Raw genomic sequence first — 131,925 nt, 5'->3', positions numbered from 1 at the left:
TGAGGTGGAAAGAAATGTCTACACTCAAAAATATTATGGAGACACAGATTCAAAAACACTTAATGATCAATTAGATGTGAAAAGAAAAAAAAGGGGGTAATTCAACAAAATATATCACAGAATTCTCCCTTGAGCACTTGCATTTCTGAGGTTACTACTTCCCGAGATAAAAGCAAATACTCAAGCACAGTTTCATAGAGAAAATTAATTACAGTTCAGCTTGATATACATTATAACACACTCCTAAAATATATTTAAGTGGATGCATCAATAGGCAGTTAGACATTCAAGTCTGGACTACAGAGGAAAGGTTGCAGATATGATTTGAAAGACATTAGCCTACAGCTGATATGTAAAGCTAGCCTAATGTTCCTATGAAGAGCTACAGAACTGATGAAATTTCCCATAGTAGGTGAAAAGAAAGAAGAAATATGAACTAAAACTGAATTATGGAATACTCTAAGACATATTGATTCAGAAAAGGGAGGAGGATCCAGCAATGGAGACTGAGCAGACAGAGTTCTTAAGAAGGAAAGCCTTGTGGTATCACAAAGCAAGAGTAGAGGAGGATGAGATTTGGGTATGACTAAGTCTCATGCTGGTGGGAAGTTGTATATGACAGTGATAAACATATCTACTAGATTTGGCAACCCAGTCGCCATGGGTGAGCATGAGAAGTAGACAAAGCTAGCTGACACTTCTCTCACAACGTCCTACCGAAAAGGAGAGAAAATAAATGAAAAAAAAGAAATCAGAAAGGGAAGAGATCAAGGGATTTCGTTGTAAACTGAACAATTCTCAACTATTTATGCCAACTGTAATAATTTCTTGGAGAAAGAAATGCCAGCTATGGAGGGAATAACTAAACCTTATGAAGGCTGAGGGGCAGCCATGTGAAAGGAAGGGCTTCTCCAGAAGGACACTCCTCCGCTGCAGCAGGAGGGAGGGGCAACACTGGCTTTTAAGTGGAATTTTGAATTTGGTGTTGGGAAAATAAGTAATCGCCCTCTAGTGACTTTCATTTCACTGAGGTCATTAGTTGAAAATGAGGCGATAAGAAGCATGTACAGAAGCACCAGAGACAAAAATTATCAATTAAGCATTAAGGAGATTATAAGATGTAGTGTGCTAGAAAAATGTGAAATTTCTGGGGTGATGCTGAGTGCCCAATTGGTAATGTTAATCATGAATTTTTAGTGATACCATCTATCTAGCTGTGTGATTTTCCTCCATAATGTTTTCCAACTCAATTAAATTCTTATTAAATGTTCATGTTTATGATTACATTTGCTTTGGCTCTTGAAGAACATATAATATTCATAACTGTTGTTTAAAAGTTAATTGGGACCAATAAATATTCATATTCTCCTTTACTACTTTACCACAAACTATGGTTTTCTTTTATACCAAATCTCTAGACCCTACCTCATAACTTTCAATTACAGTATTTTTTTAAAAGTTGGGGAGATCTTCATTTTCAAAGATTCAAACCTGAGTTAATTCGGAATCCTCTCTTTGACTTGCAACAATTAAATAATCTTGACTGTCTGAAGTAAAATATCTTACTTGGGAACTCTCAGAAATAATGATTGTTTGCACCTGCAAGGAAGACAGAAAAGTGGGAATAAAAATTTAAAGAGTTTAACTCAGAAAGGCACTAAATATTATACTAATGAGTTAGTATTTGATGTTTAAGACTCGATGTTTAAAACTATTCTGATCACTAGGTATGCATATATCATAAGCATACATCATTTCAAGCCAACAAAAATAGCCCCCGTTTAAGATACATGCTACAATTTGTATCAACTTGCAAAAAGTTCTGTTACTCATTAACATAGAATATACATTGTCATCCATTTAGATCAGTCTTACAAATCTGAATTTCTTTTAGGTAAAGCAATATAAAATGAAGATTTTGTTTTTACCAGGAATAACTGGAATCCAGATGTGAAGGTATACACACTGTTAACAGAAGACTTCTCTTCATTTCTTTCTTTATGAGTAATTACAAAGTAGGGGGAAAGACCAATATTAAAGGCCTCACAAGTTTTAGGATTTTGTATCATTAAATCCTAGAAAATGAGAATTACAAAAAACAGTTAACTCATAATGTATCTCACATTTACTTGTATATATTATTTTGTGCACTGTGGAAAAAAATAAGCAATGTTTACCTTTACTGGAATAAAAATCCCTTGCCATCGGTAAATAGTAAATGATGATTTTCTTAACATTATACCATATACTGAATCTTCCAAAGTAAAGAAACACCAGCCAGAAACTGGCTTGTCCAAAAAAACTTTGAAATATGGAAAAGACAACATCCATTCCCCCTAAAAAACATAAATCATTATTTACCAGTGCATAATTCCTTCTCAAACTTATCTGCTCTAATTTGTTATTTAAACATTGAGACTAATGACTTCAATACAAATGAATTCCCCATGGTGTGTGTGTGTGTGTGTGTGTGTGTGTGTGTGTGTGTGTGTGAGAGAGAGAGAGAGAGAGAGAGAGAGAGAGAGAGAGAGAGAGAGAGAGAGAGAGACAGGGACAGAGAGAGAGACAGGGACAGAGAGAGAGAGAGAGAAAGAGGCTAGAAAACTTAAAAATAGTAACTTAAAATAACAATTATGGATAACAAAAGGAGTACTAATACTTCACTCTATAGCCATATGAACTTTCCCAAGGTCTATTTAAATATAAATACTTGCTAACTGTAATTTTAAAGGGAAATATGCTAAAACATGTTTTATTTCTTTCTTTTCTTTTTTCCAGCACTGGGGTTTGGACTCAGGACCCTGGGCATGCTAGGCAAGCACTCTGACATTGAGCAATAGCCCCAGCCCGTCTCCCACCCTTTAACACACTCTTCTAGTATCTGCAATCTACTGTTTTCTCCTGTATTTCTCACCAGGTCTCCAAATCCCCTTCGTGAGATCACTCTGCTATCCCTAGCCATTCAATCTGATGCTTTTCAATTTTCAGGCTGGGTCTTCTTCCCTTCTCTGTCTAGAGCTCCTCTTCTCAGATTGTTAAATCAATGTCCATGACTTTAAAAACAGTAACACATGTCAGATCCCTAAGTCTATCTTGCAGCAGAGACCTTCCTTTGAGTATAAACGCCTTCTCAAAAGGAACTCAAACTTAAAATGTGCTAAAACAGATTTATTTTAATTCCCTCACCAAAACAACACCTAGCCTTCTTTCACACATCTCTTAGTCAGTGGCAAGACACTCTATCCTACCACACAAGCTAGGAGTCATCTGGGTCTCACCCTCACCCTTGCACCCAGTTCATCACCTGCTCTAAACTTCCATCATCTGTTGCCCTTTTGCTCATCTCCATGCATCCTCTCTTCTCTGCTATACCAACCAATTCTTTACACGGTCCTATGAATAACACTTAAAAATGCAAACATGATCATACCATACCATCTTCCCCATGCCTAAACCACTCAAAGGTTTTCCATTAACTCTGGGATAAAAGATTGACATCCATAAAATATTTCTCAAGTTCTTCAATGATCTCTGCATCTCCCCTATTTCTGTACTCCCTATTCACTGAGGTTCTTCAATTATGACATGTCCTTTTATGCCTGAGTTTCCTGCCTCTAAAGCTTCCCCCTCGTGTCTCCCAGGTTCCTCCAACCCAGTTCTTTGCATAATTGATTCCTCCACATTGATTTTTACTTATTATTTTGGTACACTTTAAATTCTAAGCTCCATGAGCTCAGTAACATTCCTAGGCACTCAAATATTCTTGGATATAGTAATAAAATTAAATATCTGTTTCCCATTTTTAATAAACCCATAAATTATAATTCATGGAAATAATGTAAATCTTATACATGCAACATTTCTGAGTTACAGCATTTTTTTCTCATAAAAAACTAAACATACTCATGCCAAGGGCTGTTTCAGATATCGTCTCCCACTGCACACTCACAGCTAAATCAATGCCATTAGTACACGACACATTTAAGTATACCATTCTGTTGGTTTCTTCAATATCTATAGAAGTGGCTCTGAAATTGTGGAAAACAGAAAAAGAATATAATTTCTACATATTTAAAATATATGTCACATTACCAGTATATGCTTAATATGCTTCTACATTTATACAACCCAAATGACATGCACAAATTTGATACATGAATATTTTCAAGACAAATGTGTGCTTGAAAATATTCATTTATGGAGTTTTTTTAAGTACAAATGCAACACTTATAATCAGAAAATACTGAAGATCAGTAATTTAACATTACACATTTTAAAACTGTCTTTTTTGAATTTTTTCACACATAAATCAAAAACATCTGACAGGAAAAAACAGGAAATTCTTAGTATAAGAATAAAACTAAATCTCTTAATATACTGTATATAAATATCCGCCCCCCCACCGCCGCCCGGCCCAGCCTCCCGGAGCCCCGCTCCGAAGGCAGCGCCCCCCGCCCCGCCCCCTGCCGCGCCGCCCCGCCCCCCGCCGCCACCGGTCCCTCCGCCGCCCGGCCCCCGCCCCCCCGCAGCTCGGCCCCCTGCCTCCGCCGCCGGCCCGTCGCCGCCAGGCCCCAAGCCGCCGCCAGGCCCCAAGCCGCCGCCAGGCCCCGCCTCCCGGACTGACGCCCCGACGGCACCGCCCCCCCCCCCCCCCCCCCGCCGCCCGGGCCACGCCGCTGCTGGGCCCCCCGCCGCCTGGCCCCAAGCCACCGACAGGCCCCAAGCTGCCGCCAGGCCCCGCCTCGTGGACCGCCGCCCTGATGGCAGCGCACCCCGCCGCCTGCGCCCCCCCCCCCCCCCCCCCCGCCGCGCCGCCTCCGGGACCTCTGCCCCGAAGGCAGCCCCGGCCTGCTCACCTGCTACACTGTGTGGAGGACCCCAGCTGGGGAGCAGCATCCAAAGCAGCCCGCCCAACTGCTAGCCGCCGCCAACCGCCCACCTGTGACCTCGCGCCGCCTGGCCGGGCTCGCCGGCCCCCACACCCGCCCGGCCCCGCCCCCCCGCCGCCCGGCCCCGGCCCCCCGCCGCCGCCTGGCCCACGGCCGTCTGGCCCCTAGCCGCCGCCAGGCCCCACCGGCGCCGGCCCCGCCTCATGGACCGCTGCCCGCCCCCCCCCCCCCTCGCGCCGCCTCCGGGACCTCTGCCCCGAAGGCAGCCCCGGCCTGCTCACCTGCTACACTGTGTGGAGGACCCCAGCTGGGGAGCAGCATCCAAAGCAGCCCGCCCAACTGCTAGCCGCCGCCAACCGCCCACCTGTGACCTCGCGCCGCCTGGCCGGGCTCGCGCATGCGCAGACCGGTCAGGGCGCGCAGGCCCCCACACCCGACCGGCCCCGCCCCCCTGCCGCCGGGCCCCGCCCCCCCCGCCGGGCCCCGCCCCCCCCCCCCCCCCCCCGCCGCCGCCGCCGCCGCAGGGCCCGCCGCTGCCGCAGGGCCCGCCGCTGCCGCAGGGCCCGCCGCCGCCTGGCCCGCGGCCGTCTGGCCCCTAGACGCCGCCAGGCCCCACCGGCGCCTGGCCCCGCCTCCCGGACCGCCGCCCCGCCCCCCGCCGCCCCCAGGCCCGCCGCCGCCCACCCCCCACACCCGCCCGCTATAAGTGTCAAGGGGCACCACCCGCACAGCTGGAGTACCCGCCCACCTCGCCCACCGCCAGGCTACCACGAAGTGCCCTGCACTGAGCTCCACCCACCCCCTACCAGTGGAGGGGAAGCCCCGCCCGGGAAAACCTCCTTTGAGACCTGGCTTGCGAAAAGCTGGTGTGCACCAGGTGGTGCGTCTGGGCGGCCCTTCTCCTGCAGCCCACTTACCTGTCAGGCTGCACTGCCATAAGTCCTGCTCCAGCACCCGTGTCCTCATCGCCTCTGGTGGGCCCTTTGCCTGGAAGGCTACTAAGAAGCCTGGCACTTGGCCCTCCATCTGGCTGCAAGAGGCTCCGCCCCACGCTGTGCGTGCTCAGCCTTTCCTGTGAGCCGCAGAGGACCCTGGACTCAGGGCTGTAGGAGTGCCGCGCTAACTGAATTCTATATTTTAGTGATAGTATGAAAATACTAATTGAAATCTATACTTCAATTAAATAATAATATGAGCCTTATAATTCTGTATTTGTACGTTTAAGCAAATGCATACTATTCTTATCATGTTTGGACTTCTGCATACCTTTCTGTTCTTCGTTTTTGGGTGGATGCCTTTCTCTTAAGTCCTCTTCCATTCTTTCTTGTGCTAATTTTTTTGCTTCTTGTTTTTGGATCTTTCTTTTCAATTTTCTGTCTTCTTTCAGTCTTAGCTTCTCTAGGCTGATAAACATTTACAATTAGTGATAATTTACCTTTGTTAATTGCTCAATGAACTACTTTCTGTTGCCTACTATAGAAAACATTCTCCAAGCAATAGGCTGTGACTTTTAATTAAGAAAGCTATGTATAATTTGTATAGATGTTATTTCCATGTACATAATGTATATAAATTACTGTGTAGGGTAAATAAGAATAGTACATGTACTCTGCAAGCAAGATCCCATAATAAAATATTATTTTCACCCCAATAACAACATGGGAATTTGGTTGATTTGGTTACACTGATTCCTTTTCAACAAATAATTCTATACATCTTTTCTTTTGGTTTTTCTTGGTCACAAATTATAAGAAAAAAATCACTTTTTAGGATGAAAAACAAGAAGCAGGACCGAAAAGAAAAGAAAAAAGGATTGGAATTATTTGATCTGAACAGAAAGATACAGAGGTGAATAATTTTGACAATACACTAAGTATTTCAAGGTAAGAAATAGTCATTGGTTCAAAATGTTTAAAGTGGAGAAAAATAAAAAAGCAAAAATGCTTTTGAAATTGAAAGCCAAAAGCTAACTATATAATTTTTGTTAAATGCCAAATCTGTTGATAAGTAATTTCATAACATGAAATGTTATAATTTTACTTACAAGTTCAACCACTAAATAGTGACTTTTTCAAATTTTCAGTATTTAATCATTCTAAAGCTAGTTCTGTTTTAAATATCCATAAAAATAATTTTTAAAATACTTATTTATATATGTTTACACAGCCAATTTTAAAAAATAGCACAATTTAGAAATCTGCATTTAACAGAGTTATATACTAAGAGACAATATAAAAACTACTGATTGATTGTTAAAAATCTTACCTAGAACATTTCTGTTTCAGAATAGGTCTTGGAGGAACTGCCCAGAAAGCAGGAAAAAAAAAAGGAAAGAATTAAGAGAAATCGAACAATTAAGATAAAATAAGCCTTACGGCAAGCCTGAAAATCCTATGATTCATCTCTTTCTCAATGTAACTTGATCTAAAATCCTAACACTCCCATTCATCTATCTCTGTCACATGTATTTGTTAATGCTCTAGAGAATTAGAAGCCCCCAAGAGACTAACACCATGCTTTCAGTACTGGATTTTGTTGTCAATAACTTGTATATCTCCATCCCAATATGGTATAATGAGAGGAAAATCTAATAATCTCTGTGCTTTATTTTTCTGTAACAGCTTTGTTGATATAAATATAATAAAACTTACATAAGAGTACAGTTCAGTGGCTTTTAATATATCCAAAATGTTGTACAACCATCACCAATCTAAATTTAGATATTTTCATCGTCCAACAAGGAACTCAATACCATTAGCAGTTCCTCATCTTTTTCCCCTAATGCCCAGACCTAGACAATCTATTTTCTGTCTCTGTATACAGATTTGCCTATTCTGGATATTTCATATATACAGAATCATACAGCATGTGACCTTTGTGTCTGGCTTCTTTTATTTTGTACAGTGTTCGCAAGATTCATGCATGTTGTATCATATATCAGTACTTATTGTTTATCTATTCATCAGTGGATACTTGGGTTGTTCCCCCTTTGGGGCTATTATGAATTGTGCTGCTATAAACATTCATGTACAAGTTTTGGGGAGAACATGTTTTCCTTTTTTTGTACAAATCTAGTAGTGGAAATGCTGTGTCACATGGTAACCCTATGTTTAACTATTTGAGGAATTGCCAGTCTTGTTGTCCCAAAGCAGCTGCACCATTTTACATTACAACCAGCAAAGTATGAATGTTATAATATTTCCATCCCCTTGCCAACACTTAATATCTATGCATATCCTCAGAGTGTGAACCAGTATCTCACTGTGTTTTTATTTGCATTTCCTTAATGGTTAACAATATTGTACTAATGGGTTATCACTATTTTCTTTGCAGATATGTCTATTATATACTTGTAAATTCGATTATTTCTCTTTTTACTATTAAGTTGTAAAAGTTGGCCCCTGTACTTTTAAAAGCTTCATACAAAAGCAAGTTCTGGTATATGAGACAAAATTTATTAGTTTTTCTAGAATTGGTAAAGCATCCATATGGCTCCAGAAATGACACTAAATTCATAATTCAATTCATAAACTCAGGTACCATCTCAATAATGATATTAATATAATAAAACAGTAATACTGTACCTTCCTCTAAGTACAACCAGTACAGCATCCTGCTTAATAACACATGCACTAATGTCAGAATGCCTGAACTCAAGTTCCAGCTCTACCACTTCCTTGATGCTTAACCATGAGCTCATCACTTCACCTATCTAAACTGTAAAATGGAAATGATCATACTACACAATTCTCAAGGCTGCTGTAAGGAAAATGTAATGATGAATGGAAGGTGTGTCACTAGTACCTAGGAAAAGTGCATTAAAAGTCATTGTTTCTCTTTCAAGGGAGAATGCATGTCAGGGACTGTGAGGAGAGTACTACTGTCTGTCTTTCAACACCTGCATCACTTAATATAGCTAGCAGGGAACATTCTCAAAAACAAACTGTTACCTTTATTTTCTCTGGCTAAGACTCTTCAATAATCATATTACTGGTGGGCCAAGTTAACACTCCTGGAAGACGATAAGTCAAGGTTTTTGCTTTCTCAAAGTGATTGAGAGCTTCTAGGAATCTAAAATCAGAATTAGGAAAAAAAAAAAGAAAAAGATGTGATGTGATATTTTCATTTACTACAAGAGTTCACAAGACCTAGAGCTTCTTGGTAGGAGTACCTTCAATAAAACATCAGATGGAAGTATTCAATGAACACTAAATTTCCTTTAAATAAAACTAAGGTTTATTGCTGCTTGCTATTACAGTAATATAAACTAAATATAACTGTGTCCTGGCCTTTGGCTTTATCATGGTAAGGTGCGTTCTATTCCTTTTAAAATGCAACTTTGTTCCATTCAAAAAATAAGAGGTTGTGAGGGGAATGGAATAATAAACATGGAGGTAAATGAATTACAGTAGATGGGGTAGAGAGAGAAGATGGGAGGGGAGGGGGGATAGTAGAGGATAGGAAAGGTAGCAGAATACAACAGTCACTAATATGGCAGTATGTAAAAAAATGTGGATGTGTAACCAATGTGATTCTGCAATCTGTATTTGGGGTAAAAATAGGAGTTCATAACCCACTTGATTCTAATGTATGAAATATGATATGTGAAGAGCTTTGTAATGTTGTGAATAACCAATAAAAAAAAGAAAACATTTGCACACATATGAAGTATGTGTAGAGGCTGAAAAGGAAAGACAGAGAGAGATACCAGAGTCATCAATTCCTAGGAATCAACAATAAAAAAAAAGATACTGAAGTATTAGATTATGAAGTTAATGAGGGCTTTATTCTCTTTAGACTAAAAAAAGAGATTCCCTGCTTTCTCCAATCTTGAAACTATTTTCTAATTTAAAAACTTATTTTTGCCTATACATATGTAAAGATTCATATGTAGGGCTGGGGTTGTAGCTCAGTGGTAGTAGAGTGCTTGCCTTGCACACGTGAGGCACTAGGTTCGATCCTCAGCACCATATAAAAGTAAACAAATAAAAATAAAGTTTAAAAAATAGCCAATAACTCACTGACAAAAAATTGAAAAAAAAAAAGATTTATATGTAGAAAAGCTAGACTACCATCCACCATAAGACAATTATCAATAATCAATAGCAGGATACAAATGGTACATTACAATGCCAAAAAGCAGCTATTAGACTTTTACCCACATCATATTACTTAGGAATTAAAATGTAAATGCCTTTCAACATGGCAAAGACTTTTCAGTTTACCACATTTCCATGATTTTACACATTTATGTTTCTTTCCTGGACCTTGTGAATACCAGCATATCACCGTTGCATTAAACAAGTATGTCCTAACAATTTACACTACACTTTGAAATTAATTTCATTTGCTATTACTATAAAGGTGATTGCTAAATCCTATTTCCCTTGTAACTACTTGATCCTTACAGACCAATTCAAAATTAACTTCATGAAGTAAAAGAATTTTCTTTAATCTTTAAAAATCTACAAAGAGGTTCCAGGCACACTCTAAGATTGGGTTCCCAAGAATCTCATAAAAAACTTTCCCTAAAAAGTTAGATGAAAATATGAGGAAAATTAAAAATTATAAGAGATATTTCAATCAGTGAACAATTATTTCTTTATACTGTAACCTATGTATATTGAATGCAAGTGGTTGGAAACACAGATTTCTTTTTTTAAAGCCCAAGACACAATCCTGTTCTGTAAGGGTCATACAGGCAATCTGGGGAGACAAGACTAAGAGCAATAAAACATTTAGAGAAAAGTTGTATTTTGAACTTGGAATAAGGATTTCTACTATAATAGAAATTCAGAAAGGTTTTTATGCTTAACTTATGATGTATTTAACATCATGTTAACATGTACCTTTTATTTAAAACACTTTCATACAATTGTTTTGGAAATAGGTGCTTAACATCAAAATGTATAAACCATATTTTAAAGTACTAATTTATATCAATTCAGTCACCATTTATACATGAAATGTACAAATGGATATTAAATTCTTCATGTTAAATACTCTATTACTGACTTTCTTATGAATTACAAAATTAAGAAGCATCAAGAATTGCACTGATTGATCTTGCTTTAATACTTAATATCGATACTAAGATGTCAGCTCCTCAAAGTAAATCACAATCATAATAGTGTGCCACACATAAGGTAACAAAATAATTCCAGAAAAAGGATCATCATCACATTAAGACTTCAAATTTATCAGCCTGGAAATTAATGTCATTTCTACTAACCTGGTTTTTTTTAAATATACTTTTTCCAATTTCACAATAGGCCAAGCAATCAAGTCCCTCATTGGGGTAGTGTTCAATAATCCTTTTAAACTGGTTTTTCAGCTTCAGATAATTCCTTTAATAAAGGTGAGAACAATAATCACTTATGCAAGAAGAAAAATGTTAAAACAGACTTCACCCCAAAGTTGATTTATTTCGTGTAATATTAAAAAAACTGTATATTAAAAAATTCTTATGGAAAAATTATATTCTCTGCATTTCATTTTCTTAGAAGTTATACAAATTTCCTGTAGCTAATCAGATGAACATATGGAAACCCAGGAATTCAACAAATCCAACCTTGCCAAAAATATAAGACAGCCAACTATATAAACGTTTCTTTGTACACACAAAGTGATGGCCCATGCTGGCTAATACTATAAGATGTAAATTCATGATAAAAAACACACAAATACAAATACACACATGCACACACATTGTAATCTACATCCTATTAAGTACTGCTCTCTTAGACAAAAGCTATCTTAAAAATAGCCCCCCCCCCAAAAAAATAGCCCTTTAGAGGCATCCCAAGAATGTCTGAAACAAGGGCTGGACTGTGGTCAACACATGACTTCCTTAAGGGTCTATGCTGATGAAAATCTTTTAAATGCATAAATTCTACCATATTCATAGTTTTTTAAAAAAATTTGTCTATTTTATAGTAAATCATGAGTATAAGAAACTATTTCTTCAATTCCAATAAGGGAAAGCATGAAATTTATTATTCTGTCAAGATAGAATTAAAATCATGAAGTCCTGTTTCCATTGATATATTATAAAACAGAATTAGACAGGAATTAATAGAAGGCATTCCATCTGTCACATCAAGAACAAGGAAAATGAACCTCAGGCACTGTAGATTCTCAGAAGTGAGTAAAACATAAACGTCAAGTTTGATCTTAACTAGGTAGCAATTTAGAGTTGAACTTTCATTTTAACAGGGAAGTTTAGCATCCAAGTTGGCAGAAAGGATATGTTATAATACTTGAAATCATTCTAGAGAACCTCAAACAATGTTATAACACTGAAAAGCACAGGTAAGTAAGCATCCCAGGAAAGTTAAAGAAGAGCATGAGTAATGGGGACCACTAGAGCTCACACCTACATGCAGACCATATGCTATTACCTGAATCCTCCACTTAAGAATTAACCAAACACCAAACTACTCATCACCCAGAACTAAGAGCTATTAAGCATGATCATGTTTACTTCAGTTTTCTAATAAAACAGCATAACACAAAGTTGACATCTCCTTTCTAACTTCCTCAGGCCCATTCCCTCTTTTATCAATAAATGTTGTCATTATCTTAAATATGATAAACGGGTAGTCCATGATTTTTTTTCAGTTTTACAAAATGCAGAGGTATCCATAAACAATATTTAGTATTGTTCTATACGAAATTATACACTAGTGTTATCACAATGTTTGTGTTCTCCAACCTGCTCTTTTCCTTCAACTTTATGTTTTTGCAATTTGCCTACCATGATACATTAGATTCTTTATTTTTTATGTAAGTAAGATGTAGAAGCCCAGTACTGCAAGCATTACTTTTTTCTAATAGGAATACAAAGTTTTCTTTAAAAAAAAAGAAAAAAAAAGCACAAACTATTTAAATTTAGCTATTTCAGCCTTTCAAGAAATTACACAGAAGGAAATGAGCCAAAATGGAAAAACAGTTTTTATATATCTTACAAAACCAATATCCTATTTTAATTGTTTGTTCTCTGTGTTACAATCTTACCTCAGGCTGTCCTATTCCAAGCAGAGAAATGGCAAGTCCATATACTACTAATACATATTTAATCATGGCCAGGTTCAATTGCTGTCAATAAAAAGGCTTTAGTTAAAAATCTAAACATAAATCTGCCAGTTTACATCACATTAACCTTCTAGCCACAACAGTGTAATAACATCACTAAACAAGTGTAATAACATCATTCATCAGTATGATTGAATTAATGATCAAATAGAATTAGAAAATATATTTTGCAAATACAAAACTGTTATATTCATATCAAGTATTTAAAACACAAAATCAGTGCTGGGGTTGTGGCTCAGCGGTAGAGTGCTCGCCTAGCATGAGCGAGGCCCTGGCTTCCATCCTCAGCACCACATAAAATAAATAAATAAAATAAAGGTATTGTGTCCAACTACAACTAAAAAAAAATTAAAAAAAATAAAACACAGAATCGATGTGTCAGTTGTTTAAGGCATAGTTCATAATAAATTAGAATAATTTTTAATTAAAATCATGTGTTTTTGCATGTGTTAGTAACAGATTAAGTAAGATATCTGCTTTCACAATCTTGCTTAAGCTACTCATTTATCTAATTAATTCCTTCTTGCTGGATAAAAAAATGCAACCTAAAAGCGAGTCCAAATTCTTGCTTTATTAAAAGACTCCTTTTCATAAAAGGAAAGGCCAGAAGGTTCTGATAACCCCAACAATGGTCAAAAAGAGAACATAAGCATGGATCATACATTGAATGTAATCACAAACTCTGAATTGGGATCATCACCTGTGCCCCACAACCTGGAGGAGATTCACCTGCTCCCAGCCCAGGTATAAGGTATATAAATTCGAGTTAAAGCCTTGATTTTTTCTAAATTCATCTGAGGTGCACTGGTATTGATAAACAAGCTATGATTTGGCAATTTTACCTTTATTTTTTGAGGTTCTAAACCATTTAGCAACTCTGTAAAGGCCTGCGCAGCACTTCGGCAACGCTGCTCCAATAAGGCTATGTAACCATCTTGAATTAAGCTTCTTAGCATTTTCATTATATTAGCAAAATCCTGCAAAAAGAAAAAAAAGAAAAAGAAATTTTATTTCACTAGTGCAAATCTACAGCTTTTTAGTTTAAAACTTATGATGTTAAATTCGCATTAACACTTTATAAATGATAATAAGTATTTAAATAAATACTCAAACTATGCTTTATTCATCATATTCCTTTCTCAGCACAGCACTGCCTCATTATCTTCATTCCTCTGCCACTGCCCATGAGAGAAAAGTTTGATTCATTTTATTCTATACAGTGCAAAGCTTTGCTTACTTTTTCAGTCTATACCAATAATATTTTGGAGTTTTAACAATGTAAGAAGAATACTAAACATCACTAAATAAGTAAATTGTCTGGGACTACAACAATTAGACACATAATAATACAGGACCTATGTACTCAAACAATCAGATTTTAACAACTGTCATCCTGTGCTGAAACAAACATTAATTTTAAGCAAGAAATACATATTTCAATCGTTAACTACTCCTACTTCACATGTACTTAAATATAACCAGAAAAAAATTATTGACAGAGTACAATATTAAATAAAAGGAAAAACATAAAAAATAAAAACAAAATTGACATAATATACTCAAATAAAGTGATAAACTTTTTGCAAGTTGAAAACATATGTACACAAACATTATAATGTGAATTCAGATTTTAGTTACATGGCAATAGCCTTAAGTTACAAAAGTTCCACAAAGATGACAGAGGTAAGACATTAAGATAAAGTCTCGTCATCCTTGCCATACATGTGTACACCATTCAGAGAACAGAAAATACTAATCTAAACAATATACTCCTCACTGTTCCTAACAATAAAGACTCAAAAGGTAAACTGTAGAGTTTAGTCACAGATTAACAAAAGATTCCTGATGGTTTCTAGCCAATGAACCAAAATATAGGACAACTTTCCCCCAAAATATGATGGAAAAGAACAATTCTCATATTAACCTGGTTATCCACTATAGTATTTAAAACACACATGAGAGCCACATTTGTTTTAAGATGTGAATTTGAGATTACAGACCATGAAGTGCTGTCCTGTCAATCACTAGTTATTCACCTTTTTAAAAAATATTTTTAGTTGTCAATGGATCTTTATTTCATTTATTTATATGTGGTGCTGAGAATTGAACCTAGTGCCTCACACATGCTAGGCAAGCACTCTTCCATTGAGCTTCCACCCCAGCCCAAATATGCTGTTTTATTCTCCTTTCTTATTCTAGGAACGGATCCACATAGCCTTGGAAATTATTTCCCTTAACATAACTTAACATAGGATATCTGTACTGTAAGTTTCATCAGACCAGGTTGGACACTGTCAATGCAGACTCCCTCTGTCTGCAACATCTGGGAGGGGCCCAATAAAAACGCATTGAATAAACAATGGGTTCACAAACAACTATCATAAATAATCTTTTTACCTTCACAGGCTTTTTAAAAAGTCCTTCAGGGTTTTTAGAGTCAGTAAAAATATAAAAACATATAATTAAAAAATCTCCCAACTGTTAACAAATTCTAAAACTGCTTTTATTCAAATAATTAGAAATCTGTTTCAGTCCATTGTAAGATGTTATAGACCTAATAATTAATTGAATTTTAAATGACCCATAAATTTTGAAGCAATTATCCTATAGGATAATTGCTTCAAAATTTATGGGTCATTTAAAATTCAATTAATTATTGAGCGCGGCGGGGCGCGGCGGGGCGCGGCGCGGCGGGGCGCGGCGCGGCGGGGCGCGGCGCGGCGGGGCGCGGCGCGGCGGGGCGGGGCGCGGCGGGGCGGGGCGCGGCGGGGCGGCCGGGCCTCCCCGGCAGCGGGCGCCGGCCATGCTCATCACGTGTGCTACCTGTACCTGTGGGCGGGCTGCGCCCGGTCGCGCTGCTCCTTCACCTTCTGCGGCGCGGCTGCCACGTCTTCTGTGACGGCGAGAGTCAGGTGGGCGAGCGGCTGAGCGGCGAGAGTCAGGGCCTGAAGCGCGCGGGGCGGGGCCGGAAGCGCCTTCGGCTGCGCGGGAGAGGCGGGGCGCGCGGGCCGAGAACCCTGGCCTCCCCGCAGCGCCATGCGCGGTGGGCGGCCTCTGGGGACCTGAGCGCGGCAGGAGGCTGTTCCTCCTGCGCACCACGGTGCAGCGGCGCGCACGTGTTCCTGAGCCCCGGCGGCCGCGTCTTCTGCGTCTGGGAGTCAGGTGGGCAGGCGGCGGCGGCGCGGCGAGAGTCAGGTGGCGGGCGGCGGCGCGGGGAGAGTCAGGTGGGCGGGGGGCGGGGCCGGAAGCGCGCGGGGCGGGGCCGGAAGCGCCTTCGGCTGTGCGGGAGCGGCGGGGCGCGCGGGCTGAGAACCCCGGCCTCCCCGCAGCGCCATGCGCAGTGGGCGGCCTCTGGGGGACCTGAGCGCGGCAGGAGGCTGTTCCTCCTGCGCACCAAGGTGCAGCGGCGCGCACGTTTTCCTGAGCCCCGGCGGCCGCGTCTTCTGCGTCGGGGAGTCAGGTGGGCAGGCGGCAGCGGCGCGGCGAGAGTCAGGTGGCGGGTGGCGGCGGCGCGGCGAGTCAGGTGGCGGGCGGCGGCGGCGCGGCGAGAGTCAGGTGGCGGGTGGCGGCGGCACGGCGAGAGTCAGGTGGCGGGCGGCGGCGCGGCGAGAGTCAGGTGGGCGGGGGGCGGGGCCGGAAGCGCGCGGGGCGGGGCCGGAAGCGCCTTCGGCTGTGCGGGAGCGGCGGGGCGCGCGGGCTGAGAACCCCGGCCTCCCCGCAGCGCCATGCGCAGTGGGCGGCCTCTGGGGGACCTGAGCGCGGCAGGAGGCTGTTCCTCCTGCGCACCAAGGTGCAGCGGCGCGCACGTTTTCCTGAGCCCCGGCGGCCGCGTCTTCTGCGTCGGGGAGTCAGGTGGGCAGGCGGCGGCGGCGCGGCGAGAGTCAGGTGGCGGGTGGCGGCGGCGCGGCGAGTCAGGTGGCGGGCGGCGGCGGCGCGGCGAGAGTCAGGTGGCGGGTGGCGGCGGCAGGGCGAGAGTCAGGTGGCGGGCGGCGGCGCGGCGAGAGTCAGGTGGGCGGGGGGCGGGGCCGGAAGCGCGCGGGGCGGGGCCGGAAGCGCCTTCGGCTGCGCGGGAGCGGCGGGGCGCGCGGGCTGAGAAACCGGCCTCCCCGCAGAGCCATGCGCGGTGGGCGGCCTCTGGGGGACCTGAGCGCGGCAGGAGGCTGTTCCTCCTGCGCACCTCGGTGCAGCGGCTGCGCGCGTCCCGCTGCTCCTTCACCTTCTGCGGTGCGGCGGCGCGCACGTGTTCCTGAGCCCTGGCGGCCGCGTCTTCTGCGTCGGGGAGTCAGGTGGGCAGGCGGCGGCGCGGCGAGAGTCAGGTGGGCGGGTGGCGGGGCCGGAAGCGCGCGCGGGGCCGGGCTGGAAGCGCCTTCGGCTGCGGGGGAGCGGCGGGGCTTGCGGGCGGGGCCGGAAGCGCCTTGGGCTGCGGCGGGGTGCGAGGGCTGAGAACCCCGGCCTCCCCGCAGAGCCATGCGCGGTGGGCGGCCTCTGGGGGACGTGAGCGCGGCAGGAGGCTGTCCGTCGTGCGCACCGTTGAGCTCCTCGCGCTGCTCCTTCACCTTCTGCGGTGGCTCACACGTGTGCCTGAGCCCTGGCGACCGCGTCTTCTGCGTCGGCGAGAGTCAGGTGGGCGGGTTAGAAGCCAACGTTTTTATTTGAAATCTGAGACATGTTCTACTTTTGAAAGTCTCACCTTTGCTATTGCCATTTATATGTCCTTTAAAACCAGAGATGCCACACCCTCCAGCCCAGCCAGCTGTTGAGCACACAGGCCTCCCACCAAGCCGCCCTCTGCTCTCCCCCACATCCTCTCTGTGAGCAGGCTGAGTGGTCTTCAGCCACATTATACCCAGGCACTTTAGAAACAGTTTTTTTGAGATGTGATTCACCTCACGTACAACTCGGGAATTGAAAGTGTGCACACGTCATTTCAGAGGTTTTAGGATGTTCTCACTTGTGCAGGAATCACAATCAACTTGATTCTCATCACCCCTGTGCCCATCAGCAGTCACTCCTGTCCTCTGCCTCCCTCCCCAGCCAGGCACCCCCACTTGAGTTCCATTCCTGCTGCTTGCCTGCTGTGCATAGCTCTCACAGCGGAACCGTACCGCACGTAAACTTTCACATTGGGCTTCTTCCACTTCATATAATTTTTTGCCAGCTCATCCATGCTGCATGACATATTCATTCCTCCTTTGTAATAAATACTTTGTGCTGCTGTCTTTAACCTTTTGAAATGATGCCTGGGCCACTGGTTGCATCCAGGGGGCCAGTGCCCAGAGCTGAGGGTGCAACATCTGTCTCCTCAGGCCAGCAAGATAATCCTGGAGATCAAGAAGGCCTTTGAGGAGAGCCTGAGCATGCTGAAGTGGATGGATGAGGACACCCGGAAGTCAGCCAAGGAGAAGGTGAGGCTGCCCGGGAGCTCGGGCACCCAGGCTTCCTGCACCGGGCGAGAGCAGCAGAGAGAGTGCAGGGCTAGGAGAGGCCAGCCTGTCCCCTGGGCACGCATGGATGCTGTCCTGCCTTGTGACCAGTCTAGCAGGCTGGGGGGACAGCCTGAAGCCCAGTGTCACACATCTCTTGGCCGAAGGTGGACAGGCAGGAGAGCACGCGCAAGAGAGGTGGACCAAGCCACTGTGGTGCCCACTCCCTCCACAGCTCCCAGTTCCCCAGTGGTGGGGGACGGAGCCTCAGAACCTCATCACCTGCCAAAGGTTCCAACACTTGAACTTTGGGGACACATTTGGACTATAGCAGCTTCCCTTGGGGAAGCAACATTTAATCAGAAACCCAAAAGATTAACTGGGGGCTGGGGTGGTGGCTCAGCGGTAGAGCACTTGCCTCACCTGTGTCAGGCACTGGGTTCGATCCTCAGCACCACATAAAAGTAAAGAAAAAAAAGATACTGTATCCACCTATAACTAAAAAATAAATATTTTTTTTAAAAAGATAAGTTAGGCAAGGAGGGAATGTTTCCAAAAAGAGATGTGAAAGTCCTAAGTGGGGAGGTGCCTGATCCCCCGCCCCTTGACCTGACCCTGAGCCCAGAGCCCGCAGAGCTGGGGCCAGCTGGCCAGCATCGCGGGTGCTCAGTTCTGTGTCCCTCCCATCTAGGCGGACGCCATCTACAATGTGATAGGCTACCCCAACTTCATTATGGACCCCAAGGAACTGGACAAAGTGTTCAACGACGTGAGTGGTTTACGCCCTGCCATCCCAAGTGCCCACTTGGGGAGGGGCCAAGGTGGGCGGGACACCCAGGGCTTCTGGAGGCAGGGAGGCTGACCTGGCATCATGACAGCCATCAGGGGATTAGCTCAGTGGGAGAACGCTGGCCTCGCATCATGACTCCAACTGGTTCAACCCAAGCACTACATAAAATGGGGGTCAGGGGGGCTGGGGCTGGCTCAGTGGCAGAGTGCTTGCCTCACACACGTGAGGCCTGGGTTCGATCCTCAGAACCACATTAAATAAATAAAAAAATAAAGATATTATGTCCATCTACAACTAAAAAATTTAAAAAAAAAAAAGGTTTTGGGGAAGCAGATCCTAAAAGGTGCAGCACCACCTGACCCTGAGCCCAGAGCCCACAGGGCTGGGGTCAGCTGGCCAGCATCACGGCCCTAAAACACCACGGGGTGGGTAGAAAGTGAAGCCCCTCACACCCCCGCTCCTGCCCCAGAGCGGCCACCTGTCTTCAGGGTTGTACCCCGACCTCCTCAGAGAAAACTCGGACCTCAAATTTTGACCTTGAGATGGGAATGGGAACGAGGAGGCAGCCATCCCAAATGCACGGTGACGCTCCGCTGAGGTGGAGGGGGATTGCTGCCTCCCTGCTTGCTGCCAGAACCTTCGGCACATCACCCCTTTAAGTGGGTTGTGATTTTGCCCCAAATAATAGTTTCCTATCTTCTCATGAGTGAAATTTCTGAAATTCAGGCATTTTTGAAATTATAATAACCTCTCATCATGGTTCTATTTAAAACCTAAGACTATTAAAATTACTTCTGAGAATAGGAGACTCATTCCGCAGCCATGTTTCTTAAGAATAATTTCAGACACCCCAGGGTCATCATGATGCGAGACCCAGAGTCTCCTGGAGATAGCTCAGGAAGGGCCCACAGGACAGGGACCTGCCCCTAAGGGCCCAGTGTTTTATAGCAGCCCTTGGGTACACCGTAAAGATCTGGAGTGGACCTGGGGGAGGGCTTTGCACCTGTCAGGAGCTGAGAGGCCTTGCCCAGGGGTGGGGGTGTGATAACACCTGTCCCCTGACATTTCAGAGCTAGACTCCAGCATGGTTCATTAAATCTGTGCTGTCCAATTTGTTAGCTACCAGCCATGGGGGGCTATTTAATTCATCAAAACTTAAGTTAATTAAAATTTAATTACACTAGCACATTTGAGATGCTCGGTAGCCACCTGTCACCAGAGTCTACCATATTGGCCAGTGTGGGTATAGAACACAGGGAGAACACACCCATCGTCACAGTCCTGCAGGACAGTGATGGAGATACTTCTTGCCCAAGGGAACCACTGCTGGGGCATCCTGCAGCACTGTGACACTGTCAGGCGCCTGAAGGAGACAGTTGTTGCTGGGCCCAGCAGGTTAGAGGCCTCCGGAGGGGTGGAGCCTGCAGCTCCAGCCCACACTCTGGCCCTGGTCCTGCCGACCCATCCCTTCACCTCAAGGGGTCTGAGTTTCTGAGTTTCCTCTGGGCGTGCTCTCATCCTGTGTCTCTGCTTCTTTCTTCAATACACGGCAGTTCCAGACCTCTACTTCGAGAACGCCATGCGATTTTTCAACTTCTCATGGAGGGTCACCGCTGACCAGCTCAGGAAAGCCCCCAACAGAGACGAGTGAGTCCCCCAGGCCCGGCCAGGAAGGCCTTGGTTCCCCACCATGGGGATGCACCCCACTGAGCTTGCCTTCCCCACCCACTGTCAGGTGCCAGGTGTGACTGTCACATTGGCCCTCTTTTCAAATTAAGAAATCAAAAGCCACTGGGTGCGGTGGCACATGTCTGTAATCCCAGCAGCTCAAGAGGCTGAGGCAAGGGGATCGCAAGTTCAAAGCCAGCCTCAGCAACGGCGAGGCGCTAAGCAACTCAGTGAGACCCTGTTTCTAAATAAAATACAAAAGAGGACTGGGGATGTGGCCCAGTGGTCGAGTGCCCCTGAGTTCAATCCCCAGAACCCTCTGCAAAAAAAGCCAGAGTAGAGCCCATCCTGGCCCCAGTCTGTGTGCCGCAGTGCCCAGCCTGTTGGCAGAGTGAACCTGGCCTCTGAGGCCGAGGAGGCCTGGCGCCACATCCCAGCTTCATGGCCTTCGCATTCAGAGCCTTCATTTCATTATCTTCGAAGTAGAAGGGAAGGGAACTGGTTCTGGGGTCATTGAAGCAATCCAGTGTGGGAACTGGGGAGAGCCAGGCCCTGAGAGGAGGCCCTCCGCATGGGTGAATGTCCCATAACTCCTCACAAACAGGAGCGGTGGTTTCTCCCACTGTCTCCCTGAGAGCTGGGGAAGGTTCTAGATGGGCGCTGATAACCAAGCACATGAAAACACTGCAAATCCCACTGTGCATCAGTGTCCCTTAGGGAGCAGTTTCAAAGATATTTCCCTAGGATGAGGGTGTAGCTCAGTGGTAGAGTACAGCCTAGTACTTGAGACCCTGGGTTCCCTCCCCAGCACTGCCAAAAATGTGGGTGAGGGTGTGGGGGTTGCCTCCTGAAGTTTTTTTTTGTTGTTGTTGTTATGGTGGTGTTTGGTTGTGGGGGCTTTTGCAGCGGGGGTAGGGAGTTCCTGGGGATTGAACCCAGGAGTGCTTTATCACTGGGCTAAATTCCCAGCCTTTTTTTATTTTTTATCTTAAGACAGGGTTTGACTAAGTTGCTGAGAGCCTCACTAGGTTGCTGAAGCTGGCCTTGAACATGTGATCCTCCTGCCTCTACCTCCCAAATTGCTGGGATTACAGTTGGGCACCACTGCACCTGGCCATAGCCTAACTTCTACCCCAGATCTTAAGTCAGAATAATCTGGAGAAAGACCCTTCTTTTTAAAATGGTCTCCCCAGGAAATTTAGATGTAGTCAGCCCAGTACTAGTCCCTCCACTCCTGAAACAGGATAAATCTTACCAAAAGTCAGAACGAGTCCTCTTTGCCTCTGGCGCCCTCTTGTGGGCAATGGAGGTTCAAACATCCTTTTCCTCCAAGTTTTCCATTGTCAACCAGGGTCCCCCTAATAAACAAGAAGGTAGGTGGGCCTTCACCTTCAGAATATGGCACAGACACTACTGCCAATTTACCTGGCTTTTTAAATTTTAGATTAAAATTTTTCACTTAAACTTGTCTTCTAGCCAGACACAGCAGTATTCATCTACAACCCAAGCTATGCAGGTGGCTGAGGCAGAAGGAGCCAAAGTTCAAGGCCAACCTAGGCAATTTAGCAAAGTAAAAAATAAGGGCAAGGGATGAAGCCCAGTGATAGAGCACCCCTGGGTTCAGTCCCCAAGGAAGGAAAGATTAATGCAGTGTGGAAAATCTGAACCAGTCGTGGTGGTGCACACCTGTAATCCCAGTGGCTCAGGAGGCATGGGCAGAAGTTCAAAGCCAGCCTCAGCAAAAGTGAGGTACTAAGCAACTCAGTGAGACCCTGTCTCTAAATACAATACAATATAGAGCTGGGCTGGGGCTCAGTGGTCATGTGCCCTGAGTTCAATCCCCATTAGCCTCCTTGCGCCCCCCCCAAAAAATACAATATGAAAAATCTGAAAACTTATCCATGAACTTTTCATACCCTGTACACTAAAATCATTGATCTGTCTTGCACTTTTTGGATTTTTTACATAATCATGGCCTCATGCATTGGTCCTTTGGAAAATAGCGTTTTGCCAGGCATGGTAGCACATGCCTGCAATCACAGCAGCTAAGGAGGCTGAGTCAGAGGGATCATGAGTCCAAAGCCAGCCTCAGCAACTTAGCAAGGCCCTAAGCAACTCAGCAAGACCCTGTCTCTAAATACTATATTAAAAAGGGCTGAGGATGTGGCTCAGTGGTTACACACCCTGGGTTCAGTCCCCAGTATGAAAAAAAAAAAACAGAAAAGAAAAAAAATTGTGGTTCCACTAAGATTTACAGATTTTCCACTTTCATATACTGCAGCCAAAAAAATTTTTTTTTCACATTAGTTAACATCATAGTTGACCTCCTGAGAAAAGTCTTAAAGTACTATCAAATTCATGATGGTCAATACAAGTTTTCCAAAATTTTAATTTTTCTTTAAAACTTTAGTTTTTTTTGAAACCTCACATTTTTATCATTGGTAATAAATGACAAAATGTGAATTATTTACCCTGAGGTGCTAAGCTTCCCTTTTCATTTTCAAGAACATGTCTGCCTAGTTGCCCAAGTCCAAAATTCCATGGCTGGTCAGTCATCCGAAGAGGATGAGAGAGGCCTGAAGCACCACGTGGGTATTTCCCCATTGGTCACACGGGATATTAAAGACTGGTACTTGGGGGCCGAGATTTAATGGAATTAATAGTTAGGCTACTTTTTCCTGGGTGTTGTCAATGAAAATGACTGGCTGGTTTGTTTTGGTTGGAGCACCTTCTGGGGAAGGAGAGGTGGCTGCTAGGACTTGCCTGGCTCCCTGCCCAGGCGGCAGCAGTGTCATCCACGGTTGCTTTTGTACCTTGATGCACATCTCAACAAGTGGCAGAGGCAAAGTGTCTCAATGTTATAATGAAGATAGTTTTGACATCATAAACCAGAGGATCTTGGGGACTGTCCACAGACCACACCTTAGAACAGTTTCTAGACACATTTCAAGCCTCAAAAATAACCTCAATTCAATATCTGATGGTCCCTCTTGCTGTCTGTGAGTGCCTTGGTGTGGCACCCTCTGAGGTGACATCTCTGATTTATAGACATTCAGGTGTTTTCTAGTTTCCCCCTCAGAAACAGTGCTGCCCGATGTCCTTGTGCTGACTTGGGCCCGGGTCAAGGAGAACCCACTGGAGTTCCACTCCGCCCACCGCCTGGGCTCTCTTGCACCTGTTGCTTGCAGGTGGAGCATGACCCCGCCCATGGTGAATGCTTACTACTCGCCCACCAAGAATGAGATCGTGTTTCTGGCTGGGATCCTGCAGGCACCCTTCTACACCCGCTCCTCGCCCAAGTAGGCCATCTCTGGTGCTGGTGCCCCGATGGGTCCCCTGCCCCTCAGCCAGCCCTGTGTCTGCAGCTGACCCTGACAGCCATCTTACTGAGCCATCTGCGCCCCGGTGGCCAGGTGGCCTAGGATTGCAGCGTCGTGGGTGCAGAGGGCAGCAGCCCCTGTCTCCTGCCTTCCCTCCAGGGGTCTCTGGGGCCGAAAGCTCCTGCAACCGGGGAACGTGGCACAGTTGTGCAGTCAAGAGCCCCATGTGGGAAATACTGCTGTGCCGGTGGCTTAGAGCAGTCACAGCCAGGGAGTTGGTGGGTGAGGGCAGTGTACTAGAAGCTGGACTCCTGGGATGACCGTGTGGAGCTTGGGAAGAGGTGCTGGCCCATTCCCAGGCTCCGTTTGCTTTAAAGCTTAACTGCTAGTCTGTGGGAGGGGACAGTGATCCTCTAGAGTGTCCAGCACGAGCATGTCACCCACAGGGCACAGCTGGCTCCCTTAGACTGCCCAGCCTCCCACTGTCTCTAGGGCTGTGTCCCACAAAGCCCCGAGAGACTCTGCTAAATCTCAGGCCCAAGAAGTGAGGGCCACATGACAGGGTAGGAGCCAGAGGCCTTGCTCTCACTTTGCGTTTCTCCCTCCAGGGCCTTAAACGTTGGTGGCATTGGTGTCGTCGTGGGCCATGAGCTGACTCACGCTTTTGATGATCAAGGTACAGGTTCCTTGGGGTCCCTCCAGACAGAGCCCATCAGCTTCTTAGCCCCGTTGCCTCTGCTCCCTGGGACTTACCTTTGGAGAGAAGGACCAGAGTCTAAACCCTGGCTCAGCTGCTTGCCAAATGCTCACAACTCGGCAAGTTACGTCATTCCCCAAGCCTCCTTATCTGCAAAATGGGTGCAACAGATCCAGGTGGGGGTGGAGAGGATCGTGTGAAGACTATAGCTAGCACCTTCTAGAGGGTGCTGGGTGCTCGGTGCTCAGTGGGAATCAGAGACGTGGAAGTCACACCCTCCTCAGCAGCTAATGTCCAGGGTCTTCCTCAACTGCCCCCTGCTTGGGGACAAGAAGGAAGTGGCAGAGACCCTGGAGACCAGGCCTGGCATGTGCTCCTGATTCTGTCAACTCCACTGGCCCCTTGCTGGCCTCCATTCCTTGGGATCCGAGGCCCTTGGCCAGTGGAGATCCACCCCACGCCTCGAGCCTTTGTACAGCCGCTCAGCCGCCTGCCTGGCCACTTTCCCCCACCCTCTCCCACTCGGTCTGGCCCTCTGATGGGCATCCTGTCCCTGTGCAGGCTGGAGGGTGGGGGTCAGACAGAGGAACCCACTTGTCACTGGGAGAGAAGAGCGATAGCAGGGACAGGTCCCACGGTGCCACTCCTGCGCTCCGACCACAGGGCGGGAGTATGACAAGGACAGGAACCTCCAGCCCTGGTGGAAGAACTCCTCAAGCAGCAGAGGGAGTCCATGGTGGAGCAGTATAGCAGCTACAGCGTGAATGGGGAGCCCGTGAACGGCCGCCACACCCTTGGGGAGAACATCGCAGACAATGGGGGCCTCAAGGCGACCTATCGGGTGGGTCTGCTCCCCCTGTGCACCTGTCCAGGTCCACGTCTGTCCAGATGCCTCATCAGTAGGTCAGCGTAGAGACGCCTGGCAAACTGCAGGAGTGCTGTGCCTCAGTTTCCTCATCTGTCGGTGGGGGTGGGGAGGATATGAGCACTGACTGTGGATGCAGAGCCTGAGCCGGGTGCCCAAGGCCCTGTGCTCAGAGACCACCTGCCTGAGAGACCCGGGAGAGAGCCAGGGTGGGGTCCACCTGCAGAGCCGGCCCCTTCTTACCTTTGAGGGGGAACCCACTGCCAGGTAGGGCAGCAGGGCCCAGGAGGACACTGAGCACAGAGCCAGTTCTGGGTTCTGATCCTAGTCTAGAGTAAGTGGCTACCATCTGAGCTCATTGGCTTGGCTCTGAGCCCCTGACCTACACCCTCAGGTGGCCAGAGGTGAAAGCAAGTGACTCAGACACAGGTCCCGGCCCGAGAGGCAGCCTGGCAACTCACCAAGGAAAAAGGGCCAGGGGCAGGGGGTGGTGGAAGGAGTGGGAAGCAAGGGCCTCTGTCACTGAGAAAGGAGCTTGGTTCTATTCTGGTGACAGTGGGAGCCACTACAGGGTCAAACAGGAGACATTATCTAAATCCTTCTTTAAGGCAGGTCTGCAAGCCCACAGCCCGTGGGCAAATCCAGCCCCAGCCTGTCCCTGTAGGTTTGGGGGACCTGGCCACACTGTGTCCACAGGTTGCCTGTGGCTACTTTTGCACTCTGAATACAGAGGAGGATAGTTCAACAGGGACCGGTAGCCCCAAAGCTGGAACATCTACTCCGGCCCTCACAGAGGAGGTCTGCCAACACCCGCCCTAGACAGTTTGCCACATGAGGAGGGGACCAGGCTTGTGTCCTCTGTTCCTCTGAGTCAGGGCGACCCGTTGGAAGCTGTTGTGTGGTTACCCAGGCAAGAGGCCGTGTGGAACAGAGGGAAGGGTGAGGAGGGTCAGATTTGGGGTGTTTGGCTTGGCTGGAAGAGTTGGGGGGCACTCTGGGATTTGAGCCTGAGTAACTAGGAAGGTGGTGGTGCCATCGTATGGTGGCAGGTTTGGTGAGGGTACGTGTGTGTGTGACTTATTCCTCTGTGCCATGCTGAGTTGGATGTGACCTTGGGTGTCCAGCTAAGGCAGTTGAATATCCAGATCAGGGAAGAGGCTGGCGCCAAAGTGCACATTGGAGAGCCATTGGCATTGTATGGCGTTTTAGGCCTTGGGGTTGATTGCACTCCCCTTTAGGGAGGGAGCAGAGAAAGAAGAGGGATCCTCCAGGCTGAGCCGAGGCCCAGACCCCAGAAACCAGCCCCGGCCTGCACACTAGCACCTCGCCCCTATGTCTTGGCTGCCCTCAACCTCTGGCCTTCTCTCCTCCCAGGCTTACCAGAACTGGGTAAAGAAGAATGGGGAGGAGCAGACCTTGCCCACGCTGGGTCTCACCAATGACCAGCTCTTCTTCCTGGGGTTTGCACAGGTGAGTTCTTTAGGGGAACAGGTACAGGTCCCCTCCGATCACCAGCTCCCTAACTCATCAGACCATCTTCAGGTCATTACCCTGTGAGGAGGTGAGCTTCCTGTCATTAGAGAGATTCAAGAAAGGGCCAAGAAAGAATACTAGTATCCTGTATGTGGTGGAGTAGGCCCCTCCTGGTTCTGGGGTTCTAGAAACTTCTTAACATAGCCAGACATGGTAATGCACGCCTGTAATCCCAGCTCCTTGGGAAGCTGAGACAGGAGGATCACAAGTTCGAGGTCAGCCTCAGCAACTTAGCAAGACCCTGTCTCAAAATAGAAAATGAAAAGGGTTGGGATGTAGCTCAGTGAGAGAGCAGCCCTGGGTTCAGTCCCCAGAACCGGGGGAGAAAGAAATCAAGACCCACCAGGTCGGCACTTGAGTTGGCCTTCAGTTGATTCCCAGAGCTGCTTCACGAGAGAGTGTCCTGCCCAGTAAAGATGAGATCTGGACTAAATCCAAGATTTGTAAAGTAGAGTTTGGGCAGAATCCCAGCCTGGTACGTTGGCATCAGACAGAGACCCGGCTCTGGCTGAAGAGACACAGCTCGGTGACACCTGCGTCAGAGAGGTGCACAGGCGCACACCAGCCTCCCCTCCGACCCACCCACGGGCCTTCCTGACTCCTTGGGGTGTGAGCACCAGGCGAGGGCTCATTCTACCCCTGCACAGTGACCCCAGCTTCTCCCCCTTGTTCCCTCAAAGGTCTGGTACTCTGTCCATATGCCCGAGAGCTCCCACGAAGGCCTCATCACCGACCCCCACAGCCCCTCCCGCTTCAGGGTCATCGGCTCCCTCTCCAATTCCAAAGAGTTCTCAGAACACTTCCACTGCCCCCTTGGGTCACCCATGAACCCTCGTCACAAATGTGAAATCTGGTAAAGGGCAGAGCACAGAGAGCCAAGACGGAGGAGAGGAAGGGGCTGAGGACGAGCCCCGAGGGGAGGCTGCCGAGTCCGCCCCTCCTTCCAGCCCCTTGGCCGCCCAGGGCCCCTTCCCCGAACTGGAGGGTTTGCAGCCGGCACTGGGCCAGGTGGGGGTCCTCCACATACCCGAGTTGCTCCCCTGTGCAGACCGGCATCCCAGCGTGCACCAGCTCCAGCGGGCATTCGGGTATCAGGCTGGTGGCTCACCAGGCCTGGGCCCCACAGCGACAAGGGCCGGGGGACACAGCCCCCTCGCCCACATCCAGCACCACATAGACCACAATTACCACCGTGTCAAATGCTTTAAGATATATTTTGGGGGGAAACTATTTTTTAAACATTGTGGAATACACTGGAAATCTTCAGGGAAAAATGCATTTAAAACACTTTTTTTTTTGTGGGAAGGATTGTTATATTTATTATGTTTTCTTCTTTTTTCCTAAATAACATGTGGACAAGGAAACCCCACTGATTTACCCCCTCACTGCAAGGCTGGGCTGAGGCAGGGACACACACACACCTGCGCCAGGCCACTAAGCAAATCCTCTGACTGTGGTGACTACTGCATGGCCACCCACAGACAGGAAATGTGGGAGCCAGGCAGAGGCCCAGTTCATGGCCTGCTGCTCTCAGCTTGCTGCCCCTGCCCCCAGAGTTCAACCATGGAAACCCCAGCAAGGAAGATCTCATCCCCACAGTCACAGCAGAGGACTGATGGCTATGGCAGATGAAGCCAGGTCAGGGTCCCCAGCATATTCTGAGGGCACCCAAGCGCCCTGGATCTGGAGCACAGGGCCCTCCAGCACCAGATACATGCAGCTGCCCGTAGACCTTCTCTTTTGGCCCTTCCTCTTCGGGTCACCCCGCGGGACCTGTTGCTTCTCTGTAGCAACTCCCCACCCCAGCCATTCTGGGCTCTGCCTTGCAGGATCTCTCTCCCCCAAGGGAAGGAAGAAAGAGACTGTCGTTCTTCTTGTCTGCAGAAGGGTCCAGATCCTCCCCTGAGCTCCGTCCTCAGCCCCCAGCCTGGTCAGCTTCCAGACCAGTTCTCTAGTGCCTTATCTGAGGCTGCAGCCTGGGCCGTGCTGAGGAGATGACCCCTGCCCCAGTGGCCCAAGGCCATACTCCCACTCCTGATGCTCACAGGGCCATGTCTCAGCCCCCAGGAGCTCTGGCCTGCAGGGCTGTGCTCAGGGTAGTAGAAGGTAGATGCTGCTGCCCTCGCCCTGGGCTCCAGCCATCAAGGCCCACTGGTTTAGATCAGGACGTCCCCTGCAGCTGGACAGGCTCCCCTCCTTAGACAGGAGGCTAAGGGAAGGGTTCCTCAGCGCAGTCTGGCCCGTGGAGTCAAGAGACCAAGAAGGTCACCCCTTCCTAGAGGCCACAGCTCCTCCCAACAGTGGATGCTCAGGCTCCACCAGGTAGGTGGAACCAACTGCAGCTGCACAGCAGCTCCTGTGAGAGACCAGGCCCTGCCCATGGCGCGCCCCTTACCTAGGAAGCCTTGTCCAAGAGGCACAGACAGCTTGGGTCAGCAGGAGGCTTGTGAGTGGGCTCCAGGTGAGGCCCCTGTTCCTCACAAACAAGTTCAAGGCCTGGGAGCTCTTTGGGAGAAAGAGAAGAAGGAACCAGGGAAGGAGCTAGAGCCAGCCACCTGGGAGTTGGGCCTTTTCCATCCCTGTGCCTCCGCTGCCCCACCCTCCTGCCTTCCCCAGGGAAGGGTGGTCCAGGAAACTGTCAGCACTACCAGCCAGACACAAGTGTCTTGGCCTGGAGTCTAGCCAGAGGGAATGGAGATGGCACTCCCAGTCAGGATGTGCGGGACAGGGGGAGAAGTCCAGGCCCACGCAGAGGCAGCGTCCCCACTCCCATTGCCCCTCCACAGTGTCAAGGCCAAGGGGAGATGGGCAGCTGCACTCCCAAGACCAGGGGAGCCTCGGGCTTGCTTCTATGTGGGCACATGGATGTGGGGTTTGGAGGTGGGAATCTATTTTTTGTATTATGTTTCGTGCTACTGTAGTTTTGTGTGGCACTATTGTAATTAAAATAAAGTACTTGTATCGAGAGCCACTTGTGTCTGAGTGTCCTTCCAGGGTGCTGTGCATCCTTTGGAACCACAAGAAAGCCCCAGCCAGCCCAGAGCGGCCCACCCTAGCCTCACTAGGAAGAGGCTTTGGACCCTGAGGAACAGCTGGAGCTTCCTCCTGCCTGCACCCACCCAGCCGGCACCCCCCCCCCCCAGCCGGCACCCCCCCCCCCCCAGCCAGCCGGGCTTCATGGACAGGCTTGTGTGCACCCCCTACCCGTGAGAATGATGCATCTCATGGCCTGGGCCCAAGGGGCTCCCTGGTCAACGTCATCTTTCCATTATCTCAGAGCAAAAGAGTTTCTGGATCTCCGATGCTTGGGCAGGGCAGGCAGGAAATTCAAAGAGGTCCGAAAAACAGCCTCCCCTGGCTTTTACATGCGTTCTTCCTGCTGCCTAGAATGTTCTGACTTCCCCACCTGGTGAACTCCTACCATCTTTCAGTGCTCCACTCACCATCACCTCCTCTAGGAAGCTTCAGGTCTGCATGGGGGTGCTCACACAGGCTTTCCTCTCCTTCCAGAGGGTATTAGTTTACTAGGACTGTTGTAACTAGGTACCACAAACACGGTGGCCTACACGACAATTGAGGTGTTGGCCTCCCAAGTCTCTGGGGTGTGGGTCACCAAGCCCAGCCTGACTCTACCTGTCTTTAAAAGGAGTAGGTCATTTCTCTGTTTCTCTGTCTATAAGACCTACAATGTACTCTCTCTTCTTCTGTCTTGGTAACCATCAGGTATGGGCGACAGTGAGGATGCCAGAGACAGTGATATGCTTTGAGCTCAGATTGTCCCCATGAGGTGCGAAGGGGCCTGCGAGGCCCATAGGCCCCAGTGTCTCTCTTCAGGGCAGCTGGGAGAGCCCCCTCCCCTCCACCTCTTGTCCTCAGGAGAGCAGCCTGTTAAAAGAGCAGGTCCCTCTCTGTCACTGGCTCCCACCTCTTGTGTTTGACCCTGTTGTGTCCTGTTTTGTCTGGGGCAGTGCCGGGATTAACCAGGCCTCAGGCTGCAAGTGCCCCACTGAGCCACACCCCAGGCCTCCAGCTTCTTTCTGGAGCCCAAACAGGCCAAGCCCTTTCCTACTGAGGCTCTGGGTCCCTTTTGTCCTTCAGGCTGGAATGTTCTCTGCACAGAGGGCACACCCCTCCCCAGCAGGATGGATGCGTGAATTCTGTTTAGACCTGCCATGAGTCACATGCCTATTGGAGTGCAGCCATGTGCAAGAGTTCTCACCCGCCTCCCCTGGAGCTCACAGTCTGTGGGACAGAGAATTTCTCAGCCCTGATGCTCAGAGGAGGTGTCATTCGGGGACACTGGGTTGCAGGGCAGGAAGTGGCTGAGCTGGGTTCTGAACCCAGGCCGCCCACTTGGAAAATGTGAGAAGCCGCTAGAAACAGAATGCCCCAGGGATGCCACGTGTGCAGAACACGCATGTGCGTACACACACACACACACACACACACACACACACATGAAGGCACAGGATGGAGGAGCTGGCTGCTGCCCACCCTTTTCCCAAGAAGGGAGCTTTTAGCCACCCTTCCCCCAGCCCTGGGCCTGCAGATGCCCTCCCTCCAGACAGGCCACCTCCCAGGGACTAAGGACAGGCTCCTTCCTCCCCCTGCTGGGGTCCCAGTGCCCCTTGCCGTCCCCATCTTCCTAGACCCTCACCCAACCTTGTTCTCCCCCCAAACAGGACTTGAAACCCCAGCCTGGCCCTTCAGACTTCACCCGACACATGTGGAAACACACAGGATGTAACTTGGGAACAGCTGGAAAAAGTAAGCAATCTGTAACAATCGTGTAAGCAGAAGGGCCTGCAGAGGCCTCTGAAAGGGTGAGGGAGCAGGGGGTTAGGACAGACTTTAAACTTGTAAAGAGTTTGGCCCACTGAAGAGCCCAACCAGAACTTGAAAAATCTCAGAAGAGAAAACTGAGAAACTTTACCAAATACCGTCAGAGAATGCCCTTGAGCACCCTGCCGGTGGGCGGAAAAGTCCAGTGTAACATTCAATGCCAGCTCTCCCCAAATTAATGTGTGATTTCAACATACTCTCAGCCAAAACCCCAAGATCATTTTGCATAGAATTTGCCGAGCTGCTTCACATGAAAGGGAAAAAGCACAATCAGGACAATTCTGAAAAAAAAAATTGAAACAACGAAGGAGCTATATTCCATATGTAAATATTTATAAAGCAATGGTAAATGAGAGCTGCTGTAGGTTAGGAACAGGTACCAAACTGGAATAGAACAGAAGCCAGAGACAACCCTGCACATATATAGGAATTAGTGGAAGATAGAGGAAGCACTTCGTGAGTGGAGAAATGAACCATTTAATAAATGGTGTTGGGGGATCCATTTGAGAAAAACTGAATTTAGATGGAATTCCTTCCTACTGTGTACATCAGTAAGTTCTCTATGCATTAGAAACCTAAACAGACTAAAATTATAAATGTATTAGATAAAATATAACAATCTGTTTATAACTTTGGATTAGCAAAGCCACCTTTTTTTAGCATTTATTTTTACTGTAATTGGACACACAATACCTGTATTTCTTTTTCTTTTTTTAATTAAAATACCTTTATTTTTAATTTTTTTTAATTTTTATATGGTGCTGAGAATTGAACCTGGGCCTTGCACATGCTAGGCGAGTGCTCCACCCCTGAGCCACAACACCAGTTCCCCTTTATTTCTTTCATGTGGTGCTGAGGATGGAACCCAGAGCCTCACATGAGCTAGGCAAGCGCTGTACCACTGAGCCACAACCTCATACCAGCAAAGCCACCTTTTAAAAACCACAAAAAGATTAGAAGATAAACACATTTGGCAATACCGAAATTTCATTCTTTTATAAACCAAGGTACCACAGGGAACGGGGTGCAGCTCAGTGGTAGAGCACCTGCCTAGCATGCTGAAGGTGCTGGATTCAACCCCCAGAATCACCAAAAAAAGAAAGAAAAAGAGAAATCGAGAAATAAGTGAGAAATAAAAAATTTTCCCCTATCCTCTGAGCACCATTCACAAAGGAGGGCAGCTTAAAATGGGAATTCTCCTCAAGAAATGGGCTGGGAGAGGGCCAATCACAGTCCCCAAAACACAGGTACAGACAGGGAGGTGGACCCGGGGTGTGGCTCAGTTCTAGAATGCTTGCCTAGCATTCTGGAAGAATGCAAGTTCAAAGCCAGCCTCAGCAATTTAGCACTAAACAACTCAGTAAGACCCTGTCTCTAATAAAATACAAAACAGGACTGGGGATGTGGCTCAGTGGTCGAGTGCCCCTGAGTTCAATCCCTAGTACCCAAAAGAAAAAAAAAAATTAAACTTAATAATAATTTAATTATTTACATGCTCATTTAAATGTGTTCCATATACATGTGTTCAATTTTTTATGATTCGAAACAGACTGATTTTTCAGAAATTCTTTTTAATTTTAAATTATCTTTACATCTAGAATCAAGTGAAACTATTTTAAATACTGGACTTAGTTTTCTTCCATACTATGGGGCTTCATGAAGCAAGAAGTTAATCTAGTTAAAATAAGTAAATAGTAAAAAATAGTAAAAAGAGTAGTTTGCTGGTCTGGCACAGTGGCACAAGCCTATCATCCCAGCAATTTGGGAGGCTGAGCCAGGAGGATAGCAGGTTCAAGGCCAGCCTGGGCAAGTTAGTGAGACCCTGTCTCAAAATAAAAAATAAAAAGAGGGCTGGGGATGTGGCTCAAGCGGTAGCGCACTCCCCTGGCATGGGTGCGGCCCAGGTTCTATCCTCAGCACCACATACAAACAGAGATGTTGTGTCCGCCGAAAAACTAAAAAATAAATATTAAAAAAAAACCTCAGGTGGCACAAAGCCTGTATCATTTATTTTAATAAATAAATAAATAAATTATAAATAAAAAGAGCTGGGGATGTGGCTCAGTGGTAAAGCACCGCTAGGATCCATCTACAGTACACATTTTAAAAAAATAGTATTTTTGCTAGTAATTTTTCTTTTTTAAGCAGGGATTGAACCCACGGTTTCATGCATGCCAGGCAAGCACTGTTCCACAAAGCAACATCCACATCCCTCTTATTAAATTTTTGATTGCACAAAAAAGATAAGGATTAAAACTTGTCATGTGGGGCTAGGATTGTGTCTCAGAGGTAGAGCGCCCGCTTTGCACCGGCAGGACCAGGGTTCGATTCTCAGCACCACATTAAATAAATAAATAAATAAATAAAGGCATTGTGTTGTGTCCATCTTAAAAAAAAAAAAAAAAAAAAAAAAAAAAAAAAAAAAAAAAAAAACTTGTCATGCCATTGATGAGAATGCAACACTGACAGGAACAAAATATTCAGGGTGTGGAGATAAGGCAGCCATGTTTGTGAGAAAGCCCTGGGAAAACAGCAAAATCACATCTGCATAGGGGGGTGACCCTCACAGCACTAATGCAAACTGAAGAGATTTAATTGCTGAGTTCTAGCTTTTTGCTTTACGTATTAAAGAGAAAATTTGGGAGTCAAAATTTGCAAGTGGATCTATTGATCTCAGTGCATAAGGAAATTTTGGTATGACCCTTGTGGTAGGATGATTTTGTGAAAGCATCCCTTTCTTGTCAGGTTGATTTCATACACGATTATATTGACTAACCATTTTTCTTATGTTTTTCTTATAAGCCAGATTTATAAATATATTGTTTGCTTAAAATAAGTGGTAGAGTGCTTGCCTAGTATGTGTGAGGCATCGATGGAAAAGCTAAAATAAATATGACAGCCATTAAGCATTTATTCAGTGTTAATGGTATGCCACACTTTTCTATAAAAATCATCACAGCGGTCTTGGGATAGATGTGTTGTAACTATCTCATCGATAGGGAACCTTTTAATCAAGGCTATAAGCTTCACCTTAATCATGTGGATCCCAAGACCATGTAGGTAGTTTCACTGTGACAGGTAAAAGCACCTAACTCTGATAGTGCTGAAGGTTCCTCTCTATGAGGATATATGTGTGAAGTAAAGAATCACACTTTGTAGACAGGCGTCTTTTTACATGAGAGCTTAGATAAAGACTATGAAACAATATACTTATTTACCGTAAAAACTTATTTACCAGAAACTTCTTCCAGGGTTGTGTAAAGTTGAAAATGTCCTGATACCTCTGCCAGGTAACTGAATATCAGCCTTAATCCATTCTGAATATGTACATTTAGCCAGGAAAGAACAAAGAAGTACTGAACAATCTCCTGTAGTTCTACTAGCAATCTTTATTTTCTCCTATTCAATAATCAATAGAACATCTCTTAACAGGATTTATAATTGGTCAGATGTGCATTGAAACGTCAGTTTGCCTGTTAATAGCTATATGATCTTCGGCAAATTTTTCATCTTCCTGATGTCCCTCACCCATAAAATGAGGATGATATTGGCTTCCTCAAGGGGTTGTTGTGTTAACATTGTAAAATGGTTAGTCAGAAGACAGACAAGAGAACATGACAGAGAGATGCACAGATGTAGTGGGAGAAGAGGGTGGGCTCTCGTACAGAGGAGGGCATGTGAAAGCCTCCTGTGTACTGACTCTATGTGACTTTTCTCTCCAGCCTTTTATTTTTGAAAATGTTCACATCTACAGAAAAGTCATATCTTTTACCTAGATTCACCTGTCATTGAGTTTGCTATATTTGCTTTTTATCTCTTCCCTCATGGAAGATAGATCCAAACAATATGTAGTATATACACATACTTAAGGACATATCTTTTTTTCTGAAAGTAAGTAAAAATCATTAAAACATACCCAAGAAAAGGGTATTCCCCTACATGCCATAATACAATGATCACATTTGGGAAATTTAACATTGATAAAATAATTTTCTAAAATGTTGGCATATTCAAATTTCTACATATATCCCAATAATATTTTCTTTTTTAATTTTTAATTGAACCCAGGGTCACTTTATCACTGAGTTTTTCCCAGCCCTTTTTATTATTATTATTATTATTATTATTATTATTATTTTGATACAGGGTCTCACTAAGTTGCCTAGGGCCTTGCTAAATTGCTGAGGCTGGCCTAGATCTTGAAATCCTCCTGTCTCAGCCTCCCAAGGGATTACAGGTGTACATCACTGCAACCAACCTAATAGTCTTCTTTATAATAAGTTTTTTTCTATTCTAAAAAATGTTAATCACATCATTTCATTAGTTGTCATGTCTTTTTTAATCTGAAATACTAATTCTCTATTCCCTTTTTTTTTGCATACTAGGAATTGAACCCAGGAGTGCTTTACTATTCAGCTACATCCCTAATTCTTTTAATTTTTTTGAGACAGGTCTCAGTAAGTTGCTGAGGCGTCCTCTAACTTGTGGCCCTTCTGCCTCAGCCTCTAGAGTCACTGGGATTATAGACATGCACCACCATGCCTGGCCATTCATTTTTTTTAAACATGGACTTTTATTCTCCTTCTCCTCTTTCTCCTCCTTTCTTCCTCCTCCTCTCCTCTCCCTATTTCCTCTTCCTCCTCCTCTTTCTTCTTTCTAAGGCATGGTTTTTGTAGACTATCTCTAAATTTTGAGTTGCATTGTATCTTGGCATATATACTACATTAAGGGATGTTATCTTCTTGGAGAATCCCATCAGGACCCACATGATGTCAGTTTATTTCATATTAATGATGCTAAATTTGATTGTGGGTAAAAAGTGGCATGTACCAGGTTTCTCCAGTACAAAGATAGTTTTCCCCTTGAAATTAATTAGTGGGATGGTACCTGGACACCGTGTTCCCCAACAACTTTTCATTGAATTATTTAAGCATGAATATGTTTTGTAGTTGCAAAACAAATTGAGGTTTTATTGAATAATAAAAGGTAGGCAAATCGGGTCAGCATGTAGCATTCTAATTGTAATATGTTAGAATAGCAAAAGGCACATTATGCCCCAAGACCTGCATATAGCCTGGTATAGCTAGACTATATGGCAAAGCTAGAAGAGTAGTTGAATACATCTCTAGGTCTATCAGGCATGAAACCTTTTGTATGCTCTGCTAAATAAAAAGTATAGGGGGCTGAGGATTTAGCTCGGTGGCAGAGTGCTTGCCTAGAATGCACGAGGCCCTGAGTTCGGCCCTCAGCCCTGGCAGGGGGAAAACCAAAAAGTTTGGAATGAAGACAGCAAATCCATTCAAGTGAATGACTTGTTAAATTTAAGCAAGCGAGTGGTGTAATAATAAGTCTATAATAATTCTATTTTAGAATGACCAGGCATGTGTCACTGCAACTGACCCAACAATATTCTTTATACCTTTTTTTTTCTTTTCTAAATCAAGGATCCTAAAATCATGTTTATTTGCCCTTCTTATTGTAAGGCAAATGGTATAGAGGGGAGATGGGGGAGCCCTAAAGACAACTGTGTTGTTCAGGTGAGACAGTTAGTAGACAAAACTATTCTAGGCAGACTTCTTTTTTAAGAGAGGAAGAACACAGGCTTGGTGAGCAGACAGGAGACAATTCTGTGGCTTAGGCAACTGTGTGGATGGAGGCGCGCTAGTGAAAAGCAGTAGGTTAGAGAGAAAGATGAAGCCATGCGGCTGGAATGCAGAATACCGTCTTCCTGAAGGTTCAAATCCAAGCAAATTGACTTCCACAGCTCGGGTGTAGTTGGGTGTAGTCGTAAGACACATGACACTCCTGAGGCTAGGCCAGGAAGATGTGGGGAGAGGGGTCTCGGAGCCTGCTCACCCAAGGTTCAGGAATCAAGACTTGTTTTTACAGACCCAAGATACTGGAAACCTGACTTATTTATTTTGATACCCTTATTCCATGCCGTCTCTAGGTCCAAAGTATCCCAAGAGAGTATAGAAAACTATTTTTACAGAAATTCTAAAATCCTAGGCTGTAGAACATTGGTCAAGTCACTTATCTTCTCTAGACCTCAGTTTCTTCATCTATACAACCTGGATAATGACACCTACCCTTCATAGAGATTATGTGACTGCCAAATAACTTAATGCATGGAAATGTAATTTGAACTCTAACTTGCTGTACATGTGTAATTTATTCCACAGTTTGGAAAATGAAAGTCTAAGTCTACCTCTTTGGAATTAGAAATGGATCAGGACATTAATAGTCAAGTTTTGTCAGACTGATTGATATGTGGACAGGAACGACTGTCCTGTGGCCTTGTGACACCACGGAGCATTACTATCACATGAACAACCACATATGCACTCCTCCAAAAAACTCTTATCCTTCACTTCTCCAATACCTTCCCCTTCAGTGACTTGCAGGGTCCAGCCCATTCAGCCTTGAGCCCTGAAAAGCTGATATAAAGTAAAACTGGTGTAAAGTGGGACTTTCCAAATTTCATGGGTAAACCGAGGGGACACCGTTGACATATTATTGTCTAACCACCTCCACCAAAGTAAAAATTTACTTACAGGGTTTATTTCTCTCTCCCCTTCTTTGCCTCTCTCGGTCCCTCTCATTTCTCCTTCTCTTAATCTTCATGGCCACTCACAGAGCTCTGAGCCAGCATCCAACAGTAAATGACGATCTGCCCAATCGCATAATCTCTGGTTTGGTGAAGGTGAAGGGAAACGTGAAGGTGAAGGGAAACGTGAAGGAATTCTCAGAGACAGCTGCCATATTTGAGGATGGCTCTAGGGAGGATGACATTGATGCTGTTATCTTTGCCACAGGCTACAGCTTTGCCTTTCCTTTTCTGGAAGATTCTATCAAAGTGGTCAAAAATATGATATCCCTATATAAAAAGGTCTTCCCTCCCAACCTAGAAAAGCCAACTCTTGCAATCAGAGGCTTGATTCAGCCCTTAGGAGCCATTATGCCGATTGCAGAGCTCCAAGGACGCTGGGCCTCTCAAGTATTTAAAGGTAAGTGACAATAAAAATTCACTCCTTAATTACTTGGTGATGTTTGACTATGTTTCTGTGCTTGCTTTTAAATAGCAGTATGTTTGACCAAAATCTTGAGGGTTGCATAATATCTGGCACAAACTTAGTACCAGAAAACTTATTTTTAAGTGAATCTAAGTAGTAATATAACCATGGACATACCTTAGAATCACCTGGGTATTTCCCAGTTTAGGCATGCTTTGATCTCATTCATGGTGATACTTATTCAGTAAATCTGGGAGGGGCAGGCACAAAATTGTTCCCCAGAAGATTCCAGTGTGTACTTCAGATTACAATCCACTCATCTGAATTTTAGGCAACTGGTATGTATTTGTGAAGTAAAAGAATTTCATCTTTCATTACAGAGAATGTCAAATATAGAAATGGTGCGACTTAATTCATACAATAAGTTAACACCTGGTAGGAGATAATCCAGAATATAAAATATTCAACTTTCAAATCCTCACATCCCTACTATTCTGCGTCCCTGCATGTCCCCCCTTAGAGTTTTGACCAGGAGCACCTGAGGGAAAACAACTTTGAGCTTTGGGATAGTAGGCTCAGTAGGAGCCAGCGGGTGAGGAGGGTTCCAAAAGGCTTCATTCAATCCAGCACCATCTCAGAACCTCGTGACAGTTCTCTAAATGGTCAGACTACCACCTAAAGACATTATAGAGTTAACCTGGAATTCACTGAATAAGGAGAGAGAAAATGGTTTAAGGAACGTGAAAACATATCATTTGAAATACAAATGAAGTTACTGGAGAAGTTTAGGCTAAAGAAGTTAAGATCTGGGGGAGATCTAAGAGTTCCCTTCAAATATTTGAAGGGATACATATGGGATAAGAATTAGACTTACTTACTAGAGCAAAGAGTCAAACTAGAACCAAGGAATGAAATCTTGAAGGTTGCATAATATCAGCTTAACATTAAAAAAAAAAAAGACAAGACTTTTTTTTTTGGTCCATATAAAGGGAGCATGATTTGAAGGAGGGAGATAAGAAATCTGATACAATATGTGTCTAAACAAGGTAACACTGAAATCTAATAAATTCAAAGAGAACTTCATCACAGAATGTTGTAAATATCTGTATCTGCCCATCAAATTTAATAGTTCATGAACTGACTGCCTCTAACCACCAAGAAATAGACCTCCGCCTCCTCCTCCTCCATACAGTTTCAGCTAATAACTGCAGACTGGTGGCTGTACCCTGTAAGAAGTCATTGGAAATCAGCTTTCAAATGTACTTCTTGAGCATCCTAAAGACCTGTGATTAATTTCAAAGGAAACATTCCCATGCTTCCTTGTTGATTTGTAAGTCATAATTCCCATAAATTAAGAAAACACATTAAAAAAACATAGTAGGCTCTGAGTGTTGAATTTCTGACTTCTGTGTTTCAGAGGCGTATCAGGTGTGCACAGAAAAGGGCCACCAGAATGGCAGAGAACATGACACCTGTTATAGTAGGACCCCGTGCTGGTCAGCCTGATAATGAGAAGACTTAAAGTAGTCATGACAGGTGCTTTTCACATTTTAACTTAGTTGTGTGGCTCCAGAAGGAAGAACTAGTTCCAATGATAAAAGTTGCATAGAAGTATATTTGGGGGTCAGTTCAAAAAATAATGTTCCAACAACCACATCAGTCAGTTATATCATCTCCTTAGCAGGTAGTGAGATCTCTAAGGCCAGAGATCTTTTTTTCTTTTAAAATACATGACAGCGGAATGCATCACAATTCTTATTACACATATAGAACAATATTTCATATCTCTGTATATAAAGTATGTTCACAGCAATTCATGTCTTCATACATGTACTTTGGATAATGATGTCTATCACATTCCACTGTCCTTGCTAATCCCCTGTCCCCTCCCTTCCCCTCCCATCCCTCTGCCCTGTCTAAAGTTTGTCTGTTCCTCCCATGCTCCCTCTCCCTACCCCACTATGAATCAGCCTCATTATATCAGAGAAAACATTTGGCATTTGTGTTTTTGGGATTGGCTAACTTCACTTAGCATTATCTTCTCCAATTGCATCCATTTACCTGCAAATGCCATAATTTTATTCTCTTTTATTTCTGAGTAATATTCCATTGTGTGTATGTGCCACATTTTTTAATCCATTCATTCACTGAAGGTCTTCTAGGTTGGCTCCACAGTTTAGCTATTGTGAATTGTGCTGCTATAAACATCGATGTGGTTATGTCCCTGTAGTATGCTGTTTTTAAGTCCTTTGAGTATAAAATGAGGAGTGGGATAGCTGGTTCAAATGGTGGTTCCATTCCAAGTTTTCCAAGGAATTTCATACTGCTTTATATACTGGCTGCACCAATTTGCAGTCCACCAGCAGTGTGTGAGTGTGCCTTTTCTCCCACATCCTTGCCAACACTTATTGTGCTTGTCTTCATAATAGCTGCAAGGCCAGATACTTTTAAGGAAGAATTAGATGACCACTTGATATTGTATTGTAAAGAGAAGGATTGTACTAAGACACATTCCCATTCTGAAATTCTATATTCCAGAATTTTATAGAGTAACATTTTAGAATTGTGGCTCAATTTTGTACATGGCACAGTGCCTACATATCTGGTTGGGCATAAGGCTATATATCTGGGCAAAAGGCTAATTGTTTGAGCTAGAGTTGTTTATATGGACTTAAATGTGATTCTGCCTTTGTCTAGTCATGTCCTTGGTTTTAAATCATAGTACAGAAACTGTTTTATATTAATACTTAAATTTTATTTGTCAAGATTGGGTATATGAGTTCCTTTGGCCTTACCTCCCCCGCACACACAGACACACAAAACTCTTATCAAATAAAAGAGGTTATAAGGTGAAGGTTATTTTCCATAGGATTTTAGCATAAAATGTGATTAGAGTTTATGTTTACTTCCTTTATTCTCTCTTGTATAAAATACCTTTGTTATTAAGATACCTGTGCAGGTGTTCCTCTAGACCCCTCCCTTTTTTGAGTTGGGGTTTTACTATATCACTCAAGCTGATTGAACTTTTAGATCCACGTTATCCTCCAATTTCAGCCTCCCAAGTGCTGGAATTACAGGCATGCATCACTACACCTGACTTGCCTTTTGACCTTGTACCTCACTTTTCATTTGCTTTTAAGGCCATTTGTCATTTCCTTGTGTCCAAATTTAATTTACCAATTCAAAGACTATGTTAGGGAGGAGGCAGGTATTTGTTGGAAGGCAGAGTACAGTAAATATGTTCCAAAGACAAAACAGAATAAACTACATGTACTGATACCGGTGAATATTCCTTAGGACTAGAGGTATTTTGAACTTAATATATTTTTAGATTTTTGGAATATCTGCATATACATAATGACCTATCTTGGAGATGAAACCCAAGTATAAAAAGGAAATTCACTTAGTTTTTATATACACCTTACACAATACAGCCAGAGGGTAATTTTATACAATAAAATTGTGCCTGTGTTTTGATATGACCTATCATGAGGTCATGTGTAGAATTTTCTACTTGGGGCATTTTGTCCATGTTCAAAGAGTGTTGAACATGGACAAAATGTTGGAGCATTTAAGATATCTGTTTTTGTGATGAGGTATGCTCAACTTATATTTTGGTCATGGCAAGATCAAATGATCAAGCAAACTGTTATCTCTTTGAGTATAGAAAATCATCCTATATTTCTTTGAATTCTCCATAGCACAGTAATTGTTAATAGGATCATTGTTTCTATTGAGGTAATTTACACTTAAATTTAAAATTTTTCTCTTTAGGGCTAAAGAAATTGCCCTCACAAAGTGAAATGATGGCAGATATATCTAGGACTCAAGAGGAAATGGCAAAAAGGTAAGAAATTCTCCCAAGAAGATGTATGTAACTTTTTCTACTTATTCTTGATAAGAACAATATTATCCTACATTTAGTTTCATCTTGTTAATTTGAGAATCCTGGTTATATTGTGATAGGAGGGGAATGATAGTGGTGACAACAGAATGGGGAAATAGCACTAGCAGTTTAATGTGGATGGGAAAGGAGAGAAAACTCAAGGAAGTGTATAAAGGCGCTATAAAGGCTATGTTTAGGACTTAAAAGTCAGGAAAAAGCTCCTTGAGAAAACAATCAGGTATGTTATTTGGGGGAGGGTTACTTGAAGTATTAACAGGTCTGCAAAGGAAGGAGGGGTGTGGTGAATCAATGGTGATTTCAAGTTCTAAGTAGACTTACAGACCTGACGTGGCTGCTTTGCTGGCTGTCATCAGGTGCACCGCACACGCAGGTCACAGTATGATCTGGTAAAGCAGTAACATCCCCTGGCTGCTTTGCTTCTGTGGATACAATGATGTGGCAGTCTGGATCTCAGAACTTGAGCTCAAATCCCAGGTTGTTTTTATGTGGAAATCGATTGTTGCAGGCCCCAAATGGTGGTTTCAGCCACTGACTATAAAGCATGGCTCTGGCCTGTCTTGGAGGAGAGAAGGTGACTTTTCATTCCATCTTCTTGTCCTTACCGGTGCTCTCCTATTTTCCTCCCCTTTCATTGTTGCACGTCTATGGCAAAGTTCCTACATCCTCTGCTCTAGGCCTCTCCTCTGCTTCCCCGAGTCCCTGTGTTCCCAACTTCCTCCTTACTCTCCACATCATTCCCCTGAAGGTCATCCATGACCAGGTGTCTTGCTCTCACTCCTGAGCTGGCACTTCTAAGCATCTTCCCTTCCTGAAGGCTTTCTTTCCCTTCTTTTCTGGCACCAAACTCTCTTATTTGGACTTTCCTGCTCTCTTTCTTTTCACTTAAGCTTGTCCAACCACCTTCTGATTGTGAGTAGTCCCCCAGGACATAGTCTGAACTTTCCTGAGGGTTGACAGTTTGCTCACATTCAGCATTTCATGGGCATGGGGTCTATTTAATCCTCTTAACCATCCCACAGGCTATGAAACCTCATGAAAACTCCAATACTTGACCTACTATTATAAGATATGTAAATGCACATGTGCTGACGCCCGAGTTAATATAATCTCCAGGAAGGAGAGCTCTCAGGTTCTTTCCTATTTCATCTCCTCAAAATTCCAGCTCCATTTTGATAAGGTACTACTTGACCACCTATCAGTTCCTCCAGAATTCCACCTCAAGAATTCTACCAAAAATTCATTTTCTAATCCTTGTTTCCTGTCTTGGTTTTTTGATTCCTCAATTAGCTTAAAGACTTTCCTCTTATTTGCTTTGTGTTCCATTTTTCTTTCTTTTCATTATAGAAAATAAAAAGTGAAAGTCTCCTAGTCACACTTCTTCCACATATTTTACTGTCAACTATTTTTTCACTAAGAAGTCTTTTTATCTCTCCAAATCTGCACTTGGTACCATCACTCCATCTGGCTCCACTGGGAGGGCCACTTCTTCTTGTGAGATAAGTCACCCTCCCTGGTCCTTTCAGGATCCAAATTAACATTTTCGCTGGGAAGCCCTGATCTGTGGACAACCCCTACCCATCTCACCACCCTGGCCTCACAAAATAGAGAACCCCATGCTTGAGGATTTGGGGTGAACTCCCTCCTTCTCGTCAGAGTCCTCTGTGTCTGGAGTGCTGTGGTTCATTCTTGTTTTCTGCTGACTTAGGCAACAACCACAGACGTTTATGCCCATTCCTGCTTTATTCCTTCACCTGGCTGTTTTCTCATCTATATCTTTCAAATCTTCAATGACCTATTATAGCCCTCTTTTTTTTAAGAATTTTTTGAAAATATTTATTTATTTTTTTTAGTTTTCGGCAGACACAACATCTTTGTTTGTATGTGGTGCTGAGGATCAAACCCGGGCCACACGCATGCCAGGCGAGTGTGCTACTGCTTGAACCACATCCCCAGCCCTGTAGCCCTTTTTTAACTACCCTTTTTAAAATTTCTATTTAACAGTCAAACCCACAATATTTAGCAAAACCCTTGTATGTTCTGTTATGTATACAACAATCTTATCTCTTCTGGTGTATTATCAGATCTCTAAGAATGGTGACAAATATCTTTTTTCACTATTTACTACAGTTTGTAGCCTAATTTAAAATCAATACAAGCTGAGGCTGTGGCTCAGTGGTACAGCACTTGCCAAGCATGTATGAGGCACTGGGTTCAAATCTCAGCACCACATATAAATAAATGAATAAAGGTTCATCAACAAGTAAAACAAATTTTTTTAAATCAGTACAATGTGCCCAGTATAAAATCAATACAATATGTATGTTGATTGATTGACTAGTTAATCGCCTTTTTGATAGGCCATGGCTTCTGTCTTCTCTGATTTAGGTACATGGAAAGCCAACGCCATACCATTCAGGGAGACTACATTGATAGCATGGAAGAGATTGCTGATTTGGTGGGAGTCAGGCCTAGTCTACTGTCTCTGGCCTTCACTGACTCCAAGCTAGCATTACAGTTACTTTTGGGACCTTGTACTCCAGCCCAGTTTCATCTACAGGGCCCTGGAAAGTGGGATGGGGCTCGAAAAACCATCCTTTCCACAGATTACCATATCAGGAAGCCCATGAAGACAAGGGTGATGGAGAAGAGTTATTCCGCAGCTTCGGCAGTGACTGTGGACAGGTTCATGCTGGCCGTCATTCTCTTTGTGGTGATCATGGCTTATTTTTAGATGTCCCATTGTCAGTGCCCTGGCTTCCGCTGGGAAGCTCCAGGTAGAGATGGCTTCCAGACCTAACAAAACTGAGCACTCTCACTCCCCTGTTGCTCAGAAACCTACCTTTATTTCTCTTTCTGAAGCATTGATCCTCTTTTCACCTTTTCCTACAATGAAATCCTGACTTCTCATTTGTGTTGGTTCATGCTCCTTCCTCTTGTAATCTGTCACTCTTTCCTTCCAATAATTCCTGGACTGTGAGCTCAGGCACTCTTTAGTCATCTTTATATGATGTCCTTAGCAGACATGTGGCCTTGTTGATCATCAAATATTATGGTGGGGATCCTAAATCAGCATCTAAAAAAATGGCTGACTTCAGGCTGAGGTTGTGGCTCAGTGGAACAGCGCTCACCTGGCACATGTGAGGCACTGGGTGCAATCCTCAGCACCAAATAAAAATAAATAAATAAAGGTCTCCGGTCCACCTACAACTAAAAAAAAAGTTTAAAAAATGACTGACTTCATGTAATTCTTCTGATAGGATTTGATTTTCTATTTAACAAGCTCAATTTTTGTTTTTAATGTTAAAACTATACATTTTCTGAGAGAGAAGAGAAATAGTCGTTTGTCTGTGATAGACATACAGATACATAAGACATCTTTTTTTACTCACTATCCTAATAACTGGTCATTTTTGCTCCTTACCCTAAGCAACATGTCTTTATTTTCTTAATAAAGAAGTTACTTTCAATTTTCTAAGCTCATAGGTTGTTTTAATAATTTAACATCTACCCATGGGTTCTACTTGGTTGAGAAAACTGGGATTTTTTTAAAGAAGCTGTCCTATCTATTTTGATCTCTTAGTTCCTAGATTGGATCTAATCAGATTTTTAGTTTAGGAAAAAAGTAGCTGCCAACTATGGTAGTGAAGTCTACAAGTGTAATGTGTTTTGTCTCCTCTTACTCTTTCTCCCATTTCTTCAAGTAGAATCTAGTAGTAAGAATTCAAAGAGGTTTTGTCTAAAATGTAGGAATATTCTAATACCACTTTTTCTTATGTAGTTCTGAAAAACAGAGCAAAGAAATAGAAAGCAGGAACTTGGGTTTACATCCCAGAGCTGCTGGCGATTCTGTCTTCTCATCTGCTGAAGTTTTGCTATTCTTGTTTCATGAGAAACTGTCACTGTCTAGCACCCTGAACTCCAGTGGGGAAAGGTACTGGAGTAACAGTCAAGGGTATAGTCACAAATAGCTGCTGTGCAATGGTTTTAAGTTTGGATTGCTGCCAATTTGTTAACTACAGGATAAATTTGAACAAGTAAAAGCACATCCAACTAATATAAATACACATAAGAGAATTAGAAATTTGAGAGTTAAAACTCCTTGATCACATAGCTATTTGGACAGCTGCCTATCATTTCACCTAATTTACTTTTCCGGAACTAGAGAACTGAAAGTTGGTATTATGTCTTTTCCTTCTCTAATCCTTAGGATTTAGGGGATTTGTTATCTATTAAAGTAGATCTAGTACTTTTAAAATCTTTTCTTAGTTATTGATATACCTTTATTTTATTTATTTATACACAGTGCTGAGAATCAAACCCAGTGCCTCACACATGCCAGGCAAGTGCATTACCACTGAGCCCCAGCCCCAGCCCCAGATCTAGAATTTTTTAATCTACAGATTATTCTTGTTCAAAAGTAAATTGAAGCTGGGCATAGTGGTACATGCCTATAATCCAGTGGCTAGGGAGGCTGAGACAGGAGGATCACGAGTTCAAAACCAGCCCAGCAACAGTAAGACACTAAGCAACTCAGTGAGAGCCTGTCTCTAAATAAAATACAAAATAGGGCTGGGGGTGGCTCAGTGGTTGAGTGACCCTGAGTTCAATCCCCTGTACCCAACCCCCCCCAAAAAAAAACAAGTAAATTGAAGGCTGTGGTTGTGGCTCAGTGGTGGAATGCTGTCTTAGGTGAATGAGGCCCTGGGTTCCATTCTCAACAGCACATTAAATTAAATAAATAAAATAAAGTTATTTTTTTAAAAGGTAAATTGAAGGTCTCTTGCTTCTTAAGTTTTCTCCTTTTATAATATAAACTTGCCTCTTTTAGGATGTAAATGTATTGAATTAATAATCCCCTAATTATCACTAATAACACCCCAGTTTCCTCTTTAAAGTGTGTATTTTTAAATTGATTTGATTCTCTCATTCTACATATAATATGTAAGGTAACCAAAAAAAAATCATCGCTTGAATTCTAAACCAAGCTGAATGCAAGATGTGAATAGGATATTGCACTCAAAACAACTCAAGATGCAAATCTTTAGTATCGATGAATATTTGCTAATATTCTATTTATATATTCTACTTATATATTTTGCTCTTTGTATTAAGATCATGTATATGTGTATATATATTTATATAAAAATTCTCCAATTATATTAAATCTGGTTACCAAATAAAAATGCATTCTTGTAATTCCAGAGAGTAAGGAAGTGCTCTCTGAATAAGCATGTGTCAAGGGGACACAGGAGCCATCAAATAGTGGACAAATTTGAGCAATAAAATAAATAACCTACTATTAGAACAAAAGACATAAAAAATCACAAGTCCATAGTGATATAAACAAATGATTGAATAAATTAATAAATGAGATGGAACAGAACTCTCCTCTACAAAAGAATTCCAAATAATTCATACAGACACTCTATTCTCAAGGAGACAGAGCACGACTGTCTAAGTGGGTGGTATAGATCGACTTCCTTTCAAAATTTACAGCATGGAAAGGGGGGAGAGTGACTGCAGTGGAAAAATTCAACAGGTACCACTTCAGCCAGGTGACCAAGGTCAACATCGACAGCCATAAGTCCTACTGACCATAGGTACCCTTGTGATAGGACGGAAAGGTCCCTTACCTCTGTGGCACTCACCCCTAAACCATAGCCCAGCTTAACCATGAGAAAAGTACCAACAATCTCAAGTTGAGAAAATTCTACATACTTCCTGACCACCTCAAAACTGTCAAGCTCATCAAAAACAAGACAGTTTTGAGCACAGTATAGAGGAGCCTAAGGAGGCCTGTCATCTAAATGGAATGGAGTGTTCTGGAATGAAGAGAGGGTAGTAAGTAAAACTTGGGGAGTAAGTAAAGTAGCATTATGGTCCATAATAACAAGTCAATGTTGGTTTCTGATTGTGACAAATGGACATAATAATTTGTCAACAGTAAGGAAAACCAGGTGAGTGTATTCAAGAACTCTAATATTTTTGCAAACTTTCTTAAATCAAAACTATTTCTGGGGCGCTGGGGTTGTAGCTCAGTAGTAGAGTGCTCACCTAGCATGTGCAAGGCTCTGAGTTCAATCCTGAGCACCACATAAAAATAAATAAAAACATTGTGTCCATCTACAACTAAAAAAAAATAGTTTTAAAAAATATTTATTTTTTAGTTGTAGTTGGACACAATACCTTTATTCAATTTATTTATTTTTATGTAGTGATGAGGATCAAACCCAGGGCCTCAAGCATGCCAGGCAAGTGCTCTACCACTGAGTTACAACCCTTGCCCCAAATCAAAAACTATTTTGGCAACTGAAAAGCATGGTGCCAAAAACAAAAATAAATTGACTTGTGCCCATTTACTGGTTGTGCAAACAGGCATGGTCATGAATACAAATGGGTAACTGAGAATGAAACATGGGGTGGATTGTTGTCCTTTATGAAAGGGGCTCCATACACCTTTCTTTTTTTTTTTCAGCATGGCTCTCAGTTTGTAAACCCATTTAGCTAATTGGGCACACCCTAGGTGGCCTTTCCGATTTCTTTCCCACACCTCACCTGTCCATGTGTCACTGACACCTTTCCTGCTGAACAATGAGGCCCGTCCACTCACCTCCAGGTTTGGACACTGACATTTATGGGGATGGAGGATGGAAGACTCTAACTAGCAGTCATCTAAACCCTTCTAAACAAGTAATTTGTCAACTACTATGTCCTCTCATTCTGCTTCCCCAAATTAGGAGAGGGTTTTACAAATGGGTGGATGGAAAGAAGAACAAATGGGAAAAAATAAATGAGTAAATAAAGAAATGTGCATATAAACATGGAGCATGAATGAGCACTTCTCTCAAGCTATCCATCTGCTTATGGTATCGAAGACCAGCATCTGGGCCCTTGTATGGAAGTATTATCTTAGATGACTTGTTAAAGAACTCCTGCTGAAAAACCTAGCCAAAGAAATTGTACTTAGGGAAGAGAACATAAGGAACAGGGACATATGTACTCCTCTGGATGTTATGATGCCATATCCAAGTGAATGTTAAAACCAATGGCCCTTCAGGATCTTCACAGAACTGTCACCCTAAACTGTGTCTTAATGCTAGACTTCAGCTTTAATCAAGATTTGTTGTGTGACAAAGTTAGTTCTGCACGTGCTGTAAAATTATGGTTGAGAAAATTGTCCACTTTGTTATTCAAAGACAGCTATGAACATTTTTGTTATGTAACTTTTATCCTCTTTCCTGTTTTATCTTGGCTGGTAAGAAGCTCAGTGTCAAACAAGATGATCAATCATAGTGAATAGATTGGCCTACAGCAATACACAACTTTCAGTCCCAATAAACAAATATATTTACTCTTACTTAGGCCTATACCTTTAACTACATCATGTAAAACCTTAGTTTTGCCTGTCTCAGATAAGAAAAATAAATGAATAAAAATATAGTGTTTATGTAATGCCAGCATGTTTATTTCTTTTCTTTTATTTTTTAATGTTTATTTTTTAGTTTTCGGCGGACACAACATCTTTGTATGTGGTGTTGAGGATCGAACCCGGGCCGCACGCATGCCAGGTGAGCGCGCTACCACTTGAGCCACATCACCAGCCCCCAGCATGTTTATTTCTAATGCAGACTAAGATGAATGAAAAACAAAACAAGACTTATCTTCAAAGCACTTGTGTAGGCTCTGGGAATCAAATTCATTTGACTGATTGGTCTTGCACACCCAGCCATGAACACGTGCATCCACCATGGTGCCCATACTATCCAGTGAGGCACACTCACTGTGAGCCCACTCACCCGCACTGCACCCTCATCCTCACTCAACATTCTCTGGCTCAGACCTTAATCCAAGACCCAGCATGTAGGTAGATGAGCAGATGATTTACCTACATGCAGTCAAGATCTAACTGGTTCTGTTTAGTTTCAATCCTGACTCTCTCTCTCTACCTGTGATTATTGCCATCTTCAGTGAGTATGGAAAGTATCACAAGGAAGACCCTGGCTTTCCCCTGCTTCTCCTGCTGTACCGCATCCACATTTTAAAACCATCTTGAGCCTGGTGTGGTAGTGCATGCCAGTAATCCCAGCAGCTTGGGAGGCTAAGGCAGGAGGATGGCGGATTCAAAGCCAGCCTCAGCAAAAGCAAGACACTAAGTAATTCAGTGAGACCCTGTCTCTAAATAAAATTCAAAATAGGGCTGGGGATGTGGCTCAGTGGTCGAGTGCCCCTGATTTCAATTACCAGTACCCGCCAAAAACATGTAGATGTGGGAAGAAAGACCTGATGATAACTTTTTTTTTTTTTTTTAAGGGATGGTAGCACTAGGATTTATTAGGATGTGCCTTAATACAGGCGCTGGGGCTTGCCCATGGTGCACTTGATGTATAAAGCCCGGACATTCTGCCAATTCTTCTTGAGCAATGACACCAGGAAGTTGACAGCCAGGTGGATGTTATACACAAGCTCATCATCTGTCATCTTCACATGACCAACAGCAACAGCCAGATATAGCACCTTCTTCATCTGAAACTTGATTGTGGATTTCACCTCATCAACTTTGGCCACCATGTTTTCATTGTGTGTCAGCAGGGAAGGGAATTTGCCAGCCTTATATAAGCCTGGACCCAGGATTCGTGGAATCTGCTTTATCAAGGACTCTGAGGCCAAAAAGGCATCATACTTCTTGGCTAGCTTCTTGACCAACTTCTTATTCTTGTTGAGCTTCTTCAATGCCTCGATGTCCATGTGGGGGATATCCACAGCCTTGGCCTCGTCACAGTGTTGCTGGTCCCCCAGGACGCACACAGAGAACTTAGGGCGGGGAGTGGACTTAAGCCTGACGGTGCCCGAGAAGCGCTTGTCCTTCTGGGGATCATAGTTCTTCAAGCTGATCTGCAGCTCCACCGTTTCCAGAAACTTGCGGCACTTGCGCTGGTTCCTGTGCAGGACTTCCCGCACCGCCTCGTACAGGGTGTCGCGAGAGACTTTGCTGCTCATGGTTCCTCGCGCCGCAGTACCAGAAAGAGCACCTGATGATAACTTGAAAGGCAAATAACAGAGACAGGTGGCTGAGAGAGCCTGGTGTGGAGCATCCTGGATTTAAGGGGAAGAATGAAGCCGGCGTGTCTCGCCCTAAGGCAAGGACTTCAATAAGTCTCATCCTGGCTTCCTGCCTCTCTGGCTCTCCCAGGACAGCTCCAGACCCCTGAGTATTTGCCTAGAGCAGGCTTTCTCCAGCATTTGCTGGATCTTCCTTTCTTTTAGGGGCTGTCCTGTGCAGTGTAGGATATTGGTCAGGATCTCTGGCCAAAGCCCACTAGATGCCAACCACGCCTGCCCCAGCTGTGACAGCCAAAGATGTCTGTAGACCTTGAGAAATCCACCAGGTTGAGAACCACCAGTCCAGGGCATGGGGGAACACCACAGAGCATGGGAGTCCATAAGCAGAGGCTGTCAAGGGTCCATGGAGGTTGCTAGATCACTATTGCAGGGCACATGGTTTGGCCCAGAGAAGCATACCGACTGTAAGGGGATTTCAAGGAGCCAGGTCAGTGACCGATTCCCAGCCCTTCAGCCTGAGTGCCATCTTCCCAGAATAACTTTCCAGCCCCCCACCCTGAGAAATGGGTTGGAAATCAATGGAGTGGACCTTTTCCATTTTCTGGGTGTTTTGTTGTTTGGGCCCTCATGATTTGGCACTGGTTGACAAACAGGCCCAGCTGGGGTGAAATTTACTCTTTTCCTCAGCTGAAGGGGGCTAGCTTTGTGATGAGTGTTAGAAATAAACAAGATGGCCCCAGGAGTGATCTTCACCCTGCCGCCAAGCACTTGACACATGTACTTCCTTGGCTCACTTGTCTGCTGGCTGCAGATGAATGATATCTATGAGAACAGATGTCTTGGGGGCTATCAGGAACACACCTCTTGGATGTCTCCAAAGGAGAGTTATTGACAAGCTCTGTAATCTAATTTCTCATGAGTTCCGAATACCAGCTCTTCCCAGACCCCACTGACCTTTGTAAGTGAAGCAGGAAATTCATGTCTCCAGGAAGTAAAACAAGAACTATTTGCCCCTGGCCCCACTCCATGAGGTCATGCCTTGGGTCCTCTGGAGTTGAGGCCAACCTGACTCCTTATGGACAGCCGTGACTGACCAACAGTCAGAGGGTTCCTGCTGGGGAATGGCTGGTCACCAGGGCTCATCTGTTGAACCAAGCCCTTAGGCAACCCTGGAATCCCCTCACACAGGCAGAATCTACACTTCCAGGCCTGGTCCTCACCTCTTCTACTCCCAGAGAGACACCTCAAGATATTTGTATGAAATACAAATTTGAAAAGTCACACCTGAGAAGTAAACCTTCCTGCTTCCAAGGGAACCCTGAGGAGGCCTCCCTGTCACCTCATCCCCCATGTATAGCCTTCAGCCCAGAAGCAGCCACCACCATTCCTGAGGGTTGGTTAGACACAATCCTGCAACCTTAGGCCTCACAGAGTATCTGAACCACAGTCTGCATTTGAACAAGATCCCCAGTGACTGGGTGCCCAGTGAGACCTGAGGGTATGTCCCTAGAAGCCCAGAATAGTGTCCCCAAGACACTGGACCATGAAGAATATGCCTTCTGGATTTACCACCCTCACCTCCTGTAACCTGACAAGTCTGTCTGTCCTGGTCATAAATGGTCACTGGAGAAGATATCTCTACCGCCGTGTCAGCTTGTACCAACAGCCTCATAGTCCCACCGGCCAGGTAGGCCTCCCTGTGGCCCACCCTCCATCTCTCCTACAAATAATTTCTGCTAAATTATGCTTGCTTCATCCTCAGTGCCTCACTACTTCAAAAACACTTCATCTGCTTAATGACAGTGAGTTCACTGGCTGTTTTATGGCTCATTTCTGGTCATATTCAGAGAGGAGCCCTGAGCCGCTTTGCTGTAGGATGGCAGGAGGCTAGTCCTAGGCACACAACCAGGCACAGAGCTGTCAGAGAATCAAAGTCGATTTGTAGAAAAGGTGAGGGACAGGATGCCAGGACCTTGCATCTCCACATCTGGTCCTATACCTGCTTTCAGAGAAGACACTTTGGAATCTAGAACAGTGGTTCAAGTGCATTTGAGATTACAATATGAAGATTCTGTGTCATATGGAGGAGCCAACAGCTCAAGGAGAAATGGAGGGTGGACGGAAAGTAAGCTGGCAGGAGAAAGCTCTGGAATCTTTTCCTGGACATGCCCCCTTTTCCCCTCCCTCCAGGGAGTGAGCAGACACAGGATGCTCCAGGGTTCTCCAGTTTGTTGCAGGCAAATCCCTCTGAGGACATGTGGCTAAGTTCTCCTGTGGGCTCTGGGCTCCATGCCTGGGAGTTTTCTCTAGACCTTACCAATTCTGAGCAGGGCTTAATAATTCCCATCGGCAAAATGGGAAGAAATAACTCTGCTCTTTATAATAACATGAATATCTTTGGGGAAACCCTACCTAAAAGAGCTGACAAGATCAGTGAGGGGAAACATGAATGGGTTCCTCCCACAGCCCAGGTGGGCTGCTTAAGGTTCCATCTCAAGCAGAGTCTTCACCTTCACAAAGTCACATTCTCCAGAGTTCCTCCCTCCTGCATCTACCTGTGGGGGCCTTGCTATAGTTTTAGGGACCAGCTCATCTTCAGACTCATCCAGATAACTCTCCCAGGCTCTTCCATAAGAATGACACTTTGCCTTCCTGGGAACTTCATTCGTGACTCTGGTGTAGCCCTTTCCAGGGTTCTGGCCTCTGTTTGCATTCTTTGTCCCAGTTATTATTACTCCTGAGCTCATTCCTTACAAGTGTGATGCCTCAGCAGGTGACTTAATCTCTCTGAGACTTGAGTTATTTGACCAGAAAATGGGTTTAACAGTAATAATGCCTGTCCCTTAGATGTGGTAGAGAAATAAATGAGATGATGTCTGCCAAGTACTTTGTGTACTGGCATAAACGTGAGCTCAGCCAATCACGAGGACCATCCCGCCATGTTGCTACTAATGTTAGTGACTGTAATGGTGATAAACCATGATGGCCACCAGTCTGAGCTCCAGGAGGGACAGAAACATTTTTAAATCACTTTGACCCTTGCAGTGTCTAATGAGATGCCTTTCTTATAGTAAGTGACAACATCATACTATGAAGATTAAATGAGATAATAAGGTAAATGAAAGCAGCTAGCACAATGCTCCCCCCACTGTGCTATTTAGCTCTCACCAAGGAGCTATGAAATTTACTCTTTTTTCTCAAAAAAATCATCCGTCAATCTATCTGCCTTCCTCTCTGCCTGCCTGCCTATCTCCATTGAACTGTAGTTCAACAACCTAAATCAAGGATACTAGTTTAAAAATGCTTAAAGTTTAGGGGTTGGGGAATCCCAGGAACTAATGTGATTTCTAAAGAGGCATTAACTTTATAAACAGTGGGTTGATTGATTGAGTCAATCCCAGCTGTATAGCTATAGTTTTCTGATTTGAATCAAATCCTCCATAGCTAGGAGTTCATGTCACCTACAGAAACACTAAATGTAGCTGAGCATGGTGGCACATGCCCATTAATCCCAGTGGCTTGGGAGGCTGAGGCAGGAGGATCACCAGTTTAAAGCCAGCCTCAGCAAAAGCAAAGCGCTAAGCAACTCAGAGACCGTTTCTAAATAAAATTCAAAATAGGGCTGGGGATGTGGCTCAGCGGTTCCCTCCCCCTCGCAAAAAAAAAAAAAAAGAAAAAAGAAAAGAAACACTAAAGGTAGATTGATGAAGAGGCAGACATACTATAGGAATGTTTGGAGGATATGGTGGTGACATGAAAGAGCTTTGGGAGATTTGCTGTGGGGACAGAGCAACCCCAGGAGAGCCCAACCTGACACCAGGGAAGGGCTTGAAGGCATCAGGTTGTTTCAGGGGCCTTAGGAGCTTGGACCTGGGGGAGAAGCTGAATGTTTGAATCTCTTTCCCAATCGTGCCTCTCCAGCTGGAGATCCACAGTGCTTGGAGGTGGAAAGAAACACTGGTTTGTGTTCTCCACTTTGGAGAAAGCTAAGTTTAAACCAAAGAGCAGATGCGTACCTAAGGCAGCGCACACACAGGCCCACTCACCCCCGGGCTCCAGAATCCGCCCCTGCTGCTCTCTCCTTGCAGACAAATATTCTGAGTGGTGGTGCTTGTGCCAATAAAAATAAACAATTCCATGACGGAGTCAGAGGAAAGCATGACTGGCAGGCAGGGGAGCAACAGAGAAAAGACAGCTGGGACTCTCCCCCTCTCCTGTCCCTTCTCCTCCCCAGAGGCCTGTCTGCCATCTTTTGCCACTGCGAACAACTAGTGCTGAGGTGTGCTGCTGTCAACACCTTCTGCTATCCACAGTGCTTCTTGGAGTCTAGACCTCCTAGGTTCTGGAGCTGCATGGTTGGCTAAGACCCTGGACAGGTCTCTGGGTCTCAGTTCCTACCTGTGCAATGGGCAATGGGGAAGGCCCAGGGGAAGGAAGCGATGGCTCTGGGGTAGACATCAAGTAGGCATTCAGTTGACTGCTGTTAGGCTGCTCTCATTGGGATAACAGCCACGACGTGGACTTGCCCTACGTTAACTGTGGCATGGGTTGGTTGGATGCTCACTGAGCCCATCTCAACTTCCTAGTATGAAGCTAAACTGCTTTTCTCAGCACCCTTGCTTCTAAGTGCACTCTATGGTTGTTGTCGCCACTGGGACGGGAGCAGCAATGATGTGAGTCCTTCCAGGTGAAGCACCTAAGAGTGGGTGTCTGTTCTCCATCCTTCCTATCACAAGAAAAATCCCACTGCTCCCCTGTGTAACTGCTAGACCTCTGTGCTCCCCAGCCCACATTGGGTTGTGATGAGGGTCAGACCTGAATTTTTCTTGACACCAGGATTTCAAAGTTACCTATCAATAGCAACTGGGGTTACTTAGCTGGCTGGTATAGGCACAACCCTCCCTTCTTGGAAGAATAAATACAGAGTCCTCAGTTACTACTCTTTATCCTTTTAGTGCAAAGAGTACTGAGATCTAAGTTGAGAGACTTAGCTCCTAGTTCAGGCTCTAGAACTTACCAGCTGTTAATTTTGAGGGAGTCTTATTTGGACCCTCAGTTCCTAATTTATAGGATAAGAGTGTTGAACTGGCCATGCATGAAGATGAGCCAGGGGGCTGGCTCCGTTCCACTGACTAATCCACATGGCAATGAAATGTAGGTGAGTGGTGTCTCTCAGGTTTGAAGAGTGCTGACCTTTTTGCTAGAGGGTCCTCAATAGGTCTTTGTGTGTGAAGAAGGCAAAAATGGCAGAAGTAAGGTAAACCCCCAAATTCCCAATGGTTGTTCAGTCAATATTTGCTGAGCAATTGCACATTGATGACTATAGCAACAAATGAAATGAATGAGGAATTTCTGATGATTTGTCTCTCCACTTCTATCCCACCCTTCTCTCAGGCCACCATGTTGTCTGACTCCTGGCTGCATCATTCATATCCCCATCCTGCCTTACTGTCCTCCCCTGCAGTTGGGCAGTGCACAGCTGGTGCAGCAGTGGGAGGTGGCCTCAGCTCATCTGTGTCCTCAAAGAACATACTTTACATTCTCACACCTCTTTGTCTTTGTCTGTGTGGCTGCCATTGCCTAGAGCAACTTCCTTCTCTTCTCTACCTGCAGGACTCCAGTGTGCTTTTATGCCAGCTTGAAACATCTCTTTCCCTGGGAACCCTTCCCTAATCATCACTCTTTGCAGAAGATATAATTGTTCATTCCCCCTAGATAGCATCAGTCCCTTCCCTGTTTGGTGACTTATTTACATGCTTCTCTCCACCACTGGATTGTAAGTTCATCAAACACCATGATCTTGTCTTTGTTACTTTAAATTCCCAGCACCCTGTTATGGTTTAGATGTGGTGTCCCCCCAAGACTTACGTGTAAGACAGTACAGGAAGGTTCAAAGGAGAAATGACTGGGTTATCAGAGTCTTAACCCAATCAGTGATTTAATCCCCTAATAGGGATTCATGGAGCAGTAACTGAAGTGATAAGGTGTGGCTGGAGGAGGTGGGAATCGGGGTGTGGCTTTGGGGTATATATTTGTATCTGGTGAATGGAGTCTCCTCTCTGCTTCCTGATCACCATGTGAGCTGCTTCCCTCTGCCACACTCTTCTGCCATGATGTTCTGCCTCACCCTGAGCCACGAGGAATGGAGCCAGCCTTCTATGGACAGAGATCTCTGAAACCATGAGCCCTCAAATAAACTTTTCCTTCTCTATAATTGTTCTAGTTGGGTCCTTTTAGTCACAGCAGCAAAATAGCTGACTAAAACACACCCAACAGTGCCAGGCTCATGGAAAATTTTCAGTGAATACTACTGAATTGAACAAACCATGTTTTTTTTTTTTTTTCTTGCTGCCCTGGGTCAAATACAGAGATACCAGAATGTGTTTTTGAAAAAAAACCCCAAAACCTCAAAATGTGAAGATCTTAAACTACTCAGAACCACTCCCCACACACATCCCCACACACAACTATCATTGATTATTAAGTTATGAAAAGGTGGCTGCTGATACTTGAACTTTGAGATGACAGCAGGACTGTGCTGTTTTTCTTAAGCAAATAAAGGAATGTGACAAGTTTTGTGTTCCCAGCCCCCTAAAAGAGGCCTCATGGTGAAATTAAGCCAGGTGATAAAAATTCCTGGGGCATAAAGTCATGAGCACCCATTCAAGAGGGCCACATTGGTATGAGGTCTTTATAGACCTCATTAATATTAATACTTAACAGTCTCTCAATGATGCCACCTCTCTCCAGGTTGTCATGGTTCCTCTGAATTAGTTTCATGGAATTGCTCATCCCCAGACAATGAATGTGAGGGCCAGTCATAGAACATGGACTGTGTGAGTGGACAGGAAAGGACAGTTGATTTGAGTATCCATCAGGTCAGGTGTTGATGATGAGGCCAATGGCAGGATGAGCAGACTCCTGGGAGGAAGAAAGGTGAGAATAAGTAGGATGGTGAGAATAAGTAGGATGTTCCCAGGACATTGTAAGGAATGTTTGACACTAAGGGTATGCAAATGTTTTGAGCAACAGGATTGTGTCTAAACATTCTGTCTCAAGGTCCCCTCTGTGTGGAGCAATCTTAGGTCATGACATTCGTTACTCACAGGTGGTCATTGCCAATATTCCCTCAGCACTTGTCCACCTGACCCAGTTTTTGATGGTAACTTTTCAGGAAAGCCTTCCATTCAAGTACCACATCACCTGGTCATTTGTCCAGCCGGCCTGCTGCCCTGCTGGGTGTATGCTGAGCAGGGCGGGGAACATCCTGGATTGCAGAGACTGAATCCAGAGCTCAGCACTGCAGCCTGTGTCCACACTTGCTCTTCATGTCCTGGTTCTCTACTGAAAGGGGTTGTGGGAACATAAAGACAGCCAGGCTATTGACACTGACCTGCTGAAGGCAACAGAAGACCCACAGGCCAACATTTGCCTAACTTCTCACTTTATTCTCAAAATCCAAAGGATCAAGACTTGTGATAACTGGCTTCTGAACTAAATTGTTTTATGGCTTACAGGGAAAGAACAAGATCAGCGTACTCCACGGACTAGTTAACAGGCCACTGAAAGATAGGGAGACGATATTTTGAACAGCAAAAATCAAGGAGGGGATTGATCCAGAAAAAAAGTTAAGAACTCAAGAGGGAACTGGGGATGTAGCTCAGTGGTGAAGCACTGGCCTAGCATGTTCCATCCAGCACCACACACACACACACACACACACACACACAAAGTCAAGAGGAAGAAATAGCAAGTGGAAAACAGGTTAACGGCTAGCAAATGTTTGTCAAAATCTACTAATTGTAATCAAAGAAATGCAGATTTTAAAAATGAGAGAATTCCAAAGGGGTATGGAGAAAAAAGGAACACTTCTCCACTGTGGGTGGGATTGTAAATCAGCCCAACCACTATGGAAATCAGTATGGAGGTTCCTCAAAAGACTAGGCATGGAACTGTGTATGGCCCACTTCTGGGTATTTATCCTAAAAAATTCAGCTCATTATACTACAGTGATATGTGCATAGCCATGATGTTAGCAGCACCATTCACAATAGCCAAATTATGGGGCCAGCCTGGGTGCCCATCAACATACACAATGAAGTTTTATTCAGCCATAAAGAAAAATAAAATGATGGCAATTGCAGGAAAATAGATGGGCCTTGAGACCATTACATTAAGCAAAATAAGCCAAAGTCAGAAGGTCAAGGGCCATATGTCTTGTCTCCTATGTGGAAGCTTAGGGAGGAAAAAGGAAAAGAAAGGTGTGTGTGAAAGGGTGGGGATCTCATGAAAATCAAACGGAGGTCAGTTGAGGAAAGGGACCAAGGGGTAAGGGAAGGGGAGGGAGGGGGATGTGCTGGGGAGTGATAATGTTCAAACTATGTTGCCACATTGTGTGCATGTGTGAATATATAACAACAAATCCCATCAATATGAACAACTATAAAGCACTAATAAAAATGTGGAAAGTGAAAAGAAAATTTAAATGACAGGTTGCTTTAGACCTATCTTTTTAGAGAGTATTTAGTGTTTGTAAGGATGAAGGGAAGTAGGAACACGCATGCTTAATGGGTGCAGGCTGCTTGAGTAATAATTTAAGTACAGTAGACTCACCACAACCAGCGGTCTCACACCTGTGTTCCCACCCCAGAAGAGTTCTTGCATAGGTCCGTCTGGAGATGTGGATGAAGATGTCCATCGCAGTGTTGTTTGTGATAGTTTGCTGCCTAGATGTCACTGCTGTGGGAACAAACAAGTGGCACTTGGTGCATGTGAAACAGACTGAAATTAAGGGCCCCTCTGAAATCCAGGACAACTTCCTCCTGCTGAGATAGAGGCTTTAACCATGACGCCCTCTTCCCACCCTGCCCTGACAGATGCCAAGGGAGCTGAGTGGAGATCACCTCCTGCTGGCCTGTCTAGCTCAGGCTAAAGAAATCTGCATGTGTGTATTTTCTGCCTTTTGTCCCATTTTTCCTTCTCTTCTCTTTTTAAAGCTTTCCTCACCTCAAAGCCAGGAAGATGGAAATTTAGAAACAAAAAATTTCCTCTATCTTCCTTCAAAGCTGGCTTTGAACAAAACCTACTGTCCTGCCAATTTGACTCCCAGTAGTTGTGGAGCAATGAGCAGTGTCACCTAGCTTATTCCCCCAAGCAGGAATCCGGGTATCCCACTTGTCCTGCAGTAGTGCACGTGGTTCTTAACAGCACCCCCTTGCCTTAAACACAAGCTCTATATGTGCTGCTTATTAATGTAAAGTAAGTAACCCCAGCCCTCCACACCAGTCAGGACCTCTAGTTATCCAAGCAAATATATCCATCACATTAGAATGGGTTCTATCGGGGAGGTAAAAATAGAGAAATGGAAGTCAGATCAAGGATGAAGATGAGAACACACACACACACACACACATAACAGTACAATAGAATTGTCTTGCAGTGACTTTTGACAGTAGAATGCATTGAATGGAGACATGTGTTATATGTATTCTACTCTTCGGACCCCAAATCTGAAAACAGAAAAAGAAAGGCAAGCCATGAGAGCCCCAAGAGTCAAAGTCAGCGGGCTGACAGTTTCCATCTGAGCCTGGTCCCTGACTCTGACACAATGACTTATTGTCAAGTCTCAGCCTTTTCATTTGTGAAATGAAAATAATAAATAGCTTTCCAGAGAACAATAAATAGCTTTCCAGAAAGTGGCTGAGAAGATGGAAGCAGCATGCCTGGCCCTCAGTAGCTGCACAGGAGACACCAGGTTCCTTCCTCCTGCCCAGAGCTCTGTGCCCCCAGATCTCTCTTCTTTTTTTTTAGTGGGGGGGACCAAGGATTGAACTCAGGGGTACTCAGGGGTACCAGTAAGCCACATCCCCAGCCCTATTCTGTATTTGTTTAGAGACAGGGTCTCACTGAGTTGCTTAGCGCCTCGCTTTGCTAAGGCTGGCTTTGAACTTTCGATCCTCCTGCCTCAGCCTCCTGAGTCACTGGGGTTACAGGCATGCACCACTGCGCCTGGCTAGGATCTCTCTTCTTGATGGGTCCACAGATCCTACCAGTTGACACTCTGTGACCATGTCCGTCAGTGGGCACAGCTGCCCATCACTGAGCCAGCCTGTTGGAAGGACATATGCTGTCCTGAGTCAGACACCAGAAGAGACACATTGCAAGGCTGGGCTTCCATGATCGGTCAGATTAGAGTGGGTAAAGCAGTGCTAGTTTCCCTAGGTCCTGGGAAATGCCCTGGGTTGTCTGTAGCCTGGTATTCTGGATTATACACCCTTGCTCCCCGCCTAGGGAAAGGATAGGCTGCTCATCTTAGAAGCCATAAGTATTTGTCACTTCCTTTTTTCAGCCAGCTCCGGATTGTTCCTGAGCCCACCTGAATGTTCCAAAGAGACTTTATTTGATCTTCTTTGATTATATCTGGTCTTTCAGAAACCCCTAACAGAAACAAGCAGCCAAGACCCTTTGGTGATTCCCCATAGCCTTATGGTGAAGTCCAAACTCCTTTTGACAGGCTTACCAATGCCCCTTACCCCAGGAGCCTCAACTTGTCTACTTACCTAGGACCCGACATCTTTGGATTCAGTCACAGAAACTCTACTTGGACGTTCTTCTGTGTTCTGCTCTTACCAGATAGTGTGTGCCCGGCTGGGCTTTCACCTGGTTGAGACATTCCGCTGAGCTCCTGCTACGTACCAGGGATCAGTCTAACTCTACTCCTCTGGCATCTTGGCCCAGTTACCTAGGATTCATCCTGAGGAGACACAGAGATCATCACCTTCTACCCAAACCTTTCTTGATCCCCTTCCCCACGAGAGTTGATGCCCCTGTTTGCATTCTTATAGCACTCTAAGGGTCTATTCTCTTTGCACTTTCAAACAGTTCTCTTTGCACTCATCACCAGACCCTAAGTGCTGAGAGCTTCGGGATCACGTCTGTTTAGATCATGTCTGTCACCCGAGCTCTTAGTTTGGCACACAGTAGACACTCATTGAATAGTTATTGACTCAGAAAGTGATTTCACAGCCTATTAGAGTGTTGTTTTACATTGCTTTTTTATGTTTTTAGATTGAGAGGGACCTGGACATAACTCCTGCCCACACTTTTTTTGGTACCACCTTACTCTTTTTCATTTAAATGTTGTCTACCAAAATTATTTTAGCCAGCTTTTTTTTTTTTGCTGCTGTGACTAAGGACCTGACCAGCACAACTGCAGAGGAGGAAAAGTTTACTTAAGGGCTGACGGTTTCAGAGGTCTCAATCCACAGACAGCTGGCTCTGTTGCTCGGAGCTCAAGGTGAGGCAGAACAACATGGAGAAGGAGTGTGGCAAAGGGAAGTGGCTCACATGTTGATCAGGAAGCAAAGAGGTCTCTACTCACCAGATACAAATGTATACCCCAAAGCCACGCCCCCAATTTTTACCTCCTCCTGCCACACCCTACCACTCAGCTAATTTCTATCAGGGTATTAATTCACTGATTAGGTTAAGGCTTTCACAGCCTAATCATTTCCCCTCTGAACTTTCTTGCAATATCTCACACTTGAGTTTTGGGAGGACATCTCACATCCAAATCATAACAAAAATGAAATTCACATAATATAAAGTTCACTCTTTAAGGCATCCAGCTGGTGGTATTCAGTAAATTAACAAGGTTGTACAACTATCCCTACTGTTTAATTCCCAAACATTTTGATTACCCGCCAAACAAATCCTGTGTCTACTAGCAGGCACTTCCTATTCCCCCTTCCCTCAGGCCTAAGCAAACACTAACCTACTTTCTGTTTCTATGTCTTTGCCTATTCTGGAGTTTCCATATAAATAGCATCATCTGATATGTGGCCTTTTGTGTGTGACATCTTTGACTTAGCATGACTTCTCCAGAGTTTGTATTTGGTAACTTGGTGTGTGTATCAATACTTCTTCATTCCTTTTCAAATTTGAATAATATTCCATTGTAGGGATTATATATATATAATTTTGCTTATCCATTCCTCAATGGAAGATTGGGCTTTCAGGTTGGTCCCACATTTTGGTATTATCAATGACCATGCTATGAGCATTTGTGTATATATTTTTGTGTGAATGAACTTTTTCTGTTTCTGTATGTACATAGAAGTGGAATTGCTGAATTATATGATAACTTCATGTTTGATTTTTTGAGGAAATGCTAAACTGATTTCCAAAGTAGCTGCATTGTTGGTGACATAGTTCAATCTTCTGTGTATCCTTGCCAACACTTATTTTCCTTCAAGTTTTATTTTGCATTTGAGCTTGGATCCATTATTTAATTGTTATGAACATCTTTCCCCTCATTCCCCCAACGAGGGCTAATTCCCACTTCTTGGGGGGCCCTTGTGTGGATGGAATGAGCAAAAAGATACACAGCACTTAACACACTTTAGGTCCATTGTCAGTCCTCAGTGGGTGGGAGCCACTATTACTGTGGCTTCTGATGAAATTTTCCCCTGCATCTGGGGTTCCCATAGAGAAGGAAGCTTTGGTTTGGTAGTGGTCCCTTCGGTAGGGGCAGTTTCCTGTTGCCTGACCTGAGAGGACTGGGAAGAGAGTGACTACACTAAGGAGGCCTGGAAGTTCAGAGGACTCTGGAACCCCTTATCTTCCCAGGGTTTAAGGTCCCTTATTTGTACCTGGGGGAGTGTTTTGTGGGTGAGGAAGTGACCTGCCATAGATGTACCAATGCAGGACACATGACCTTCCAGAGTGACCTGCCATAGATGCTCCAGTGCAGGCATGAACTGGAAAAAGAATGGGACTGGGGCCGGAAATGGGAACTGTGATCACCTGGGAATATTCTCACGCTGAAATGCACAGAGCCGGGCCCTCAGCTGCTTCTCTTCCAGGTTCTTCACTGGGAAGAGTTTTCTGCCAGCCATTGATTCTTTTGAGTTCCTCAGCTCATAGTTTTTAACATCACTTCCTAACCAGAGCGTCTCCTCATCCTTGTTCCTATCAACCAGGCCTTTGGGAAAAACTCCTCGCCATGCTTAATGCAAACACAGCAGAAAGAAAGGCAGCTCGGCCCTTCTGCAGCTCTGCTGTCACAGCTCTGGACTGCAGAGTTGTCTTTTTTTTAAAATTAAGGATCAATAACTCAGCCTTTAAAGTGGAGGACCAGCCTGTGGAGTGCTAGTCCCTGCTTCCAGGACCTGGGTTTCCCTGATCTCTGAACTGTCAGAGTGACGGGGTACATTGATTCCATTTAATGTATATTTCCCCAAAAGTCTGCTGATTCAGATTCCTGAGAAAAAGCACCCAGCGCACCTGCTGTGGGACTCTCCAAGTGGATGAGCCCAGCTGCCTACTTACTGCAAATCCTGTGCACAGGGAAAGGTTTTGAAAATCTGCTCTGGTTGCTATTTATTTTCTCCTTTTTTCAGCTGAGACTTCTGGGTTAATGAACCAGGGGACCTCCTGTCCAGTTCTCCTTAGGACTGACAGTCCTGCAAATACAATCTAAGCATCTCAGCTCTGCAGCTGTGGGGTTTGAATTCATTTTTCCAGTTTCTTATTTATGATTGACACATAATAATGGTATATATTTCTGGGATACAAGGTGATGTTTCAATTCACATATATATTGTGTAATGACTGAATCAGGGTAATTAGCATACCTATTGCCTTAAATATTTATAATTCCTTTGTGATAAGAACATCTAAAATCCTTTCTTCTAGCTATTTTGAAATATTCTATACATTATTGTAACTCATCCTCCTATGCAAAAAACCACAGTATCTTGTTCTTCCTACCTGTGACTTTGTGCTTGTTGACTACCCTCTTCCATGCCCTCTCCCCACCCTTCCCCACCTTCTACTCTCTACTTCCACAAGATCAGCTGTGAGTGAGATTTCACATGAGGGAGATCACGTGGCACTAACCTTTCTGTATCCGGCTTGTTTCACTTTAATGTAATGTCCTTCAGGTTCATCCATGTCTCTGTGAGTGATCAGATTTCTTTCATGGTTTTTTTTTATGGCTGATTAATTAAGCAAGGTGAGGGTACATTGGGGCTGGGGAGAATGAAAGTTAGGAGGGACGTGTAGATGTGACCGTGGACAGGGCACTTGCTCTGTAGAATGTTTTCTCATCTGAAAATGGAGCATGAGACTGGACCTCTTAGAGATTCTTGGTCTGTGCACACTGCCTCGTAGCCACAAGATTAAAAGATTAATAGAAATGATATAAAACTGTAGAAAAGTGTAAAACTCTCTGTGGTTCCCTCCCTCTGTCTCCCCGCACCCAACACCTGCCGCAAGTGAGAATATTGTGATTGAGTGATTAGTCAGGAACCAGAAGAGGCAATTTATGGGCACTCCAAGAATATAGGGTCTGCGATATTTTTGGAGGAAGAGTGTACAGATAGAAGGGCTTGGGGAATATACTCAGAGATGACAGAGTCAAGGGAGATATATCTGATAACATTTTTTGAAGAATTAAGGTCATGAAAACCTCAATACAATGTGATGTTTGTTCTTTTCAGAGAGCTGAATTGTGGTATTTCACTTATTGGAATATCAGATTACATACTCCTTTCTGTAATTTAAATCCCTGAGTATTTTTAGGCATATGTTGTACTTATTTACACATTGGCATTTCCACTCTATTTTAAAAAAAATATGTTTGGAGGGGTTTTGGAAAGAGGGAGACAGGTGAGGAGAGGAAAGGAGAGGAGAGGAGAGGGAGAGAAGTAGATTAAGTCTAGACAGGCAATCAGCCTGACACAATCACCCCCAACATATCTGGGGATTCAGACTTCGTTTGTAGCAGTGGCTGGAATAATGGTAGCATGTGTAACAAGACATTCTTGGATCTAAAACACATTCTAGAAAGGTCTGACTGTTCTAATTTCTTCTGCCATATATTATTATCTTCTTGTTTTGTGGAATGAAGCATGGTGCACAGAAGATCCTGGAATGAAGAAGAAAGGAAATTCATGTCTGAGGTTGTTTTTTGCTAAGATGGAGGGTGGAGACCTGGATGGACATGGGGGCATTACTCAGCCAGTTCATGTTGGCATACAGGATTGAAAAGGGACTTGGGGGACATCAGTGTTGGTTTTGTGCGGAAGGACAGGTTTGGATTGTTTTGATGGATTATCCCTAGCTCATCCTTATCTTTTGGGCTTTCATTCCAGATGATTCAGTTATTATAATAGTTGTTTATAGTGAATTCAGTGGCCAACTGGTGACTTAATTTTTGTACTGTGTAGAAGAGACTTCTGCAAGGCTTATTCTGCATCCTGCCTTGGGGGAAAGCTAAACCCTGGCAGGGCCCGGGAACTTGCACTTTCTCAATATTAGCAATGGTGGTGGCAGCAGAAGGCAGGGTAGAGGGACCCCTGGGTGTGCTCAAACACCTACTGTGGGTCTTGTGATTGTATACAGTCAAAATGGGACAGGTTGGAGGAAAAGGAAGAAAAAGTCAGGCCAAAGAAGAGAGAAGAGGGAGCTAGAGTACGTAACAGAGGTGGGGGAGACTTTCTTTACTATGCTATGGGCAGAAAAGATGGGATGCCAGTGGGGTTTTCCTAAATTTCAAAATGTTCCTTCCAAATTGGGCTATTTCATGCTTTGATTTTCTGTGGCGACTTAAGCACTTAGTCCTTTTCCTGAAATTCTGATTAGATTAACTTTCTTCAGCTTCTACTAAGCATTTCTTATTAAAAATGCCCATCCACTACTGGAAGGGGATAACCCCAAATGTTTTGTTAGGATTATGGGATTATGTGTGTTTTTCTCTTTTTTTCTAAACCTTAATAAATGGTGGTTACATTACTTCCAAACAGAAATTACCATATTAAAAAAGGAAAGCCTTAAGTTTTCCCCAAGCTCTTTAAGACTGAACAGGCTCATCATCTCCAAATGATGGTTTATAAAACACTCGCCAGTGATTAAATTGTCAATGAAGCAAAGACCTATGGATTAATTTTTCCCACCAGGAAAGTGACTTGAAATCCATTTTATATTTTGGTGAAAATAATGTGTCTGTAGAAATTATTTCCTACACACTGAATAAAAGCTTCTTAAATACAGTGCTGAAAGATCTGGGACTGTAAAGGAATTCATCTAAAACTAGGGTTTGCTCTTGACCTTGCTGTGTTGTGTGTTCATGTCTGATAATGATTTCTCGCTGGAAATCACAAGGGTGTGTTCATTTACTGTGTGTGAACATGTACTACAAACAGTAGGTCCTCACTGGAGTAACCAAATGTGAGACATCCAGACCAAAGACTCACTTATAATCCTGAAGAGGTAACTACCTTTTTTCTTCTTTCTTTTCTTTTTTTTTTTCCTAGGGGAGTGTACTGGGGATTGAACTCAGGGGCACTTGACCACTAAGCCACATCCCCAGCCCTATTTTGTATTTTCTTTTCTTTTCTTTTCTTTTTTTTTTTTGTTTTTGGTGGTGCTGGGGATTGAACCTAGGGCCTTATGCAGGCAAGGCAAGTACTCCACCAATTGAGCCACATCCACAGCCCTGTATTTTCTTCAGAGACAGGGTCTCACTGAGTTGCTTAGCACCTCACTTTTGCTGAGGCTGGCTTTGAACTTTCGATCCTCCTGCCTCAGCCTCCTGAGCCACTGGGATTACAGGCGTGACCATGGTACCTGCATCACCTTCATTAGTAATTGCCTCAAATTATGAAATGATGATTAACCCAGGTTTTCTCTACTCTGTTTAGATGAATAACCTGTGTGGGAAATTGAAAAGGTTATTGAGAGTAAAAAGCACCTTACTAATCAGATACATCATTATTAATAGCAACAGTAAAATGTGAATTTTCTTCGTATTTGACGGGGGTTGGTGGTACTTGGCTGCATTTGAATGTCAAGTCTTAGGTTTCTGCTGAGATGTGGTGTTCTTAACTGTCAGGCTTGTAGGTGACCTAGTGAGTGAGAGGCAGAGGCCAGAGTTCCCTTTTCCACTCCTGGCGTCGGTGATGACAGTCCCCGTGTGGTTCTGCCGTGCCCGACTGATTGGTTTTTGTTGTTTTCTTGGTGTGCCATCTAGCAAGACTCTGAGCCTTTCTAGAGCAAGAAACTGGTCCTGTGACAGCTCAGGCAGAGCCACCAGCGCCAGAGCTTTTTGTAGTGAGTTTAGTGCCACACAGCCTGTGGACACTGATGGAAATTAATTTATGGCATTGAGAATGCCCGCATGCTATTTTGAACAATTTAATTGTGGCAAGTGTTGGATGCTTAGCACCTTCAGACCCTTATTTAGAGATAGGGTCTCACTGAGTTGCTTAGCACCTCATTTTTGCTGAGGCTGGCTTTGAACTTGCCATCCTCCTGCCTCAGCCTCCTGAGCCACTGGGATTACAGGAGTGCTCCATGGCACCAGCATCACCTTCATTAGTAATTGCCTGAGGAGCCGGGCTGGACCAGTGATGGCAGTGAGGTGCTGCAGGGACTGAGGGGCCAAGCCCCAGGCCTGGTGGGGAGGGTTTTCCTCCTGACGTTGACATCCATACTCCCCAAGTGAGCTTGCTAGAGAATACAAGCCCCCTGAAAGAGAAAGGTCAATCTGGCCCCATATTGTTACAGAGGCAGGAAAGAAGAAGAGCTCCGTTGGTTCTCTCATCTGCACTTTGCAGAGCACTGGCCTGCCCAGTCAGCCTCCAGCCAGGCTTGTGAATGGAAGGAGTGTGGCTCTTTCCACCTCTCTTGGAAGTGCTCTGTGCTGGAATTGGAGGACAAGTCCCTCTGGATCTTGCCCTGCTAGGCCCTGGGACATACCGGAGGCTTCACCATCAGGGGAAAGAGTCAGATTGCACTAGATAGTCTTGACTCTGACTTTACCCCCCACCCACCTCAGGAGGTATTTAACATTATCTCAAGATCTGTTTGGTTGTAACAACTGGGTGGAGTGCCCTTGGCACCTGGTGGCTTGAGGTGCTACACATTCTACAATGATCCTCTATCCCCCACACACTCAAGAGTTATCTGGTCCAAAGTGTAAACAGTATGTAGGCTAAGAAACTGTGGTATAGAAGGATGTCATGGTTCATTTTTTGGACACATGTTTTGGTCCTTAATGGCAGAGCTATACAACTTTTTAAGTTCCTTTATTTCTTTATTTTTTTGAAGTTTTCAAAAATTTTTTTTTTCTTCTTCAACAAAGCAAAAAAAAAATATTCAGAGAGTTGGAAAGCCAGGGGCATGAAAGAAAGTTGAGAAACAAAGATTGTTTCATTTGAGAGAGCACAAATGAAATGGTCGCTTAATTAAGAATGGAGTTTTTTTTTTAAGAGAGAGTGAGAGAGGAGAGAGAGAGAGAGAGAGAGAGAGAATTTTTAATATTTATTTCTCGGCGGACACAACATCTTTGTTGGTATGTGGTGCTGAGGATCGAACCCGGGCCGCACGCATGCCAGGCGAGCGCGCTACCGCTTGAGCCACATTCCCAGCCCAAGAATGGAGTTTTTGTTTGTTTGTTTGTTTGTTTGTTTTACATGAAAGATGCTAAGGATCTACAATTCTCTTTGCAAGTCTGTAGAAAAGTTTAAGTTGAGAAGGAAGGATTTGAGTTTGATCCAAGAAAGCTTTTCTCTGTATTTAAGCATGATAAGAAATTCATTTAAGTCCCTGAGCAAAGGTACAAAATTGCTTTCAAAGAAAACCTTTAAGGAAGTGAAATGGTATTCCTCTGTCTAGGAGGACATGGGTACAACCTCGAAACAGGAGCAGGGATTGGGCAGAGTGACATTGCAAGCTCCCAGTGCATCTTGGCCATTCGTCGCCTATTTGCCTTATCCTTTCTATAGTTCAGAGAATCGTGTCGCCGTTTCTATTGTGTCCTTAATGTTCAGCCTCCTTTCCTTGGTCCACCTCACCCAGGACCTGTCTACCCCTGTTCATGGCCATGTTCAGGGTGGCTGACTCTCTGATCTCATCTCTTCTCCTCAAGTTGTTCCCCACTGCATCTCTCTTCCTCCCAGGGTCTTTGAGGTTGAGGACTCGGCAGCACTGAGGTTTAAACCAAGTGCTGTGTTACATGTGGGACCCACCTGGGTTGTGAGCAGGAATTTCCCTGCCTCCCGACCTACAGTGCAGCAGATACCTTGGCTTGGGAAACTTTGCCAGTCACATTAGCATTGGATTTTGCTTTCTTATTGGATTGCAGTGCTGTATCTAATTTGCTGACCAATATCATTATCTTGATGTTCCTCCAAATCTCTCTTGCCTGCCAAAGTTCTGTGATTTGAGATTATTATTTCCCTTGGAAAGTATTTTCTGGATGGATTTGATTATTTTGTGGTCTCTGCCCCATGTTTGTTACTGAGGAGGGAGGAAATGATTTGATGTACTTTCTCTGCAAAGTTTTAATGAAAAAGAAGACAGAATAGAGAACTTTTCTCTTTCCTCCCCATCCATTCCCCAAACTCATATCTTCTATTTCCAGCAAAGGGATGAGTACTTGTGTTCCTGATTGGGCCAGTTTATTCATCTAGAGAAAAATTCCATTTTGTGACCACGCTACATGCTTCCTCAGGCAACCATCATGCAATTATGATTTTGGTTGACAAAAGTTAGATAATATACTTGATTTTGTTTAAACTTGACCCTTGGTGTACATGTCTTCCTGTTGTTGGCTCATTAGAATAGTTTTTCCAGGTTGGCTACTTTTCTATTCCCATGAGTTGAGTGCAGACTTTGAAGTCAGTTAGGCCTGGGGCCAAATCCTTGTTCTTACACTCACTGTACATCCTTAGGTAAGTTACTTAAAATTTATGTGCCTCAGTTTCCACATGTAAAATGAGTTTAGTAATCCTGACATCAGTGTGTTCTTAGCAGGGCCAAAGTGACAAATCAATGCAAGGCTGACCTAAGTAGTCACTTGATAAATGTTAACTGAACTATGAGTGGAGGTTGGGACAGAGCACCGAGCGACAGCGGGGAACTATGGGTGGAGGTGAGGCTGACCACTGAGGGACAGCGGGGAACTAAGGGTGGATGTGAGGCTGACCGCTGAGGGACAGCGGGGAACTATGGGTGGAGGTGGGGGCTAAGCACATAGAAACAGTGGGGAACTATGGGTGGAGGTGGGGCTGACCTATGAGAGACAGCAGGGAACGATGGGTGGAGGTGAGGCTGACCTCCGAGGGACAGCGGGAAACTATGGGTGGAGGTGGGGGCTGGCAGCTGAGGGACAGCGGGGAACTATAGGAGGACATGGGGGCTGGCCGCTGAGGGACAGCGAGGAACTATGGGTGGAGGAGGGGGTTGGCCGCTGAGGGACAGCGGGGAACTATGGGTGGAGGTGGGGGCTGAGCATGGAGGGACAGCGGGGAACTATGAGTGGAGATGAGGCTGACCACTGAGGCACAGCGGGTAACTATGTGTGGAGGTGGGTCTGGCAGCTGAGGGACAGCGGGTGACTATGGGTGGATGTGGGGGCTGAGCACGAGGGACAGTGGGGAACTATGGGTGGAGGTGAGGCTGACCGCTGAGGAACAGCGGGGAACTATGGGTGGAGGAGAGGGTTGGCAGCTGAGGGAAAGCGGGGAACTATGGGTGAAGGTGGGGGCTGAGCACCAAGGGACAGCGGCGAACTATGCGTGGAAGTGAGGCTGACCTCCGAGGGACAGCGGGGAACTATGGGTGTAGGTGGGGGCTGGCAGCTGAGGGACAGGGGGGAACTATAGGTGGAGCTGGGGCTCACCGCTGAGGGACAGCGGGGAATTATGGGTGGAGGTGGGAACTGAGCACCGAGGGACAGCGGGGAACTATGGGTGGAGGTGAGGCCGACCGCTAAGGGACAGTGGAGAACTATGGGTGGAGGTGGGGGCTGAGCGCTTTGGGACAGCAGGGAACTATGGGTGGAGGTGGGGGCTGAGCGCTGAGGGACAGCGGGGGACTATGGGAGGAATTGGGGGGTTGACCGCTTAGGGACAGCCGGGAACTATGGGTGGAGGTGGGGACTGAGCACCAATGGACAGCGGGGAACTATGGGTGGAGGTTAGGCTGACCGCTGAGGGACAGCGGGGAACTATGGGTGGAGGTGTGGGATGGCCTCTGAGGGAGAGCGGGAACTATGGGTGGAGCTGGGGGTGATGGCTGAGGGACAGCGGGGAACTATGGGTAGAGGTTGGGGCTGGCAGCTGAGGGACAGCGGAGAATTATGGGTAGATGTGGGGACTGAGCACCGAAGGACAGTGGGGAACTATGGGGGGATCTGCGGCTGACCGCTGAGGGACACCGGGGAAGTATGTGTGGTGGTGGGGGCTGGCAGCTGAGGGACAGCGGGGAACTATGGGTGAAGGTGGGGGCTGAGCACCAAGGGACAGCGGCGAACTATGCGTGGAAGTGAGGCTGACCGCCGAGGGACAGCGGGGAACTATGGGTGTAGGTGGGGGCTGGCAGCTGAGGGACAGCGGGGAACTATAGGTGGAGCTGGGGCTCACCGCTGAGGGACAGCGGGGAATTATGGGTGGAGGTGGGGACTGAGCACCGAGGGACAGCGGGGAACTATGGGTGGAGGTGGGGGCTGAGCACTGAAGGACAGTGGGGAACTATGGGGGGATCTGCGGCTGACCGCTGAGGGACACCGGGGAAGTATGTGTGGTGGTGGGGGCTGGCCGCTGAGGGACAGCGGGGAACTATGGCTGGAGGTGGGGGCTGGCAGCTGAGGGACAGCGGAGAACTATGGGTGGATGTGGGGGCTGAGCACCGAGGAACAGTGGGGGACTATGGGTGGAGGTGGGGGCTGGGCGCTGCGGGACAGCAGGGAACTATGGGTGGAGGTGAGGCTGACTGCTGAGGGACAGCGGTAAAGTAGGGGTGGAGGTGGGCCTGACCATTGAGGGATAGCGGGGAAGTATGGGTGGAGGTGAGGCTGACCGCTGAGGTTCATAGGCGAACTATCGGTGGAGGTGGGACTGACCGCTCAGGGACAGCGGGTAACTATGGGTGGAGATGAGCCTGACCTCTGAGGGACAGCGGGGAACAATGGGAGGAGATGGGTGTTGACTGCTGAGGGACAGCGGGGAACTATAGGTGTAGGCGGGGGCTGGAAGCTGAGGGACAGCGGGGAACTATGGGAAGAGTTGGGGGCTGGCCGCTGAGGGACAGGGGGGAACTAAGGGTGGAGGTGGGGACTGGCTGCTGAGGGACAGCGGGGAACTATGGGTGGAGTTGGGGCTGAGCACCGAGGGACAGCGGGGAACTATGGGTGGATGTGGGGGCTGAGCACCAAGGGACAGCGGGGAACTATGGTGGAGGTGGGGGCTGGCACCTGAGAAACAGCGGGGTACTATAGGTGGAGGTGGGGGCTGTGTACCCAGGGACAGTGGGGAACTATGGGTGGAGGTGTGGTTGAACGCTGAGGGACAGCGGGGAATTATAGGTGGTGGTGGGGATGACCACTGAGGGATAGCGGGGAACTATAGTTGGAGGAGGGGATGACCGCTGAGGGACAGGGGGGAACTATGGGTGGAGGTGGGGGCTGAGCACCGAGGTACAGCGGGGAACTATGGGTGGAGGTGGGTGCTGTGCACCGAGGGACAGTGGGGAACTATGGGTGGAGTTGGGGCTGACCGCTGAGGGACAGAGGGGAACTATAGGTGGAGGTGGGGATGACCACTGAGGGACAGCGGGGAACTATAGTTGGAGGTGGGGATGACCACTGAGGGACAGCGGGGAACTATGGGTGGAGGTGGGGGCTGAGCGCTGAGGGACAGCGGGGGACTATGGGAGGAATTGGGGGGTTGACCGCTTAGGGACAGCCGGGAACTATGGGTGGAGGTGGGGACTGAGCACCAATGGACAGCGGGGAACTATGGGTGGAGGTTAGGCTGACCGCTGAGGGACAGCGGGGAACTATGGGTGGAGGTGTGGGATGGCCTCTGAGGGAGAGCGGGAACTATGGGTGGAGCTGGGGGTGATGGCTGAGGGACAGCGGGGAACTATGGGTGGAGGTTGGGGCTGGCAGCTGAGGGAAAGCGGAGAATTATGGGTGGATGTGTGGACTGAGCACCGAGGGATAGTGCGGAACTATGGGGGGATCTGGGGCTGACCGCTGAGGGACACCGGGGAAGTATGAGTGGAGGTGGGGCTGGCCACTGAGGGACAGCGGGGAACTATGGCTGGAGGTGGGGGCTGGCACCTGAGGGACAGCGGAGAACTATGGCTGGAGGTGGGGGCTGGCACCTGAGGGACAGTGGAGAACTATGGGTGGAGGTGAGGCTGACTGCTGAGGGACGGCGGGAAAGTATGGGTGGAGGTGGGCCTGACCAATGAGGGACAGCGGGTAACTATGGGTGGAGGTGAGCCTGACAGCTGAGGGACAGCGGGGAAAAATGGGAGGAGTTGGGTGGTGACTGCTGAGGGACAGCGGGGAACTATGGGTTGAGGTGGGGGCTGGTCGCTGAGGGACAGCGGGGAACTATGGGTGTAGGTGGGGCTGGATGCTGAGGGACAGGGGGGAACTAAGGGTTGAGGTGGGGGCTGGTCGCTGAGGGACAGCGGGGTACCATGGGTGGAGGTGGGGGCTGTGTACCCAGGGACAGTGTGGAACTATGGGTGGAGGTGTGGTTGAACGCTGAGCGACAGCGGGGAACTATAGGTGGAGGTGGGGATGACCACTGAGGGATACCGAGGAACTATAGTTGGAGGTGGGGATGACCGCTGAGGGACAGGGGGGAACTATGGGTGGAGGTGAGGCTCACCGCTGAGGGACAGCGGGGAACTATGCGTGGAGGTGGGTGCTGGCAGCTGAGGGACAGCGGGGAACTATGGGTGGACGTGGGAGCTGTGCACCGAGGGACAGAGGGGAACTATGGGTGGAGGTGGGGCTGACCGCTGAGGGACAGTGGGGAACTATGTGTGGAGGTGAGGCTGACCGCTGAGGGACTGCGGGGAACTCTGGTTGGTGGTGGGGGCTGGCAGCTGAGGGACAGCGGAGAACTATGGGTGTATGTGGGGGCTGAGTACCCAGGGACAGTGGGGGACTATGGTTGGAAGTGGGGGTTGGTCGCTGAGGGATAGCAGGGAACTATGGTTGGAGGTGAGACTGACCGCTGACGGACAGCGGGTACTATGGGTGGAGGTGGGGGATGGCCGCTGAGGGACAGCGGGTACTATGGGTGGAGGTGGGGCTGACCTCTGAGGGACAGCGGGGATCTATGGGTGGAGGTGGGGGCTGTCCACTGAGGGACAGCGGAGAACCATGTTTGGAGGTGAGGCTGACCGCTGAGGGACAGCGGGGATCTATGGGTGGATGTGGGGGCTGGCTGCTGATGGACACCGGAGAACGATGTGTGGATGTGCGGGCTGAGCACAGAGGGACAGTGGGGCACTATGGGTGGACGTGGGGGCTGGCCGCTGAGGGACAGCGGGATCTATGGGTGGTGGTGGGGGAGATGGCTGAGGGACAGCGGGAAACTATGGGTGGAGATGGGGCTCACCGCTGAGGGACAGCGGGGAACTATGGGTGGAGGTGAGGCTGACCGCTGAGGGACATCGGGGAACTATAGGTGGACGTGAGGCTGACTGCTGAGGGACAGCGGGGAACTATTGGTGGAGGTGGGGGCTGGCAGCTAAGGGACATCAGGGAACTATGGGTGAATGTGGGGGCTAAGCACCGAGAGACAGTGGGGAACTATGGGTGGAGGTGGGGCTGACTGATGAGGGACAGCGGGGAACTATGGGAGGTGGTGGGGGCTGGCCGCTGAGGGACAGCGGGGAACTATAGGAGGAGGTGGGGGCTGGCCGCTGAGGGACAGCGGGGAACTATAGGAGGAGGTGGGGGCTGGCCGCTGAGGGACAGCGGGGAACTATAGGAGGAGGTGGGGGCTGGCCGCTGAGGGACAGCGGGGAAGTATAGGTGGAGGTGGGGATGACTGCTGACGGACAACGGGGAACTATGGGTGGAGCTGGGGACTGAGCACCGTGGGACAGCGGGGAACTATGGTGGAGGTGGGGGCTGGCAGCTGAGGGACAGGGGAGAACTATGGGAGGAGGTATGGGCTGGCCGTTGAGGGACAGCCGGGAACTATGGGTGGAGGTGAAGCTGACTGCTGAGGGACAGCGGGGAAATATGGGAAGAGGTGCGGGGTGACCGATGAGGGATAGCCGGGAAGTGTTGGTGGAGGTGGGGTCTGGTCACTGAGGGACAGCGAACTTTGTGTGGAGTTGGGCTGTGCTCTGAGGGCCATCGGGAAACTATGAGTGGAGGTGGGGGCTGAGCGCCGAGGGACAGCGGGGAACTATGTGTGGAAGTGGGGCTGAGCGCCGACAGACAGCGGGAAACTGTAGGTGGAGGTGGGGCTGACCCCTGAGGGACAGCGGGGAACTATGGGTGGAGGTGGGGCTGACCCCTGAGGGACAGCGGGGAACTATGGGTGGAGGTTGGGGCTGGTCGCTGAGGGATAGCAGGGAATTATGGGAGGAGGTGGGGCCTGCCCGCTGAGGGACAGCGGGGAACTATTGGTGGAGTTGTGGGCTGAGCACCGGGGGACAGCGGGGAACTATGGGTGGAGGTGAGGGTGACCGCTGAGGGACAGCGGCGAACTATGAGTGGAGGTGGTGCCTGGCAGCTGAGCGACAGCCGGGAACTATGGGTGGAGGTGGAGCTGACTGCTGAGGGACAGCGGGGAACCATTGGTGGAGGTGAGGCTGACCGCTGAGGGACCACCGGGAACTATGGGTGGAGGTGGGGGCTGGCCGCTGAGGGACAGCGGGGAGCTAAGGGTGGAGCTGGGGCTGAAAGCTGAGGAACAGGGGGAACTATAGGTGGAGGTGAGGCTGACTACGGAGGGACAGCGAGAAAGTATGGGTGCAGGTGGAGGATGAGCGCTGAGGGACAGCGGGGAACTATGGGAGGAAGTGGGGGGGATGACCGCTGAGGGACAGCAAGGAACATTAGGTGGAGATGGGGCTGAACGCTGAGGGACAGCGGGAAACTATGTACGGAGGTGGGGGCTGGCTGTTGAGGGACAGCGTGTAACTATGGGTGGAGGTGAGGCTGGCCGCTGAGGGACAGCGGGAACTATGGGTGGAGGTGGGGGTGACGGCTGAGGGAGAGCGGGGAACTATGGGTGGAGGTGAGGCTGACCGCTGAGACACAGCGGGGAACTATGGGTGGAGGTGGGGGCTGGCGCCTGAGGGAGAGCGGGCAACTATGGGTGGAGGTGTGGGCTGAGCACAGAGGGACAGCGGCGAATTATGGGTGGAAGTGGGGGCTGGCCGCTGAGGGACAGCAGGGACCCTTAGGTGGAGGTGGGGCTGAACGCTGAGGGACAGCGGGAAACTATGGGTGGAGTTGGGGCTGAACGCTGAGGGACAGCGGAGAACTATGGGAGGAAGTGGGTTCTAACTGCTGAGGGACAGCAGGGAACTATGGGTGGAGGTGAGGCTGGCTGCTGAGGGACAGCGGGAACTATGGGTGGAGGTGGGGGTGATGGCTGAGGGTCAGTGGGGAACTATGTGTGGAGGTGGGGCTGAGCGCTGAAGGACAGCGGAGAACTATGGGAGGAAGTGTGGGCTGAACACCGAGGGACAGAGGGGAACTATGGGTGGAGGTGGGGCTCACCGCTGAGGGACAGCTGGGAACTATGGGTGGAGGTGGGGGCTGGTCGCTGAGGGACAGCGGGAACTATGGGTGTAGGTGGGGGCTGACAGCTGAGGGACAGCGGGGAACATTCAGTGGAGGTGGGGCTGATCGCTGAGGGACTGCGGGGGAACTATAGGTGGAGGATGTGCTGACCGCTGAGGGACAGTGGGGAACTATTGGTGGAGGTGGGGGTTAAGCACCGAGGGACAGCGGGGAACTATGGGTGGAGGTGGGGCTGACCGCTGAGGGATAGTGGGGAACTATGGGTGGAGGTAGGGACTGGCTGCTGAGGGACAGCGGGGAAGGATGGGTGGAGGTGGGGCTGACCGCTGAGAGACAGTGGGGAACTATGCGTGGAGTTCAGGCTGACCGCTGAGCAACAGTGGGGAACTATGGTTGGAGGTGGAGGCTGGCCGCTGAGGGACTGCGGGGAACTATGTGTGGAGGTGGGGCTGGTTGTTGAGGGATAGTGGGGAACTATAGGTGGAGGAGGTGCTGACTGCTGAGGGACAGCGGGGAACTATGGGTGGAGGTGGTGATGACTGCCGAGGGACAGCAGGGAACTATGGGTGGAGGTGGGGGCTGGCAGCTGAGGGACAGTGGGGAAGTATGGGTGGAGGTGGTGGCTGGCCGCTGAGGGACAGCGGGGAACTAAGTGTGGATGTGGGGGCTGGCCTTGATGAACAGCGGGGAACTATGGGTGGAGATGGGTGCTGACCGCTGAGGACAGCGGGGAAATATGGTAGTAGGTGCAGGGTGACCGCTGAGGGACAGCGGGGAACTATGGGTGGAGGTGGGGGCAGGTCAATGAGGGGCAGCGGGGAACTATGGGTTTAGGTGGGGGCTAGCAGCTGCGGGACAGCTCGGAACTATGGGAGGAGGTAGGGGCTCGCCGCTGAGGGACAGCCGGCAACTATGGGTGGAGGTGGGGGTTAAGCACCGAGGGACAGCGGGGAACTATGGGTGGAGGTGAGGCTGACCGCTGAGGGACAGCGGGGATCTATGGGTGGAGGTGGCGGCTGGCAGCTGAGGGACAGCGGGGAACTATGGGTGGATGTGGGGGCTGAGCACCGAGGGCCAGTGGGGAACTATGGGTGGAAGTGGGGCTGACCACTGAGGGACAGCAGGGAACTATGGGTGGAGGTGGGGGCTGGCAGCTGAGGGACAGCGGGGAACTATAGTTGGACGTGGTGCTGATCGCTGAGGGACAGCGGGAACTATAGGTGGAGGTGGGGCTGACCGCTGAGGGACAGCGGGGAACTATGGGTTGAGGTGAGGACTGAGCATCAAAGGACAGCGGGGAACTGTGGGTGCAGGTGTGTATGACCGCTGAGGGACAGCGGGGAACTATGGGTGGAGGTGAGTCTGACCGTTGAGGGACAGCGGGGAACTATGTGTGCAGGTGGGGGATGAGCGCTGAGGGACAGCGGGGAACTATTGAGGAAGTGGGGGATGAGTGCTGAGGGACAGCGGAGAACTATGGAGAAAGTGGGGGTTGACCGCTGAGGGACAGCGGGGAACATTAGGTGGAGGTGGGGCTGACCACTGAGGGACTGCGTGGAACTATGGGTGGAGTTGGGGCTGACCGCTGAGGGACAGCGGGGAACTATGTTTCGAGGTGGGTGCTGGCTGCTGAGGGACAGCGGGGAACTAGGGGTGGAGGTGAGGCTGGCTGCTGAGGGACAGCGGGAACTATGGGTGGAGGTGGGGGTGATGGCTGAGTGACAGCGGGGAACTATGTTTGGAGGTGGGGCTGACAACTGAGGGAGAGCGGGGAACTATGGATGGAGGTGGGGCTGAGCGCTGAGGGACAGCGGGGAACTATGGGTGGAGGTGGGGGCTGAGGCCGAAGGACAGTGGAGAACTATGGGTTGAAGTGGGGGCTGAGCGCCGAGGGACAGCGGGAAAGTATGGGTGGAGGTGGGGCTGACCTCTGAGGGACAGCTGGGAACTATGGGTGTAGGTGGTGGCTGGCAGCTGAGGGACAGCGGGGAACTATGGGAGGAGGTTGGAGCTGAGTACCAAGGGACAGCGGGGAACTATGGGTGGAGGTGAGGCTGACCGCTGAGAGACAGCAGGGAACTATGGGTGAGGTGGGGGCTGGCGCCTGAGGGACAGCAGAGAACTATGGTTGGAAGTGGGGGCTGAGCGACGAGGGACAGCGGGGAACTATGGGTGGAGGTGGGGCTGGCCGCTGAGGGACAGCGGGGAACTATGGGTGGAGGTGGGGGCTGGCCGCTGAGGGACAGCGGGGAACTATGGGAGGTGGTGGGGGCTGGCCGCTGAGGAACAGAGGGCAACTATGGGTGGAGGTGGGGGCTGAGCACCGAGGGACAGGGGTGAACTATGGGGGGAACTATGGGGGGATCTGGGGCTGACCGCTGAGGGTCAGCTGGGAACTATGGGTGGAGGTGGGGGCTGGTCGCTGAGGGACAGCGGGGAACTTTAGGTGGAGGTGGGGCTGAGCGCTGAGTGACAGCGGGGAACTATGGGTGGATGTGGGGGCTGGCAGCTGAGGGACAGCGGGAACTATAGGTGGAGGTGGGGATGACCGCTGAGGGACATCGGGGAACTATGGGTGGAGGTGGGGACTGAGCACCAAGGGACAGAGGGGAACTATGGTTGGAGGTGGGGCTGAGGGCTGGGGGACCGCGGGGAAGTATGGGTGGAGGTGGGGACTGATTGTTGAATTACAGCGGGGAACTATGGGTCGAGGTGGGGCTGACCGTTGAGGGACAGCAGGGAACTATGCATGGAGGTGAGGCTGACCGCTGAGGGACAGGGGGGAACTATGGATGGAGGTGGAGGCTGACCGCTGAGGGACAGCGGGGAACTATGGATGGAGGTGGGGCTGATTGTTGAGGGACAGCGGGGAACTATGGGTGGAGGTGGGGCTGACCGCTGAGGGACAGCAGGGCACTATGGATTGAGGTGGGGGCTGGCAGTTGAGGGACAGCCGGGAACTATGGGAGGAGTTGGGGGCTGGCCGCTGAGGGACAGCGGGGAAGTATGGGTGGAGGTGGGGGCTGACCGCTGAGGGACAGCGGGAGCCAGATGCCTCCCAGAGTGAGAGGAGCTGAGGCTGGAGAGACGGGAGCCATTTGGTGCATCATGACAATGTGTGTTGACTTTAATTAACTGAAATGAAAACTTATGGAAGGCTTTAGGCAGGGGAGGGCATGATAGGGATCTGAGCCTTGAGCCTACCCCTCAGTGTTATTCACTGTTCTGTTTTAGACTCAGGGTGCCCCTCAGAGCCCACGATTCCTGGGAAGTCCTGCTTCTGTTCTTCTCCCGAGCTAGAGGGGCCAGGTCAAAGCTCTAGGCTCAGATCTTCACCCCACAGCTCCATTGGTCCTCTTGGCCTCAGGTTTTTGACTTGGATAAAAATCCTAGATTTCATCCAGACCTGGCTTTTTAGTACTACCAACTCTCCAGCACACTTTTCTATTTTTCCCCTGAGCCCAAGTCACTCCGTCTTCTCATCTTCCTGTTCTTTGCAGGTGCCAGGACTTCCTAAATTACAGAGAAGCAAAGGGTAGAGATTCATGGACTAAAGAAGAGCCTAGGTGCTCTGGGCATCCAGAATCAGGAGCCCCAGGTCCACGTCCTGTCTCCATTGCCTGGGAAATCATCCGTTCGTCGCTGGAATCCTCTGGACTCAGCTGTATCCTGTTAGACCCAACCATCTTTCAAGTCCCTTTCAACTTTCACGTTCTCATGTGGGGGTTCAGCCAGTCGGAGAAAAATAGATAAAAGCTAAATGCTGGGAAGCAGATAGGCTGTGCGTCTGAGAGCAAAGGACTCTCTAGATTGGGTTTAAAAGTACTCTTTTCAGTTTTGAAACCCCACAAAATCTCCCTCTAGCCCCTGAGGTCTTGGCTTCCAGGAGGCGTGTGTTTGCAACACACATATGTCTTCCAGAGAACAACGTGAATGTCAGTGTCACTTCACTGGAGAATTGCCTGGGGTTTGTATTTGAAACGGAAAACTTGGAACCAGTTAGCTGCAAATGCAGATTGGCCAAAGCATGAAATATTTCTCCTTGCCTCTTTTTTTCCCCACTCACAAATTAACATTTTACACGACTCATGTATGCTGGAAATGCAAGACCACGTTAGAGAGGCCACGGAAAACCTCTCAGAACTTTCCAAGGATAATCACAGTAAAAATGTTGAAATACCTTCTTTCCTTTAATTAATTAATATATCATATAGAGATGTACTGACATGTTTCTAAAATGTTCATAGTTAGCTAAGGAATAATCCCCACAGCCCCATCTATGGAACCTGTGCATGTCATCTTACTTGGGATAGGGGTCTTTGCAGACGTGATTAAATTAAGGATCATGATTAAAGAGGTGTCCAGGTGAGCTCTAAATGTATCTTTATAAGATGAAGGGAGAGGGAGATTTTATACCCAGAGAGAAAGCCTTGTGATGATGGAGTGGAGAGAGATTTAAAGATTGGAGTGACATAGCCACAAACCAGGTAGTGCCAGTAGCCACCTGAACTCAGAAGAGGCAGGGAACAAATTCTCCCCTAGGACCTCCAGACAGACCACAGCCCTCCCAACACCTTGGGTTTGGCCCAGGGAAATCCATTTTGGCATTCTAACCACAGGACTGTGGGAGAATAACGTTCTGCTGTTTAAAACCAGCAGCTTTATGGTAATTTATTACAGAAGTCACAGAAAACTAATAAGTGTTCAAGGGTTGAAATGGAAAACAGAGATTCACTATCCCACTCCTTACAAACCCTTCGTTTTGCTCCCCAGAGGTGAATATTTTAAATCTTGGAGTAGTTTCTGTGAAAACTTTTCTTTTTATGCCTAATTGCTGAGTTGATATTTTTGTTTTAAAAAAGGATTTAAGTCAGGCACAGTGGCACACACCTATAATCCCAGCAGCTCAGGAGGCTGAGGCAGGAGGATCTTGAGTGCAAAGTCAGCCTCAGCAAAAGTCAGCAGCAACTCAGTGAGTCCCTTTCTCTAAATAAAATACAAAATAGTGCTGAAGATGTGGCTCAGTGGCCAAGTGCTCCTGAGCTCAGTCCCCAGTCCCCCCTTAAAAAAAGAATTTTAAATTCTTATGCCTTCTTAATATGTGATATTCACATATGTATGCACACAAGTACCCTTTTCTTTATCATGAACTTATCTTCCCAAATAACTGTAATGTAATTCTTGGCTAAATAATTTTATATGATTTGTTATGTTCAAATTGTATTCCCAGCTGTTCAGTGCACAGCACTATAATGTTTATATTTCCCTTCTTGAACTACCTTTTTTTTCCTGGAGTTAATAATTGCCTCAATATTTCAAAAATTTTCCACTCCCTTCATATACATAATCACCTGCATCCCCAAACTCTATTCCAGAAATAAAAAGTGGCTCTCAATATGTTCAAACATAGGAGAAAATCTATGATTTTCATCCCACCTCCATCTTGAAAACACCCTTCCTAGACCTCTCCATTTTCCTGATCCAATAAAAAGTGGTTGGTTTCTAGATTTGTAACCTGTCTGTCATTCTTGACATCCTTCTCTTTCTTTTTGAATTGCCATTTTGTGCATTTTTATCTCTCTCTTCTTTTTACCTCATCAAAATGAAGATTTGAAGTTATAGTAGCTTCCAAAGAAAAGATGCATGATGTAGAATACTTTGATTTATTGCATATCTCTATCTTAGCTATACAAAGAAATCTAGGCAAATATTTTCCTCCAAGTTTTGAAGGTATTTCTATTGTCTTCCAGCTTCTGATATTGCAGCTAATAATTTTAATGATTGCTTGATTTCTGATCATCTGTGTGTATGTGATAGATATCTTTTTTTCCTGAGAGTTTTTGAGATTTTCATTTAACATCATTACTCTGAAATTCATAATGATGTATCTATTGTGCTGGCACAAAGTGAGTCTTTTGAATCTGAACACCGACAGTCTTTAATCATGGAACATTTTTTCTACTCTAATATATTCATTTTCTGAAACTTTTCTCAGTTCAATTTTTAACCTTCTGAATGAATTAACTTTCTAAGACACTTATCTTTCCCTGTTCTTTTTCATTATGTTTCCATTCTGTCTTGATAATCTATATATCTACATTTATATTTGTATCTATAGATCCCTCTATCTTTGTAATTTGTCTCTCATGATTTTAATTTTCAAGACAAATTTTGTTATTTTAAAGCTCCATTTAAAAAATCAGGCAATGCTGGTTTCATGGATTTAATGTGTGGTGAGCCGCTTCTGCCGCTTTTGCAGACTATGGTCGCCATTACAAGATGGCGCTGGCTCTGCTGTGGTTTGTGATAAACAACTCCTTATTTGGGAGAGTTGGCACATGGTTTTTCAACACCCTATGAGAAAGTTCCACGTGGCGGCTTTGCATTGGGGCTTGAGATGCTTTATTAAGGCTGGGAGGGGCATGCAAGAGGAGTAGTAGAAGAAATATCAAAGGCCTGAATAAACTGCTGGAAGAAGATTCCTGAGTTGCGTCTTCCTTGCGGGCAAGGGGTCGCGACATTAATGTATTTTCTTATCTCTCTGAGCATATAAATTGGAAGTTTCCACTCATAGATTTTTCCTTCTTTTCTTTCTGCCTGGTGTCAGTTTTCTTTATTCTTCTCTTTTCAGTTAGAGGCATCATTCAAATGTTTCAGAGTCTGGTCTCCTCTCACATTCCAAAGGGAGGAACAGAAGCTCCATGCACATGTGATGTTTTTGTGCATTAGTGACTTCCAGTGGGATGCTCCTGGAAGCATCAAGATATTTTGTTAACCAAGGCTCCTCTCTTGGTATCTGTAAGACTCTGCTCCTATGGGCCAGTGTGACTCCTTCCAATCTCCTGTCAAAGGGCTAACATCTTTCTACTCCCTAAATCCCAATAGTTACTAACTGCACCTCCCACTCTTCCCAAGCTGATCTTGGTGTTCTTGACTCCTAAGTTCCTCCGGTATAGCTCTTCCAAGGCTTAGCACACCTCCAGCCTCCCGTTAGGGAGGGGAGTGGGAATGCTGGTTGCTCTGGATGGAGTGGGGAATGCACCGCGTCTGACTGCTTCTCTCACAGAGTTTCAACCAATCCTTGACTTCTCAGCTTCAAGGATACCTTCCTTTTAAGACATCTATTGCTTTAAATTCCAGAGTGTTTACAGAATTCCATAATAGAAATTGGTTGGCTTCTTGTTCTACTCAGCAACCTTATGGGCATTATATTTATCTGGCACGCAAAGTTAAAATTTAATTATCCATCTGTTTACTAACATCTGAAGTTCTCTTGATATTCCTCTGTGTGTTTTTTTTTTGCATACTTGGTCTTTGTTTTCATGAGTGTGTGTCTTTTTAAAAATCTCATGACACTTATTTTACTGGGGTCTTGGATCAGAGCAGAGGAAACAACTGATGCCTATGGCCCACATTTTAAAAGAATCTGACTCTTTCTTTCTTCCACTATTCTAACGCCGAAGCCAGTATCTCCTTGTTTGAATTGGTGGCCCCCAAACTTCTTTCCAAGTGCAGGTAGGTGGCTCCCACTTCTGTTCCCTATTGGCTGTGCAGCAAAGAAACGTCTCATTATTCTGCACCGCCCCATCCTGCCATTCTGCATCCCACCCTTCCCTCTCCTCCTCCTGGCTCACAGTCTCCTTGGTGATTTTGGTCAGAGAAACTCCTTTCCCCCACATCTTCAAGATTCTAGTTAATGATCTTTTACATATGCCCCCAGCTTCCTTCCTGGACCAAGCAGGAGACCTGTTTTAGATATATCTAGTTGGGCCAATTCTCCATCATTCCATAATTACAATGTCTGACGTCCAATTTTTGGCTTCCTGCCTGATGCCTCAGCTTTTGAAATGAGAAAAAAAAATTTAAGCCTCATGACCGACTTCTCTTTGTATGTGAGGGTGGGTGGGGTGCGGGGGAGGTATCCAGCATGGATAAAAACAACATAATTCCATACCTTCTGAAAGGTAGACACCACATCCTTCTGGCTCTTCATGGAATCATGCCTTAAACCATAGCTTTCCCAGACCTTCATCTTCCCAGTATCTACTCCCACTGCCAGGTTCTCTTACTTCCACTTTTGCCTCACCATCTTGAATTGGAAGATGAAGTTCCATGTGTCTTTCATGTAAGCTAAAAATAACAGCCCCCGTCCCCCTGCAAGTTTTAAACCTCCAATTCCCAGGAATTGATGGGACTTTTCGATTGTCAAGTACCTTGAAAGGGAAGGTGATCCTGGATTATCCAGGTAGACCTGATGTAATCGTGAGGGTACTTATAAGAGGGAGGCTGGTGGGTCAGAGATGAAAGAATAATAGGGAATCAAAATGCTGGAGTTATGTGATAAGAAGATCCCACCATTCAACAAAGGCAGGTCGCCTCCTGAAGATGAAAGTCAAGAAAATATTCTCCCTTCAGAGCCTCCGGAAGGAACCAGCCCCGTCAAGGCCTTGATGTTAGCCCCATGGGACGCCCTTTGGACTTCAGGTCTCCAGAACCGTAAGTCAATAAAGGAGTGCTGTTTGAAGACGGTGCTTGTGGTGATGCGTTAGTTATAGAACAGCAACCGGAAACTCATGGATCTCTGTGTGACTTTGGTTCTATCTGTCCACCCAGGTCATTCCTCCCTGACTGGCTAGCTATCAGATCTTGGTATTTGGCAAATGAGGCCTGCACCCATGGGAGGCAGTGCCCCATCCCAGTCACTGTTGAGAGCCACAGCCGAAGGGGCCCTAGCAAACTTCCAGCTGCCAGCAAACTTCCAGTGCCAGCTGACGATTGGTTCACAGCGGCCCCAGCAAACTTCTAGCTGCCAACTGATTGGCTCCTCTGCGGTGATGCTCATTGGGCTGTTTCCCCGCCCTTTCAGACCACGGAGCTGCTCAATGGGGGACTCTTTTGGCTCCACCCACATGACCCAGCCAATCGGTCTCAAGAGCAGGAGGAGTGTGGAAGGTTGAGAGGCTTGTGGGAAGCCGGTGGTGGCAGTTGGGCTCTGAAGGTTTTTCCTGAGGAGCTGTGTGGTGCGGTGTGTGTGTTCTAAAAATAAAGTTCGTTTCTTTTGACAAGTGGCTCCTGAATTGTGCCCAGCCAGACTGCGGCAAGTCACAGTGGTCTCATCGTGTAAAGCAGTCACTGGAGTCCCTTCTTCCTTGCTAGGGATGACCCAGGGGCATGAGAGGTAAACCTGGCCAATGAGATCAGGAGCGAAGTCAGCTGGGGCTTCAGGGGGGACTTTCCACAGCAGAAAAATATTCATGAGAAGAAGTTGACACCTGCCCCTTCTCCCTCAGACCTCCTCCTGTGTCGACCTTGCTCCAGCTCTTCTGAAATCTCCTACCTGGATCAGCTTCTGTGGCTGAGGCATTTCACCTGACTGATCCAGCCCTGTAAACAGAACTTGGACCCCATTCATTTACTAGATGCTTCTACACACACACTTTTTAAAAAATATTTGGTGGCAGTTCTATAGGGTAGGGGTTATTTTCACCATGTCATGGATAAAGAAACGGACTGTCAAAGGTGATGCATCCATATTCTGTGGTCAGCAGATAAGCCCAAATCAGTGGTATATATATACACAGGATACAAATGCATGAGATTCTTTTCATCCACACTCAGTATTTACTACTCTTGACTTTTCCGAACCTTGGCAGTTTTACCACCACCAAAGCCCATTGCCTTGGTTGTTGTTATGGACTGAATGTCTGTGTCTCCTCCAAAATTCATGTTGGAATCTCATCCCCAATATGATGGCATTTTGTAGAAGGAGCCTTTGGGAGGTAATTAGGTCATGGGGACGGAGCTCTCTTCAAAGAGATGAAGTCAGAGAGCTAGCTCATTCCTCCACCATGGGAAGATAGTGAAAGTCAGCAGTCTGCGACCCTGAAAAGAGTCCTTACCAGAACCCAACCATGATGCCCTGACCTTGGACTTCCAGTCTCCAGACACTGAAAAATAAGTTTTTGTTGTGTATACGTCACCCAGTCCCTGGTACTTTGTCATAACCTTTTGAAGAGAGCAGGACTGGTGAGGTCATGTCTTTACTTCTGGTCTGAACAATGGCTTAGAACCCAGGATTCCCCACTAAGGGATTGCTTTTGAAATAGCCTCTGCACTGGGGGGAAACTGATGTTCTCATGGGTAGATCCGGGGTAATAAAGTACCCTGGATATGCAAAGAGACAGAATAAGTTAAAGTCACCTTCTCTGTGCCCTTGGACAAACTACGTAACTTTCCAAACAGCTATTTATTTCTGTTTGGTGTGGCTCCTCTGTTAGGAAATCTCATTACATGGGTGCTCAGGACTCGATGAGACAACTCACTCCATCACTGCAGCATCTGTACCCCCTCTTTCTCTTGTATTGACCTTGTTATCTTTGTCACATTTCCCTAACATCTGTCTCCCCATATGCTGTGAATTAATTATCTCTGCTCCAAGCTCCATACATGGTTGGAGCAGAAAGGAGAGGAATTTCTACCCAACTTCTTGAGTCTGCTGGATCCTGGGATTAGACTTTCTGCACAAACGTGTGCCCTTGGCTCACCACCTTGTGCCACAATCACCAGCAAGCCATGTGGCAAGAGAGACACACACAGCTTCCTAGGCTGCTTCCCCAGGAATCAAAGTTCTCACCATGGGCCAAGGAGCTCCATGAATCTGTCTAGTCACTCACTCACTCAGCAAATAGTTACTGGATAGATATTATGTACCAAGCAGCCTGCCAGGTCCTGTGCATACAAAGAAGAATTTGACATAAATCAGTCTCAAAATGTCCCAAGTCGTTGCCTGGCTAGTGGAGGAAGAAGATCTGGAAAAGTCAGCAAGCACCATGTACATCATGATTGGCAGATGTGTCCCTGAGTGGTGTCACCAACAGGAGAACCCAGTTGGGTTTTTTTATCTGGTGAGGTTATGGACTGCTTCCCAGAGGAGGTCAGGTCTAAGTTTTGAAGAATGAGAAGTGATTCACATGAATGTCCATTTGCTTCTACATTATTTCCAGGTCTTCTGATTATTTTATAAGGAATGATTACATATAAATGCTGAAGAAGCCTGTAAGGATGATAAAAAAGCTAATCTCTTGATTTTGCAAATATGGAAACCGAGGCAGAAGGAAGATTATGAACTGGTTAAGCATATTGGTAGGAATATTTGGGGAAATCCTACTTGAATGATTTTGGTCTTTCTAGCAAAAATGATGAGCCTTCCCCCCTCTCAGTTCACCAAATTGTTCTCCAAATTAGTTGCCGACTATGGACCCTGGATTATATGTAACATGCTTTTTTTTTTTAAGCATTGGTTTCAAGCTAGGCATGAGGCTTCTTTGAACTGGGAGAGTCGTGTTGAGCTTGGGCAAGGATTTCAAGGTCCCTTGGGGCAGGTGCACCTCTGCGGCATCTGAAGTCCAGCCTGAGCTCTCAGGAGCGCGATGCACCCTGAGCCCACCCCTCTCCCTTCTGAACCATCTGGCCACATATGCCACCCACGTTGGTCTATAATGTGCTTCTATACCAGCTGTGCAAACATATCACTCTCAAAACTTGGTGGCTTAAAGTAAAAAAACGTGTTATTTCATAGTGTCTTGCCAGTGAAGAATCCAAGCATGGTTTGGCAGGTTCTCAGCCTCTTGGATCTCACACAGTACATAGGGTGACAACTAGGACTGTGATCATCACAAGTCACGTCATTGTTGGAAGGATTCAGTTCCTCCTTGGCTGAAGCCCTTCCTCAGTTCTTATCATATGGACCTGTCCATTAAGTCATAGTGTGATGCCTTTTTACCAGTTATCAGAGAGCAAGAAAAATGGTAAGAAAAACCAAAAAGAATTTGGTTGTCTTGTATAATATTGAAGCCAAGCCATGAAGCCAAGTCCCTGAGCACCAGTGTGGTGGCATGGTTGGCTGAAGCCCGGGAGGCCAGCCTAGGTGATGTGCATGGGCCACAGCCACATGGAGCCTGCCATGTAATGTGGGCCTGAGGCACAGCCAGCCAGGGCCAAGGCAAGACAGGGTCAAGGCGACCTAGGTCACCCAACCTGTCGCCTCTCCTGCCAGTGGCTCTGCCTGCCTGATGAGCATTGGAAAAAATGGAAGTGGGGGCAGGAATGAATGGAGATTGCAGGAAAGTTACTTACGGGCTGAACAGTCACCTTGATATTTTCCAAGATGTGATTATCATACATTTGCACCAATAGTGTGGCTACTTTTCTGAAAACTGATCAGCATAAATCTGGACCAATATCCATTGACCCAAGAGCTATATAAATCCCGAGACTAGCATACCGAGGCAGCAACCTTTGCAGTGTCTCCCAATTGCCCTACCTCTATTCTTCACAATTGAATACACCCTCCTTCTTTCACTCTTACCTTCCATGTCCACAGATTTCATTCTTCAGATTTGTGAGACAAGAACCCAGAAAGAAATTGGCAGTGAGCTTCTGGGATCTGCTGCCACACTGGCAGGCATAGCCCAACTTTGAGAGCTACAACATGCCTCTGGATACTAGTAGAGAAGAATCAGGCTTTGCCTGCTGTGACCCTCAGAGTTGATGCCAAAGGCCTGCAGCTTACACAGACCCCTCCCATCAGCAGAAGCAAAGGAACTGTGGTTCCGATATGATTTGAAAGTGACACCCCATTGCGTTTGCTGAACTAGCTAGGAGCAGGTCACAAGGTCCAGTCCACATGAGATGGGAGGGGACTGCATGGCGCTGTGAATACCAGGAGGCTGGTCGCTGGGGACCACCTTGGAAGGCGGCTCTGTCAGTTTCCCAGTTTCAGCAGGTCCATGCTCTCTCTGCAAGCTCCCAGGTAGGATGCTTCTTGGGTTCTTCTTACCATCTGGTGACTCCCAGCAACCCCTGGCATTTCTGAGCTTGCAGTGATAGGGGTCCAACCTCTCCGTCACCACCACACGGTCTTCTCCTCCTCTGAGTCCATCTTTACATGACGTTCTCCTTGGTGTGTGTGTCTCTGTCCAAATTTCTCTCCTCTCATCAGGACACCGGTAACAATGGATCTAGGACCTACCCTGGTCCCGTTTGATTCCTTACCTGATCACACCTGCAGACACTATTTCCAAATAGGACCCCTTGCCACAGGTTCCAGGTGGACATGGATTCAGGTATGGGGAGGACACTCTCTAACCTAGGACAGCTGCCTAACACAGCTTCTCATTCTCTTCCTTCCGTTCCCTGGCTCTGGACGTATTTGTACTCCCCTTTTGACCCTTATTGTTCCTAAGCCCGAACTTGGCACCAGAAGGATCTGGGTTACTTGCTCCCTGGTGCCTCTAAGTAGACCAGCTACAGGAGCATCCTCACCCCAAAACTTGATCAAGGGATTATTAGGAGCAAAGCACTTTACACTTTGGTCCTCTGTAATCCCTTGAGATCTGCACAATATTTCTGGACAATATTTCTCCCAAACAAGACTTTGGGAGATTTGGTAACTAAGGTAAAGACATCCAAGCAAATCAGTTATGTCTTTTTATTTTTTTTTGTTTTTTTTTTGTTTGTTTGTTTTAATCTTAAAGTCAGTTATTCTCCATTCCTTTTCTCCTTAAATATATCTGAACCAGGGACACATTCCCTGAAAACAGTTATGTCTCACTTACGCAGTGGTTCTCATGGGGTGGGGGACCCACATCTTCCTAGAGGGGAGAAGTGCCTGCTCTACAAAATACGTACAAATTTCTGGGTGGGTGACGTATTTGAATGTAATTTTTCCATGGGCTCCTTCACCCCTCCTCCCACCCGAGGATGTCTGGAAATATCTTCAACAATTTTAAACGGACTCTCTCACTCAATTCCCAATTCACAGCAATGCCATCTCTACCTACACACTTAATACATACTTAATTCACCCTGGAGAAACTTAGGTAAATGCATGCAATAAAGCTTCTAAAAGGATATTCATTGCAAGTGTTCATTGCGTGTAATGACAAAATTTGGAAGCAATGCAAATGCCTTTCAGTAGGAGAACTGATAAGTAAATGGTGGCATATATTCCTAAAGTGGAATATTATACACCAATTAAAGAGACCAGATCTATGTGAATGTATAGAATTGGATCTTGAAAACAAAATCAAGTGAAAAATAAAGCAAATTGCAAACCATCACAACCTGAATGATGCTATTTATGTTAAATAAAAACACACAAAACAAGGCTATGTTATGTTTATGGACTTGGATATGTGCAGTAAAAGTTAAAAACCCATGAACAGGAAGGAAATTGACCAAATTAATGAGTTTTGATGAACTCAAGACACAGAGGGAGGAGAATAAGACTGAAGAGGAAAACAAGGAGGATTTCAACTTTATCAGTACTATCCTATTTCTTTTTCACATATTTTTAAAGAAGCTTTTAAAAAAGCAAACAAATATTGTTATTTCAGTAGTATTTATTATATAATTTTGGTAAGTTTCTGACTTTTGGAGGGGTACTGGGGATTGAACTCAGGGGCACTCGACCACTGAGCCCCATCCCCATGCCTATTCTGTATTTTATTTAGAGACAGGGTTTCACTGAGTTGCTTAGCACCTCACTTTAGTTGAGGCTGGTTTTGAACTCACGATCCTCCTGCCTCAGTCTCCCCAGCCGCTGGGATTACAGGCGTGTGCCACCTTTTCAACTTTCAATAATAAGAAAGAATGAAGAAAATGTCCTAATAGGCAAGACTAAATCTCTGTGGGAATGCAGCCCTCTGGGGTTGTGTAGGGCGTGACCTGCATGGGCCCAAGCAGGGCTGTTTCCCTGGCCAGAGAGACAGGGAGAAAGAGGCCAGAGAGCTGATGAGCAATACTCGTGTCCTGGGTTGCAACTAAACTACGGAGCACTAGAGATTTTCATTGTTAGGCCGCTCACTAAATTTCTTGTAGGGTGTTGGAACTGCAGAAAACCCTAAATTCTGGAGCAGGAGGGACAGAGTGCTCTCAATTCCTGGCATCTTTCTTACACTGGTTCATGTGAAGCCTGCCCCTGTTCAGTCACTGGTGCTGGATTTCTGTCGGCCATTGCTGCACCCTTCAGTGGCTTCCTCCCGTTCCTTTCCATAGCTGGCTCTAGTGCACATTGCTTCACTGCAATTGAAACAGCCACGTCCCATACAAGACCCTGTCCTTATGGGGCAGCATCAGAAGAAGAGCCCAAACAGTTCCTAACGTTATGGAGGCATCTTCCAGACACGGAAACAGAACAACTCAGAGGGCCTAGAATGCACCATGTCCCATGGACTCTTCTGCAGCCCTGATCGATCCTCTGTTCCCCTCCTTGATTGCAGGAGCCAGGAACTCAGAATCATGATTGCCAGGGTTTAGATGGGAGGTGTCCCCCAAAAGCTCCATGCCTGAGACAATACAAGGAAGTTTAGAGGTGAAATGATTGGGTTCTGGGAGCCTGAACCTAATCACTGAATGAATATCCTATAAGGATCAACTGGGTGGTGACTGTATAGGGTGTGACTGGAGGGGGTGAGCCACTTATTGTCCTTTGACTTAAATTGTTTCTGTTGAGGTATAATGTCATTTTTGTTCTTCTCTCTTTTGTTTCTCTACTGATACTTTTAAGATTATCTCTTTATCAGCAAACTTAAGTAATTTGACCAAGATATGCCTTGGTGTAGCTTTGTCCATGTTTCTTGTGCTAGGAATTAATTTGAACTTAGATATCTTGGTTTATATCTTCAAAAGTTTGCCCTAAAATCCTCTTCTTTATTTGGAAGCTCCAATTACACATATATTAGGGTTTTTGAAGTGCTGCAGTCTGGCTGGGCAAAATAACCAGGGGCTGACAAGCAACTTGTGAAGATTGATACAGTGGGAGCCGCTTTATTGTAGGACAGCAGAGGTATTTATACCTAACTCATTATACACAGCTTGTTTCAATTAACATCATCTGATACATCAATTAGTCATTAAGGAATCCTCATCATCTTAATAATTACACACAGCTTAACTTAATTATCATCTAGATACAGCAGTCAGTCATTAAGGAATCTCCATCATCTTAATGGCTCGCTGGCATTACTTCTCAAACCACTCCTCCTAGCAAAGTGCCAGGTGCTATCTTGACTTGGTTGTGGCTCTCAACATTGAAGTAGTTTCACAACTCACTGCTGAAATAATGATGATGATGATGATGATGATTTTGTACCATGGGCAATTTACCAGAGTCACATTGCCAACCAATTTCTGTTTTATTTAAAGAGAGGTCCCCATTGAGTTGCTTTATGGCCTCGCTGAGTTACTGAGGCTGGTTTTGAACTTGCAATTCTCCTGCCTCAGCCTCCTAAGCAGCTGGGTTTATAAGTATGCACCACCTGCTCCGTTGCAATCTTTGTTTTCAAAACTATTTCTGTTTCATTTTTATAAATGTATTATTCCTTATTAAATTGCACTAACATTTTCTTAGTCTATTAAAATAGATTGCATATTTTATTGTAAACTTACATTTAAGTATCTATTAGTTTACATCTTCCCTTAACACCTCAATCGTTCATAACCTTCTTAAACAAAGAAAATATGTTTCTAATAATTTCTTCATGTGTTTGTCTAAAGGATATTGCAAATAAACACTCATTTAAATTTTTTTTGACAAATTATTTCATTTATGTTTACTACTTTATTGTGTCATTTACCAAATTTTGGATGTTTTGGCCAACGTTTCTTCAAATGTTTTCCTGAATCAAACTATTTGATTTTTGTTTCTGAGAATCTAATGAAAAAAAAATCAGCATTTTTGATACTCTCTTACTCACTATCATAGGTTTTGTGATGCTATGGAAAAACAATGGAGTGACTATGAAAATAAAACATTCCTTTTCAAACATCCCTTTACCCCTCATGTTATAAAGATACAGAGGCTGAGAGAGATCTGATAGAACTGGGGAAGAAAGATGGAGATACATAAGAATGAGGCATTTTGTCACTTCCCGTTCTTCCCTGATGATGTATGGGCCATATTTAATGTATTCCCTCAAGATAAAGTACAAAATGACAGCTGCTAGCTATATCATGAATAATATAATCCTTTGTTTCTCATCTTGAAGTCTCTCATTTTCTGTTTCATCCATGAATGTGACAGGGTAACTTGAAAGTATGATAAAAATCTCAGAACTTTCACAGTTCCTAACAGTGGTGATAAGAGTTATAAGGCGAAGGAGTCTTGGTTTTAAGAATATTATAGTCATTCTTTTTGCTACTATGACCAAAAGACCTGAGAAGAAAAAATTTAGAGGAGGAAAAGTTTATTGGGTGTTCACAGTTTCAGAGCTCTCAGTCCATAGATGACCAAATCCATTGTTCTGGGCCAGAGATGAGGATGAACATCATGGTAGAAAGCCATGTCAGAGGAAAGCAGCTCAGGACATCTCTCACAATGGACAAAATAGAAACCCTATGTCATGCTTTCAGCGACCCACCTCCTCCAGCCACACCCTATTTGTTTACAGTTACCACCCAGTAATCCTTATCAGGGGATTAACGCACATATTAGATCAAGGCACTCCTGATCCAATCATCTAAAGTTTCTTGCATTGTTGAACACATGAGCTTTTGTGGGGGCTACCAATATTGAAACCGTAATAGGGAAAAATAAATATGATGATCTCATTAGCTGATTAATGTGTTTAGAGAGAAGTTGATACAATTAGTAGAAGATGTTCTCACCAAATTTTTCATCAACAGGATAATGAGAGTATCTCCATTGTCTTACATGTAATGAGAAACTATGGATTGACTTGTACACTACTTAATTGAAAATAATTTGAACAATGTCTAAATTGTGCATTAGAAGTTGATAACTATCCCGGGAGGGCTTTTTTGTCAATGGTTTGGAGGTGAGGTGTTCCCCAAAATCTTGCATGTGAGACAATGAAAGAAGGTTCAGAGGAAAATGATTGGATTGTAAGAGTCTTAATCCAATCAGTGAATTAATCCCTTGATAGGAATTCACTGAGTGGTATTTGAAGTGGTAGGGTATGGCTGGAGGAGTGGGAGTTGGTGTATGGCTATGGGTTGTGCATTTCGTATCTAGAGAGTTCTCTCACTTTCTTCTCTTCTCTTCTTCTTCTTCTTCTTCTTCTTCTTCTTCTTCTTCTTCTTCTCTCTCTCTCTCTCTCTCTCTCTCTCTCTCTCTCTCTCTCTCTCTCTCCTTTCCTGACCATGGCATAAGCCATTTCCTTCCTCTGCTTGCTTCCCTCCCTCTTCTGTTATGTCCTGCCTCACCTTGAGCCCCGAAGAATGGAGCGTGCTGTCTATGAATTAAGACCTCTGAAACCATGAGCCCACAAATAAACTTTTCCTCCTCTACAGTTGTTCTGGTTGGGTTCTTTTAGTAACAGAAGCAAAAAAAAAAACAAAAAAAAAACAAAAAAAAAACGCTGAGTAAAACATGGGCCTATAGAAGTTTCAGTCAACTTTCAGACAGTATCTATAGTAACATGTACCTATGCTGAACTAAAGAAAAGTCCTGATTATAGCTAGCAGCAAGTTGAATCATTAGAATTTTGACTGGTTTCCTTGGAAGATGAGAGGGAATAGCATGAATTGCTTACTAAATAGAATGATAAAATCGGCTGGGCGCCTGTGATCCCAATGACTTGGGAGACCAAGGAAGGAAGATCATGAGTTCAAAGCCAGCCTCAGCAACTTAGCAAGGCCCTAAGAAACTCAATGAGAACCTATTTCCTTAAAATATAAAAAAGGGCTGGGTTGTTTTCAGTGGTTAATCATCCCTGGGTCCAATCCCTGGTGTGTGTACACACACACACACACACACACACACAGTTAAAATCTTAAGATCACACTTGATTTGTAATCAATAATGTTAACCTTAGATCCATTCTGAGCATTTTGCAATGGGTATTAATTTCAATGAGAAATACTTAGCTCTGTTGATGTTTTCCTGAGATAGACTCCTCTGACAAACCATAGCTGATACTTTCAGTAGTTTTCAGGTTCTTATATCTAGATTGAGTTTACAATGCCAGTGAAGGTAACTTACCTAGAGCCATGTATAGCAAATGTTTTTGAGAGGTGTATAAAGTGTATGTTTTAGACTACTTATTGTCCAAGACAATTACTCAACTCTACTTTTATATTGCAAAAGCAAGCACAGACAATACATAAATTAATGCTCAAGGACGTGTTTCAATGAAACTTTATGTACAAGTGATCAATTGGCCAGACTACAGGCTATACATTATTCACTTCTGTATTTAAACATGAGAAATTGACTTCAAGACTACAAAAAACTAATATCAGCACACCATCATGGCACAGAAATATCAATGTTTATAGCAACACAATTCACAGTGGCCAAGTTATGGAACCAGCTCTGTCTCCTGTCAACAGATGAAAATATAAAGAAAATGTGGTATATATACCCACCACCGTTTTACTCAGACATAAAAAATGAAATTATGTCTTTTGCTGGTAAATGGTTGGAACAGGAGACCATCATGCTGAGTGAAATAAGCCAGACTCAGAATGTCAAGGATCAAATTGGAAGCTATACAAAAATAAGAAAAACAAGGTATGGGAGGTGAGAAGTTAATGAGAATTGAAGGGGGATTCCTGGAGTGGAAGAAGGGGTTAAAGGAGGACAGGAAGAGGCAGAATCTGGGGTATGAAATTGACCAAACTATGCTATGTACAGTAATGTACATATCAAAGTGAATTTCACATTTATGCATATCCATAAGTCATCAATTTTAAAACCAAACTATAAATAAATAGAAGACATGTAGAATAGAGAAAGGGAACAGGGGGAGGGAGCAGAGGAGAAAAAGAAAAGTACTGAGACTGGAGTGGAGCAAATTATATTTCATGCTTGTACGATTACATCAAAATGAAACCTGATTTTATGTATAATTATAGTGTATTAATTTTAAAAAATAACTGAAAACAAAGAAAAAGAAAAAAATTGTTGAGTACTTAAGATTTTAAGACAATGTGGCAGCAAATGTCTTATTTTAAAATTCACTCACGAAAAACATTGCTGCTCTAAGAGTCAAGCTGGAATCAACCAGATGTCACATGCCCTTATCTCCACCAGAAAGCAGTTGTGGCTGTGGCTGCCAAGGTAAGGGGCTCTCAAGGCTAAAATAAATGTGCTTCACACCTAAGATAGGCAGCAGGAAAACTTAAAATGCTAGAGTTTGTTTGATTGAAGCACAAGCCGCTTTGCTTATTGAAGCACAGTCATACATTGTTTTATGTCCCCAACCTCTCTTCTCTTATGCCAACTTAAGGCTGAATAAGGCCTTATGTCTCCAAGCTATGTGTACACTTTTCAGTATGCTGGGTAATTTTGAGAAGTGTGTGTGTGGGGGGGAATTCCAGTCTTTGGAATCTGTTGTTCTATTGTGATCTGTTGTTGGAGGAGTGAGAGTTTCTTTGTTGTCCACGTTTCACTGAGACAGTCCTACCAGGGTCTGTAACCTTGTATGATTTCTCAATTTTAACTTTTCATTTTTCACATTTCTAGGGACTTGTTTGTTAATGCAATTGAAACACAAGTATCTTGATTACCAAGAGTGTCAACTCTACTCAGAGCTGCTATATAGTGATTTCAGCTAATCATTTTGGTTTAGAATTACCTTTGTTGAAGGGATGGGGAAGCTACTGGGTATATGCCTTAATTTCTTGTGAGTTCAGCTATACATATAAGAGAATTTTGTACTTATCCTGTTTTATATCAGAGATCATATTAAAATACTTAATTGACCACATTATGTAAAAAAAGATAACTTTTATAAGCAGTTATTTTCTTCTGTAATACCAGCTTGGTGATCTGAGACAATGCAGTGTGTGTTAATACACAGTGAATTCCATATTCATCTTTTGTTTCTTTCCTATTGCTTCAAGTTAGTTTCCTTTTTACAGAAACAAAAGCTTTTTTCCTATGGCACAGATATTCATATGATGAACTTATTAATAACACTTTATGGTTTGTGTAGAAATATTAGTAAAAGAAAACAAATTTAACCTAGACTTTGAGCAAAAATAAAACCCTGCCTTCTAAGCTATTATATTACATAGTCACTTGTATGCATATTGCTATATGAGGTGATTCAGATTGATCGTTGTTAATGATATTAGGCATTTTACAGTAATGATAACCATATTAGTCTCTGTGAAGTTCATATTGATGAACCCAGAATTTGCCTCCATAGGTACTATCGTAGTCATAAATACACAAAAAACCATTGACTCAGTCCCTTAATGAATGTGGTATAATTTCAATTATATGCAAAGTGGGACATCATTTCCATCTGATTATTAATTATCCTTATATAACACTGAACTTTTGTTATTTTTTATGAAAACCTACTATTTTCTGATTCTGGGCATACTACAGACATACTACAGGAATAAGTGTCATATGTACATGTTTGTTCAGAGATATCTTTGTCAAAATTCTACCCTCTTTTGAATCTCTGCCCATGCAGTTTCTTCAGTGGTATTCTAAATACCAGTAAATAATTGAATGCAGATACAACTTTCATATATCTGTGGATTTGCCTATCCATGGGAGATAATAATTTTAATAAATAGCTGTTTACATCTCTTGAGAAAGCAATAAGAAGAATTAGAAATTACTCTGGTAAAGCTTTATGGTTTCTACAATATTCAGATGTATAAACTGAATTCATTCTGGAACCAGTTGAGAAGACCAGAACTTTCCATTTTGATAAATCAAATTAAGCAGCTCTTGCTCCCAAACAGTAATTATTCCCTTTTTGGTTATGGAACTCAAATAAGACATTTATGGACAGCCCATTTTTATTACAATTCTGAGCCTATTCACCTGTTAAACAGTTACCTATATGTAATTTCTGATAGATAAGCCCTTACTTGATTAGATCTTATCACAACTGTTTGAAATTAGAAAATCCACTTCAACAGGAACATTTCCCATGAGCATCACAGAGATCATTCTTTGTCATGACATTCTTCAATATTGTTCACCTTTGACTAATTTCCAGGTAATCTCTAAGGGTTTGCTTAAGTAGTAGCAATTTAACTAATACTTCAATAAAATAATTACAACTTAACTCAAGATCCAAAGCTGTTCCTCTGTGGCATAAACTTAGGGCAGACTCAAAGAATCATGGCAAGGCTTCTAAAAGCTAATCTGTCCTCTTAGAATCAAGACACTTACAAATGTATACCATCCTGATAGTGTGAACCATACCAGTTTTACTGTCTGTAAAGTAAAACATTCCTCTGAATATTTACACATGACTCAAAGTATATGCAACCTCGTATTCAAAATGCTTTGAATACAATTCAAAATTAGTTCACATATTAAAAACAATAAAAATGTGACCAATTCTGAAGAGGAGAAGATAATCAATCAATATTTATTTTTCTGGAATAACTCAGACTTTGGGATTATCTGAGATTTCAGAGCAACTATTTTGATATGTTCCATGAAATAACAATATACATGCTTGAAATGAATAAAGAAATAAGACAAGAAACATCAATTTTAGCATTAGAAAAACTACAATATTTGAAATGTTTTAAAAATGCTAATACATAACTCAATAGTAGATTGTAAATGACAGTAAGCATTTAATAATTAAGGTATAGAAATAACAATTTAATTTTAAAAGAAAAAATATTTACAGAATTTAAAAAAGCCTCAATTTCATGTATGCTACTAGAAAAAAAATGAAATTCCAAAATAAGAGACAAAGACCATATTATTCACAGGACAGCCACCATTATGAGCTCTAGCGTATTTGATTCAGTTCTTTGTAAATTTCCATGTCCAACTAAGATTAGGCATGAGGACCAGAGGGATACCTGCATACCCAGTAAGGATATAGGAAAGGAACCTTAAGCTTAGGAAACCCACATCATTTGTAATGGGCAATAAGCATCCTGTCTCTTTGTTCTAGAGACAGACACTATTCATGTTTTTGAAATTTATTCCCTACGGTCTGTGGAAAGATAATATCAAACAAAGACACTCAATGCCTCTGTTCCAAAATACACAGTAAAACAAAAAGCCCATGGAGAATTGTCCAACCAACATGTAAGAAGAAAGAACATGCAAAGACAGAACAAAACGAAAGCACAGGAGGTGAGAATATGGAAATACAAAACAAAAGTAACCCTTTTGTGTGTGGGGCCTGGTTGGTACTCTATGCTCCCTCCTTAGGGACATGTTTTATCAGATTTATTTGATGTTCAGAGTACATGTGCTACTTCTATCACCAAAGTGAATCATTTTCCTTTTCAAGGTTCCTGACATATATTCATAGGGTAAAAAAATACCTTCAAAAAGTTAAACTATTTGTTGAGTTGTATAATCAGATGAAATAAAATGATACATTTCAGTAATTTAATGACATTCTATGTCCTTCAAAGTATAAGTGAATGAGTTAAAATAAAAACCAGAAATTCTCAACCTTCTCTTCTGTTTGTTTGGAGTGGGCATAAGTGGAGGATTAATACAATATTCTCCCCAAAGTAAAATGTTTCACAAGTTCCAGAATTCCTCATATGACATAAAAAGCAGACTATAAATAAATTGTGTCACAATGAATTTCTATTTTCCATCCTTATAAGAATAGGCCTCATGCTGTGAATTCAATTCAAATATAAGTGGTATGTGGGGCACTTCAGCAGAATCACATTGCTAAGAACCAATTTCACAGTTGAAGTTAATTTTTTTTAGTGATAATGAAATACATACATGATGACTATCATTTTTGAAAGTAAATGTAGGTTTTCAACAAGGAGAAAAAAATACTCTTCTTTCAAAATCCAGTAGTCATTTTGTACAAAATGAACTAGTAATTATAGATTAGGTGCAAATAAAGATTATTACTTTTTACGACAAAGCCCAGAGTTGTTTAACATTCTGTTCATTATTTAATGCATATGAACCATGTAACTATAATCCAAAATGTAGTTTACCTTTAATTCATTTGATTTTCAGTTGACTTTCCCTTTTCTTCATCTTTTTTGGCATAAGTATTTTTAATATTTAGTAGTAATGCATTTCACTTTGCTTATTTATAACTGTGCATTCTTATACCATGCTGGACTTTTAGTCCCAATATCACTTTATGGTCTGAACCTACAAATCAAACCATCATAAACATATTCTTCCAATGGAGATGGGAAGAGACAAAGAGGAAGGCACAAAACCTATGCTGGCTATTATATGAGGAAGATTCACACAATATTTCTGTTTCATTACATTGTTCCAAATTTTTTCACTTGTTCATACCTTAGCTGTAAATGAGGTTGAAAAATGAAGTTTTTGCACCATGGTAAACCATCTTTACAACCAATTATTAGGATATTAATATGGAGGAAGAAAGCCTAAATGTTGGGCTACCACAATGAACTTGATGACATTGGCATGAATAAAAAATGGGAAAAACTTAAGAATAACTTAGCATAGCATCTGTTCACAAACGAACAATCCAATACAGGATATTTTAACAGCCATCTTCTTCATTGTCAATTACTAAAAGTGTGTGTTCATGCATGTCTGTCTAAATAAATTCACATCTTTCTTATGTGTATGTTTTCTTCTCTTCTGTTCTTTATGTAAGACTTTTTCAAACTGAATATGGTAGTATGTGCCCATAGTCACAGAACTCAGGAGGCTGAGGTGAGCAGATCCTTTGAGTTTAGGAAATCAAGACTAGGTTTTAGGAAAAAAATGTAAGAGCCTGTCTAAAATAAAATAAAATAAAATAAGGACACTTTCAAATCTATCTCCCATCCTGAAAAATGTGTAGTACTGGTTTTAATACAACCATTGCAGATAATGGACTAAATTATTCCTGGAAAAGAATAATCAAATTAAGAATTTTATTGACACATTGCTAACAAAGAAAACAAAAAAGGAAGTACCTTAATTAAATAGACCATACATTCAATCTCACTTTGTTATTTTTTTTACTTATACATGTGTATGCACATACATTTGATTATAATCATATTTTACTTATTTTTGAAGATTAGGTAAGATGTTAAAATATTTAGCTATCTCTCTTTTCCATGTATAAAATTTCCATCAACATTTTTAAGCTAGAATATATATTGAAAACATGAATATTAATACTATGATCAGATTCAATGTTATCCAGATATTGTCATTAAATTAAAAATTTTTAAATATATAATTTAATGAGATTTATTCTATCAACATAATTCCTTGCTTACACCTTTAAAGTATTTTTGAAGTTTTTGATATGGTTTTAGAAATAAGTACCCTGGGCTGGGGTTGTGGCTCAGCAGTAGAGCATGTGCAAGGCCCTGGGTTCAATCCTCAGCACCACATAAAAATAAATAAACAAAATAAAGTTATTGTGTACAACTAAAAAATAAATATTTTTAAAAAAGAAATAAGTACCCTAGTCATCATATCTGAAGAGTATCTTAATTCTTAATGATGACAATTATAAACATATGTGAGCTTCACAGTGCAAATAAATAACATTAGCAGATTGAACGCTAGTACACACTAAAATTTAGAAAAAGAAATATATTTTAAACATTTGAGATTAATGTTTAAATAATCTCATGTGAAAAATACTTTGAAAGGTATCTTTGAATTTTATTCTTTTGTAAATTTAGAACTTGCATTTTTTGTTCATTTTCCTAGCTTTATAATAAAAGACTATGAAAGAAAGTAGCAAAGAGTTTGCAAAAATCCTTGAACTAATTTTTCTTTCAATGCCAAATATTTTTATCAGACTCATAACATTTGGGTTCATCATGAGCTTACTGATGAATATTTTAACCTGAAAAGTTTTTTTTTTTTTTGAGTCTGAACTGGAAAAAAAATATGCAAATAGTCACTATGTGTTCTAGAAGGAGAAGTTTCTGCAAGTAGTTTCTGAAAAGCAAACTTTATAAACCAAAATAAATTCCCCAAACCACAAAACCCAATACCCTAGAGACCTACGTTCCTGTTGAACTATTAATTCATGAGCCTTCCAGTCTTCCGCATTGTCACCAAAGAGATGTTTCCAGATTGTTACATGCACCTATAAAAATTTATGTGCTTCCATTCCCATTTTCTCCTTAATGACTCTTCTTGCTGCAAATATTCAGATAAGTTTACCTTCATAAAATCTGTGAGTTCTGGAACATATTCAAGGCAACAAAGTTGAGAGTCTGGATGGCACAGACTCTTCAAATTGTAGTGGCAACTTAGTTTCTGACATCTGGAGAGATCTTTAAAGAAAATATCAAACTCTTTTGTTTCCACTGTAAAAATTTATAATATGATAGTTGTTGATTTCCTTCTACACACCAGTCATTATATTGAATGGGTATTCAGTGGGGTAACTCATTTTGTTACTGTCTTCCACTTCTCAACAAAATTCCAAATGGAATCACCTTCCTTTGAACCTCTTCATCTCAGCCAGTCACACTTAATTCACTGTGATCTGACTGCCAACTTAAGCATAAAACAAACATGATTAATTTTGTTGAAGATTAAACAACTTCCTAGTTGTCAAATTAAATGGGGGACATTTTGGTTATTTATTGAATCACACTGTCATATATGCTATTGATTTTTCTGTGTACTCTTGGATTTCCTTGCAATAATTATGTTCTTTACTTTTCTGTTGGACGTCTGATTTTCTGTTGAATAAAAGACATATTTTCCATATGTCTATTCTAAATCCATAGCAGGAATCTCTTCATATAGTCTTATAAATTTAGTTTTTTTCATACACATTTTATTTCTAAATTTATGATCTCGGAACATACTTCTCTCTATAATTGGGTATCTAGCTCTATCTTATGTGTTCTTCAAATGCATTGATTTTAATACAATGCATTAAAAAATTAAAAACATTAATAGCATTATGCTTTGGTAGATGATGAGCAGCTGTGACTTTCATAGTCTGCTGGCGGAAATATAAAATGCCACCACCATTTTGGAAAACTTTTGGAAGTATATAAAAAATATAAACATACTAATAAAATGACTTGGAAATTTCTCTTCTATTTATCCTATTGCACATTTCCACTCAAAGTTTTATACATGAGTGTCCAAAGTAGCTTTACTTTCAATAAATAAGAGCTTAAAGCAACTCAATAAAAACATCAATAGGTAAGTGCATAATCAATTTATGATGTAACTATACTATGGAATACTTCTCAGTACTAAAAAATAAATATGCAATTGATACATCAGAAATTATGATAAAATGTTAAAGATATTATGTTAAGAAAAAAGGTAGACACAAGTAATACATACTGCATATTCTATTTATTAGAAATTTTATAATGACAGAATGGAGTTCAGTTTAGTGATTATGCAAAGCTGGACACCTGGTGAAATTGAGTAAATGGACACAAATAAATATTCTATACTTCAATTGTGGTGTTAGTTACATGGCTGCATGTTAATGTTGAACTACCTTTGATGCTGCTTTTAAAATAATTAACTGTCATTGCATGTTATTATATATCAATGAAGGTGACCAGAATTTAACTAATTGGCATTTTATCTGTCCTGTCTCTGCTTCTCTTTCATCAAAGTATTTTTATTTTTCTGTACTAATCTGACAAGGAGCCCACAATCTCTTGTGACCTACTGTATAGCCTGTAGTTCATTTATCACAGTCTTAATTAGTTCAGACTACTATAACAGATATACCATGGATTTTGGCAAAAACAACAAATATTTATTTACCCCAGTTAAGGAAGTTGAGAAACCCAAAGTAAAGGTGCTGGAACATTCATTAACGGGTGAGGGGCTGCTCTTTTGCACATGTCCATCTTCTTTTGTACACTCATGTTGCATAAACAAGAGAGAGAATAAGCTTCTATGTCTTTTTTTTGGGGGGGGCATCTGGGATTAAACTCCAGGGCCCTCAATTACTGAGCGTCATTCCCAGTCCTACTTTGTATTTTATTTAGAGACAGGGTCTCCCTGAGATGCTTAGCAACTCACTTTTGCTGAGGCTGGTTTTGAACTCACCATCCTCCTCCCTCAGCCTCTTGAGCCGCTGGGATTACAAGCATGTGCCACTGCAATGAGCCTATGTCTTTTTTTTTTATATGGACTCAATTCTGTAAGATTCCAATATGTGAATTTTGTGAAGATATAAATATTTTGTCTGCAATAAGCTCTAACTCTATTCTTGCTTTCAATTCATGTGCAATTGTTAAACCATTACATCTATACCATCTATTTTCCAGATGTGTCAAATTCTATCTTCATTTTTTTCTTCTAATAATACTGTGACCCACTCAGTTGGTTCATATAAAATTGACCTCTACTGTTGGGAGCTGCCTTGGATGTAGCTGCCTTTAATTCCTGATGCATAGGATTCTGAATGATTATTGCATTCAATCTGGCTTTGTAGTGCCAGGTGGCAGTAACTTGGGCTTTACCCCTGCTGGGATAACAAGGCGTGGCTCCAGGAGTAGGAGTCACCCACTGGGGTTGGGTTCCATTTACCTGTTCCTTTGTAATCCTACCCCATTTGCCCTTTTTGGGATAGAATGTTCCATGGAGCCTCCCCTTTTGTGTCCCCTATATAAAAATAAAGAATTTCAGTAGCTCTCTCTCTTTCCACAAACCCTAAATCTAGGATTTTGAAAAGGTATTTCTGTGTGTTTGCATGCTTTCTTTGCCATTTTCTTAAGTTATTGGAATAGTCAGATTTGTGAACCCAGCATAGGTCACCAGCTAGGATAGAAGGTGATACTCCACTCACTGCTAATCAGATTTAGACAGCGCCTACCATAATACTTTATCAAATTGGATAAATAATTTGGTTCTTGTTATGTAAATGTAAATGTTTACCACATCTTCCCTGTTTCAGGGAAACTATTCAAAACAGATTATTTTTATTAAAATGGTTAAAACCTATTCAAACAGGTTTTTGTGATAAGGATCACCAGTAAATAGGGTAATCAAACTCTTGAACTGTGAGAATGTTAAGAACAAATAAATAAAATATATTTTCTTAGTTTATATTGCAGAACTAAATGAGCAACAAGACAAAGAGGACACATAAGTACCGATCAATATTCCAAATTTATTACTGATAAATGTACTTAGAAAATGTGATGTTTGCACTATAGCCAAATGGACTTGCTGGTACTGTCCTACAATTAGATAGATTTAGCTGTCTATACATTGGCACTTCTGTACAAATAAACAGCAGGTCTCCCATAAAAGAGCAGAGACTGACAACTGTGAGATAATAACGATACAGAAAAGCAAAATATAATGAAATTTCCTGTGGTAGACAGATGTCAAAGAAAGGTTACTGAGTTTGGCATGTGCAATTCCTACTTCCTGAGACATTCATTAAACAAAATTCTACTCGCCTGGGAAAAAATTTAATGGGGCATGGAGATAACCAGGGGGTGTTCCTCCTAGGTGGCACCTCACTGGAGTTGGGAAGCATTTTTTATCCTATGCAGAGAGAAGAAGTATGGGGTATACATTCCCTACCCCTAATCAAGCGCTATCTGACCTTCCCACAACATGCAAAAATCAGGAAGAATCCACATGAGAATGAAGCAATCACATAGAGGAGATTAGCAGAAAAATTCAGCAAAGAGACAAATTCCTCATGGAATTGTTTGAAATCTGAATCCAGACTGCAGAGTCATTTATGTCACTGTTCCCCAGCTTCCAGAAGGATGACAACAGGCTCTACTACTGCTGTGAAGAGAAGAGATATGGCTGAAGATCTTCTGTAGGAGGACATGACTGATTGTCTTCTAATACACAACCTCAGCATCTGGTCATAATACTTGTACCCTCCCCTGTACACGGGAGTCTCAACCCTGTTGGTAAGTGACAACCTGAAGTACTGCAAATTCTTCACTGCATTGCTTCATGGTGTGATTGGAGAAGAGCCGGTGAGGACCCTGCCATGAAGTGGAAAAAGCTGATATGGGTGAAAACAGCAGGAGATAGTATAGAATAGATAACCTACTGACCTTTGAAGAGCTCTTTGCTAAGGACAAAATATACTATTTTTCTATTTTTTTACTAAAATAAAGTTTGTTATTTAAATTTATATTTTAAATTTAAATATAAAAATAAATATCAGGTACATGGTAGTAATGATGGAAAACAGCAATAGAAAAAATCATGGATTGTATATGCATCATTGACGTTTAATGAACACTGCCACTAAATATAATTTTAAAAAATCTCAGCAAGACATACATTTCCTTCTGAAATTTCCTGTTCCCTTTTTACATAAGATGCTAATATTATAGGTAGAAAAATAGTTTTGGTTCTACCGCTTGAACACTACTAATTGATCTTATGATTTAAAATTATTTTCAAATTCACAAGTTGGTATTATACCTCTGTATCTCATACTGTTTGAAAAATGAAAATTCAAAGACTAAGATGTTGACATATTCCTGGGTTGATGATGAACACTACAAGAAAACAGTATTTATCAGGGTACAAATGTGAATCTAGTAATCAATTTTATAATCTTTATTTTCTCATCTAATAAACTGGAAGAGTAATTTTATCTCATGGGTTCATATGACAAATGTTTAGTGAGCTAACATGTGTATAGTACTTATAGCAGTGTTGAAGAGCTGGCAATCACTATGAAGTGTTTAAGTAAAATTAATTAAAATGTACATTTTTTTTTCCTGCCTCAATCCTGTGCTCAACCTCCAGATTTATATTTGTGAAGAAAAAACCTTGCTTGTCATCTTCATATTCAATAATTTTTGCTCCTGCCACAAAAAACTTTGACTGTAAGGCTTTACATAAGCTGCCTTATGAAAATATGCCTTTATACTAATCTACAGTATACATAAAACACTGAGATTAACACAAACTAGTTGTGTGTTCATGTTTCACCAAGTATTTGCTATACATTTCTTCTTCTTTCCACAGTTTCCATACATATTTTATATTTGTATATAGATTTTCTTTTTCTGAGTAGTGAGTTGACATCATTTTGAGCTTAAGGTCTATTCTTCATATTGTGTACTTAACATCTGCTACAAAGCCTTATATTTCAAGAGTTTTTAAAGAATCACAATGACCATTTTATTTTAGATGCTCCAAATTTTATGCCTTCAGGTTCTCAAGGGCCATTGTATGACTAATCAAGCTCAGGTGAAAAAAAAATTCCTTGAATATTGTAATTAGTGTAAGATTTAATAAATATGACTTAAATAGACTTTAACAGGATTTGGATTATAAAATAAGGAAAAAATGAAAAATATTGTAACAATGTCTCTAAATCTTCACTTTTTTAAAAAAAGAAATAATCTGGGTGCATTGGCATACTATTATGATCCCAGTTTGGAAGGCTGAGGCAGGAGAATCACATGCTCAAACTCAGCCTCTGCAACTTAGTGATGCCCTAAGCAGTGTAGTGAGACCTGTCTCAAAATAAAATATCAACAAATAATTAAGGCTGCATATGCATATGTGGTTCAGTGGTTGAATGCCCCTGAGTTCAATTCTTGATACTCCCCAAAAAAAGAGAAAAAAAGAAATATAATAAACAATATCTAACTGTATCTTAGATTTATAGATGCATGTGAAAATCTTTTTATTTATTTATTTATTTTTGGTACCAGGGATTGAACCTGGTATGCCACTGAGCCATCTTCCAGCACATTTTATGTTTTTATTTTGTGTTCACTAAGTTGTTGAGGCTGTTTGTTTGAATTTGTAATCCTCCTACCTCAGCCTCCTGAGTAGTTGGGATTATAGACATGTTCCACCATCCCTGGCTATAAAATCTTGTATAAAATATTTATATAATAAATATTATTTCAAGTTAAAATGAAGTAGTATTAATACTTCACCACATTCTATGTTAGGTCACATTTCAATAAAAGCAAAGAATCAATACCATGTAGACCACACACTATAATAGGTCAGAATGATTCTGGCCAGCATAAGACTAGACCTCTTTGTTTGGAATGAACATTAAGTGCAGTGCAACAGGGATATTACAGAAAATCAATGAGAAAGATTGACCCCTCACTAAATGGTACTTGGTAAAAGTAGATACCATCTGGAAAAAGAAAATGGATTTCCTATCTTGATCTAAAAATAATGTCCAAATGGGCTAAAGATGAAAATGTGAAAAATAACACTTTAAAAACTCACAATATAATATTACAAGATATTTTTGATCTTTAGGAAGGAAGAATTTCTTAACCAAGGACTAAACTTGTAAATAAGAAAGAAAAACACTCATGTATTTCAAAATATTAAAATTAACATTTTGTAATAAAGAGAATGTTTTGTAATGGATGTCTATGTAGTATTTGTTTAAATTCATCTATCAAATATTAAACAAAATTCCCACAACTCAATGGGTAAAGACAAACAATCAGTGGAAAGTGGAATAATTTATAAAAGCAGAAGCTATAATGACCAATTAATATAATAAGTAAATATAATCAATACATGTAAATACAGAATTTAGCCAAGGAGTTGCCATTTCACTTCACATCTGACAGACAAACCTAGAAGTTCATTTATATTAGCCATAAGGGAAGCTGTAAGAAAAGAGAATTCCATTTGGAAAATCAGTATTCAAAAGAGTTAAATGTTTTGGTTATCCAAAAGATTTTAGTCCTACATATTAGAGAAACTTTCACACAGGTATACAACATGCAGGTACACATCTTTTTTTAAAGTTGTTGATGGACATTCAATATCTTTGTTTATTAATTTATTTTTTATGTGGTCCTGAGGATTGAACCCAGTGCCTCACACATGCAAGGCAAGTGTTCTACCACTGAGCTACAGCTCTGGCCCTGGGTACACATCTTTCATTGTACTGTTTCTAATGGAAAAAACTTGGAGAAAACCTTAGATATCTTTCAGTAAAGTCATAAACTCTGATATATTCAGATAGTAGCACTGTGTAAAGCAGTTAAGAATGCGCTCAATCTAAAAACATTAAGATAGGTAATCTCAAAAACATGTTGAGTAAAAACAGAAAACTGCAAAATAAATTTGCAGTATAATAGCAATGTGTAAATTTCATAAACACACAGAATGATTTTATATATTTTAGGGTACATTGATCAAAATATATACAACCAAAATTTTAGAGAGAGGGGCTGGGTTGTGGCTCAGTGGTAGAATGCTTGTGTAGCATGTGTGAGGCACTGTATTCAATCCTAAGCACCACATAAAAATAAATAAATAAATAAAGGTATTGTGTCCATCTACAACTAAAAAAATGTAAAAAAATAGAGAGAAAAAACAGGCTTAATTAGGGAAGAAAAGCATGTGACAACACTGGTGCTTTAACTAGTTCTAAAATGTTTTCTCATTTAAAAAAATTTAGCAATTATAATATGAGCTTGGAACATGAGATCTATTTTATATTTAAAAATCATAAATATTCATTCTTCACAAATAGTTACTTTCATAAAATATGATATCATATCTTAAAAACATAAAACAATGACCCTTTTCAGCTTTGAAATTGACTTCATACTTTAGCAATCTCGAAACATTTTAAGTTCAAAGGATTATTAATTTAGTTTAAATAAGTGCTACCACTAATGCATTCAGTAAATATTTTCCAGTTTATATGTGATCAAATCTCTTAAAATTCTACAGTAGGGAGAATAAAAATAGTCCTATTCTCTCAGACTCAGTATATATTGTACACAATTTTTAAGTTATATAACCCTCCTAGGGAACATCATATGACCAGAAATTTTCTTTTCAGTGGAAATAGTAGATCCAATACAGTAGTTTCCTATTCTACATACTATCCTGGATGTTTTTACTTTTCTAGAAAAGCATTGTGATATCTCAAGTATATCAAATGATAAATAGCAGTCATTATTATACATTCACCCAAGAAGAGAAAACAATTTACTTATTGTTGTTTTGTAAAGCATAAAAACTCTATTTTTTAAAAAATTGCAATCAATGTATAATAATTTTTTATATTTTAAAATTTAAAATTAAGGAAATGCACTTAAGGTTTAGTGGTACATGGTGCATGCCTGTAATCCCAACAACTGAAAAGGCTGAGGCAGAATGATCACAAGTTCAAATCCAGCCTCAACAACTTAGAAAGTAACTAAGTGATAGCTGTCTTGAAATATATATATATACTGACGGCCATTGTCAAGTAGGAATGACGCTTCAAAATTTCCTTGCCAGCGTACCCCATGTTAAATGGATTTCGCTGTTGACATTGCATGTAAGGTGACCTTGCTCAAGGACCAAGGCGGATCCGGGTTTAGAGCTGATCAGGTTTGAGGAAGTATCCCGCTCCTTATGGTGTTCCTGGTTTAAGACAAAAGGAGTTTAAGGGAAGTGGGAGGTTGAAGATTATTGCTGCTGGGAGTAGGGCGTGCCTGCTGCCTGAGTTCCCGCTGAGTTCTCGTGGAGAAAAAGTATTTAGGACGTGTATTGTGGGGGAGATTGAGAATTTCCCCTGAGCGTGTGTAGAGGCTGGTGTGAGATCGGGAATAAAGAATTGCTGTTTGAACCTGCAAAGCTGTGTGGTGGCTCGTGATCTTGTGCCAAGCCGAGACATTGGCATTTGGCATATATATATATATATATATATATATATATATATATATATATATATATATATATAGATAGATAGATATGTTGTAGATATCACTCAGAAGTTAAGTGCCCTTTATATTCCATTTAGGTTAAGGCTATACACACAGAATTTATATAACAAATACTTCAAATTCATTTCTTGTTTATACCCAATTAAAAACATTATGTAGATATTACCTCATATAACTTAATCACAATCCTTGATACTAAAATTATCACTTTTTGCATATACAGAAAACAAGGCACAGCTATTCAAAAACTTGTGTAATATCATAGAACTCAAATTTGGTGGATTCAACCCATGAACCTAGCTATAAACATGCTACTCCTCACCATTTTTTGTTTCAATTGTTTGGGCACTGCCATATTTAGCATCTATAATCATTGGTGCCAATCTGAAATTGAAATGAATATGATTTGAGGTAACCTGATTGGTCTTCTTGTGATTATACTTGGCCTTGTTTTAATACTCATGGACAAATGCTGGCATTGCAATTAACAGGGCTTACATGTTTAAACAAGCTATTCAGTGACCCACTGAAAAGGTCCCCAATCATAGGGCTATTTTCATTTCTGCTAAAGATAGAGGCAGATCCAGTAGAAGGCACTTCTCAATATAACAGTGCCAGGTACATTAAAGGATTTTTCTACAACTGAAATAACCAACAATCCTTAATTAAAGCATAAATTACCATGGTCAACAATAAAAGCAGAACATCTTTGGTTGTTTCCTGGACAGATGGAAACACTGTCTTTAACCCAATGCTCCAGGCATAATACTCCCTACTTTTTGAACAGGATTGACTCAGTGGAGAAGACACAGGTGTGTGAAAACAAAGCAGCAGATATTCCAGTTACCATTGTAATAAAAATTTCACTGGGAGTCCTGTTTTCTATTATGGGCCTAATTTGGCACATTGATTCACTTAATATAATTCAGAAAGAATTAAATTGACCACCTATTCTGTGTGAGGTGTTGAGCTAGATGCTTTGAAGAATAAAAGACATGTGCTTCTCTCAAGATCCCACACTCAAGAGCACTTCTTATCTGACCACGTCTTGCCTCAAACTGCCACAATCAAGTTCTGTGCACAAATGGCCCTAGAGTCACCAATTTCTGTATACCAATCCATTTTTTTCTTTCTGCCAATAACAAACTTTTCTAAGAATTAAGCAAGAACAATTGTTTCTGTTAAAACATTTAGACTGTACTTATACTAAATGGCATCTGAATCTAGTAATTCCAGTAATTCTTTTATAGTTGAAATTTCTCAGGCAGGGTGCTTAATGTTCAAAAAATCAGAGTTCAATTATATTTCAAACATACTCATCATAAGAATATGTGTAGGGGGATGAATGGGAAGAATATGAGGTTTGGAGAACAATAGCAGAACTCTTTGTAATATACCAGGAGAAGCATATCACAATAGCAATCTTAGAATATTTTAGAAAATCTCTCAGAAGATATTTATTACAATTCCAATTAGAAAATTAAAGTTCTAATCAGTTTTAGTTAGCTCAGGTTGGCATGACAAACTACCAAAGACTGGGTGTTTTAAATAAGAGAAAATCATTTCCCACCAAAGTCAGTGTATCACCAAAGTAAGTTTCTGGTGACAGATGTCAATGACTTATAGATGGCTGTCTTCTCACATGGTGAAAAGACTGGCAGCTCTGTTATCTCCTCTACTTCTTATAATACTCCAGCTTTATTGGATTAGTGTCCCACTTGTATGACTTCCTTTAACCTTTATCTCCTCTTCCAAGGTCCTCTCTCCAGAGGTAGTCACATTGAGGTTTAGAGTTTCAACACAAGATTTTGGGGAGGGGGACACAAACATTCATCCTACAACAACATATAAAAGGCCACAAAGTTCCATCAGGATTAATGGATCCCAGGTGTTGGGTGTGTGGGAGATTCTCCCTTCTTGGGAGAACATCAGGGAATCCCTTACACCCCCCCCCCTCCTCTCCAAAGGGCATCCAAGGAAAAGCGCCAAATTCAAAGGTTTTCTCAACCAATCCCCATAGTACACAGAGTCTGCTCACTGTTCCTGAGTCACCCTGCCAATCAGCACCCACCAAGTCCCCTACACAACCCTTATTAAGCTGAAGCTTGTAAGCACATGCTCTCTTCAGTCTCCTCTCTCTGCCCTCTTCCTCTCTTCCTCTCTGCCCTCTTTCTCTTCTCTTTCTCTCTGCTCTCTCTCTCTCTTTCTCTTTCTCTCTGCCCTCCTCCTCTCCTCTCTCTGCCCTCTGCCTCTCCTTCAGGCAGTCCCCCAATAAAATCTCTTGGTTGAGTCTCAGGTGAGTCACTCGCCTTTCACCAGGAACTAAACTATTATAGACCACTCATGGAAAAAGTATCAAATTAGTTATGTGACTGTACATATTTGAAGAAAGATCAGAAGTAGAAATTCTAATGATGGACTGAGTACTTTGATGTAATTTGTACAGATAATTTAACTCTGTTAAAAATGGTATAACATCTAAATTTTTAACAGTGATTGTGCTTTAGATGAAAAAATAATGTGACCAAGAACATGGTCCAAGCCATCAATATCTCCAAATTTAGAATTGCTTTAAGACAACATTATTGCCAAGGAATGTAATTGAAAACTTGAACCATGGATTGTTGAAGGGAATTGCCAGATTTATCAGAATGGCAGATAAATGTCTAGGGAAATAGTGTTCAATGCAGCCTTATGAAGGTAGCAATAAAACATTAGTAAGGGATTGGAACATATAAACAAACTTGAGTCATCAAAAAATGTAGCAGAAAATAAGGTTAAAAGATTATACTTTGACTTATCCCCACCTTTTTTTCCATGAAAGATACATTTTGTTCTCTAACACATCTTACTTTTAGCTTGCTGCACTTAAAATATGTTGCAATTCAGTTGTAACAAGAGCCAATGAAGTTTGTGTATTATACCATTTTAGAGGGAGATAGAAAAATTAGAAGAAAAAAAATGTCTTGTGGTTTCATCTTATGCTCATTCTGGTCTAAAATCAATACTAATTTGCAAATTTCTTAAAGTGCCTATGTCCATAAAAATGATAAAAACCTAGCTTTCATAGATATGTCTGTTTTCTTAATTCATAAAAATCATTATTAATGCTAGTTCTTGCGGATGCAAATTAAGAATTTTATCCTGCTGTTTTAAAAGCCTTTTGATTGCTTTAATTCTCTCCTACATGCTCAGGCAAATGTCATTCACACTTCTTTTCTACACAGTAGCTTAGCAACTGCAAATTTCAAGGCTTTTCTTTTTTCATACAATGCTTTTCTCTCAATAATTTTAAAATGAAGTCTCCCTGTCAGAAACAAGAGAACACCACTATTAGGCCTTGAAAATTACTGAAGATAATCTTTTCTACTTTTTAGAAACTTAATTTGGTAATCTTCCTGAATAGTCAAGGACATAGATATAAAATCCAAGTTTATAGACACTCCTTTTATAAAAAATGCTCACATTTTTTTTTTAATTTGGGCATTTTGCATTCTAGGAGACAGCAACAGTACTGCCTGTCTTCTGAGTCTTTTGAAAGATAGTACTGCAACCAATCTCCTCAGGAATCCACACAAAAATATGTAAGCAAGGGTCCAGTTAGATTAACTTCCAAGCCTAGCATGGTGGTACATGCCTGCAATCCCCGAAGCTTGGGAGCCTGAGGCAGGAGGATCCTGAGCTTAAGGCCAGCCTCAGCAAAATTGAGGCACTAAGCAACTCAATGAGACCTTGTCTCTAAATACAATACAAAATAGGGCTGGGTATGTGGTTCAGTGGTCAAGTGGCCCTGAGTTCAATCTCCAATACCTGTCCCCCCCCAAAAAAAGATGAACTTCCAAAAGTCCCAAGAGAAAATGTATTCTGAATTAAAGAGAATTCAGGTTTGTGAATTAACTTAGATCACTATTATAGATGATGATCAAAGGGTAGAATGAAAAGTAGTAACTTCACCGTTGGCATGTTTTTCATTAATATTTACCTAGAAAGCAGGGTTGCTAGAGATAAATGCAGGACCCCAGCTAAATTTGAATTGCAAATTTTTTATTAACACCCAGGAGTGTTTGAGGAGATGGAAAATTGCAATATCCTGATTTGACCATTACACACTATAAATGTATTGAATTTTCATCATACCATAAATTGTATGCTTAAAATAATTTTAACAACTTTAAATTACTCTACAACAAATAAGTTTTAATGTAAGTATATTCCATAAATTACTTGAAATAAGTGTATCCTGTGCAATGTTTGGGACATATTTTTATTAAGAAATGATACTTGTTGTTTATCTGAAATTCAAATTTAATTTACTTGCCTTACATTTTATTTGCTATGTCTGTCTACTCTTCTAAAAGGAGATTTGAAATGGAACAAAAATATAAATTAACTGGTTATCTTGCTTTCAGTGGGGACTGGATAAATGTTTGACTAACAGCCTAAGAAAACTCAAAATAACTTTTACCTTTTGTTTAACTGAAGCATCATGATCTCAAGTAGGTACATAAGCTAGATAATAATATGAAAAAAAACTTTGACTCATAAGCACACATAAAATTTTAATTTCTGATCACCTTATATGCCCATAATTTTCTGTTATTCAATAAATGGTTGTTGATTCTATGGGAATAGTTGAGGCATACAGTTTTTCTTGGACTCATGCTTAAGCAAAAGAAAAATATTATTTAAGAAATGTTAGAATGAATAAGGCAAAACCACAGTGGAGAACTGCAATACTTTCAGATTGGAAGTATGGGAGATTTGCATAAGGATCGAGTGAGACTTTCAGGAGGACTAGATGGCCATTAAAATTGAGATGAGGTAACTGAATATTTAAGAAAGCAAGTGGTAGATGCAGGGTCACATCGGGGGATTGAAATGAGGAAAGTCATTGTTGTCATTTTTATTTCTCCAGTTGGAGTAAGTTTTCAACTTGTGAAAAGTGAAGCACAGATTCTGGAAATTGAAATCCTTTACTAAAGCACAGGCAAGTGCAGGGCAATCAATGGCAATATCACATTGAAGCTCATGCCTGTTAATCAATGTGACTTAACTCTGATTTCAGGAAAAAAAAAATTCTTTTGAGGACAAGAATATCAACCCTGTGCACTCCTCTGTGTTTCTGCTGAGAATAACAATTATTTCCTATCAGTGATGATATGGAGCCTTCCCAAGTAAAAGATGTGCAAGAATAATGGCTTTCAGTGGAGGGGGGAGGATGGGAGCTGGGCATAAACCAATTCTGCTACAGTGAGAGTGCGGTTTCTAAACACTAAGCAAGACAGCAGTCATTGTCATAGAGCACAGTTTCTAATGCTGGGTCAACAACTTTCTTGGGAGATTTGCATAAGTAGTTTAACCCATCATCTTACTATCTGCTAAATTAGATGAATTTTGAAGTCTTTCAGCTCTTACCAATTTTAAGCCAAAGATAAGGTTTCTGATAAACTAGAATATTCAACAGCCTTCTATGAATTATTTTGGTTTATGAGTGTATAAGTACTGAAATTTCATTTCCTGATAGTGCATGTTTGGTGAGGTTATTCTGCATATTTCTAAGTCCCTACCCTATCTTTTTTAACACACATAATTTCAGTCAATTGTGCAAGTTGGACCCAGTTTTTGGATTTTACAAAAGTTTGACACTTTTAAAAAATCTAATAATATTAAATCTGACTTAATCCCAGTGGCTGAGGAGGCTGAGGCAGGAGGATTGCAAGTAAATAAAATAGAAATAGGGCTGGGGATGTGGCTTAGTATTCAAATGCCTCTGAGTTCAATCCCCAGTACCCTTCCCTCTCCCCAAATATAAAAAGAACAGAGGTTTCTTTCAAAAGACTTATGCTACAAAATAGAGATAAAAGCATGCATTTCTTAATCTCTCAGATGCTTTTGTGTTGTAGCCAGGTTTGAAACAGATAGCACACATTGCATCCAATCCTCTTTGTGAAACTTACAACTTAATGCTCTCAATTGGAATGGAAATAATGACAAGTGTATGTTATTTTTATTAAATTGGTTTTGAACCAGGGATAGTAGGAACATACCTCAACATTGTAAAACCTATGTATGCTAAACCCAAGGCCAACATCATTCTAAATGAAGAACAATTGAAAGCATTCTCTCTAAGAACTAGAACAAGACAAAGATCCCCTCTTTCACCATTTCTATTCAATATAGTCCTTGAAATTCTAGCTAGAGCAATCAGAAAGACAAAAGAAATTAAAGTGATACAAATAGGAAAAGAAGAATTCAAACTATGCCTATTTGCTGATGACAAGATTCTGTATTTAGAAGAGCCAAAAAATTCCACCAGAAAACTTCTAGAATTAATTAATTAATGAATTCAGCAAGTAGCGGAATATAAAATTAACATTCATAAATCCAATGCATTTCTATACATCAGTGATGAATCTACCAAAAGATAAATCGTAAAACTACCCCCAAAAATAAAAATAAAATATTTGGGAATCAACTTAACAAAAGATGTGAAAGACCTCTACAATGAAATCTACAGAACACTAAAGAAAGAAACTGAAGAAGACCTTAGAAAATGGAAAGATCTCCCATGCTCTTGGATTGACAAAATTAACATTGTCAAAACTTTTGGCCATACTACCAAAAGTACTATACAGATTTAATGTAATTCTTACTAAAATTCCAATAACATTTTTCATAGAAGTAGTAAAAACAGCCGTGAAATTCATTTGGAAAAATAAGAGACCCAGAATAGCCAAAGCAATCCTGAGTAAGAAGAGTGAAGCAGGAGGCATCACCATACCAGAACTTAAACTATATTAAAGAAAACGTAAACTATACTATTGTAACAATAACAGCATAGTATTGGCACCAAAACAGATATATAAACTGATGGTACAGAATATAAGACAGAGACAAACCCACATAAATATAGTTATCTCATACTAGACAAAGACTCCAAAAACATGCATTGGAGAAAAAAATAACCTCTTCAACAAATGTTGCTGGTAACAATGGAAATCCATATGAGGCAAAATTGAATTAAGCCCCAATCTCTAACCCTGCACAAAACTCCACTCAAAGTGGATCAAGGATTTAGGCATTAGACCAGAGATCCTGCACTTAATAGAAGAAAAATGAGGCCCAAATCTACATCATGTAAGCTTAGGAGCTGGCTTCCTTAACAAGAGCTCCTAAAGCACAAGAAATAAAATCAGGTAACAATAAATGGCATGAAATCAAACTAAAAAGCTTCTTCACAGCAAAGGAAACAACTAATAATGTGAAGAGAGATCCTGCAGAATGGGAGAAAATCTTTGCCACCTGCATCTCAGATAAAGCATTAATCTCCAGAATATATAAAGAACTCAAAAAACTTAACACACACAAAAAAACAAATAACAAAAAAAAAAAAAACCCCACAAATAACCCAATCAATAACTGGACTAAGAAACTGAACAGACACTTCGCAGAAAAAGAAATAACATCAGACAACAAATACATGAAAAATTGTTCAACATCACTAGCAATTAGAGAAATGGAAATTAAACCTTCACTGAGGTTTCAGCTCACTTCAATCAAAAATGGTAATTATCAAGTATACGGGGTAAAAAATGGGAGTTCATAACCCACTTGAATCAAAGTGTGAAATATGATATATCAAGAACTATGTAATGTTTTGAACAACCAATAAAAAAAAGAATACAAGTAACAATAAATGTTGGTGAGGATGTGGGGGAAAAGGTACACACATCCTTTGCTGGTAGGACTGAAAATTAGTGCAGCCACTCTGGAAAACAGTATGGAGATTCTTCATGAAACTTGAAAGAAATGGAATCACTATTTGACCCAGTTATCCCACTCCTCACTTTATGCCTAGAGAACCTAATATGAGCATACTAACAGTGACACAGCCACATCAATGTTTATAGCAGCACAATTCACAATAGCTAAGCTATGGAACCAAAGTAGGTGCCCTTTAAGATATGAATGCATAAGGAAAATGTAGTATATATACACAATGAAATATTACTTATCTAAAAAAGAACGAAATTATGGCATTTGCCAGTAAATGAATGGAATTGAAGACTATCATGCTAAGTGCAATAAGCCAATCCCCCTCCAAATGAGAGGCCAAATGTTTTCTCTGATATGTGGATGTTAATTCACAATAAGGGTCGGGTGAGGGAAGATAGAAGTACTTTGGATTAGACAAAGGGGAATGAAGGGAAGAGAAGGGAAATAGGAATAAGAAAGATAGTAGAATGAATCAGACATACTGTCCTATATGCATATATGATTATACAACCAATGTAATTCTACATCATGTACAACCAAAAGAATGAGAAATTATACTCCCTATATGTACAATATGTCAAAATACATTCTGCTATCATGTATAAATAATTAAAACAAATTTTAAAAATTTGATTTTAAATTCAGGCAAACAGATATGGCCCATAGGAACTATGTAAATGAGCAAAGTATCTTTTTAATGCCTATATAAAAAATAAGCATAATAATTTACTAATCTCTTAAGATAATTGTAAATTTAACCATAAAATTTAAAACACTCAAGTCACACAAGTCACACTGTGTGCTTAATTAATAGTAGTTACTTTTACTGGAATCATTACTATTATAATTATCAAAACTTTTTTTATTAGAAACTCAGGAAGACTTATTGAAAGAACTCAGTTCTGCTTTTCCCTCTCTAAATCCTCTAGTGCTCTAATCAGCTTCAATAAAATTTGACTTTAATAAATTTGTAAGTAGAAAAGAAGAACTTTCCATTTTACAAATATTCATAATTTCCTTATGAAATGAATGTGAAAGAGATGATATGAGATGCCACTTCTGAAAAATGGATAGATACGTTAATTAAATACATTTTCCTGTCCTGTTAACTTTCCCTGGCAGATAATAAGTTGGTTATTTTCAATACTTAATATTAGATATCTAATACAACTTTTCTCTGTAAGACAACACTTATACAATAGATAAGTCTAAAATATTAACATAGTCAACTCTATCATAGGGATAATGCTCTTGAAACAAATGTTAAGTAAATTCTTTTCTTGGTTTTGCTTCATGATACAATTTCAGGCCTGTTCTTCACCTTTCTGTTTCCAAGTGAAGCTCAAAACTATACCCCAAGTATTAAAAAATATAGGCTTCAAGTATGGCTAATTTTAAGCAATATGCCCTCAGATGCCTGACTAATTCCAAATGTTTCTTGTACAGAGATTTCAAATTAACTGAAATGCCCATTAATGGTCTTAAAATTTTGCAACATGATATTATTTCCTTAAAAGCTAGAGTTTTATATGAAAATATTAGATAGAAATGGGATTTTGAAGAGCTTTGAGGAACAGATAAGTTTTCAGCATGAAAATAAAGACAAGTCTGAGATACACTAGAATTGAAACAGAGTAGCTCAGTGGAAGTTTGTTGGGCCCATAAGATTCATCAGAATTGAAAACCAACTTTGAGAGTAGCATGAAAATACTTAGAATATGGAGTAAATAATAGAAGAAGGAATAGATGAAGAGAGAACCAGAAAATAGATGTATGTTTAATTACACCTAAACCCAGTGTCAAAGACTTCGATATTATGTAAAGAAGAAATTACTTAATGAGAAAATGGAAATGACTATGTTGTTATCCTGTTTCATTAAAGACAAGTGACTTGAAACTCTTAATTCAAAACTTTACTTTTTTACTTTTCCAGTTCAAATGCATTCTCACATTTCTCAAGTGCATTAAATCTGCTAAGATTTTAGCACTGCATTAGATATACATGTGAGCTGGGAATCCATGTGCCTTTCTTATCTTGGACACAAACATTCAGACTCTCATCATGAACAAAGACATGAAGAATATGTTACACAATGTTTTCTATCATGTTGAGTGTGGTTGCTTCTATTCCTACTAATTTTTTACATTTTTATCATAAATTATGTTGAATTTTGTCAATGCTATTGACTACATCTACTAAGATGCTCAAAGTGGTGACTCACATTGATGATTTTCAAAATGAAGTCAAACCAGCATTCTTGGGACAACTTCCCTTTGGTTATAATGCATTATTCGTTTTATATATTGCTAATTTAATTTGATAAGACTTTAAAAATGATTTTACCACTATAATACGTAGATGAAAATAATTTTGGTAATATTTTTGTTGGTTTTCTTTTTCTTATAATACCCCTGTGTACATCCTTCAGCAGGACAATTCTGAACTTGTAAAGTAAGTGGGTAATTGCTTCCTCCTCCGATATTTTCTGGAAGAGTTTAAAAACTTGGTACTTCTTTTTCATTGAACACATATTAGAATTTACCATTGAAATTGTTTGACCCCATAGTTTTCCAAACTGGAAGGTTTTTTTTAATAAGAAAGGCTGAATTTCTTGAACAACTGTGGAGAAATCCAATTATCCATATGAAGTAAACTTTGTAGTTTTCATCTTGCAAAGAATATTTCCAATTCAATTAAGTTATCAAATACATGAACATAAAATTATTATCATTCATTTAATAACTGTAGAATCTTATTTGTAGTTTTGTCTGCTCCCCCGTCATAAAATTTATAAAAGTTTAGTAGAATAATAATAATAAAGGTATGCCATAGCAAAACTTTTAGCTAAAGCTGTTCTTAAGAGAAAAATGGATAGCTTTAACTGAAGAATAGTGGCATATATAATCTTCAAAATCAAGTAGGTAGAAAATTAAATTCAAGGAAGGTACATAAAAGAAAATAATGCACAGCAGTAAAATTATTACCAAAAGTAAGTATGAGGAAATCAACAAAGCCTAATATATGCCCTTTGAGGAAATTAATAAAATTAAGCAAATCTGTAAAACTGATTAAGAAAAAAGAAAAATACAAGCTTATTTGGAAAAAAGAGACCTGGCCATGGACCCCACAGGCATTAAATGGATAGTAAAAAGTAATTAGGGAAATAATTATGCAAATTTTAAAGAATTATAATCATAGCAATTATATTATCTTTCTTTAAAAAAGCGAAAGTAGAAGTTGTGGAAAGATAGCTAGAAATGTTCCAAGTGCTTGCAAACTATGGTACATGTTTCTAAATTAAAAAAAAAAAAAAAACTACATAACAAATTTAAACCACACTGAATTGAATAAAATTTAAAATGACCCATCAAATCTATGAAATTCAGCTAAAGTAGAACATTAAATTTTTTTACAATGAATATAAGAAAGGCCTAAAACCCATTTTGATTTTTTTCAGTACTGGGGATTGAAATCATGGGTGCTCTTTCTTTGAGCTTCATCTGCATTTCCCTTTTACAATTTTTGTTTTGAAATAGGGTCTTGCTAAGTTTCTGAGACTGGCTCTGCACTTGCAATCCTCCTGCCTCATCCTCCCTCAGTAGCTGTGATTACAGATACTTGTTAATATGTCCAACTGTTGTTTTTTTTTTTTAATTTAACAGGTTTTAGTTACCATTTTTCTTATTTACTTTGTGTTCTAATCAATTTTGCATCACTATAACAAATACCCGAGGTAATCAAATTAAAAAAAATTGGACTTATAATTTTGGAGGTTTCAGTCTATGTCCGATTGACCCAGTTGCTTTGGTCCTGTTGTGACACATTATGGCAGAAGCATATAGTAGAGCAAAACTGCTCATCTCATAATCATGAAGTAATAAAAGAGGAAGAGACTGGGAGTCCCACAATCCCCTTTGGGGAACATGCTACCAATGACCTGAACACTTCTCAATGGGCCCTACCTCTTAAATTTCCATCATCTCCCAAGCCAGGCATCAAAATTTTAAATTAACATGGGCTTTTGGGGGAATGATCCAGAACCAAAGTATTGCATTTTGATTTTATAATATGCTGTATTTTCTTCATTTTGATGTCTATGTAATGAGGAGACTACTTTGCATGTCAATAATGAATGTAAACATTAATCATCATTCATGTCTTTTGAGTTATCTTCTCCCTGTGCATAATTTAAAAATTATTTTTCTGATCATAACCTTCTAGTATTCATGAATTAAGGAATTGCATCTTCCTACACCAATTTTACTTTCTTTTCATTATTTCCTATTTTTACTTACTCATTTTAGTGTATTTTTGATGGTAATAAAGAACACCTTGAAGAAAGAGGTGGGTAGAGGAAACGTTTGCACAGCAGGAACAGCTCTAAGCTGCCTCCTCACAGCTCCTCAACTCTAGGGGACTGCAGCAGAGCTGGAACTTTCTTGCACTTAGATGGAAAACTGGCATCAGGGCTGTGGAAAACAAGGTCTTCTCCGTTTTGAACACTTTCTTAGGATTCACATAATTTCTGGCCAATTCTCTATTGAGTGATTTCCAATTCATGCACTTAATCAAATAATCGCTTTTTTAAAAATTACTTTTAGAACTACTGTTTTGTTAACTGTAGAAATAAAAGAATTCTTCTCACGAAAAGCTCTATCAGTTGCCAAAGAAAGTACTTAATCAAATCTAATACAAATAACTTCTTTAATTAGAGATTCTTTAATTAAAGCTAATAAAATTGGGCTGGGGTTGTGGCTCAAGCGGTAGCGCGCTCACCTGGCATGCGTGCGGCCCAGGTTCGATCCTCAGCACCACATACCAACAAAGATGTTGTGTCCGCCGAGAACTAAAAAATAAATATTAAAAAAAAATTCTCTCTCTCTCTCTCCTCTCTCACTCTCTCTTTAAAAAAAAAACTAATAAATTAAGATTTTAAGAGGCAATACTGTCTTTTCTTTAAGTCCAAATTTTAAAAGCCACTTCTGTTATGTTAAAAGCCACTTCTATTATGAAAAACTTTTTTTTCCAACCATGATAATTAGTATCCTCTCCCCTATGCACATGAAATTCTTTTCTTCCTCCTATTTACTACAAGAGAATCATTTCTTTCTCCTGTTTACTCTCAGAGCATCTGCTGATACCTCTCTCTTTCTATTTACATTCCAGTCATTTTCCTTTTTGTGTAACTTCCTTTAGACTCTAAAGGACATTCTCCTAAAAGAATAAAATAAAAGCTTTTAAAACTTTCCCTTACTTAGTACAGGTAATTGGACAATAAAAATGTCTCAAAAGCCATTTTGGCTTGAAGATCTTTGATACTATATAAGATATAAGGACAGAAAAGGAGAACAATATAGTCTTAACTGATCTTGCTTTGTGTATCCTCCATAAATCATTTTTCCATCATACATAACCTAGTTATCTAAAAAATAAAGTTCCTTCATAGAAATGCTGACATTCCAAATAATACGTTCAGTGGTGATACTCAAATGGCTCACATTTGTTACTCTCTATCTACTAGAGATTATGTTTTTGTTAGATTAAATATTTTAGCACAGGTGTGTGTGTGTGTGTAACAAATGCCAAAGTGTTTTATTTTTAAAAAATCTTATACAATTAATTCTTGGTTATATGATACAAAATTCACTCACAACTGAGAGTTTTAAATTACTTATACATAAATTGAGATCATTCATCATTACAAATAATTCCATCTGGCAGGGATTCATAGGAACCACTTCACACCATGACTCTTGATGAATTGACTGTGTATATCTACTGATATACACACGTGTGTGTGTGTGTGTGTGTGTGTGTGTATTAAACAACACTGAAATTACCATATGAAAGTAGAATACTCCTGTGACATATCCTTTTATCTTAACTGGAAACCTCAGGAGGTAGACTGTGTTCATAATTGAAAACATAATTGAAAACAAAATATCACACAATGTCATTTGGAAAGTCAAAGTTACAATTTGCACATTTATTGCACTGAAGTAAAATTAACCGAGGACCAGAAATATAGATGTCAACCTTAGTAGGCATGAGCAATGGCACAGAGAAAAAAATAAAAATGTTTCCCTTTTCAATGTATTGCTTGGCTTATTCATAAAAATACCTTTTTTTCTGAAAGTCATTTGATCTTTTCTCCAGATATATATATTTAGCAATGGTTGAGCACCATCATTTATATATCTATAGTTTTATACTCTAGTCATTCAAACCACTGACTCTGAATAGGGTAAATAAACTTCTGTGGTTTGAATACTCTTTCTAATCCTTACTGTATGCATGACCTTGAAAAAGGATCATAATATTTAAAAATATTTTATAATGTTATTTTTATATCTTTATTTATTTTATTTTTAGTTATTATTTTTATTTTAGATCTTTATTTACTTTTATATGGTGCTGAGGATCAAATCCAGTGCCTCACACATGCTAGGCAATTGCTCTACCAATGAGCTACAACCACATCCCCAATCATAGCATTCTTTATCTCAGTTTCAACACCAGCAAAATGGGAATACAAATATTATAAGAACTTATAAAATGGCTATGGAAATTAAATTACCTATGTGGGCTCAGTGCTTTAACAGTATGGCGTGCACTAAATGTCCCACAACCACCAGTAGTGTCTTCATGGACAGCAGGCAACTGAGTGATCCACTGAAAAAAAAATCCCCTATCTTTCTTGTCTCAGACTACTCAGGAACCAGCTGAACAAACAAAGACAAGAGCAGAGAGCAAAACATTTACTAGAAATCATTATCAGTGCAAGGAAGGCAGAAAGTGGGTCTAGGCAAAGTGCAGAGGTCCTCAAAAGCCTTCATCAGGCAGGGAGCTCAGAGCATGTAGTGTCTATAGAAGCTGTTTCCTGTCAGAAAAAAAGTGCCCAACTGTCCCACCCCATCTTGCCCTGTCACCAGATGCAGGCTACATCAAGATGGGCACATCCTTGAGCAAGGCAGCTCTCTGCAGCCCAGGAAGACTGGGAAGAAAAAAAAACTGCTGCAGAACTACTTTCTTGAGGAGATTCAAGGTAGCGTATTTCTATACATGCCATCCTCCAATCTACTGATATACACACGTGTGTGTGTGTGTGTGTGTGTGTGTATTAAACAACACTGAAATTACCATATGAAAGTAGAAGACTCCTGACTTAACCTTTCTTTACACATTAAGGGAAACAATGAACAAATTTATCTCTTGTGACATGTATTTCAGTATTTCCAAATAATTTTCCAATAGCATCTTATCTAATCATGTTGCTATTGTGTTTAGTTTCCATTTGTGTCATTTAATATCTTTAACACATTTTCTCAAACACTTTCTTCCATTTTTTCAATGCTTCATTTAGTATCTATGTTTATTTCTTTTTTTAACCAAAATGTCTTTGAATATCTAATATACATTTTACAAGTTCCCTAACAGACTCTTTACATGGCAATAAGCAACACATCTGCCTGCTACAGACTTCCAAACGTTCTAATTATTACACATGCTCACTTTATTTCTCTGAAGACTTCTTCCACAATTCTCCATGCTCCTTCTCTCTAGGGTTGGTGCAGTGCTGTTTCCTAGCTACATTTGTTTGCCATTCCTTTGAGTTAAAGATCCTAGTTCCTGGATGTGTCTTCATTAATTTTTTGGTTTCTCCCTATTTATCTGTTTTGATCATCTAACACCTTCCTAATAAAGGACATATATAAATAAGCAAATACAGTATTGCATACATGAAGAATTCTCTCTATTCTCACACATGATTGAGATTTGGCTGATTAAATTTTTTGGTTTAAAATCATTGGATAAACATTTTAATATTCTAAAATTAAATATTAAATATTTTAAATACTAATATTATGAATAAATGCCCTGTGTGAATTTTTAATCCATTTTTCTCAGCTTCTTTACAAATTAATATGCCTTTTCTATTTTATAAGTTATATCCAAAGGTTTTTGGATATTTACTTTATGTTTCTTTAGTACTTTATTTTCCTCATTTATTTTCTCTTTTGTTTCTTTTTCTGAAGCACCCAATTTTTGAAAAGAAAATTATTGTTTTTTCTTTTCTCTGTTATGACCTCAGTGTTTTTATGATGCACTTAGGAGAGTCTTACCCTTTATCTTCACAATTTTCTTTCTTTGCTGTTCTTAGTTTAGTGCCTACCAGGTGTCTCTCTCTTTTTGTGTGCTGAAGATTTAACAATAATGACAAAAATTCCCACATTAATGGAACTGACATCCTGAAAGGAAGATGAGAAATGAACAAGATAGGTCAGATAATGACAAATGTGAATAAGAAAAATGCAAAAGAGAAAGGTGATAGAGTTATAGGAAGTTTAAATGTGGTGGTAAGGGAAAGACTAACTAAACTGCTTTCTTGAGTGACCTCATACTTAAACATGCTAAGTTTTGCAGTGCTCCTTAGGTAATCAAGTAGAGATATCTAGTGGGCATATACACATATGGAGTTCAGAGGAGAGATGTGGGGATCTATCCAGGTTTAGATGGTTTGAATCACGATAATGAATCAGATTATTTGGTGGCTAGTGTACAAATGCAGTCTATATGACTTATTCATGAAAGTATTCACATTCAGAAGTAAACAAAATGAGATAAATGGAACAAGAGCTCACAGATTTTTAAATTTTAAACAGTGTATTTTCTTGTTTTCCAGGATATTAAAAGTTATTATCATTATCTGACTGACAAAAAGTGATAATCTTCAAAGACTGACTTCTCTTGAAACTATAAAAAACTGATAGTGAAGGATAACAGCAAGCCTGAAATCTAATATAGCACCTGCAAGGGGAAAGTATATGTGAGTATTGCTCCTGCAAGAAGATAGTGATTATTCAAGGAAAACATTTCATCAGTTGCTAAAAGCTGCCTCTCAGTTTGAGAGTGTAATGGGCTGAACTGTGTCTTTCAAAATCAGATTTGGAAATAAGGTTTGTAAATAGGTGTTTATGGTAAAGTATAGACTTTAAAGTAAGTCCTAAGCTGATATAGCTGGTGTCCTTATATGAAGAGGAAACTTGAACACACTAAACACAGAAAGAGACTCAGACATGTGTATGCCCTGAGCCAACAACACAATACACAGCAAAAAGGCAGCCATCTTCAACCAAGGAGAGCAGCCTGAGAAGAAACCACACAAGCACTGCATTCCTCTTTGGCTTCCTGCCTCCAGGACTGTGAGATCAATTTCTGTCAATTAGACTATCCATACCAAGGTGTTTTATTATGTCAGCCAAAGCTGACTAACATAGACCATGGAATCCATGGGAACCTCAGGCACAGGAGAGGATGCACCCAGAGGTTATCTGTGGGCCTCCATCAAAAGATAAAAAAATAAAAACTGTAATGATGTGATGGGACCACACAAAGCCTCTCTTATCAGGCAGGACAGAAGTGACTATGGCACAGTATGACCCAGACCTTATCCTCTAAGGAATAAAGTCTTAAATTGCTGAGGAAGAAACTTATATAGAGCCACTGCAGCTGGATAAAAAGAAAAGAATAAATAGCACCTCCTATCCCTTGGGAAGCAGCTCAAAACAGTCAAGAGGTCCAGGTTATTAAAAGTCTTAGAAGCTGACCACCAGTGGAGAAAGAAGGATCACTGAGAAACATTTAATAAGGTTAACCATATATTAAATTTCTTATGTGATATTGTCATCATAAACATAATTTTTATACATTATCTTTAAATTTGCAAAATAAACACATGATTACATATACAGATGAAGAACTATAAATTATCAGTTTGTTATTATTTATACTTTAACCTGCCTATTATTTATTCATGTATTAATTAACTCGTAAAGTACTCATCTATCACTGAATATGTGCCCAAATGGGGCTATTCTAAGTGCTAAAAACTGGGATGATATCAATGAACAACAGAATTTATATGGAACTTGGCATTCAAAAACAGAAGACACGGGTAATTCATTATACCATCATGAACTTGGATCCAGTGATGATAAATGCTACAAACACAAAATAAAAGGAGTTCTGAAAACATAGACCTACCCATCTGTAGGTCAAGGGTGGCTGGTTCTGTAAAGAGCCATTGTAATTGAGGAGATGTAGGTCTGAATATTCTTTTATTTATAATAACTTTATTTTATGTATTTATAATTTTATGTTGTGCTTAGGATTGAACCCAGTGCCTCATGAGTTAGGCAAGCACTCTACCACTAAGCCACAAACCCAGCCCCATGGTCTGTATATTCTTTGGAGAGGGCATGCAGGCAATTTAAGGGAGTGCCAACTGCATGTTTTCAAAGAGTATGAAGCCAGAAGGAGCTTGAAATGACAGCATGAAAGACAGTACAATGTGAATGAACAAAAGTGAGAAATAGTTCTAGAGAAATCAGAAAGAGTCAAAATGGGCAAATAATTTACTGATTTAGAGCATTTTGTTAAGACAATTGAAATTGTTGATTATGTTTCATAAATATCAAGATGAATTTAAGATATTTCATTAAGTTTGACCATGCAAAGACAGGATTTACTAGTTAATCTAATGCAATCTTTCTTTTAGTATTACATTAACTCATTTCTTAACTTTCCTATTTTAATATTGTTTTGTATAGCTTTAAATAGGCATTTTGAAAGGAAACCAAAGTAAAATTAAATTTAAAAAAATGGTTTATCTATCATTGCTCCCAGCTGAAAGAATTTGGAACTTGTAAATTGCTTATAATTAAAAGCAGGTGAAATGGGGAAAATGATTTGCTATTTTACCTTTAGTTTTTTGGATCCCAAGTGTATAAGCTATTTATTTTCAGTTGTGACTTATGACAACTGCCTTAATTTAAATTTATAGTGAAAAATTCACAGAGGATCAAGTGGTTCCCGGATGAATATTTTTAAGCTA

The 131,925-nt window shown here is 42.7% G+C and overlaps 1 protein-coding gene, 1 long non-coding RNA gene and 1 pseudogene across 4 annotated transcripts; 1 reads left to right on the top strand and 2 right to left on the bottom strand.

Annotated features, from left to right (window-relative positions):
• Positions 1–1,057: 1,057 nt before the first annotated feature.
• On the bottom strand, positions 1,058–4,944 carry LOC144251617 (uncharacterized). Its single transcript, XR_013342700.1, has 5 exons — positions 4,857–4,944; positions 3,904–4,028; positions 2,178–2,336; positions 1,929–2,075; positions 1,058–1,599 (listed from the first exon to the last, which is right to left on the bottom strand). It is a non-coding gene; the product is annotated as an uncharacterized LOC144251617 (long non-coding RNA).
• Positions 4,945–24,808: 19,864 nt separating this feature from the next.
• Positions 24,809–85,105, top strand: LOC144251614 (flavin-containing monooxygenase 5-like). Of its 3 annotated transcripts, XM_077794445.1 has the most exons (8): positions 24,809–24,860; positions 25,545–25,722; positions 27,121–27,216; positions 31,962–32,046; positions 38,937–39,128; positions 42,909–42,981; positions 50,544–50,609; positions 51,352–51,403. In XM_077794445.1, the coding sequence occupies exons 2-7, from the start codon at positions 25,615–25,617 to the stop codon at positions 50,578–50,580; spliced, it is 591 nt and encodes a 196-aa protein (XP_077650571.1). In that variant the 5' UTR covers positions 24,809–24,860; positions 25,545–25,614; the 3' UTR covers positions 50,581–50,609; positions 51,352–51,403. The 3 variants fall into 3 exon arrangements, with proteins under 3 accessions (XP_077650571.1, XP_077650570.1, XP_077650569.1); XM_077794444.1 differs by lacking the exons at positions 50,544–50,609; positions 51,352–51,403 and adding an exon at positions 82,180–85,105; XM_077794443.1 differs by lacking the exons at positions 50,544–50,609; positions 51,352–51,403 and adding an exon at positions 45,427–45,772.
• Positions 51,355–52,053, bottom strand: LOC144251615 (large ribosomal subunit protein uL1 pseudogene; annotated as a pseudogene).
• Positions 85,106–131,925: the final 46,820 nt, after the last annotated feature.

Source organism: Urocitellus parryii, unplaced genomic scaffold, assembly GCF_045843805.1.
Source record: "Urocitellus parryii isolate mUroPar1 unplaced genomic scaffold, mUroPar1.hap1 Scaffold_125, whole genome shotgun sequence".
Lineage (NCBI taxonomy): Eukaryota > Metazoa > Chordata > Mammalia > Rodentia > Sciuridae > Urocitellus > Urocitellus parryii.
This window is presented reverse-complemented; position numbering and strand designations above follow the sequence as displayed.

Bases quoted from the DNA above. Each gene is read 5' to 3' on its own strand.
- LOC144251614 (XM_077794443.1), top strand. From the start codon at position 25,615: ATGGTGGAGCAGTATAGCAGCTACAGCGTGAATGGGGAGCCCGTGAAC. The intron at 32,047-38,936 runs GTAAGCAATCTG...TCTTTGCCACAG, and splicing joins CTTGGGAACAGCTGGAAAAA to GCTACAGCTTTGCCTTTCCT. The intron at 39,129-42,908 runs GTAAGTGACAAT...TTTTCTCTTTAG, and splicing joins GGCCTCTCAAGTATTTAAAG to GGCTAAAGAAATTGCCCTCA.